Raw genomic sequence first — 144,179 nt, forward strand, 5'->3', positions numbered from 1 at the left:
TGCACACACACTGCTCATCCCCCACAAGGAGAATGACATAGTGACAGGAGAACATAGGGAATATGAGCAGAGTAATGAGAATGCACACACACTGCTCGTCCCCCCACAAGGAGAATGACATAGTGACAGGAGAACATAGTTAATATGAGCAGATAAATGAGAATGCACACACACTGTTCATCCCCCCACAAGGAGAATGACATACTGACAGGAGAACATAGGGAATATTGGCAGATTAATGAGAATGCACACACACTGCTCGTCCCCCCACAAGGAGATTGACATAGTGACAGGAGAACATAGGGAATATGAGCAGAGTAATGAGAATGCACAAACACTGCTCGTCCCCCCACAAGGTGGGTGACATAGTGACAGGAGAACATTGGGAATATGGGCAGATTAATGAGAATTCACACACACTGCTCGTCCCTCCACAAGGAGAATGACATAGTGACAGGAGAACATAGGGAATATGGGCAGATTAATGAGAATGCACACACACTGCTCGTCCCTCCACAAGGAGAATTACATAGTGACTGGAGAATATAGGGAAAATGGGAAGATTAATGAGAATACACACACACTGCTCTTCCCCCCACATGGTTAATGACATAGCGACAGGAGAACATAGGGAATATGGGCAGATTAATGAGAATGCACACACACTGCTCGTCCCCCCACATGGAGAATGACATAGTGACAGGAGAACATAAGGAATATGAGCAGAGTAATGAGAATGCACACACACTGCTCATCCCCCACAAGGAGAATGACATAGTGACAGGAGAACATAGGGAATATGACCAGAGTAATGAGAATGCACACACACTGCTCTTCCCCCCACAAGGAGAATGACATAGTGACAGGAGAACATAGGGAATATGAGCAGAGTAATGAGAATGCACACACACTGCTCATCCCCCCACAATGAGAATGACATAGTGACAGAACATAGGGAATATGAGCAGAGTAATGAGAATGCACACACACTGCTCGTCCCCCCACACGGAGAATGACATAGTGACAGAACATAGGGAATATGAGGAGAGTAATGAGAATGCACACACACTGCTCGTCCCTCCACAAGGAGAATGACATAGTGACAGGAGAACATAGGGAAAATGGGAAGATTAATGAGAATGCACACACACTGCTCGTCCCCCCACATGGAGAATGACATAGTGACAGGAGAACATAGGGAATATGAGCAGACTAATGAGAATGCACACACACTGCTCGTCCCCCCACAAGGAGAATGACATAGTGACAGGAGAACATAGGGAATATGAGCAGATTAATGAGAATGCACACACACTGCTCATCCCCCCACAAGGAGAATGACATAGTGACAGAACATAGGGAATATGAGCAGAGTAATGAGAATGCACACACACTGCTCGTCCCTCCACAAGGAGAATGACATACTGACAGGAGAACATAGGGAATATTGGCAGATTAATGAGAATGCACACACACTGCTCGTCCCCCCACAAGGTGGGTGACATAGTGACAGGATAACATAGGGAATATGGGCAGATTAATGCGAATGCACACACACTGCTCATCCCTCCACAAGTAGAATTACATGGTGACAGGAGAATATAGGGAAAATGGGAAGATTAATGAGAATGCACACATACTGCTCGTCCCCCCACATGGAGAATGACATAGTGACAGGAGAACATAGGGAATATGGGAAGATTAATGAGAACGCACACACACTGCTCGTCCACCCACAAGAAGAATGACATAGTGACAGGAGAACATAGGGAATATAAGCAGAGTAATGAGAATGCACACACACTGCTCGTCCCCCCACATGGAGAATGACATAGTGACAGGAGAACATAGGAAATATGAGCAGATAAATGAGAATGCACACACACTGCTCATCCCCCCACAAGGAGAATGACATACTGACAGGAGAACATAGGGAATATTGGCAGATTAATGAGAATGCACACACACTGCTCGTCCACCCACAAGGAGAATGACATAGTGACAGGAGAATATAGGGAATATGAGCAGAGTAATGTAAATGCACACACACTGCTCGTCCCCCCAAGAGGTGGGTGACATAGTGACAGGAGAACATAGGGAATATGGGCAGATTAATGAGAATTCACACACACTGCTCGTCCCTCCACAAGGAGAATGACATAGTGACAGGAGAACATAGGGAATAAGGGCAGATTAATGAGAATGCACACACACTGCTCGTCCCTCCACAAGGAGAATTACATAGTGACAGGAGAATATAGGGAAAATGGGAAGATTAATGAGAATGCACACACACTGCTCTTCACTCCACATGGTTACTGACATAGCGACAGGAGTACATAGGGAACATGGGCAGAATAATGAGAATGCACACACACTGCTCGTCCCCCCACATGGAGAATGACATAGTGACAGGAGAACATAAGGAATATGAGCAGAGTAATGAGAGTGCACACACACTGCTCATCCCCCACAAGGAGAATGACATAGTGACAGGAAAACATAGGAAATATGACCAGAGTATTGAGAATGCACACACACTGCTCTTCCCCCCACAAGGAGAATGACATAGTGACAGGAGAACATAGGGAATATGAGCAGAGTAATGAGAATGCACACACACTTCTCATCCCCCCATAAGGAGAATGACATAGTGACAGAACATAGGGAATATGAGCAGAGTAATGAGAATGCACACACATTGCTCGTCCCCCCACAAGGAGAATGACATAGTGACAGAACATAGGGAATATGAGCAGAGTAATGAGAATGCAGACACACTGCTCGTCCCTCCACAAGGAGAATGACATAGTGACAGGAGAACATAGGGAAAATGGGAAGATTAATGAGAACGCACACACACTGCTCGTCCCCCCACATGGAGAATGACATAGTGACAGGAGAACATAGGGAATATGAGCAGAGTAATGAGAATGCACACACACTGCTCGTCCCCCCACAAGGAGAATGACATACTGACAGGAGATCATAGGGAATATTGTCAGATTAATGAGAATGCAACACACTGCTCGTTCCCCCACAAGGAGAATGACATAGTGACAGGAGAACATAGGGAATATGAGTAGAGTAATGAGAATGCACACACACTGCTCGTCCCCCCACAAGGTGGGTGACATAGTGACAGGAGAACATAGGGAATATGGGCAGATTAATGCGAATGCACACACACTGCTCATCCCTCCACAAGGAGAATTACATAGTGACAGGAGAATATAGGGAAAATGGGAAGATTAATGAGAATGCACACACACTGCTCGTCCCCCCACATGGAGAATGACAGTGACAGGTGAACATTGGGAATATGGGCAGATTAATGAGAATGCACACACACTGCTCGTCCACCCACAAGGAGAATGACATACTGACAGGAGATCATAGGGAATATTGGCAGATGAGAATGCACACACACTGCTCGTCCCCCCACAAGGAGAATGAAATAGTGACAGGAGAACAAAGGGAATATGAGCAGAGTAATGAGAATGCACACACACTGCTCGTCCCTCCACAAGGAGAATGACATAGTGACAGGAGAACATAGGGAATATGAGCAGAGTAATGAGAATGCACACACACTGCTCGTCCCCCCACAAGGAGAATGACATAGTGACAGGAGAACATAGGGAATATGGGCAGATTAATGACAATGCACACACACTGCTCATCCCCCACAAGGAGAATGACATAGTGACAGGAGAACATAGGGAATATGAGCAGAGCAATGAGAATGCACACACACTGCTCGTCCCCCCACAAGGAGAATGACATAGTGACAGGAGAACATAGGGAATATGAGCAGATAAATGAGAATGCACACACACTGCTCATCCCCCCACAAGGAGAATGACATACTGACAGGAGAACATAGGGAATATTGGCAGATTAATGAGATTGCACACACACTGCTCGTCCCCCCACAAGGAGAATGACATAGTGACAGGAGAACATAGGGAATATGAGCAGAGTAATGAGAATGCACACACACTGCTCGTCCCCCCACAAGGTGGGTGACATAGTGACAGGAGAACATTGGGAATATGGGCAGATTAATGAGAATTCACACACACTGCTCGTCCCTCCACAAGGAGAATTACATAGTGACAGGAGAACATAGTGAATATGGGCAGATTAATGAGAATGCACACACACTGCTCGTCCCTCCACAAGGAGAATTACATAGTGACTGGAGAATATAGGGAAAATGGGAAGATTAATGAGAATACACACACACTGCTCTTCCCCCCACATGGTTAATGACATAGCGACAGGAGAACATAGGGAATATGGGCAGATTAATGAGAATGCACACACACTGCTCGTCCCCCCACATGGAGAATGACATAGTGACAGGAGAACATAAGGAATATGAGCAGAGTAATGAGAATGCACACACACTGCTCATCCCCCACAAGGAGAATGACATAGTGACAGGAGAACATAGGGAATATGACCAGAGTAATGAGAATGCACACACACTGCTCTTCCCCCCACAAGGAGAATGACATAGTGACAGGAGAACATAGGGAATATGAGCAGAGTAATGAGAATGCACACACACTGCTCATCCCCCCACAAGGAGAATGACATAGTGACAGAACATAGGGAATATGAGCAGAGTAATGAGAATGCACACACACTGCTCGTCCCCCCACAAGGAGAATGACATAGTGACAGAACATAGGGAATATGAGCAGAGTAATGAGAATGCACACACACTGCTCGTCCCTCCACAAGGAGAATGACATACTGACAGGAGAACATAGGGAATATTGGCAGATTAATGAGAATGCACACACATTGCTCGTCCCCCCACAAGGAGAATGACATAGTGACAGGAGAACATAGGAAATATGAGCAGATAAATGAGAATGCACACACACTGCTCATCCCCCCACAAGGAGAATGACATACTGACAGGAGAACATAGGGAATATTGGCAGATTATTGAGAATGCACACACACTGCTCGTCCCCCCACAAGGAGAATGACATAGTGACAGGAGAACATAGGGAATATGAGCAGAGTAATGAGAATGCACACACACTGCTCGTCCCCCCACAAGGTGGGTGACATAGTGACAGGAGAACATAGGGAATATGGGCAGATTAATGAGAATTCACACACACTGCTCGTCCCTCCACAAGGAGAATTACATAGTGACAGGAGAATATAGGGAAAATGGGAAGATTAATGAGAATGCACACACACTGCTCGTCCCCCCACATGGAGAATGACATAGTGACAGGTGAACATAGGGAAAATGGGCAGATTAATGAGAATGCACACACACTGCTCGTCCACCCACAAGGAGAATGACATAGTGACAGGAGAACATAGGGAATATGAGCAGAGTAATGAGAATGCACACACACTGCTCGTCCCCCCACATGGAGAATGACATAGTGACAGGAGAACATAGGGGAATATGAGCAGATTAATGCGAATGCACACACACTGCTCGTCCCCCCACATGGAGAATGACATAGTGACAGGTGAACATTCGGAATATGGGCAGATTAATGAGAATGCACACACACTGCTCGTCCCCCCACAAGGAGAATGACAGTGACAGGAGGACATAGGGAATATTAGCAGAGTAATGAGAATGCACACACACTGCTCGTCCCCCAACAAGGAGAATGACATAGTGACAGGAGAACATAGGGAATATGAGCAGATTAATGAGAATGCACACACACTGCTCATCCCCCCACAAGAAGAATGACATACTGACAGGAGAACATAGGGAATATTGGCAGATTAATGAGAATGCACACACACTGCTCGTCCCCCCACAAGGAGAATGAAATAGTGACAGGAGAACAAAGGGAATATGAGCAGAGTAATGAGAATGCACACACACTGCTCGTCCCTCCACAAGGAGAATGACATAGTGACAGGAGAACATAGGGAATATGGGCAGATTTATGAGAATGCACACACACTGCTCGTCCCTCCACAAGGAGAATTACATAGTGACAGGAGAATATAGGGAAAATGGGAAGATTAATGAGAATGCACCCACACTGCTCGTCCCCCCACATGGAGAATGACATAGTGACAGGAGAACATAGGGAATATGGGCAGAGTAATGAGAATGCACACAGACTGCTCGTCCACCCACAAGGAGAATGACATAGTGACAGGAGAACATAGGGAATATGAGCAGAGTAATGAGAATGCACACACACTGCTCGTCCCCCCACAAGGAGAATGACATAGTGACAGGAGAACATAGGGAATATGGGCAGATTAATGACAATGCACACACACTGCTCATCCCCCACAAGGAGAATGACATAGTGACAGGAGAACATAGGGAATATGAGCAGAGTAATGAGAATGCACACACACTGCTCATCCCCCACAAGGAGAATGACATACTGACAGGAGAACATAGGGAATATTGGCAGATTAATGAGAATGCACACACACTGCTCGTCCCCCCACAAGGAGAATGACATAGTGACAGGAGAACATAGGGAATATGAGCAGAGTAATGAGAATGCACACACACTGCTCGTCCCCCCACAAGGTGGGTGACATAGTGACAGGAGAACATTGGGAATATGGGCAGATTAATGAGAATTCACACACACTGCTCGTCCCTCCACAAGGAGAATGACATAGTGACAGGAGAACATAGGGAATATGGGCAGATTAATGAGAATGCAAACACACTGCTCGTCCCTCCACAAGGAGAATTACATAGTGACTGGAGAATATAGGGAAAATGGGAAGATTAATGAGAATACACACACACTGCTCTTCCCCCCACATGGTTAATGACATAGCGACAGGAGAACATAGGGAATATGGGCAGATTAATGAGAATGCACACACACTGCTTGTCCCCCCACATGGAGAATGACATAGTGACAGGAGAACATAAGGAATATGAGCAGAGTAATGAGAATGCACACACACTGCTCATCCCCCACAAGGAGAATGACATAGTGACAGGAGAACATAGGGAATATGACCAGAGTAATGAGAATGCACACACACTGCTCTTCCCCCCACAAGGAGAATGACATAGTGACAGGAGAACATAGGGAATATGAGCAGAGTAATGAGAATGCACACACACTGCTCATCCCCCCACAAGGAGAATGACATAGTGACAGAACATAGGGAATATGAGCAGAGTAATGAGAATGCACACACACTGCTCGTCCCCCCACAAGGAGAATGACATAGTGACAGAACATAGGGAATATGAGGAGAGTAATGAGAATGCACACACTCTGCTCGTCCCTCCACAAGGAGAATGACATAGTGACAGGAGAACATAGGGAAAATGGGAAGATTAATGAGAATGCACACACACTGCTCGTCCCCCCACATGGAGAATGACATAGTGACAGGAGAACATAGGGAATATGAGCAGAGTAATGAGAATGCACACACACTGCTCGTCCCCCCACAAGGAGAATGACATAGTGACAGGAGAACATAGGGAATATGAGATTAATGAGAATGCACACACACTGCTCATCCCCCCACAAGGAGAATGACATACTGACAGGAGAACATAGGGAATATTGGCAGATTAATGAGAATGCACACACACTGCTCGTCCCCCCACAAGGAGAATGACATAGTGACAGGAGAACATAGGGAATATGAGTAGAGTAATGAGAATGCACACACACTGCTCGTCCCCCCACAAGGTGGGTGACATAGTGACAGGATAACATAGGGAATATGGGCAGATTAATGCGAATGCACACACACTGCTCATCCCTCCACAAGTAGAATTACATGGTGACAGGAGAATATAGGGAAAATGGGAAGATTAATGAGAATGCACACATACTGCTCGTCCCCCCACATGGAGAATGACATAGTGACAGGAGAACATAGGGAATATGGGCAGATTAATGAGAATGCACACACACTGCTCGTCCACCCACAAGGAGAATGGCATAGTGACAGGAGAACATAGGGAATATGAGCAGAGTAATGAGAATGCACACACACTGCTCGTCCCCCCACATGGAGAATGACATAGTGACAGGAGAATATAGGGAATATGGGCAGATTAATGACAATGCACACACACTGCTCGTCCCCCCACAAGGAGAATGACATAGTGACAGGAGAACATAGGGAATATGAGCAGAGTAATGAGATTGCACACACACTGCTCTTCCCCCCACAAGGAGAATGACATAGTGACAGGAGAACATAGGGAATATGGGCAGATTAATGAGAATGCACACACACTGCTCGTCCACCCACAAGGAGAATGGCATAGTGACAGGAGAACATAGGGAATATGAGCAGAGTAATGAGAATGCACACACACTGCTCGTCCCCCCACATGGAGAATGACATAGTGACAGGAGAATATAGGGAATATGGGCAGATTAATGACAATGCACACACACTGCTCGTCCCCCCACAAGGAGAATGACATAGTGACAGGAGAACATAGGGAATATGAGCAGAGTAATGAGAATGCACACACACTGCTCTTCCCCCCAGAAGGAGAATGACATAGTGACAGGAGAACATAGGGAATATGAGCAGATTAATGAGAATGCACACACACTGCTCATCCCCCCACAAGGAGAATGACATACTGACAGGAGAACATAGGGAATATTGGCAGATTAATGAGAATGCACACACACTGCTCGACCCCCACAAGGAGAATGACATAGTGACAGGAGAACATAGGGAATATGAGCAGAGTAATGAGAATGCACACACACTGCTCGTCCCCCCACAAGGAGAATGACATTGTGACAGGAGAACATAGGGAATATGAGCAGAGTAATGAGAATGCACACACACTGCTTGTCGCCCCACAAGGTGGGTGACATAGTGACAGGAGAACATAGGGAATATGGGCAGATTAATGAGAATGCACACACACTGCTCGTCCCTCCACAAGGAAAATGACATAGTGACAGGAGAACATAGGGAATATGGGCAGATTAATGAGAATGCACACACACTGCTCGTCCCTCCACAAGGAGAATTACATAGTGACAGGAGAATATAGGGAAAATGGGAAGATTAATGAGAATGCACACACACTGCTCGTCCCCCCACATGGATAATGATATAGCGACAGGAGAACATAGGGAATGTGGGCAGATTAATGAGAATGCACACACACTGCTCATCCCTCCACATGGAGAATGACATAGTGACAGGAGAACATAGGGAATATGGGCAGATTAATGAGAATGCACACACACTGCTCGTCCACTCACAAGGAGAATGACATAGTGACAGGAGAACATATGGAATATGAGCAGAGTAATGACAATGCACACACACTGCTCGTCCCCCCACAAGGAGAATGACATAGTGACAGGAGAACATAGGAAACATGAGCAGAGTAATGAGAATGCACACACACTGCTCGTCCCCCCACAAGGAGAATTACATAGTGACAGGAGAACATAGGAAACATGAGCAGAGTAATGACAATGCACACACACTGCTCATCCCCCACAAGGAGAATGACATAGTGACAGGAGAACATAGGGAATATGGGCAGAGTAATGACAATGCACACACACTGCTCGTCCCCCCACAAGGAGAATTACATAGTGATAGGAGAACATAGGGAATATGGGCAGAGTAATGACAATGCACACACACTGCTCGTCCCCCCACAAGGAGAATGACATAGTGACAGGAGAACATAGGGAATATGAGCAGAGTAATAAGAATGCACACACACTGCTCGTCCCCCCACAAGGAGAATGACATAGTGACAGGAGAACATAGGGGATATGGGCAGATTAATGCGAATGCACACACACTGCCTGTCCACCCACAAGGAGATTTACATAGTGACAGGAGAACATAGGGAATATGGGCAGATTAATGCGAATGCACACACACTGCTCGTCCCCCCACAAGGAGAATGACATAGTGACAGGAGAACATAGGGAATATTTGCAGATTAATGAAAATGCACACACACTGCTCGTCCACCCACAAGGAGAATGACATAGTGACAGGAGAACAGGGAATATGAGCAGAGTAATGAGAATGCACACACACTGCTCGTCCCCCCACAAGGAGAATGACATAGTGACAGGAGAACATAGGGAATATGAGCAGAGTAATGAGAATGCACACACACTGCTCATCCCCCCACAAGGAGAATGACATAGTGACAGGAGAACATAGGGAATATGGGCAGATTATTGTGAATGCACACACACTGCTCATCCACCCACAAGGAGAATGACATAGTGACAGGAGAACATAGGGAATATGGGCAAATTAATGCGAATGCACACACACTGCTCATCCACCCAGAAGGAGAATGACATAGTGACAGGAGAACATAGGGAATATGGGCAGATTAATGAGAATGCACACACACTGCTCCATGTCCGGAATTTGAGGCAGAGATTTTTGTTCTCGACCGACAGATCAGATACTGGAAGGAATGCGTTTGTGGATGTTTTCTAACCGTTTTATCGGTGAAATGCTAAAACGATTGTTCATACACACTATATAATAAATGAGGCCGATCATCCGATTATTGGCTAATTGGCCCAATAATTGAACAGTGTGTACTTTAAGAGTGAAATTCAGTTAGATGTGAGCTTCCACCCTTACTTGTCTTTTCAACGCACTCTTGGGAGCAGGCACAGATATCCTGCCCAGGTAACCTACATTGAATAGCCCCTAAATAATATAACATTGATATCTGCAGTCAGAAACTCTCCATATATGTTTGTGTTAGGTACATATTATAAAATGACATTACAATAATTTTATAGCTTTGCTTTCATTGGGCCTGATTCAGACCCACTCGCGAGCGGCTGTCCGCTCGCAAGTGGGTCGATGTTATGCACTGAGCATGCGCACGACGGAGGGAGCTCCGTCGTGCGCATGCGCCAGACGCGATGAGCGAAGGAAAGTCCTTCGCTCGTTGTGTCCGATCAAAGGGGGCGTGCTGTCAATGTTGATTGACAGCACGCCCCCTTTGGTGGGCGTGCCGGGGGCGTGCCTCCCTGACGGGGGCGTTCCCACGGGAACGCCTCCCGTCAGAAGCCGGCCCACTGACATCACTAGTGATGTCAGTGGGAGTGATTTTGGCTCTGATAGAGCCAAAATCACTCCGGAGCTTGCGGTTGAAAACCTCAACCGCAGGCTCCGGCTCGCAATTTCGATGGTCGCGATGGTCTCGACCATCGCGGCCATCACAAAGCACGCTCGTATAGCCTGTGGGTGGTGACCCACAGCTATACGAGCGTCCAGGAGGACGCTCCATGAAAATGGAGCCCGGCCCTCATTCAGAGCGTGCGCTCTGCTCAGAGCGTACGGCTCTGAATGAGGGCCATATACTGTATCTATAGGCTGTCTTTTGTCCACACCTCCTGTCTCCCACATTGTGCAAAACATCGTCATCATCTGGCTGTCACCTTTTCACGGTATTCCCCTCATTCCTCCTCCATGTCTTGAAGCATTGTGCTAAGAATAACATTTTCACCACATTACCGTCTGAAGTAAACTTTTATTTGCATTTGTTGTATGTATGTACTTATCTACACTATATATATATATATATATACAGCATATATAGATATATCTTGTATATGTATGTGTCTATGTATGTATATATATATATATATATATATATATATACACACACACACACACACACACTCACATATTATTGTTAGTTTTTCTCCAAAGATACAGTGTGGACAAATAATTTCAGTAACGTTCAATATTATTGCCATTTCAGCCCAAAACAACTAAATCAGAGGTTCTCAAACTTTGCCATTACAGTCCAGGTTTTACGGATCTCCAGGTGACTTAATTAGTACCTCAGTCAATGTGATTTAACCATGATTTAACTCAAGCATGGATATCCTTAAAACCTGGACTGTAACGGCGGAGTTTAGTAAACTGTGAACTAAATAATGAAGGCAACTCGTTCAAAGAAGAAGTAACAGTGAGTTTCTGTTGTTATAATGCTCCCTCTGTATAACACCATCTTAACACTCAGGCTAATACTCTTATAGCAAGGGGCTGTTAATGGAATGTTAATGCACTTTTCATCTTTCACGTTAAGAACAGAACAGTAATAAGACGAAAATAACCTTTTATAGAACTAAATTTTAATGTTATGTATTGTGTATGTACGAGGGTGGTTCAATAAATAAGGTAACTATTCAACTCATATAAATACGTATAATCAGGGGCGCTGAAAGGGGGGGGAACGGGTTCAAATTACCTGGGCCCGGGCTTCCTGACGGGCCCAGTGGGGGCCCGGGTCCGACGCCGCCCCCCCCTCCCTCACAGCAGCCCAGCACACAGCGTGTGCTGAGCTGCAGTGAGAGACTGCTCATGGCTGCTGGACAGTAGCCACAGCAGTCTCCTATGCCTGTGGGGGGGAGCGATCACACTGATCGCACCCCCTCTGGCTTTGCGCCGGGTTGAGGGGGCTCAGAGCGCCCCTCTCGCCAGCGCGCAGCAACGCTTCACTGAAAATCTTTTTTTTTCTTTCCCTGAAGGGGGCGTGGCCATGCCCCGTTACCCGGGCCCGCCGCGGCTCTTGGCGGGCCTGCGTATAATCAATAGTATGGCCTTGGTACAGATTATTTTTCCACATAGTCTCTGTACTGTTCTAAACATTTGTTCCAACGCTACACCAAGGTGTCTATCCCGGCATAGAAGAAGTCAGTGTCAGACGCCTGAAGTCAGGACATGACGGCTTGTTGTACTTCCCTATAGGTTGCGAATCGTCTTCCACCCAGGTGCTTCTTCAATGGTCCAAAGAGATGGAAATCTCTGTGCCAGGTCAGGGCTGTAGGGAGGGTGTTACAGTACCTCCCAATGGTAGCACGCCTTTGTGGTCTCAAAACACATCCACCATGACCTTCTTTTTTACTGGAGTTGTTTTGAATTACTTTGAAGGTGGGGGGCGATGTGTGTTTCCATGGCATGGATGCTTGCTTCATCTCCGGTGTCACATGATGCACCCACATTTCATCGCCTGTAAAAATACGCTGCAGGAACTGCACTCCCTCCTCATGGTACCACATCAAGTGCACAAGAGACAATCCCATCCTATTGGTTTTGTGAACTTCTGGGAGTTACTTTGTTACCCAGCATGAACACTATTTCCTGTACCCCAGTTGCCCATGAACGATGTTGTGCACAGGACCCACTGAGATGTTCAGTTCATCAGTAATATCACTAACTGCAATGCGTCTGTCCTCAGACCTCAATGTGTCCGAATCAGACCTTCAATGCGGCACAATTGTCATCTGTGGTGGACGTGCTTGGCCGGCAGGATCACTGCTCTTCTTGAACGTATGTCCTGCCATTGTTATAGGCAGTGCACCAAACCCAAACCTGCCTCTGTGACATAATGTTATCACCGTACACTTCAGCAAGTTGGAGAGGAGTTTCAGCTGCTGATGTGCCCTTTAGATGCATGACATTGGAAACACCTGGAGGCCCTGCCTCTTCCCTTAGTTATAGATAAAATTTGGTATCTGGCAGGTATGGAGAAAATCACTGAATAACTTAATAATAGATCCCCTAAGTTCCTGCAGATCTGGAGCCTGTAGTACCACTTGAAAAACCCCCCTTCCCACTCACCCATGCAGACTGTTAGGGATAAATTTACTAAAGTGAGAGTTTTTAGAAGTGGAGATGTTGCCCATAGCAACCAATCAGATTCTAGCTGTTATCTTATAGAAGGTGCTTGTTAAATGTTAAGTAGAATGTGATTGGTTGCTATGGGCCACATCTCCACTTCTAAAAACTCTCACTTTAATAAATACACCCCTTAGACTCTGACCTTCTGTTATGACCATCTAATTATGTTACCGTGTTCTTCGTTTAGACCATTACTGTACCCTATTTGTTTCCTTTTGCTATTTTGCCCCTCTTGTTAGGGTTATTGTTATTGATCTGTGACATTCCAATTCCCCTGAGGCTTCCTCCCAGCAGGTTCCCTGTCTATTCTTTTCTTAAAGCTCACATTTATCACACTTGTTTTTTTATTTAGTTTTGTTATTACTATCTAATTGTTTACCACATGCTGCTATTGACATTGTTTCTGTTATTACTACTTTTGTGTTCTCTGGTTACATAATCAACAATGTGATATTCTACTATTTCCTCTTTGTTTTTGTTTGGTTGTTTCAATGTCACTTTTACTGCATTTAAAAATATATACAAAAAACATTTTTTTTCAGTTACAGATAGCAAACAATACCAATAAACCGACTAATTTACCTATACGCTCCGCTGTGTATTTTTTATTTGAGCCTAGTTCTCACTACTTCCCCACTTCATAGTTGTGGGGTTTGAAATCTATTATATAATTTCTATAATTAAAAATGAAGGTTACGTCCATTTGGAATGTAGTTGGCATTCCGGCGGTCATAATCCCAGTTCCAGAATCCCGTCCGCTGACATCCCGACAGTTAATATAATTGTTAGGCTGCGGGAAAGGTGGGTTAGGGGGAGGGTAAGGGCTAATACTTACAAAATTATGACTGTCATTTGTTTATCACTTTAACATGTATGAAAGATGCCTCGTGTATAATTTTAAAAGAAGTTCTCATTTGTTTGACGTCGTTCCACTTTAAACTTGGGGATCATAGTTCCTTCCTGACCACACAAATGTCGGTTGCAACACCAGCAGAGAAATACAGTATATTTCCATTGCACAAATACAGACAGTAGCTTCCTCTCTCACCTCCCTGTACTGTATGTTGTATTTGAAGACAGTGAAGCAGATATGGTTCATCTGCTGTATTACAAAAGAATTGTTGCAATTTGTTAGAGACTTTCTTTCATATATATTAAAAAACCAAAGAAAGGTAACCTGTTAAGAAATGCTGTAGTGCTGGCACTTGTACATTGGGTCATCATTTACCATTATTATAATGTGATGCACTATAATGACACGTGGGAACTCCCCCATACGTGTGCTGTAAAAGGGACAGACTGCAGTGCTAAATATGTGTTAGGCCAAAAAGTGAGTAGGAGGGTGATACACATATGCCTTATGTCAGTTCACAAGCAAATACTCTTCTTTTTTACGTGTTTCATGTCTGTTGCATGCAAACTTTATATGAAGGATATATCTACATAAATAAATATGTACAGTATGTGTCAAATATTGCAGTGTGAAGAGCTATAGTAACTTGGGAAAGTGATTAACACTAATCTAATCCTTCTACCATACACTGTCACATCTCTTATTATTGTAACATTTTCCATTCTTGTGTGTGTGTTGCTGAGCAGCAGTTGTGGGAGTCAAACGTCATTTGAAACTACTCACGTGCATCAATTGATAGCTGGCCGAAGCAAACCCGGGCATTAAACCCTACACAGTTCTCGCCTGATCTGGGGAGCACAGCAGATGGTACTCCTGAGAGCTGAGCAGACAGTGGGTTGGTGGTTAATGGTTTATGTAAGGGAAACTATTCTGACATATGTTTTTGTTCATGCCAACAACCGACTTCATGTCATCATTACAGATGTGAGGTCATTGAAACCCTGTATCATCAACTGAATATTTTTTTTTAAATTAAATAAAATATTTTTAGGCGGCTCTATGAAAATTATAGGGGGTAGGTGATTGTGGCACTTTGTCTAAAGTACCAACCTGTTTTTAAGAGATCGGTAACCTCAATGACTTACTTTCTATTTCTCTTAATAAAAATAAAGACAAGTGTGTCAAACTTTTAAATGAAATAAAAAAAAAAGAGAGCAACATTATTATTAGCATAATATTTTTGGTAGGAAAAACACTATATAATGGGAAAACATGCTGTGATTAATGTTATTAAGTAAATATTTCTGGTATGAGTAACAGTCCAATAGGAGAGCATGCCGTAATTTATTATAAACATTGTATGGTGATTTATTAATTTTTTTTAAATTATGTTTTTGTATTATTTCTTTTTTATTAACTTCACACCTGACAACAACTATTAACTACATAACCATTGAGTTGGCCAGTGGCACTGAGAGCAACAATATGATTATGTAACCTCCCATCAGTACACAATAGAGGCTGACTGCAATGTTTGTTAATGGGATTAGCAAAGTGAAATCTGCAGTGTGTAGGAAAAGAATCCCATAAATTCATCTTTATTTCAGTTTGTGGAAATAGTAATGCTGACCTGGGCCGTAACTAGAGTAGTGCCACCCAGTAGCGGAATTTACCGCTAGGCAACCAAAGCGGCTGCCTAGGGCCCGGCGGGACCAGGGGGCCCACCCACCAGGCTGAATAATGGTGGACGCGAGCTCCACCGAAACTTCCCGAGTGCTGAGCTGGCTGAATACTCCCTGCAGGCTGAGATTAGACAGCTGCCCGGTGCTGTCTCCTGCACTCCCCTGAGGGTGTGCGGGTACAAACAGTAACTAGGAGGGGGTTGGGGAAGCAGAAGCACTACCCCCGAATTATGATCACAGCGGAGCACCCAGTGGCAGCCTGCAGGGGAACAGATAGAGGGGCAGCTATGTGCTGTGTGGGAAGCAGCAGGGGCAGCCTGGTACGTCTTTCCTGCAATGAGGACTGCCAGTGCCAGCGTGCACTACACACACACATTCCTGACGGCAGGGCTGTAAACAAAATATTGCTTCTGGTCCATCTAATCAGGCCGTAGGGAGGGTAGTGTGGCTGGTGCCTCCGCACAGGGCAGAAGCCTCCAGGGTCACCACCCACACACTTCCCGGCTCACGAGGTCTGCAGGAAGAGACCTCCGGAAGTGGTGCGCGGCGCACCAAAAACAACAGCGGTGGATCCCGCCCACCCTCCACCCCTTTGGAGGGAAAGGTAAGCAATCATCGGGGGAAGAGGGGGGCGGCAGTGCTGCACACGGCGCACTGCCGTCCAGATACGGCACTGACTCTGATTGTGTGTATAACACCGGGCAGCACTCTCTGCTTACTGCCTGTCAGTCCAGGACACAGTTAGGGAGGGAGACGCCGCTGCATGTAGCTTTAATTAATCAGCGTCGGCTATACAGTAACTGTAATACAGTAAATACAGGGCACGCACGCTGCACTATGACTGTGTGCTATGCCCAGCCTGTGTCCCCGCCCCTACAGTGCCCGTACAGCTCCCTGCCCCATTCCCTCCTGTCTAAATGTGCTGCTAGGCTCCGCCCCCATTCCAAGGCCCCACCCCTTTTTCAGAGTCTTCCATGCACACTGCACAGCAAGCAAATTTGGGAGGTATGCAGATGGCTTTAAAATGAGGTACAATAATCTATCATAATCTTTACTGTGTAACCATCCAAAAATTGTTTTAACTGGCATTTGTGAACTTTAATTGTTTTGTCATTTAAGCTATTGTCTGTGTACTGATATATGAGCATTAAGGTAACAACATTATTTTCTAAAAAGGAGAAACAAATATATTTGAGTGTGAGGAATCTTGTTCCCAGGTTGGAAAAATCATGTCACCCATGGTGATAGGGGGAGGGGCTTGGGGGATCTTGCCTCCAGGAGCCACGGTTAAAGTTCCATCCCTGGATAATATGAAGGGTGATGATCAATCATCCTTTAGTTCAGCGACACTGCAGTGTGGCTGCCTCCATAATGTTTTTTGTGCAGGCTCAGTGCGTCTGGCCCCACAAATTTTGGTAGAAATCAGACGGAGCTTTGCTCTCTATAATCAAGCTGAGGAGCCTGCCTGAGTGAAGAAACAGTCAGGGAGTGTGACATCCTCTGCATGTATTCCTGTACAGCTGCACAGCCATATCATGGTAAGGAGGAGACACACAGCACTGCGCATAATGGATTTGTACCACAGAGGTGGGACGAGGCTGGGGCTCCATCAGTGCTGGACCCAGAGTAGGTTTCTGGCTGAGTAAGGGGGGCCCCAAATCGTTGTCTTGTTTAGGACCCGATGATGTCTAAATTCGCCTCTGGTGCCACCTGTGCCATGGCACAGGGCACTGCAGGGCAGGGGCGCTGTTTGGGCCTGTCAATTTTCCTGTTTATTATCATTCTCACTTGTAGAGTCCTCTTCTTTTATCCCCAGCATCTCCTGGCCTCCCCTATCTCTCCCCTGGCATTTTCCCATGAGGCCATGGCCCCTTTTTGTGTGTACTATCTTATGTTCCTATTGAAAAATGGGAGGGGGGGGGGCGCCAATGCTCTTTCTGGCTCTGATGCTGACACAGCAGAAAATGCTCCTGAATTGAAACGTTGGTACAAGCAAGCAGCTTCTTTTTGCATCCTTAAGTGTCACCGCCATTGAACATTGCTGTGTGTGTGTATTACTAGTAGTATATATGGCAATTTGTACTTTAGATGTACTGGCCCTTTAAAATCGATATATTATTGTTCAAAAATGTATTTCAAGTATGTACTTGGAACTAATTTACATGTATTACTGAATGTTTAGAAGAGTGTGTTATTGAGGGTTTAGTATTATGCCAGTGTAAATAACAGACCACATAACAGCTGATACTTAAGAAACATAAAGAACAGACTAAATAGATGTAGACAGCTTAGCTTTACTGTAGAATTCACACCAGCCCACTATGATTAGCTCCATCACTAAACAACCCCACCCCCCCTCCTCCCCGATGCCTTTAGTGGTTCTTGAGCCCTGTACTATGTGGCCAGGTTCCAGACAGTCGGCAGGCCTCTATAATTATAGCTATGTTTTTGCATTACAATGGTTATTTGTTCAAAGCTTTAGCCCCTGAAATAAAGATGTAAATAAAAAAACAAACAAATAAAACATTTTCGTATTGATTTATTCAGTGGTACATTAAATAAGGCCTAAATACAATTTAACTGCCCATCGTCAGAGACAGACAACTAATCAAATGCTTTTCCAAATTTGACAACAAATTTAACCCAAGTTAAAAAACAAAGATAAAAAGAACGTTTTTAATTAACAATGTAATAAAATACAACATGGCTATAAAAATGCAGAGTTGAGAACTTTACCAGTGAAAAAAAAAAGGATAATAAAAAGTTATCTGTGGCAGTAATCTCCGAACATGATAGTACCAAACTGAGCTCCTCTTATATAGACTCATAAACTGCAATGTGAGAACAGATCCTCAGCATTACGCACTTATACAATACATACAAATATATGCATCACATTTCCCTCACTACACACCAATGCAAACCCCAGATCATGTACAAGATATGACCATTTTAGTAAAAATGCACTGACCCTTGCTTTTTTGTAGAATAACATAACAATAAACATGAGAGTAGTTTTACTAAAGCCTCTAAAAATGAAAAGTGTTGGTGTTGCCTATAGCAACCAATCAGATTATGTCATTCATTTTCTAGGCTGCAATAAACAAATTATAGCTACTGTTGGATCTTATTGGTAGTTATTTACTAAGCATTTTTAGAAGCTTTAGTAAATCTAACCCCTTGGTCTTAAATAAAGGCACACTAAAGTACAGTTCATTATTGAAATAAAATATGCAATAAAGGAAAACTAATATCGTTTAGGTGCCTCACAAATGGTCTGTGATCCCAATGGGTCCTAGTTCCCTGCAGAAAACCAGCAGATCACTTAAGCCAGGGATGGGGAACCGTAGCCCCGGGGGGCGTATAAGGCCCTCGGAATCATTTGGTCTGGCCCTCTGTGCTTTTTTCTGCTAGCCTCATCTAGTTTGCAGGGTGCCTAGAATTGCACACTGCAGCCAGAATCTATGTAGCAGTGACGCCTGGAGCGTCCTTAGGAAATGACTCTTGTCATCAGGGCCTTAGTGGCCTTAGTATATGTGACCTTTTATGCTCCAAATGGGCTGTCTGTTGCCCACCACTAACCAAAAAGAGGCATAAAAATGTGAAGAACGCCAACAGAGGGGCAATAAATTCTTAGTTAATGTAACTGAAGTTTACAAACTTGTGTTTGTCACTGCATAAAGTGTGATGACCACACAGACAATAAAAACAAGGGGCAGAGAAAAAGAACTAAAAATGTGCAGTTTATGCTGGCAAGATATCTGAATCCACGTCACCAATGTTTGTATGTACAGATATCCATTCCATAGCAGTCAAATGAATTATATGGAATTTTGTTAGCAGTTTAAAAAAGATTCTTGGACACTGGAGTAAATATAATGTAGAGGTAAATTCTCATTACCATGGAAATAAGTACGCTCTGTATTCTGGAAATAACAAAAATAATAAAAGTACCATCTTTATTCCTGATTATGGTCATTTTCCATGGAATAAAATGGAATAAAATAACCATTTACTTTACGATCGCGTCACTTTTGTAAATGACACCGAAGTTAAAGTGTAATTTAATTATTTTGACTACTTAACAGATTTGAATTGTGCAGGGGAGTTTAACTTGCTTTGTACCAGATAAATAGATTTAAATGCACCTTCCACTTTAAACAAAAACCTAACTATAAATCACTGTATAGGTACATTTCCACTTTGGAAATCATTTTATATATATATAGACCCCTTAACCAGGGACATTGGAATCAGATTTATATTGCTTAGCAAAAATAAAGTAATCCACTCAGTGGCACAAAGTGAGTAGTCACATGAAGCAACAATGTTTTTTTTTTCATGCTAACAATACAGAGAAATACTAAAATTAGTATATTAATTATCCACATCTTAGTTTAGAATTTCATGGCCTTTGAGATTACAGAGGTCATATGCATTTAGCTGTTGTAAATTTAGAGAAATGTTTGTTTTAGAAAATACAAAAAAAAATCAGACAAATCTTTTCCATTTTGTTGAGTGTACCTATACTTCCCGATTTATTGACACTTAAAAAAAAATTAATGTGAAAGTTCACCAGAATTCAACACCAGGATTAATAAAACAGGGAAACAGCAAAGAAAACGGTCCAGGGGGTCATTTAAAATGAGCAAACGCAATGCAAAAAACAGGTTTCTTTTTGTGCCTAGCTGTGCAATGTCTGCATGCAGTGAAATTTGAGACCTTCCCATAAGCAGTCTTAAGGCATAACCAGTTATCCTTGAATGGCCCATTCCTGACCTTCATCCCATTAAAATTCTTTAGGAAGACCTCAAACTTATGCTAGGTACACACAGTAATTCTGCCCTATCAGTGATTCTCAGCTGGTCGGTTAAAATGTTGCACAGTGTGTACACAGCACCCGGACCTGACTGTCATTCTCAAACCTGACAGATCGACTCTCGACATCAGGAGTGCCGCACAACATTATCGGTCCTGAAGAGCCGATGTCATGCAGCTAATGCAGTGTATATTATCTTCTGACAAACTGCATGTAAAAATCATCACCTCAAGAAATGTATTGTTCATATAGGAACGACAGATGTGTAGTGTGTGTATAGGAAATCGGATGTTCTCTGAATCGTTTCAGCTGTCAGCAAAAAAAAAATAAAAAATGTGTGGATCGTTCCTCTCGTCTTTCAGGTGTGTAGCTAGCTTTACTGTCTTTCTCTGATCCCAACTAAACTGATCCAATTTCAGCAATTTATCAAAGAGGAATGCTTAAATATTGCTCTCTTGCATGTTCAGAGGTAAAAGAGACTTGATCACAATAACTACTGGGTTATATTAGCTGCCAGTGGTGGTTCAACTAAATCTTGACCGAGCGGAATGAAAATTAATTAATTACGACATTTCAGCTCCTGTCATTTTTCAAACACAGCCTGTTAAATAGCAGTTAGATGCTGATTGGTTGGTACTTTATCTCTCTCCAAGATTTGATACATCTCCCTCTTTATCTCTTACTATTAGCTTTCAAATTTGTGGAGGCACAAATAAAAAATGAAATTGTTAAAAAATTTAATTTTGTAGCTTATGAGATTCTTAAGTGTGAAAAAAAAGATGGGGGTTGAATGTCACACCCACAAGTTTTTTGGATTGCGTTTGCTTGTCATCAAATACCATCACTATGTATGCGATCAGATCACGGATTATCTTTAGCAAAAATACAAATGTTATTTTAATTGATATCATTTGACTCTATATAATATACGAAATACTCAAAGCACACCATACAGAGTCCAAGGCATTCTGTTAAAAAAAACAAAAACATCCAAAGTACTTATTAACCTATCCAGCATGTTATTTTTTTTTTTAATTACCTAAATTTAATTAGCTCATTTAGCCAAGATCTAGTAACAATGACACAGTCATTACATTCGTTAATAAATATTTGCATAACAGCAAATTTTGCACAAGGTCCTATAAAAGTATAAACATGATTATGCCACAAACAACATTTATATAGCATGGTAGAAAATAAAAATTTGAGCGTCCAAAAAAACCCCAACAATAAAATTGTATAGCTCTTAAATTCAGAACTTTACTAATCATAGCAGTAAATATCTGTACACATTCTTTATAAATTTAAAGTCTATTATTAAAATATTTTCCACTTAAAAATGTAGAAAGGTATCTTAAGTATGTCCCATTGTCCACTGAATTTTAATATCCATGGTTTAAATTTTTTATTTATTTTTGATGATGTCCCTCAACGCGGAATATGCTGGTGCTGATGATATCTCTCAATGTGGAATATGCGGGCGCTTTATATGAGTAACTGTTATAAAATAAGCTTCAAACCAGAGGTATTGGTATTACAAGGCACCAGTAAGAAGTGTTCACACAGCCTAGCTTGACCAGCTGGTGACAAGATCTGCTACATACCTCAGCAGAACTGGAGGCCAAGACATAATTTTGTATTTTGTGAATATGATGTATATTGTTGATGTTTAGTGAAAAGCACATTTCGCTGTAGAAATTTCCATAAATTGTACAATCATATTGTATACATCATTCCTAACTCCAATAATCAACTATGTGACAGGACTGTAAAATGTAATCTACCTATCTATTCTATCCAGTAACGGTGAATAAGCGAGAACCTTATATATACTGTGGAGACCTATTAGGGGCTCTCGTACAATAGAGCCTATGAAAGTTTCTCTGGAAGCCCTGCTCTGCCTTCCAGGCATTAATTGGTTATCATTTTATCATTCGTAACATTATTTCATGGTTTCTTCTTATGGTCATTTTGTCTGAAGTTGCCATTGAAAATTTGTTTCGGTCCACAGAAAGAAAATAAAATCATAATGCAGATAAGCAGCTAACAATATTGAAGAAATTAAGACATACACCTGCAGTATTATGAATACCATCGGGAATTGGCACCTACATGCCTGCTCACTTGGACAGTTTACAGAACAAGGTGTTATCCAAATGCCTTTGATTCTAAAACCCGTTCCAAAGTGAAGTATAGCCATTATCTGGTCAATCGGACCATGGTAATCAGGATGTCCAGATGAATGATAAATAACCATTATTTCCGGCAGGCAGATGGTCCAATTTTGCTTTGAAACAGAACCCCATACTCTAATTGTGCTACGGGTTTGACATACCCTTTGATAAATCATCGATGAATCGTTCAAGGTCTGAATCAACGCTACTAAATTCATTTTGTGTCGTTTCCATGAGATCCGCACCGGTCTGACTTACCATGCTGTTATGTGATACCGTGCTAAAGGGTAAATCTGGAAAAGTACCTGGTAGCATACTGTGGCAAGACGGTTCATTCATTCTACTTGATATCATGTGACCGGAATCTCTTACAAATGCATTACTGTAGGGTGCCCCATACGTGCTATTTTCAATTGATATGGATGTGTAATTGGGCTGTGAGCCACTTGCCATACACATGGTATTGGACAGGCTCTTCTCTGGAACACTGTAATTGGTCTTTTGCAAAGTGGAATCTGTAGTTGACTGAAATACTGGATTATACTCCACACGGTTTACAGAAGTCTCTGGAATTTTCCTCATATGGTAAGCCTTCTGTGGAGCAGGGTTTGTTGTTTGCAGCGTGTTTACAAAACTAAAGTTCTGGTGATTAGCTGGGTTAGAAAGTGTGCTTGTACTTGGCCACATGTTACTGAGATAATTCTGATTACTTGGCTGCACGGTGTGGTTCCTAGGTTCTGGTAATCTGGTGAATGAGATTATTGAAGCTGCAGATCCTGTCACGGATTGTACTACATTTGATGGCTGCATACATGTCTCATTGCTAAATTGCTCTGTGGGAAAAAAAAATCAGAGTAGGTTTTATTAATACAGTCAGTTATTTGGGATCATGGGAAATGATATGAACAAGCCATGACTGCACTTGCCACCAACAACTTGGAAAAGCAGCTTGCCCTCGAGTAATTATAATGTACACTTGGGACCTTTTATTTATTGATCCAGAATTTGTACAACAGATTAAGCCGAATTTCAAGGAACTCTCACAATTTATAAAGATTTGTCCCTATACATTTTTGTCTGAAAATGTCCCGATTTTACAACATGGACTAGAGGTATTAAGCAATTCCTATTTCTGAATTTTAGGTGGAATTCATAACATGTATTTCTTGTTCTTTGGACTTTAGAAATGTAATATTTATTGAGTAATCATATTTAAAATGCATAAAAACATGCTTGAATCAAATTAATCCATGGAGACAGTATCACTTTGACGTGTTTCGATGCAATAGCTCAGCCACTAAGTGTCTCTGGAAACTATTAAAATAAAGTGTCCATATCCATGGCTTATGTTCACCTTTTACTTATCCATTCCCTTCTAGTATGTTCTAGCATATTTCTGTGAAATGCCATTTTTACCACTCTAACTGTAAGTATCTATTCCGCAGCTGGAGACTAAATTTGTTTCATTTCATCCATAGGGAGTGACTTAAAGTCTTAGCAGTTATACTGGATGTGGTACAAAATATCAACATACAGAATGTAAAATGTCAATACTGCCATTGGGAATGTCGACAGTCGGCATATCGTCATGGTGTTCTCAGCTGAGTATAGCCCTAACCTAAGCCTAACCACAGCCTAATCCTAAAATGGAATGTCGACATCCTGCCTTTCGAAATTAACAATGTTGACTTTATGTCTGTTTTGACCACGTGATTGTCGACATTTTGATGGTGAACATTTTGTCTATATTGACATTCAGACCATGTCGACATTCTGAATGCAATGCCTGCGTATACCTTTATACCAAACACATTGTCAGATGAGTATTTTTGTGCATAGGCTATGGAGTAATATATATATATATATATACATACATTGATCTGTGCATATGTCCATTAGTTATAAAAAATAAAATCAAGGACGATGTACTCAAACTCACTCTTTGATGATAATGCTAATGCAAATAAATACTGGTGAATAATGGAAAATGTCTCTTTGCTTAATATATATCACATTATTAGGCCTATTCGTCATAGTGCCTCTTCTGCTCCTTGTTAATTAAGTTTCCATCTTGCCGCAAGAACTCTGTAAAGCAGCTGTCCCCACGAGACCTAACACTACTCATTCCGCGCTTATTAATAGCGGAGTGATTTTACACCTGTGGGCTTGACCCGGCAGTGTTAGTAGGCATGCTTGAACTGTGAAGCGAACGCAAGTCCGGAGATATCAAAACTGATCCCTCTCTGCAAGCGGGGCTTTGGGAACTAACGCCATTGAATGATGGTATAAGTTCCCGCAATCACATTCTGAAAAATGTCCATTTTCGGCATTTGATGAAGGAAGGTTCCCTATGCAATAAATGGGGGTTACTTCATTTCTTTAAAAGTAGATGAAAAATAATCTGTTCACCTACATTAAGGAATGATGAATGGGCAGCTGTAAGCATTTACACATGCAGCTGCATTTTCGTATATACATTACTGATGGCAACAGTTAAAATAAAAGAACCTGGATAGAAAATATGAGATATGGTAAGAACTTACCTTTGTTATCTCTATTTCTACGAAGTCCATAGGGTTCCACAGGATACCTTGGGGTATAGGTGTGACATCAGTCATCGGGCACCATAGAGTTAAGCTTTCAGCCTCCCAGGATGCACTAGGGTCCCCCTCCTATACCCCGCCCCCGAGCCAAGGCACCTCAGTTAGTTACCAAGCCATAGGCCGGAGGAGGAGAAGGAAGAGAGAGAAAGAAGATCTGGATACACACAAGAATCACACTCTCACCAGAGGGAGACGGAAAAACCGGTGACCAGAACAAAGCCCATCTGCAGCACAGGTGCGACAGGGAGGGAGTCCTGTGGAACCCTATGGACTTCGTAGAAATAGAGATAACAAAGGTAAGTTCTTACCATATCTCATATTTTCTACTTCAGGGTCCATAGGGTATCCACAGGATACCTTGGGGATGTCCCAAAGCAGTATCCTTTAAGGGTGGGGACGCTCCTGTGCTGAAAGGAGAATCCGCCGCCCGAAGGAAGCATCCTGAGATGCGAAGATGTCAAACCTGTAATACCTCACGAAGGTATGGACAGAGGACCACGTAGCAGCCTTGCAGATCTGGACTGCAGAGGCACCACGTCGAGCTGCCCACGAAGGACCCACAGACCTAGTGGAATGAGCCTTTAAAGAAGGAGGAACCGGCAGACCTTCATGAAGATAAGCTTCAGAAATAGCCATACGGATCCAGGCTGCCAAAGTTTGCTTTGAAGCAGGCCAACCCTTTTTATGGAAGCCATAAAGGACAAACAAGGCGTCCGACTTCCTAAACGAAGAAGTGCGGTCAACATAAGTCCTTAAGGCCCGCACAACATCCAAAGTGGCCTCACTCACTGAAAGGCCAGGTGAGTTAAAGGCCGGAACAACTATTTCCTCGTTAACATGAAACTGGGAAACAACTTTGGGAAGAAATTCAGGCCGAGTGCAGAGCACTGCCCTGTTCCCATGAAAAATCAAGAAAGGGGGTCTACAAGAAAGAGCCCCTAAATCAGAAACACGTCTGGCCGAAGCTATGGCCAGAAGGAAAACAGTCTTAGCCATTTAAGATCCACTGAGCCCAGTGGTTCAAACGGCGGTCCCTGGAGAGCCCTCAGGACCACAGCCAAATCCCAAGGCGCCACAGGTGGAAAAAAGGGCGGCTGAATGCGGAGAACACCTTGCATGAAGGTGCGCACATCCGGGATTGTAGCAATCCTACGGTGAAACCAGACAGACAGGGCCGAAACCTGTACCTTCAAAGAAGCAAGGCGAAGCCCATGATCTAGTCCCGCTTGTAGGAAGGCGAGTATCCTAGACAGACGAAACTCCCGCGGTGCATAACCTCTCGGTCGACACCACTGGAAGAACGTATGCCACACGCGATGGTATATTCTCGCGGCAGACGGTTTCCGAGCTCGTAACATGGTACGCACAACAGAGCTGGAAAACCCCCTGGACCTCAACATGGCTGTCTCAACAGCCACGCCGTCAAAGACAGCCGAGTCAGGTCCGGGTGAAGACAAGGACCCTGCGACAGAAGGTCCGGTCGTAGCGGCAACCGCAGAGGACTGTCCACGGACAGACCCTGAAGGTCTGAGAACCAGTGCCGTCTGGGCCACGCGGGAGCTATCAACAGGAGCATCCCTCCTTCCTGTTTGTATTTCCGGATTACCCGTGGAAGAAGGGAAACCGGAGGAAATAAGTATGCGAACCGGAACGTCCACCGGACGGACAGAGCATCCACCAGAGACGCCTCTTCGTCCCTTGTGCGAGACCCGTACACCGGCAACTTGTTGTTGTGCCGGGACGCCATGAGGTCGATCTCTGGAAGACCCCACCTGTCCACCAGCAGTTGAAAAACGTCCGGGTGCAGGGACCATTCCCCCGGATGAACGTCCTGGCGACTTAAAAAGTCCGCCTCCCAATTTAGCACTCCCGGGATGAAGACCGCTGATATGGGCGGAAGATTGCGCTCCGCCCATACCAGGATCCGAGACACCTCTACGAGAGCCGCCCGACTTCGGGTTCCTCCTTGCCTGTTTATGTAGGCCACGGTGGTAGCGTTGTCCGACTGGACCTGCACCGGGCGACCCTGGAGAACCCGATGTGCCTGCTGGAGAGCATTGAAGACCGCACGGAGTTCCATGATATTTATTGGAAGCTCTGCTTCTGTCGGCGTCCACCTGCCCTGGAACAAGTGTGGACCCGAAACTGCTCCCCAGCCCCGAAGACTGGCGTCCGTTGTCAACAGGACCCAATTTGGTACCCAGAACGGACGTCCCTTGCTGAGATGGGTCATCTGCAACCACCAGGCAAGGGACAGGCGAACCTCCGGGGTGAGCATTATCGTCTGGGACTTTAGAGACTGAGGCAGCCCGTTCCACTTGGACAGGATCAGGTGCTGCAGAGGTCTGGAGTGAAACTGGGCATATTCCACCATGTCGAACACCGACACCATGGAGCCCAGTAACCTCATCGCCGAGTGTAGAGACACCCGGCGGCTGTGCAGACAACTGCGCACCCTCGACTGTAAAGCAGAGATCTTTTCCCCCGTCACAAAGATCCTTTGCTGTCCCGAGTCCAATAAGGCCCCGAAGTGCAGAATCCGCCGAGACGGGATTAGAGTGGACTTCTGCCAGTTTATTAACCAGCCGTGCCGTTGCAGTATCGCAATGGTCAGGTCCAAGTGACGCAGAAGGAGCTCCGGAGATCCTGCCACTAATAACAGGTCGTCCAAGTACGGCAACATGCGGACTCCTTGCAGCTGCAGAGAAGCCGCCATAACCGCCATCACCTTGGTGAACACACGCGGTGCTGTCGCCAGGCCAAAAGGCAACGCCCGAAACTGAAAGTGGTCGCTGCGGATTGCAAACCTGAGGAACTGTTGATGGTGCAAAAGAATAGGGACATGCAGGTAAGCGTCCTGTATGTCCAATGACACCATGTAGTCCCCAGGTTCCAGCGCCAGAATGATGGACCGTAGGGTCTCCATCCGAAACTTCGGCACCCGCAAAGACTTGTTGAGAGCTTTGAGGTTGAGAATCGGACGATACGACCCATTGGGTTTCTGCACCAAAAAGAGATTGGAATAGAAACCCTGGCCCCTCTGGGAGAATGGAACAGGCACTATAACTCCAGCCTGGAGCATAGTGTGCAATACCTTCCGCAGCTCCGTTGCCTTGTTCCGGTCTGATAGTAGACCCGTGGTGAAAAATCGAGCCGGGGGTCTGTGCCGGAAAGAGAGGGCGTACCCGTGGGAGACCACCTCGAGAACCCAAGTGTCTGTCGTGGTGACCGACCAACACTGGGCGAACTGCAGCAGGCGGCCTCCCACTTTGGGATCCCCCAAAGGGAGGCCCGGACCGTCAGGCTTGTCATCTGACTTAGGGGCCGGACGTCTGGTACTCCATGCCTGCTTCCGGGGCTTGGCCGATTTCTTGGGACCTGCCTGTCGAGGAAAAGACTGTGGTTTGGGCCTGCCCTGGGCCCTATAAGACCGAAAGGACGATGGTCCTGAACCAGAAGGAGCAGCGGCCGACGGGAGACATGCCGATTTGGCTGCCGCCAGCGTGGCCACAATCTTGTCCAGATCCGGACCGAAGAGAACTTCTCCATTAAAGGGCAACGCCTCCAAACCCTTTTTGGAATCAGCGTCCGCCTTCCAGGATCGCAACCACAAGGTGAGAAGAGCAGCCACCGTTGCTGAAGAAATTCGAGACACCAGAGTACTAATGTCTAAGGCCGCCTCGTTGATATAAGTGGCCGAATCACGGAGATTACCAATCAACTCCGCCTGATCGGCCAGACAGTCGGAATCAAAAGACGCCTCTAATGAATCCGCCCAGCGCTCCATCGCTCTGGCAACCCAGCAAATGGCCATAGCCGGCCGTGCTGCCCCCCCCCCCCGCAAGGGAATAAGCGGACTTCAGGCAGATCTCCACCTTGCGGTCCGTAGCATCCTTAAGGGAGGACATGGATGGCATCGGCAATGTGGCACTACGGACAAGACGGGTCACGTGAGAATCCACCTGTGGAGGGGATTCCCACTTAGCAAAATAATTATCCGCGAACGGATAAGCCACCGCCAGGCGCCTCTGCGGCTGGTATCCTTGCCAGGCTGTTTCCACGCCTCCTCTAAATGGTCCGCTAACTGACCCGAAAGAGGAAAGACTGTGGCGTCACCCTTCACATCCTTAAAAAAGGCATACTTGGATTTAGCCGCTGGGGGAACTTCGTCCTCAATCACCAAGGCTGTGCGGACTGCCCGAATAAGTGCAGGAATATACACCTTGGACCTAGCGTCAGCGTCCTTAGTATGGAGAGGTTCCTGATCGTAAGGATCCTGAATCTCCCCATCATCAGACGTCCCTTCGTCATCCTCATAAGGAGCCGACAGAGACGCCACCGGCCGTTTATGTGGCCGCATCACAGACTCCCCTTGCAACACATCCGACAAGTGCTGTACAGAACTCGTCAGGGAGTTAACCCACGCCGGCTCCTGAGAAACCAGGAGAGGGGAAATAGGGAGACTGCGGGGTACCACCAATTGTCTTGGGAAACCCTGCATGGGTGACGACACCACTGACTGCTGGGTCAAACCCATCTGCGTAAACGCGGGCTGCGGAGCTAACTGGCCCACTAAGGTTGTAAGCGCCTGAGCGAAACAAGCCCAGGGCGGCTCCTGTACCGGTGCTGTAACCGTAATAGGCCGCGCCATTGACAAACACTGCCGGCAGAGGCCCTCCACGCTACCCTCCCCCTCCGCTAAAGGTACTTTACACGTAGTACACTGTAGCCGGAGAGGAAAATCACTTTCAGACATGATGGTACCAAGTATGTGACCCCTCTCACCAATTGTATTTTAAAGAGGCGAGAGACCACCCTGCAGCACCGCACCGCAAGGGTTTAGCAGAAAGAACAGGGCCAGTAATAAAGCTGACAGTCAGAATAGAAGATACAGGCAGCAGCGCTAGCACAGTCACATACAATGCAAAGAATATCAATTCCTGCACTAACCAACGCTGATCACTCAACTACGCAGACACAGAGTCTGGTAGGACACAGCGCTGTATACACAGACCTGACCACAGCGGAGGAGAGGTATGCGGGGGGACCCAGACCACGATGCCTCCGTCCAGGCTTCCAGCAGCGTTCACCATGCGTTCAGGAAGATGGCCGCCGAGGAGCAGAGAGGAGGCTGGCCTGGGGGAGGAGCGCTGCCACAGGGCCAGTCGGCAGTGTGCAGAGAGGGCTGTGTGCAGCGGGGGAGGCGCCGGCTGTGAGACAGGGAAGGCGCGCTCCCCTGGCATGCATTTAACCCCCGGGACGCCGCAGCGCTACCGCTCTGCTGCGGTCCGCTGTCCCAGGGGGGTAGTGGAAGCGCAGGTTACATACCTGGCTCCACGCTGCAGCCAGTCCCCAGGGAGCCCCCTGGACCATGTAACAGTGGGGACCCACCGCGGGACCCCGCTGCTTACCTTGCTGTCCCCCTTGATTCCGGCCATGGTCCGGAACATCTGGGGTCACCGCTAGCTGTGACCCCAGATGCTCACCAGCATCCCCGGATCGGTACCGGCGTTCTGGTACCGGCGGGGGTGTAGGGAAGACAGCATGGACGTCAGGACTGACTGTCCATGCTGTACATCCAGATGTGCAACCACAGCTGCATGCAGGAAAACTTCAGGGGCTCTTCTAGCCCCCACTCCAACAGGTGCACCCGACTCCGGCCGGGCACCAAACTAAACTGAGGTGCCATGGCTCGGGGGCAGGGTATAGGAGGGGGACACTAGTGCATCCTGGGAGGCTGAAAGCTTAACTCTATGGTGCCCGATGACTGACGTCACACCTATACCCCAAGGTATCCTGTGGATACCCTATGGACCCTGAAGTAGAAAGTAAAGAGATGGTGTTGGTAAGCAGATTCAATGACTAGATATGTAGTATAGCACAGATCAATCACAGTATCACTGCTGTAACCAGTATCAATGCAATGTGAATTAAGTGATACCACTGAGGAAAGAGGTCCGTCCCAGTGTGTGTAGCTGATGGCCAAGCACTGAGGACCTGATTTAGACCCGGATGCTAAGAAGCGATTGCTCGTAGCTGGCCGATTGTCGCATTCTGCACATGCGTATGCATCGCAGTGTGTAAACCAGTGCGAAAGCTCGGGAAGTGTTCGCTCACTGCGCATAGACTGCCCAGCAGAGTGAGTGACAGGAGAAGCCGGTTGTGGGTGGGGACAGGGGCAGGCCACTAGAAACTGAGGAGTGGAGGTGCGAACGCAGGTGTGCCTGAGCGTCTTAACGCCGTTGTAGAGGCGTGCATAATTAAGAGGCAGCGTCATAGTACACGTCACCTGGTTATATTTCACACTGAAGTGCTCGCAGTGCTTGCGGTAGCGTATAGTCAACCTCAAGCGCTGTGTTCTCTTCCGATGGTACTCAGAAACCCCCCCTGACCATCCAAAACAAAATCCAGAGACGAAGACAGCCTTGTCTCCGTCTCTGGCCGTAACCTGGGTGGCCGCACAGAGTGGAGAATGCTTTGGGGGCAGACCCGGCCGCTGCTGCAATTTCTATTTGCTGGGTGCCCGCTGCGATGTATATTAGCGGCGCACCCAGCTGTCCCACTGCTGTGAGGTTTGTGTGTAGATCCCCTTCAGTAGGTAGATCTACGGAAGGGGATCTATTCTCAACCCTGCTGTGAGCTCTGCCTCCCCCGGCTCCCGCATGGCGCACTGGCTTTAAGGAGAGACGTCATGACGTCTCTCCACTGACTCACTCAACTCCCACAATGCATAGTCTACAAGGGATCAAGGACGAGGAGCTGTTTGGGCGCGTCGCGGGAAGGCTCAATGGCACTGAGAGGCTGACTGCAGAATCAAGTCAGGTCAGTCTCTTGTTAGTGTTAGCATGTTAGGTGGTATGTGTGTGCTGTATCTGTGTGATGTGTGTGTGACATTGAAGTCCCGGGGGTGTGTGTGTGTGTGCTGTGTGTGTGACATTGAAGTCCCGGGGGTGTGTGTGTGTGTGCTGTGTGTGTGACATTGAAGTCCCGGGGAAGAAGGGGCGTAGGGTGTTTGTGATGTATGTGTATGAGACATAGGAGTCCCAGGGAAAGGGGGGGCTGTTTGGCACCATGGTTTTATAAAATAAAAGTAATATCTGCACAGCCAGTGTCAGTGTGGTCCAACTGGCCAGGTGGGTGCTGTGCATCTGCATCGGGAACGTCCCGGGAGGTGAGGAGGGTGGGATATAGTAATGTACAATACTAACAGCTCAGGAGTTTTTTTTTTCTTTGTAAAAGAACTCTATCACTATTTCCCTATTTATTTATTTAATGTGAATATTAATTGGTGAAAAATGACGGGGGAAGTATGCTATGTGTATGAATGCTATGTGTATGCACGTATGTATGCTGTGTGTGTATGTTATGTGTGTATGCTATGTGTGCCTAAATATATATATATATATATATATATTATAAATATGGAACCCCTCCCCCCTAAAAATCCTGCGTTTGCCCCTGTACCCGATGTACCGATGGTTACATACACTTCCTGGAGATGACGTGCGCAAGTGGGCGTCATAAGACAGGCTGATGGGCGTCTGCATACACAAAGTGATCGCACGCCAGGACATAGAGGGCGTGCTTACGCCTTGCCATACGATCGCCTGCCATGCCGTCACTTAGCCGAATTTGCATAGGCTGGGTGCGAGCGTACAAATCTAGCGAGCGGGTCTGAATGAGCTCCTGAGTGACAAAACAGGGAGGGTCAATTCTGTCATTACTCATTCTATCCTTTGGCTGCTGAGTTACCTGCAGTGAATATTTCTCTATGTATGCTTATATAGCTAAATATAAATGATTTTGTAACATTAATGCGCATCAGTCACTTTAAAATATTGTCATAATCTATCTCTCATTGTTAAACACTTTACTGGTATTACTTCTTTATAATGATCCTATCGCAGTCCTTAAACCGATCACAGAACTAAGGTATGCAATGGCCATTCACTGAACTCAGCGATTAGGAATCATACTACAGTAATACCAAAACCTATTCCAAGATTCAGTTACACACCAAACTGAAACCACATTTAAATGTATCTAATTAATATTATATGATTACAGGAAAGGGTCTCGGGTAATAAAAGAGTATATTTAATATGTGATACCTGTTCCCTGTGTACTAAACGCTCAGGAATATCAGTATATGAAGGGCTGAATCCTAAGGCATTGGGTGTAACCAAATCTAGCTAAATCCCAAATCCTGGATTCGGTATATTCTACATTAAATGTAAAATGTCTAAAATGATCATACCTTTTTTTATTGGTCGATCTCTACCAGGCAGTGATGGTAGTGTTATCAAAGGTTTACTTTGTAGATGATCTGCAATAGATATGATTTAATTGATTAAACATAATCATTAGCAATAGTCAGAGAAAACAGTTATAGCAGACACATACGGGGTTATCTAGACAGGATCAGTTTCCAACCTGGTGATACATACTGTATAAGTGGTCTATTTGGACACATGTGAGCATTTTTTGCCCAGGTCTACCATTCAGACCATTTAGTGGCCAGTTAATAACATTGGCAGATGGCCCATACACACAAATGGCCTGATTCTGAGTCAGATGGTAACCGCGAGCAATGCTGATATGTACGCAATTGGCTGATGTTGCAAGTACTGTGCATGCAGCCAAGTCCTACTGCACACGAGTCCTGATAGTTACTGCACAGAGACGCAAATTGGATTTGGGGGTGGGCTAGGCAGACACGAATGAGTCTAAAGATGCAGAACTGCTCACACAGGACGCCATTTTCACATGGAGAAACTGTGCCTGCCATAGGGCTGGTGCAAGTTTTGATGGTGCATCTGATTTGCACTGCTGCAAGTGGGCGTCTCTCTCTGCATCTGACTCACAATCAGCCCCAAAGTAACAGTGGCAATAGAGACAGTCAGGCCACCATTAGTTTGGGTGAATAGTGACCAGTAGCGGATTTTACCCACCAATAAAATTCGCCACCCTCAGGGACTGCCTAGCAGTGGCATGACTTCCCATTGGAAGCGCACCCTACTAATCACAGCAGGACAGGCAATCCCTGGGGGGAGGTGTTCTTTCCCCCTGGGACTGCCAGTCTTGACTGCAATTAGCAGAGAGAGCGCTTGCAGTGGGAAGCCACTCCCCTGCTGTAACGGCAGCCCTATCTGGCATCTAGGAGCTGCAAGTGATGTGCACAATGACGGCCCAGGAGAGGACATCAGACTCCCCAGGAGTTAATTGTAAGAGACTGAGTCACCACTAACAGTAACCACATAAAGGTCCAGTATGACCTTCATCTGAATGAATTTACTGTCCATCTCTACCCCAAACTGATGGCTCACCTTCCTGCTGATACAATGACGTTCTCCAATATGTATTGCTCAACTTTAATTCAGCTTTAATCTCTATGCCCTACGAAAATATGGGCATATTATGATACAGACACCACTATTGTTACTCACCCCAAAAATTATATAGCACCTCCTCATTTTTTCTCATCTTCTTTGCATAATGGTCTAAAAATATGTCAAACAAAAAAAATATATTAGTACAAATGCTTATGGGTGGCAATGGTATAGTGATGTATCACATAACAGCTGTGTTGTGAATGCCCAACTCTGTGATCTTTCCAGCAAATAGATGAGAAAGTCACATAGGAGAGAGATCAATGTCTGCTAGAATTAGGCAAGTGGTGGTAGAAGCCAGGAGAGCATTTCCGGACCTCCGGAGTATTCAGGGAGGCCTGCTGGATCTGTGTTATGAACAAGTGAAGCTAAGTGTAACAATTTTTTTCCAATCTTAATTACCCAACTCAGCTGTGCAGGTTAGATGGCTGTGGGGGGAGGGAGGGGTTTAAATTAGAACTGTGGGGGAAGGCGAGGGGGCGGGGGTGGGAAGAGAAGTGATTTGCAGTATAGTGTGGAGAGAGAAGGGAAATGGGGGAGGAGTTTTTGGAGTTTCAAACATGTGATAAGGAGGTGGATTCAATATAAAAGGCCAGTACAAATATAAAATGTATGGTAACAAAATGCTAGCAGTGTCCCAAACAAAACAGGTGGACTAGACAGAATGGAAGATAGTTATGTTATTAAGGCCATGGCAATAGTTGGATATAGCAATGACATACTGATAGGTTGGAATCGGTATGTAATGCAGCCAGATGTATTACCGGCGGACTAAATACCGACGCTGGAAGCCCGAACCGTCAGGATCCTGACTGGGGCTGGTAAGTACCCTAACTTTCCCCTCTCCCCCCCACCTAACCCTCCTTTAGTGGTGCCTAACCCTAACCTCCCCCTGGTGGTTAGTGTTAGTATATTTAATACTTGATACCTGTTCCCTGTGTACTAAACTCTCAGGAATATCAGTATATGAAGGGCTGAATCCTAAGGCATTGGGTGTAACTGAATCTAGCTAAATCCCAAATCCTGGATTCGGTATATTCTACATTAAATGTAAAATGTCTAAAATGAGGTTACTAAATGAGGTTACTAACACTAACCTCCCCCGGTGATGCCTATCTCTAACCCACCTTCCCGCAGCCTACACCTAACCCTCCCGGGGGGGTGCCTAACCCTAACCTCCAACCAGTGGCGCCTAACCCTAACCCCCCCCCTTCCCCTAGCCTAACCCTCCCAGGGGGTGCCTAACCCCAAGTCCCCCCCGGGAGTGCCTAAAACTAACCATCCCCCCCGCGGGTAACAGCTAACAATCCCCGCTTACCTTCCTTCGGAATGCCGGGCATCGGGATTTCGGTGTCTGACTACAGATAGGCGTCGGGATGTAAAAGCCTATGTTTAGTACAGAGTCGGGATTCCGACGTCCAGCATTCTGGATGCCAGGACTTCAACTGCATCCCGATAGGTTAATTGGCTTCTGATTAAGTCACCCTAGTGAATGTGTGTGTGGTAGGTTAGATTGATTGTTAGCTCCACTGAGAAAATAATAACTATTCTCTGTAAAGTACTGCGTATGTGTAATAGCTATATAAATAACATAATAAATATATCATGCTTAGAAATGAGGGAAGTAGGAGGTGTTTGTCTATATGTAAAATCTGTTTAATACCTACACTCATGCCATGTGTGAGAGATAGCACATTCAGTAACTAATGGATCACTATGTATATTTATGGACTTCCTCATAACTGTGTCAGTAGCTCAAGATTGGGTCACATTTGCTGTAAATCAATTCATAAAAAAGAAACAAAATAGGGAAATGAATGTCAGACTCACAAGTCTTAAGGTGCGTACACACAAGACAATTTTTTCAACGATATTGCCGTTAACGACACATCATTACGACAATTTTGTTTAATCGTCTAGTGTGTACACACTAGATCGCCAACGATGCACGCTCCCGCGGGGCGTTAACGATATTCCCAGTCGGCTATACTTGCAGTACAATCTGGGGATATCATTAGCCCCGCTCCCCCCTACATTGTTCGTCGTTGCCGACTTCGGCACCCCCATCAGGTCCCGCCAATGATAATATCGCTCAGTACACACATCATTTAATGTGTACCCAGCTTTAGGTTTAGATGTTTTGGTTGGATTCTGGCGGGTGCTATTCTAACATATACATTGTAGATAACAATTTAATAGTGTCAGCATGTTTTCATGAAGAATCCGTTATACCTAACAAATAGGTTTCTGGTTCATGTGAAATATGGTATTTGGATTTTGAGTAGTTAGATACTGTTCTCCAAGACCTGGTGCATGAGATATATGCACATGGGAAGAGTATGCTAGGGCTAAATGTTACACTTTCAGGCCTTTTCTTCATAGCTATGACCTTGCAGGTGGCCTATAACGTGAGGTGTCCTAGCTGACATAAAGTGAAGTAGGATAACTCAGTGCCAGGCTGTGGCTGCAAAGGATAATCCAATCTTGAGCTACATAAAAAGAGGGCTAAATGCATGTGCTACACAGATCGTATCACCATTATATAAGTCACTAGTTAGACAGCATATTACATATACTGTATGGTACACTCTTGAGCACCTCACTCTAAGGTGGACATTTGAGTCCTATGAAAAGGAGTTTCAGAGATGGGCAACCTCACAAATAAGGGAAGGAAAAAGTAAAATTAGAAAGAGAAGTTAGTAAAAAAAAGTTTTGTTTTCTGTTGATAAAAGGAACTTTGGAAGTGACCAAATTAATATGTAAAAATATATCCAAAGCTAACACTAGGATTTTGGACCAAGGACCTTCCAAAGGACAAGGGTTTACTAATTGCAAAGGTAAAAAGAAGTTTTCACCATCAGCATTGGGAGGGGTTCTTTGCTGTAAGGGCGTTTATGGATTTTCATATCACATCAGTTGGTTATGGTAAATTTACTTACAATTTAAAAATGGATGTCTTTAATTACATGCTTGCCAACTGTCCCTGGATGTCCAGAGACTAATGAATGCCTGAAATTCTCCCTGATCCCGTTCACACTAGTGCAGTGGGCGCTATATTGCACATGTGATTTGCTGTGAATTGCGTCATGGTCCTGACCCTCGCTGGGTGATGCAGAAATATTGGCGTGCGGGCAGGGCCATAATGACTCCAATCATATCGCACATGCTCTTGCCACTTGGGCCTCCCCACCATGATCTCCCAGAGTGTAGGTCCTGAAAATAGACAGGCATACTTCCCAACAAGAAATAGTATCTGATTGGTAGAGGATATTATAAGTGTGATTGATCCAAGGAATTTATCTGATTGCCATCTTTGTGATCGAGAGGGAGGTATAAATTAGCAACTGCGTAACAGCTTTGTTTTACCTTTTCAAATTTCCAAACTATAAAAATGTATTTAAGGTGACATTTGCCTTAAACTTTACAAATGTGTTATAAAGAATGTAACATAAACTGCAATATTATTAATAATATCAATATTAATATTGTTATCTATTTAGAAAATTGAGATTTAAAAAAAAAAAAAATTCTTAAATTTTTTAGATTTAATATTTAAACACGTTAACATTTCTCACCTTTCTCACACGGAATGTATCTGAAATCCATGGGTTCACTGACTTCTTGGTCTGACGGCCGCCTAAGCTGCATTTTTACTGTTGTGACTTCGTTGATATGAAATGGATATGCCGGGGTCTTAAACACAATGGCAACTTGCCGGTGGACATCAGCTTGTCCAAACTGTCCTTTATCTTCCCAATTGTCGGTAAAAAATCGCACCTGAATGTCATCTTTACAGAGAAATAAATTGAGTTAATGACAATTGTAACCTTTTAAATGATGCTGCTTAGGAAATAATTGTGCATAAAGTAAATACAACATAACAATAGGTGCCCCAGGCCCAGGCGTTTCAAAATTTCAATATAAAGATTGAAATACATTTTCCAAATGACATCAATAATAACCCCTGATATTACATGAATACACACACACACTCGCATGCACTACAGAAACTATATAAAGCAACACAGCCATAACTGAGTGATCACAGAGCAGCAAACAGAGCATCCCAGTGCAGGGGCGTATTAAGAGAGGATGGGGCCGTGTGCCTCCCCCTCCGGGGCCCCCTACCGACTCTCTCCCCGGCAGCGCACTGACCGCAGCAGTAGACTCTAGGTACTAGTCTGTGCCCAGAGTCTACTGGTCACGGGGAAAATGTCACGGACGCCATTTTTTCGGCGATTTCACTACTGCACATACGCGAAGTAGCAGGAAAATGGCAGCTGCGGCTATTTTCCAGGCTTTTTGTGCAGCGCTGCTACAGCTGGCCCGGGATTTCGGAGAAGTAAGTTTTAAAAACTATGGGTGCAGGGTGTTCGGTGTAGGCCCCTCCTAGACCCAGGGACCCATGTGCACTGCACACGCTGAACCCATTATAGATACACCCCTGTCCCAGTGACTGCCATCCCAGTGACTGCCAAACATCGCCAAGCAACAGAGAGAATTTGTGACTGCCATACAATATAGAGAACATTTTTGTAACTGCCATACAACATAGAGAACATTTTTGAGACTGTCTCACAATACAGAAAGCATGAGTTGTGGGGGTGGGGGTGTAGTTAAAGGGGGGGGGATTTATTTTTAATCGGAATTACCTATCATCCCTTCTACACTATTACAATAATTATAAGCTCCTCACCAACCCATGTACTGGTCTACACATACTGGTGCATGGTATCAGAACTAGTTCACACAGAAGTTCTGATGCTAGTAAAAGTAACAGGTCCTGCTGTGGCCTGTGAGGAAGCTGGACCACCAGTGAGGAGGTAGGGGCCGTGCACTGCAGCAATAGGCTGTACACATCAGACAGTCTCCGGGTGGAACTGCAATACAGTAACTGGTGCCCCTCTCAAATATTCAAGGGGGTTGAGCCGCCCCTGTTTCGACTCCCCTGTTCCCGATAGGTGTTGTATTTAACATTCTTTCAGCGGTAGCTCACCCTGCACCCCCTTCTCCCGCTATGCCACAGGAGAAATGGTAAAACAGCTAAAGCGCCATATTAATGACTGATTGGTTACTGAAATCAAAACAAGCCTGATGATATTCCATGATATGATATTAAATAGTGGCAAAATTAGCTCCTCCTCCTCCTTAGCTGATCGCACAATCTTACTCGCAATTTGCCATGACCATGTGCAATTAGAAAAATTAGACCATACTTATTGGGCCAATAGGAAACTGAAACTGTTCTGTCAAAGTTGGCACAGAATCACTGTAAAGGGGGTCATAGTGACTTCAGGTCAGGAGAGACTATTCCTCCAACCATCCAACTAGTTGGCTGGAATGGAAATCCGGTAATGCATGGGAGCAAATGACAATCAGCAATTTGCTCCCAAACACTGGAAAATGAACAAAAGCTGTTGTTCAGACAAGTTGTTTAAATCAAATAGATTTAAACAACTTGCCTGAACAACCTTTTTCGTGTGTTCTGGTGTTTGGGAGCAAATTGCTGATTGTCACTTGCTCCCGTGCATTACCGGATTTTTATTCCAACCAACCAACTCGTTGGATGGTTGGAGTTAAGTTGGTCTGGTGTATGGCCAGCTTTAGGCTCATATGTGGTGTGATGAATGGCATACTTCCCAGCTGTCCTGAGGCAACCAATAAGTGTTCTTCTGAGTGGAGGGGTTGCATTGTGCTGCAGCCAAATTCCATTCTGCATTTCACCTAGTTTTAATCATCCACATAACCTGTGTAATTCATAGGTTTCCCTTATAAAAGCAAACTCTTCAACATGATCCGTTCCATCAGGTACAAAATGCTCTGCTCCTGGACTTCCTACCTCATTTATGATTGCAGCCACCTGTGGTGAAATACCCTTCTCATCAATTAACTGGTTCAACACAGGTATCAGCAATCATAACTTAGATGGGAAGTCTAGGAGCAGAGCATTTTGTACCTGGTGGATAAGGTCATGTTGGAGGTTAGGTAAAAGTAATATAGCAACACTACATAGACCTCTTAGCTGTACTGCAACGTTGGAAGGTAAGGAATGTATCAGATGCAATGGAAAAATAGTAGTAATAGCTATTGCAGGTTGTTGGTGGAAGAACTAGTAAATATTGCACTGGAAATATCATTCAAACCAGTTTGCTAAATATATATGTTCATTACCCTCTCTTGTTCCATTGCAATTTATACTGGTAATTTACCTCACCCAACAAGTGCACTATAGATAAAAGTGTAGTTCTCTCCTTTAAAAAAAAATGTGGCAGCCATTTTGTAGGTTAAACCAATATAAACAATTTACTGTCTGATTTATTGTAGTAGATAAGTCATGGAAAAAAAGATATTTTTAATGTTTCCCAGTACCATTAATTGTATAGGTAACTCCACAATATAAGAAACAGTCACCTTTTTGAACTTTGTCGCACAGCAGGAATATTTCATCGCCTCCAGCTGCGCTCCCACAATTCTTATTCACACGACATATACGCAGTTCAGCAGTGTTGGGAGCACCTGAAATGATAAATTAGTTTAGTCCTCAATATTTGGAACCATGATGAGATATTATTACATGTTCCGGGATGTAATAAAGCTAAAATGCGATCAAAACTCCCAAAACTGCCTATTTCTGAGTTTTGGCCACATTCACTATATGTACCAAACTCCAGAATACAGTCTGGAGTTTGGACCCAGTAGGCAACGGCATCGACAGATGTCTATGGGCTTCTTTATGAGTTCTACTTTGAGAAGGATCCAATCGTATCCCTCCCAGTGTTCGCTGTGGCGCACGAGTCATGTGATGCATGCGTAGTAGGTCTGCTGGGTCATTTGACAGCTCTTATCAGGAGAACTTTTCTCTGCGCATTTGTAGAAACATTCTGGCGTTATTATTTAATAATATCTCGCCCTTAGTGGCTGCTATATTATATGAAGTATCAGTAATGTGAACACATTACTTCATTGATATTTGAGTTTAGACTGTGGCAAGTAAGAATATTCCCATTTGATTTTCAATGGGGAAGATGATGGATGTTTGTATTTAACAGAATACTTTTATTGTGCATCTGTGTCTGTATTTAAATGTAGTTTACATGGTAAATGTGACTTTTGATCTTACTAATAACACTGGGGGTCATTCAGACCCGCTCGCAAGCGGGTCGATGGTGCCGAATTGCGCATGCGCACGACGGAGGGAGCTCCGTCGTGCGCATGCGCGAGATCCGAATAATGACGGCCAAGCCTACCGTCTGAGTCCGGCCCCACTGACATCACTAGTGATGTCAGTGGGAGTGATTTTGGCTCTGATAGAGCCAAAATCACTCCAGGTCTTGCGGTCACCGAGACCCTACTGCAGGGTCTCGTCGCAAGCCCGATGGTTGCGATGGTCTTGACCATCATCATGGACGCTCGCTATAGCTGTGGGTGGTAACCCAAAGCTATGAGAGTGTCCATGAGGCCGCTCCAAGTTGAGGGAGGAGGGCCCTGATTCAGAGCGAGTGCTCTGGTCAGAGCGTCCGGCTCTGAATCAGGCCCACTGTTCAGACACTATTCTGTCTCATGTATATGATGCTTCATTACAGTAATACAGATGTGACCACATACATCTATCCTCCATGCGCTACAAGTTGCGCCACACATAACTCAGTAGCTCCGTGTGCATCGGTAGCGCCGAGCATCGTTCGTGCGACTTTTTACCTTCAAATGCGTCTTATTCACACAGTGATGTGAATAGCTAGCACAAGCAGCTTCTTCTGATTAAAATTATATGTGGCATGACTATGTTCTCTGTGCATATGCGGGTGTATCTGCATGTGAAATGCTACGTTACAGTGTCAGCGGCTGTAACACTGTAACGTAGCATTTCACATGCAGATACACCCGCAGTCGCACACAGGACATAGGCATGCTGCAGGTCATTTTAATCAGCAGAAGCTGCTTATACTAGCTATTCACTGTGTGAATAAGACCCATTGGAAGGTAAAACGTCTCACAAAAAGACACGCCATGGCATGGCACAATTAGAAGGGCTGTTTAATGCACAAGGAGGACACATCTGTATATGTAATGTGACTTTACCATTTATTACTAACGCCATGAGGCCATAGTATGTCTACTCTTTTGTTTGTCTGACGTAATCCGAGCTCATATGTAATGCCGGGTACACACTGGCGCATTGTCATTTCGATTTGGCCAAATCGGAACAACATATTGTACATATCGCGTAGTGTGTATGCACGATATGTGCAGTCCCGCGGACGCTTGCGACGTCGTCAAGTTGTAAGTGCTGCACATCCACCCAAAAGATATCGCATGCGTCGCCAGTCAGTATAATGAAGAACAGAACGAGTAATTGCTCCATCATTCATTACCACGTTCTGATGTGTACCCAGGTTCCGATATGACGGCCCACCTTTACTGTTGCAGAGATGTGTCCACGTCAGTGTACACATGGAATTGCTTTTTCAGATGCATTTTACGCCTTGCCCTTTTGATGGATAATGTGTCCAAGAGCTTTTAGTGGATAGGTGGAAAAAAAATAGATCACGGCTCCTTCAATTTGGACACAGATCCAGCAAACACAGCCATTGTCATTGCTAAATGACGTGAGATTATTTTCACCAAGTAATATAACATAGAAAATGGATTCAAGGAGAAATATCTGGCATAGCCTGAGATACATCTGGCCGCATGCACAGTGAGATAGGCTCACACTTTGCTTACATCAACAAGACAATATCATTTACTCCAACCAAAGGAATCTGGATAAACATTCCAACATGAAAGATTTTTTTTATATATATAAAACATTGGGAGTGTAATTGAAAAACAAGAAAGAATGGAAGTGCTGGTTGAGTCTCCCATATCTAAAATGCTTGGTACCAGAAGTATTTTGGATAACGGATTTTCCGTATATTGGAATATTTGCATACCATAATTAAATATCTTGGGAATGTGACCCAAATCTAAACACAGAATGCATTTTTTTTCATATACACCTTATACACACAGCCTGAAGGTAATTTTATACAATATATTTAGTAATCTTGGGCATTAAACACATTTTGTTTACATTGGACCATCAAAAAGCAAAGGTGTCCTTATCTGGGTCACACTCAAACAATTCCATATATCGGAACATTTGGATATGGGAGATGCAACCTGTAATAAAATTAACTGCGTGGCCTTTGAAATATAGTTAAAAAAAACTCTAATTAAGACTAGATGTCCATGCTTAAGTCTAGATGGTTAAATCAAATTGAGATACTAATTAAGTCACCTATGCTCAAGCATGGATATCCTTAAAACGTGGACTGTAATGGCGGAGTTGGGAACCTCTGCACTATACTATGCTTATCATTTATCACTGCAGTGTTACTACAGCCACTGCCTGATCAGCAACAGTAATGTGATGTACAGAACTGACGTTAGGCTGAACTTCCTCTTTATAGTGTAGCAGCTTTTCTGATTTGCATTGCTCTGGCATACGCCTCAAATTACACGTTTTAGTTGATTAAAGTACAATTTCTGCTAATGAAACGGCCATCAGTATAGGACTCAGTTTTACTATATATTAAATAAGTGATTTATCAGTGAGACGGGTAATTACAAAATAGCTATGAAGTAAAAACACCTTGATTGTTATATGGATAATATATACATATAGGTAAAATCAGATGTATGTGGGTTTGAACTACGCACTAAAAGAAACCCCAAAAAAGGTGATTTGCTACCATTGATCAACGTTATAAAAATAAATCAACACAATATAAATGTAAATAAACTTACGGTTGTCATATATTGGGTTGGAAACAACTGGTGCCAAGGCTATAGTATAGTTTCCATCTGCGTCAGAAAGGAAAACTTGGAAGCATAACCGTACGACATTCAGGTCATAGTCCTCAATGGTCAGTAGTTGGTCATTTGGTACTGCAGGGAAAAAGGAATTATGCAATATATTATTATATTACTACAAGTGTATAGCAGAATACAATGCCTGGGCTGGTCACTATAACCTCCAGAACAATGAGAATATAATGAAGGATGCCTTTTTAGAGCGTACATGATAAATTAAACTTTTTATGATAAATGGTGCTCCAGCCAATCAGCTCCCAACTGTCATTTGTCTAACAGATGACAGTTGGGAGCTGATTGGCTGGAGCACCATTTATCATACACAGTGAAATTTATCACTAGTTTTGAGTGATAAACTCATTGATAAATGAGGATGAGAGGGTTATTTGCTCAATAGAAACATTGCAGCCAAAGATATGCTTTAATGGTGGCTAATTAGCATTAGACAGTTAAAAACAAATAGCTGATTGCATTCCTGCCAACAGATCAGATTTTCCTTGCACAGATCTGGGATTCAGCATCTAAAAAGGGTCTGACTTTGCTATAAATGGAAAAATGGCCATGTTGTGGGCGGCCTGGGCAATAGTGTGGGTGGTCCAGCTGGGTGGTCTAATTTATACTGTAATGTTGGAAGATATGTGACTGATTGCAATATTTTTAGTTTGAGCATGTTATGTACAATACAAAGTGGGGAACAGCTATGACAATTGGTGCAGTAGAAAAAGGTGGCATTGTCCATAGTAAGATCATACCCGCAAGCAAGACAGCAAACTCTTCATAGACGGCTATGACCATCATATTCCCATTCACTATAACATATCCCATAATAAACTTTAGCAGAAACATCATATTTAAGAAAGAGGCAGCACACACTTGATATAAACTTCATACATAACAAATAACAGTCTCATGTCTTGCTGGGAAACACAGAAACATGGCAGGAAAATAAAACAAAGTATTTAATCAAAGTGGAAGGTGGACATGTATAGGACAATATCTAAAACGAACATGTACAGGATAATACATAAGGTGGCCATGTATAGGACAATATCTAAAACGGACATGTACAGAATAATACATAAGGTGGCCATGTATAGGACAATATCTAAAACGGACATGTACAGGATAATACATAAGGCGAACATGTACTGGACAATATATAAGGCGGACATGTACAGGATAATACATAAGGCGAACATGTACTGGACAATATATAAGGAGGACATGTACAGGATAATACATAAGGCGAACATGTACTGGACAATATATAAGGCGGACATGTACAGGACAATACATAAGGTGGCCATGTATAGGACAATATCTAAAACGGACATGTACAGGACAATACATAAGGTGGCCATGTATAGGACAATATCTAAAACGGACATGTACAGGACAATACATAAGGTGGCCATGTATAGGACAATATCTAAAATGGACATGTACAGGATAATACATAAGGTGGCCATGTATAGGACAATATCTAAAATGGACATGTACAGGATAATACATAAGGTGGCCATGTATAGGACAATATCTAAAATGGACATGTACAGGATAATACATAAGGTGGCCATGTATAGGACAATATCTAAAACGGACATGTACAGGATAATACATAAGGTGAACATGTACTGGACAATATATAAGGCGGACAAGTACAGGACAATATATAAGGCGGACATGTACTGGACAATACATAAGGCAGACATGTACTGGACAATATATAAGGAGGACATGTACAGGACACGGACATGTACAGGATAATATATAAGAAATTATAAAATGTTATTTACAATAACAAAGTTCAGCTATAGTTGTACCCAGTAGCATACAATATTAATGATATTTAGCAGCGCAAATGGATGTTCAATAAAGGAATATCCACAAAGAAATAAGTAAAGGATTTTCTTGGACTTTGGTAAGTATTCATTTATTGAATCTAAAAAAGGGGATAAGAGAACCTTATTTGTATTTGTATACCAAAATCAGTGGTACCAGATCAATGGATCTACAGTATCTACTCAATCCAAATCTTTAAAAAAAAAAAAAAAAAAGTATAAAAAAAGTACAAACAATTTCACTCATATTCCTTTCCTTACAGTTTACTATCCGTACTGCAAACAACTTTAAAACTCAGATGAAAGAATTATAATGGTGTTGTGTCACTGTACAAGCTTATTATTGATATTAGCATTTATATTATTTTGCTTCCTGCACAACCAGTAGTCTAAGTCATTACAGGCTGAGGTTTACTTGGGACTTGTGCATGGGTTATGGGCACCATAGGTGTCCCCTTCGGCTATATGCCCTGCCCATAACAAGATGATGTGGTTCACTTTTTGGAACATTCTCCATACATTTAGTCTGAGTATTCTCTTGTAGGATGGTGGATCTAACTTGGAATGCATATATTGGAGACAGTAAAAACATCACTAGAGAATTCATTTACACGTTTCCAAATTATTTGGTTCAGCCTCATTTATTATAGGGAAAGTGGAAATTTAGGGGGAGATTTATCAAAACTTTTAGAGATAAAGTGGACGAAGATAAATTACCAACCAATCAGCCTCTAACTGTCATGTCACAGGCTGTGTTTGAAAATTGATAGTAGATGATTGGTTGATACTTTATCGTTCTCCAAGGCTTGTACGTCTTTCCCTTAGTTTGGCACACCAACAAAACCAGCAGCTACATAAATCACAAACAAACCCCATCAATTTTTCTCCACATTGTATTTAAAGTAAAGAAATTATAAATGTCATAGTGTAGTAATTGGCATATAATATAAACATACTGTATGTGGAACACAAAAATAAAATATATGTACTCCAAAAAATCCCTTAATTCCAGTGTATTAGAGAAGTGATGTTTCCTTATAATGTTCCTCCTTTCTCAACTCCATGTCTCCATCTAACGTAGCAGAAAAGCCTAGTAAAATGCAAGCACTTGTGTTCAATCACACATATATGCAGTAAAGAGGGCAAAATAAAGAACACTCTAATTTTTCAGTTATTCCGGCAAATGACGCTTGTTTAGTTTTATATTCTTTTTAATGACTGAATTGGTTCACCAGACCCTCAAATACCCCAAAATCTAGCTGGAAAATGTAGTTGGGAAAGCAAGACTGAGTCATTCATGGCAATAGCATGCATTACTGAGATTTGTGTGAATATCACAAAGTGCTTTTCTCAAAGGTAGAAGTGAGAAAAGCACCTTTCCATTGAGGTTTCATAAACTGTGGGGGATACTCCCACATGGTATCAGATTTTGGAGCTATTTTGCTACATTGGGATCAGCTACGAGGCTCTTATTATGTATGTTGTGCAGTGTGATCTGGTAAATACACATTTTATAGTGCTCAAAGTCAAGAATTAGTTTACCAGTTTCAACACAAGATTTTGTTAGGCTACAATTACTCAGTTATGCTGACAAATGACCAAGTTTTAATCTGCCTTACTAAATGAACAGCAGACTCACTGGAAGTAATAACCATGATTTATGGGGCTCATACATCAGCAATCACAAAAAAGCAATTCACTGATTCTGAGTTTTCCCACCGATTCTCCTATCTACCAATATGCGCCCATACATTGCAGATACTTTTCAGTGATTTGCAGATCTTTTTCATCCAAAATTCAGAACTTTAAATCAGAAAAGTGCCCATACATCATATCAAAGGGTCATCACTATGCATGCGTAAAGAAAATAGCTCTATCGGTGAAACAGACGGGAAAATGGCTGATTGGTACCACGCACTAGCAATCTGCAGGCCCGATTGGTCGGCGAAAACCATCATGTTGGACAATCGGAGTCGCCGATTCTGACTACTTTTTGCTCTGAACCGGCAAACAGTGAACCCCATATAATGCTGTTTTTTTTTACACAATCATCTGCAAAATGACCATAATTGATTGCTGATGTATGGGCCCCATATCTATCTTCAAAGAACACACAGTTTCGAAAAAAGTGTTCTATTGTGAATGCTGTATAATTAACAACTAATAAAAAAAAGCTCCATATCTTTATACAACTATTCTTTAAACAATGAAATCTTATCAGACTGATATTCAAAGTTATCATGATTTTGTCTCACTTTTCATGGGCCTTGGTCCTATAACTGCTGTGTGTAGTATGTAATCTCCTCATATCATACAGTACTTGCCTATTGTCCAGGAATTTTCGGAAGATTAACGAATTTTGGGAAGCAAAAGGAGAGTAGACAACCCTTCTGCAAACTATCAACTTCTGCAATTAAATTGGCTGGGGCCATAATGGTACAACTCATGGCAACATGGCTATCAAAGTTGCCCTGAACCTACCACACCAGTATGTCCCAGAGGAGAATCCTACACAATCCACAACTATGGTCCTAATTCTGAGCTGCATGCAGGACCTAATGTGGCCGTATATAGCGAATTTTAGCACAATGCTCATGCACCATGAGCTGCATACGCATGTTTGCAAACATGCTCAGCTTATTGGTATAGACATCTCGGTCTTTCTCTACGGCCACTAAATGGGGGTTACTGGGTGGCAACAGAGCTGCAACAATGTGAACACGTGCAAGAGAACCGTTCTATTCTAAAGGTGTGTCATGGATGTGTAGCCAGAGTACTTGCTATTCAATTTCTTCACACATTTTGCCAATTAGCAAACTTCTGAGACGGTTGGGTATGGAATCCCGGCGGTAGGGATGCCACCGGTCAGAATACAGAGAGCAGCACTCCGACAGTCAGAATCCCAACAGCATAAGGTAAGAAACCTAAAACTAGTCCTTACCCCTAACCCTCCCCCCCCCGATGCCTAACCCTAACTTCCCCCCTAGTGCCTAAACCTAACCTCCCCCTAGTGACTAAACCTAACCTCCCCCTCCCCCTAAACCTAACCCTACCCCCTTAGTGCCTAACCCTAACCCTCCCCCTAGTGCCTAACCCTAACCTCCGATACTTACCTTTGGGATGCCGGCGGTTGGGATACCAGAGCCGGTATTTTGACCGTTGGTATCTCGCACGCCGGGGTGCTGACTACATCCCTCTGAGACAGCCAGAAAAAGATAAAATATTAGACTTTGAGCAAACTTGCAATCATACAAAACGGATACCTATATACCTTAATATTATGTATACATTTCTAATTTTTCAATTTAGAAGTCAAGGATTCATCCTGCATGGACTCTAAGGCCTGACCTACATTGTCCATGCATTTTATTAGTTACCAGCTACAGGCTTAACAAATATATGTTCATTTTAAAAGGAATCTGAATGAAGAGTACCACCAAATACAAGTTAATCCTATTTCCAAAATTGTAAACATAGCACTGCAAAGTCAAACACTGCAAAGTCTACATCTGCTATTACTAAAAATAAACCTGGCTGGCTGAGTTACACACCAGCCCCTCCTGCAGACACACCATTTGCCTTTGCTAGAGATGTGTAAGCAGTGTGATGCTAGCAGAGGTACCCACTAGAGGGCATTGTAGAGCAACCATCTATACCCCAATGGTGGAGTGACAATTGTTGAGTCAGTTATCATACATCTTACCTATGGCCCCGTGCAAACTACAAAGTCACAAACTCACACCTTTATGCTAATTTCACTGCTTTACTTGCTGTTACCGTTCTCTCACTTTACCAACAGCTATGCAAAAGAGTTATAATATATAATAGTTATATATAATAAAAATATATAAAAATCCATTAAGACTATGAACGGCAGCACTACATACGTGTTCCACTGTATACTATTCACTTCTCTCTATAATTAGCATTTTTATTTCCTGATGATTTCTTAGTAAATAGCCGAAATCACTGGGACTGGGGTGCTGCTCCTGATGGAATGAAGGTGAGGATGCAAGTTATGGTAAATAGACATGCCCTGAGAAAGAGCCTAAGCTCTATACTCCTTGGCCTATGACAGGAGATACCCATCATTACTCCAAAAGGTTAGGATGGTGCAGTGGAATTGTGTGGCATGAGTGAGCTGAGTCTGGGATTCCGGGACCTTCAAATCTAAATACCACCTACATGTTCCTCAATCACATCCTTCTGGTAACGTTTCCACTTTGAACATTGGACCTCATTCAGAGCCGGACGCTATTTGCGCTCGCTTGTTCAGAAAAAAGTGGTGGCCATTCAAATGAACCGTTCGCTCTTTGCGGTCTGTTCACGCCTCTAGGTCTGAACGAGCGAACCAAACATGCGGTCGTATTTTGGAAAACTACGCCCCCTGGCCGCTCGCATCCTACGTCATGTCCGCTATTTATTAGATTAATCGAGTACATTGACCAGCGTATGAACTGCTCGCTATTCTTGTGGTTGGTTTTTCCTACCGCAATCTTGCGAGCAGTTCTGACTATAAAATAACCCAGTGACGTGGTCAATGACGCTGCTGTATTAATTATGCACACCCATAAAACGCCCGTTTTGACCTTTAAGCACGCCTGCGTTCGGATCTCCACTCCCCGTTTTCAAACACCTTCCCCTGTTACCACCCACATACGCGTCCTCCTGTCACTCAAAATAGCAGGCATTCGCTATTTAGCGAACAAACGATTTTCGGCTGCACTCACTGGTTCGCGCATGCGTATTACGATCCGTACGCATGTGCAGTTGTGCAAACATCACTCAGAACGAACGAGCGGCCGCTTACGAGCGGCTCTGAATCAGGCCCATTGTGACTGTTTATTCATTTATTATTTTACTGCTATAAATGATGGATTATAAAAAAAAAAATTGTTGTCACGTTTTTACACTATTTTGCACAAATTAGTTTTACTTTCCATATGCATAAAAAATGTAATTATTTTATTTGCAAAACGTGACATCTATCCATTTTTTCATTCATTTATTTATTTACTTGAAGTGTTTACAGCTATATTCTTGTCTATTTACCATTCTCACCTCCATTCCCTCAGGATCAGCACCCCAAACCCAGTGATTTTGGTTTATATATACAGATGGGCATGGGGTGTAGCCCAAATGGATCTAAGGCTGCTATTTATGCAATTGCGCCCAGGTTTTCTACTCAGTATCCTGTAAAACAATTGTCTTAGTAAATAGAATTTTTGCAAAAGGATTTCACCTCTGTAGTTATACACAAAGCTTCATTTAAAATAGGTTTAGCTAAATGAACTCAGTGTAGTTTCAATTAGTTATCTCAAAACCACTCAGTATAACAGCAGTGAGGAAGTAGCTATTGTGGTTTGAAGCAAAGGTGATGTTACCACATAATTAAATGTGTAGGAAACGTTTTGGAGGCTGACACGGCCCACTATATGTTCCTCCATCACATTCGTCAGCCCTCTTGAGGTTAATTTTAGTATTTAAAATGCTTGTTTAAATGTTATGTTGATAAGGTTAAAGCATTAACCATAATTTAAGAAATGACTTCCTATACACCCACAAATAAAGTGAGAGGAGAGATTCTGCCCACATATTGTACTTTGGGCCACGCACGGTACAGTGGCAAGTTTTGCTGGAGTTACAATTTTTCATCGAGTGACGAAAAGGAAGTCATTTTCATAGCTATATTTGTTTTGAAATATATACAGATGTGTCCTCTCTCGTCTTTGCTGCAGTAGCTCCAAACAGCCACTCTCGGCTCACCTGGTCCCATAAGACCCGGGGGTCTTGTGCATCTTTGTTTGCCGAAAATGTGTCTAAGTTCCAATACAATGCGACTAGGATGCGCCAGGAGACTTTGCTGATTAATTTGATATGTGACACTTGTATATCTATGTGCGACTGAGTCTCAGCCAGCAAGGGAAGTGCTACAATGCAGCAGCAGCTTTTTATACGTTCCATTTAGAAACTCTTTCTGTAGAGAGATTTAGAGGTAAATGTACTAGGTTCTGACTGGCTGGAACTGGCGTGAGTTCCGTGATACAGCCACTATATATAATAGGTTCCGATTGGCTGGAACTGGAGTGATTTCAGTCATTTAGCCGCTAAATTTAAAGTTGCAAAACCAAGTGTGCCTGTAACGGCAACCTGCAGCCAGAATCGCTGCAGCGGTTCTGCCAAGAGCGACCTCTGACGTTTGTACCTGAATATGTGCATTATTCTACCTTTTCCCTGTTTTCTATCCTCCCTGCCTTTTCTTATTTCCGAACTCCGGCCTTCCACATTTTAAAAACCTTCAATTATTTATAATGTAAGAGCAATGCCCATTTTTGTGGAATTTCAGCTGCCAAGATGGTAGCGTCTGTGGGCCTGTGAGCAGTTAGTCCAGGGGCATTCTTTGCCAAGTGGTATTGTAAGAAAGTAGAAAAACTATAGTTATAAACGTCACCTTTAGTGACTCTAATGAACATCTACAGTCACTAAAAAAGCTAATAACTTCTTAATGTGTGATTTTCATAAAAAAAAAAAAAAAAAGACAGCTGTGTCATACTTGGCTGGAGATACAGAAGCAATATTAACGTGCCCCGGGCCAGCAAGGAAGTGTTGAGCACAAAGTGAATCGTCAGAATCTGAATGGAAAAAAACGTGTGAAGTTTATCTCAGTATAAGAGTGGTGCATGCAGGAAATCTGTAGTAGTGAAACAGGAAGTTTAGCTGCTTAAAGAGGAAAGGAGCAGGGACTACACTGAAAAAGCCAATTTCAATGTTTCTGCAGATCTACAAGCAACTTATTCCATTAAGACTAGTGAATGGTACAGGTGGCTCACAGTTAAGCCTCACTGCACTTGCTGACGCGTGTCTCCTGATCGTGTGAGGAAAGACAAATGTATTCCTTTGAAAATGGCTGTACATATGTTTTTGTTATTCTGGAAACGGTATACAATCGGGAAGCCGGCTGCCTTAATACTGGCAGCCGGCTTCCCGACTGTCATATCCCGGCGAGGGTGAAATGCCGGGCGTCTAGGTGTAGACGCCTGACATTTCCCCGACGCCGGGAGACCGGCGCCCGGCATCCCGATCGAAGGGATGCTGGGCGCCGCGAGTGGACAGCCGCGGGGGGGAGGGTTAGGTTTAGGGCACCTGGCCTGGTGGGGGGACTTAGGGTTAGGCACCCCCTCCCGGGAGGGTTAGGCTAGGAGGAGGGAGGGTTAGGCACCCCCGGGGGGGATTTAGGGTTAGGCACCCCTCCCGGGGGACTTAGGTTTAGGCAGCGGAGAAGGGGGGGGTTAGGCACTTAGAGGGGGGATTAGGGTTAGGCGGTTTTTCATACCGATTCCCTGGAAACTAACAGTTTAAGTTATTTAGAGGCACAGGGCCGCATTTAGGGAATGGGTATGAAGTCCCGGCGGCTGATGCCAGCAGCCGGAAGGGAGAAGATCCCGACAGGGCAGATAAGTACCCTATCCCTACCCCTCTGCCCCTCCTAACCCTCCCTTAGTGGTGCCTAACTTTAACCCCCCCCCCTAATGCCTAACCCTAACCTCCCTCCAGGGGTGCCTAACCCTAACCCCCCCTTACTGCACCCTAAAACTAACCCTCCCGGGGTGGTGGTGCCTAACCCTAACCTCCCCCCTAGGGGTGCCTAACCCTAACCCCCCCCAAAACCTAACCCCGCTACACTCTCTAAATCTAACTCCCCCCCCCCGCACAGCTAACGCTAGGAACGCCCTGGACTTACCTCATTCGGGCTGGCATCAGTATTTAGACGCCTATCTTAAGTCCTTTGTCGGGATTTCCTTGTCGGTATTTAGACCGGCGGCATTGCGGCTGCCTGTCTCATAATTACATCCCTCATTTAGAGCGTTTGCATGTAGAACCTTTGTGTTTTTGCTTACAGTTTTTTCCAACTTTGTGTATGCACCATGCACACATACTGTACGTGGCACTTACGTCTCCTTGCGCTTTGTAAGGTAGGTGAGGGGTGTTCATATGTAAATGTAGTACAGATGGGAGGTAACCAAGCATGTATGAGATGCGTCCTACAGTATTTGAGGGCTACACCCAGCCATATATTTAGCTGTCAAGAGAACCACCATGACATCCCGACCCCTTATTTCTCTATCCAGAACAAATACTTCCCTTCATAACAAGTGACTTATACAGCCCAAAAATAAAGTGTACATAGAGGAAGTAGCAACATTTCCTGATTCAACAGTAAATAAAACTAAACAAGTCAATAATATAACATGTTTGGTATTTGTTCAAGAAATGTTCATATACTTAGTTATCCACATCCTGTTCATTCTTTCCAGCTTGTATGTATCTATATAAAATGCAAGGAGGAAGTTTAGATATGATTCCCTGCCAGCTTTCTGGAGACTGAGGGCCTCATTCAGAGGCGGTCTTTGTATGCAAGCGGTCGTTCTGAAACAGGGCGGCCGCTTGCATCCTGAATGGCCGCCTCCATGTCGGTCGTTAGCCTGTGGGTTAACACCCACAGCTCTAACGACCGCTAAGGGTGACAGTCGCGATGGTCAAGACCATAGCGACCATTGGGGCTTACGACGAGACCCTAAGGTAGGGTCTCGTCAACCTTAAGCCCCAGGGAGCTTCCTGCTCTGTTTGAGCAGGAAGCTCCCCACTGATATCACTGACGATGTCAGTGGAGCCGCCCCCAAACGGCAAGCGTTCCTACAGGAATGCCTCCGTTTGGCCGGACACGCCCCCGGCCTGCCCAGCAAACGGAGCAAGCTGTCACTCAACATCGACAACTTGCCCCTTCTGCTACGAGACCCCTAACGACGGATCACCCGTCGTTAGCCGGGTCTCGGGCATGCGCATGCGCACTAGAGCAACATCGACCCGGTTGCGAGCTCGTAGAGCTAACGACCGGGTCTGAATAAGCTCCTGTGTTAGTTACAACAACGCTTTAAGGGCCGGCTTCAGCTGCAGATGGAGTTGCTATTGCAGCTGATAACGTGGAAGCAGCTACGATAGCACTAATGTGGTAATGCTGTAGGAGGCGTCACACCTCCTGCATGCAAAGCTGTGTTCTAGGACGCAGCATTGGATCATCTGTATTGTCCTTCGGCCGGCTAAGTGAACCATGAGGTCACGCAGGCCGGCCGCCACCACAGACGCACAAAAGAGGCCAGGAAATCTGTCAGTTGACAGAGATCCTGGCCCCATCACCCGCCCTCAACAGCGGCGACACATCTCCGTTTTGAGAAATGGAGGTAGTCGCCGCCCCCTCCCCACCCAGAGACGGCAGCAAATTGTTAATCACTGACAGTCTTCTGCCGGACTTCATGTGGTATCGCAGACCAATTCTGCATATGCAAAGTACGGGTTCCTGATAATTGGGAATCTGCAATCAGCAGTCCACTAGTGCGCAGTGCAGAATCAGGTCCTAACAGCAGATAGGTGTGAATGAGCCAGAGGGAGGGAAAGAATGAAGATCACACTTTCAAGGGACCTTGCCAGATTACAGTGCTTTCTCCCTATTTGTTGATTACTGACCACATGCACAATGAAATGTTTCTTCTTCTACATGTTAGGTGTAATTCTAACAATGTGGGCCAAATGTAATAGCCCAAGATTAGATTGGTGCTACAGCGGCAATTAGTTTAAAAGCAAAAACAAGCTGGCAATTATTTAAACTGATAAATATTATTTCAGGTAAAATGACTTAATGAGGATGGATAGATGAAAGGTCCATGGAGACAATATAGGCGCTGAGTTGGACGTAAAGTGGCAGCATTTGTGTTATGCCGCAAAAGCCTGAAATACTATCTTATGCTAATGCGGGTTTCTGTGGGGCTATTGCGGGGATCAGGAAGCCTCTCTGTCCTTAGTCACAACCATCACCATTAGTATTAGCGCTTGCACCAGCCTCATGCTAGAGGACTATCTGAAACATGCTTCCTTTCTCCATACGCACGACTCAGAATAGCTACACACCCACAACACTACCATGACTCTCACACAAGACAGAACAGTTCTCTGCGATTTTTCACACAAAGGACCTCATTCAGAGTCGGCCGCAAGCGCTGAGCACTCGCAACCGACTCCATGTTTTGGTCCTGCACACGCGCATCGGCCGCACTGCACGTGCGCAAGCCCCGGAGCGAGAGAGAAACTCCGGAGCTCACTACAAAAGGGGCGGCTATCGATGTTGATCGACAGCTCGCTCCGTTTTGTAGGCGAGGCGGGGGGGGGGGGTGGGGTGGTTACACAATCGGAGGCGTTCCTGACGGAACGCTTGCCGTTTTCTGGGCGGCCGCACTGACATCAGCAGTGATGTCAGTGGGGAGTTTCCTGCTCGATCAGAGCAGGAAGCTCCCTGGGGCTTGCGGTTGCCGAGACCCAACCTTAGGGTCTCGTCGCAAGCCCCGATGGTCACGATGGTCTTGACCATCGCGACCCTCACCCTGGTCGGTCACTAAGCTGTGGGTGGTAACCCACAGCTTAGCTAGCGACCAGGAGGCCTCACAGGAAAAAAAAGAAGCGCCCGCCCTCATTCAGAGAGAGCGATCGCTTCTTGCGACCGCCTCTGAATGAGGGCCAAAGATCCAAGTTCTGTCCGAAACAGAATCAGACAGACATATTCACAAGAATATGTAAATTTGCTTCTGTGTAAACGCTATATGCTAAAACTCGCTACTTGTGCCTGTAAAAAGAGATGTGTCCGACTCATATTCAGCTCCCTAGTGTGTGGTAGGCTCAGCCTCTCACCCAGTGTCCCACAAAATTATTTTAAAACTATTACAGGGACCTCAGTGTCTTCCCAGCCCGCTACTCTACCCTGCCCTGCACTCCGTTTTGTTCTGTTCCACCCATTTCCCCTTGCTCAGTCCTATACCCCCCCCCGCTTAGTTCTACAGCTCCCTCTGCTCTCTAACATCTGTTCCCCCTCCCCGTTATGTACCATCCAGGCCCCATACTTACCGTGTTCCTGGCGACGCGTTCCTCCTCCTCTCCTGGCACCTTGATAGGTTAAGGACTGTCCTGTCCCATGGCCAGTGGGAGCCACTGGGGTGTGCACATGTTGGAGACAGGACAGACTGTACACAATTATTATATAGATGTTGGTATGTATACAAGAAATGGTCTGTTGTCTAACAAAAGAGCCTCTTTATTGTGCAGAAAGGGTTAGCTTTTTGTCATATCATGTCTATTATATATAGTGGTTTAGTACATTCTTAGTACATTTACAACTGTACACTTTCACTTCCTTTTAGACATAAACAGTGGTTTAACAAAAGAACCATTAGACTGTTTCTAGCAGAGGAAAACACTTTTCAGAAAAATTGCTTAGTTTGCCTGGAATGTAAAATGTTTGTTTACACTAAAGCCTAATCCATTTCTTAAAAGTTTTCTTCTCATAATAAGTGACTGGAAGTATCATCCATATACCTAGCAAAGACTCTGCATATCAGTTTCCATTCAAAAACTCTAATAGAGAAGACGAGCTTGAAATTGAGATTGCTTCAAATATGTACATGTGTAGAACTAATTTAAAAAAAAAAAGTATTCAAAGACCTTCCTTTTCAAATCTGAACATATAAATGAGGCATTGCCCTAATTAATATTTTAAAACATTCAACACATTACCTGCTGATTGGAAAAGCAGTAAGGGAATACAAGAGGGTAAAAGAGCAGTAAGGGAACAATAGAAGATCAAAGGGCAGTAGGGAACACAAGAGGATGAACGAGCAGTAAGGGAGTACAAGAGGGTGAAAGAGCAGTAAGGGAATACAAGAGGATGGAAGAGCAGTAAGGGAGTACAAGAGGGTGAAAGAGCAGTAAGGGAATACAAGAGAATGAAAGGGCAGTAAGGGAAAACAAAAGGGTAAAAATGTAGTAAAGGAATGCAACAGGGTGAAAGAACAGTAAGTGAATACAAGAGGATGGAAGGGCAGTAAGGGAATACAAGAGGGTGAAAGAACAGTAAAGGAATACAAGAGGATGAAAGAGCAGTAAGGGAATACAAAAGGGTGAAAGAACAGTAAGGGAATACAAGATGATGGAAGGGCAGTAAGGGAATACAAGAGGGTGACATAGCAGTAAAGGAATACAACAGGGTGAAAGAGCAGTAAGGGAATACAAGATTATGGAAGTGCAGTAAGGGAATACAAGAGGATGAAAAAGCAGTAAGGGAATACAAGAGGGTGAAAGAGCAGTAAAGGAATGCAAGAGGGTGAAAGAGCAGTAAGGGAATACAAGAGGGTGACATAGCAGTAAAGGAATACAACAGGGTGAAAGAGCAGTAAGGGAATACAAGAGGATGAAAGGGCAGTAAGGGAATACAAGAGGATGGAAGGGCAGTAAGGGAATGCAAGAGTATGGAAGGGCAGTAAGGGAATACAAGAGGGTTAAAGAGCATTAAGTGAATATAAGAGGGTTAAAAAGCAGTAAGGGAACACAAGAGAGTGAATGGACAGTAAGGAAACACAAGCAAATGAAAGGGCAGTAAGGGAATACAAGAGAATGAAAGGGCAGTAAGGGAATACAAGAGAATGAAAGGGCAGTAAGGGAATACAAAAGGGTAAAAAGGCAGTAAAGGAATGCAACAGGGTGAAATAACAGTAAGTGAATACAAGAGGATGGAAGGGCAGTAAGGGAATACAAGAGGGTGAAAGAACAGTAAGTGAATACAAGAGGATGGAAGGGCAGTAAGGGAATACAAGAGGGTGAAACAACAGTAAAGGAATACAAGAGGATGAAAGAGCAGTAAGGGAATACAAAAGGGTGAAAGAACAGTAAGGGAATACAAGATGATGGAAGGGCAGTAAGGGAATACAAGAGGGTGACATAGCAGTAAAGGAATACAACAGGGTGAAAGAGCAGTAAGGGAATACAAGATTATGGAAGTGCAGTAAGGGAATACAAGAGGATGAAAAAGCAGTAAGGGAATACAAGAGGGTGAAAGAGCAGTAAAGGAATACAAGAGGGTGAAAGAGCAGTAAGGGAATACAAGAGGGTGACATAGCAGTAAAGGAATACAACAGGGTGAAAGAGCAGTAAGGGAATACAAGAGGATGAAAGGGCAGTAAGGGAATACAAGAGGATGGAAGGGCAGTAAGGGAATGCAAGAGTATGGAAGGGCAGTAAGGGAATACAAGAGGGTTAAAGAGCATTAAGTGAATATAAGAGGGTTAAAAAGCAGTAAGGGAACACAAGAGAGTGAATGGACAGTAAGGAAACACAAGCAAATGAAAGGGCAGTAAGGGAATACAAGAGAATGAAAGGGCAGTAAGGGAATACAAGAGAATGAAAGGGCAGTAAGGGAATACAAAAGGGTAAAAAGGCAGTAAAGGAATGCAACAGGGTGAAATAACAGTAAGTGAATACAAGAGGATGGAAGGGCAGTAAGGGAACAGAAGAGGGTGAAAGAACAGTAAGGGAACACAAGAGGATGGAACTGCAGTAAAGCAATACAAGAGGGTGAAAGAGCAGTAAGGGAATACATGAAGATAAGTGCTACATATTTTAAATTGGTTAAGTCAGGTTGCAGACATTCTTGGTGGATTACATGATCCAGTCACACAGCAATGATTGCCTGGGCTCAGGGAGTTGTGTGAGTGTATGTAGAGTTATGGATGGCGTAGAGGACAGGTAATTGAGCAGGATAGCTTATAGAGATTACATGGGTGGTTCTGGAATTTGATTAAGTTGCCTGAAAAGATGAGTTTTCAGGGAACGCCTGAAGGCTTGGAGGCTAGAAGAAGTGAGAGTTTTTAGAAGTGGAGATGTTGCCTATAGCAACCAATCAGATTCTATTTAACATTTAAATAGCACCTTCTAGAAGATAATAGATAATAAGAGGCATATTCAATTAGGTGCGAAAAGTCCCGTACTTTTCGCATGCTGGACTTTTCGCCGTCGTCGCTGCTTTTCCATGCGGAAAAGTATTGTGCGAGTCCCCGCTTACCCCCGTATTCAATTAGAAATTGGCGAAAATGGCACCCGGCAAAACGCAAACAGGCGAAAAGTGCTGTCAGATTTGGGGAAATCAGCCAGACCCCCCCAAAAGATGCACTAACAATGTAGATGCCCCCGAAAAAGCCCTGCTGAAGCTATTTGGGGTCCTTAAATGCTCTCATTAGCTGCTAATTAGCCTCTTTGCACAAGTGGTGAAGAAAAGAATTTAGGAGGTTTGTTTTGGTGAAAAAAACTAGTCCCAGTAAATTTGGGGTATATGAAAATGGGTGCAAGCATGGTTAAAAATTGCAAAAGTGAGGTTTTAAAAAATGCACCTTCAGCAAGCAATTGCAATATAAAAAAAAACACCCCCATACTTGTAGATACCCCCAAAATCTATTTTGGTAGTTTTTACGTTTGTACCCCAACTTTGAACTTCCAAAAACCGCAATTCTGCACTTTTTATCGACTGCTATTCATAGGCGAAACTTTTCCGGCGGGTTCAATGCATTGAGTTTCCGCACCGGCGAAAAGTCGCCACAATTGAATACGGGCATAAGTTTCCACAGGCAAAATGAAGTCACCGGCGAAACTTTTTCACCGAAAACGTCTTTTCGCACCTAATTGAATACGACCCTAAGAGTGAATAAGAGCAGGTAATGCATGTGGACAAGAGAAGCAGGTCTTGTGCAGAGCGGAGGGGGAGAGTTGGGAGATATTTTCAGATAAGTGAAAAGATGTATGTTGGAGTAGTTTGGTTGGCTGTCTGATATGTAAGCAAAAGTATTTTATATTGAATTTGGTAAAAGACAGGCACAATGCAAAGACGGAGAAATCGGTCAGGGCAACAAGATGACTTTGACTTATCACTGAGTCACTACACCGCAAGTACCAGCTTTACTACAGCATTTCTAAGTGACCTTGACCAACTTGCAGGGGCGTTTCTAGAGAGGTGGGGGTCCGCACGCAGTCTCCGACACGGGCCCCCTCCTCTCTGTCCGGCAGCGCTCTGAGCTGTGCACGGCCAGCGCTGGAATTAGAGACTTTAGGCACTAGAGTGCGTCCAGAGTCTATAGAGTATGCACAGGTCACCGGGAAAATGGCCGTGGTGGCCATTTTCCCTATCCTGCGCATGCGCAAATGACGGGAAAATGGCCGCGGCGGGCATTTTCAAGTTGTTTTTAGAGCGCCGGACCCCCGCTTCGACGTGGGACTCCGGAGAGGTATGCTAAGTATGCTATGGTTGCAGGGTGTGCAGTGTGGGGCCCCCCTGGACCCAGGAGCCCGTGTGCCCCTCACACCCTGCACCCATTATAGATACGCCCCAACCAACTTTATTAGGTCCACTCAGCTTGTTCTAGTGATAATGGAGACCTGACTGTGGTGAACCACAGCCGGACAAGCATACCTGCACTGGCTAGTACCAACGGCTGGGCACATTGGAGCTCATTCAGACCCGCTCGCTGAGATGCATACTCTCGCTGCTGTTGATGCTATGCAGTGTGTATGCAGTGTGTATGCATTGTGCGCATGCGCATACCTTAGTGAAAGTTCACAATGCGTTCGCTCGCTGCACATAGACAGCCCGGCAGAGTGAGTGACAGGGGAAGCCGTTTGTAGGTGGTAACAGGGGCTGGCCAATAAAAACGGAGGAGTGGAGGTGCAAACGCAGGCGTGCCTGAGCATCTCAACAGCATTTTAGAGGTGTGCATAATTAAAGACAGCATCATAGTACATATCACCTGGCTTGTTTTTACACTGAAGTGCTTGCGGCACGGTATGGTCAACCTCAAGCACTGCAATAGCATCCAATGTTACCCGATGCACCAATGGTTGCATACACTTCCTGGACATGACGTGCACAAGTGGGCGTCTTAAAACAGGCTGGTGGGTGTCTGCATACACTATGTGATCACTCTCTAAGAAATATTGGACGTGCTAATGCATTGCTGTGCGATAGCACTGCCTGCGCAATTTGCATACACATCGTGCGAGCGATCGCATCTAGCGAGTGGCTCTGAATCAGTCCCATTGCTCCGTCATTACCACACTATCTGTCACCTCCTCAAGAAGAAGCTAAGAGCTGCCAGTGTGTACATACTGTTGTGTTACAGCTCATCATTATTTCCACCATTGGGTACCATATAAACCTAGGAATAGTGCTGGTGGGACTCCATTCCTTTACACAAATAGCTGCATGCTGAAGTCATTCAGTAAGTTTATCATCAAGTTATCACCATCCCCATACTAGGCGAGACTGTGTGCGTGTGCAAAAACAAAGGATATAAACAGCCACTAAACCAGGAACCATACAATATGCAGTCTCATTATTTTGGCTAGACTTCATTCAGCTACAAATCCGCTGATGTCTTCTGACCAGAAGGTGCACCTCTGCAAGCACTACAACATACCTCCCAACATGACCCTCTCCAGGAGGGACACAATGCTCTGGTCCTGGACTTCCCTGGTAAGAGGCGGGGCTGCAGCGCAGTTCAAAATTTAAATAGGGGAGCCACACCAACTGCCATTTCACACGCTGCCCAACATCACTGGCTGGGACTCACTGGCAGTTGGTGTGGCTCCCCTATTTGAATATTGTACTGTACTGCAGCCCCATCTCTGGAGCCGCCACCAATCATACATTACCAGGGAAGTCCAGGACCAGAGCATTGTGTCCCTCCTGGAGAGGGTCATGACAGCTAAAAAGCTACTTTGTTCCCAAATTGTAATATGCAATAGCTCAGAGGGTCTGAAACTCGGTCCTCAATGCACCCTAACAGTCCAGGTTTTAAGGATATCCATGCTTAACCACAGGTGACTTAACTAGTACCTCAGTCAATTTGATTTAACCACCTGTGCTTAATCATAGATATGTCTAATACCTGAAATGATGGGATGCCGCGTTTGGGAACGCTGTATAACAAAAAAACAATAGCTATGCAGCTAAATTAAGGAAGAAGAATAACATGGATTTATCTAAGTGCATTCTAAATAGCAAAGACAATAGATATTATTGTTGTCATTATTGTTATAACTATCACATGTCCAGGGAAACCATCTACCAATGAGACACCGCACTCATAATAATTAGCATTTTACAGACGCACCCACATTTAGCATTTCCCCAGCAACTAGTGCTTGTTGTCTGGTTGCTACAAAACATAAATCTTCATATTATTTTTTGAATGTAATTAACTGGAAAGGTAAACTGGAGGAACTTGTCTTATTCTGCATTCTGCAGACAGCGTACTGCAACACCAGTGTGATATATGTTCAGATGTTACCTGTACATGTACTTTTATTGCTAAAGCAAAGTATACTGACATATTAAAAACAGGAACCAGATAACACATATTACAGACATACTACTGAGTAGTTCGGAGTGCGCAGACATAGTTCAATGCACTAGGCCAAAAGACCCTCGATTCAGTCACTCTGATTTGTAGTGGTGGCACATTTTTGCCCCCTCCCCCTAAGCCCTGTTTAAACTGAAAAAAGAAAGTGCACCACGATTAAGGTATGCTACACATATATTATTAGTGTAAAAGGCTAGTATGTGATGTCATAGGAGACCACAGCACAACATGTTATATCATGAACTTTCTACAGAGCTACTATTATTAATCTGGATTTATAAGGAAGTGTAAAGTGGTATTTGTCATTAAAGCAGTCATCAAAGACCAACATAGATAGGTTTGGTGCAAGTCTTGTGGGCACCCCGGGCAGTGCCCGCTAGTAAGTGGTGCTCACATCCTCGCTGCTTCTTAGTTTAACAGATGGGAGGTAGAGGCAGGTAGAGGCACCATCCTCTGATCCTTAGGCTGGGTGTGGTGACATCATAACAGAGCACTACAGTCCATGCATAACGCTGACACTGACAGGTGATGTCAGCAGCCGGTGCTCCATGTAAGTGGGACACAGGTACAATAAAAACACTGGACGAGTAACATTATGGCAGGTATTCAGTGCTGGAGCTGGCAACCAAATGAGCTGCTTGCATTTTGGTCCGGTGCAGTACCACAGACTCCACATGATGTAATGTTTAGGAAATACACCGGGTGCACTGCAGATTAAAGAAGAGCCTCAGAAGAGTCTTATTGTTGTTCCAAGACTCTTCTTTATTCCTGAGTGACGCCAGTGAATTTCTCCTGCATGACTCAGCTCAGGCTGTTATACGGAAGGCACCTGGTTTATTGGAATCATAGAGTGCCAGATTTACCATGTACATATATACTTTTTATTTATGTGCTACTAACTCCGTATAAGCCCCATGTATGTATAGAAACAACCTATGCATCAATTTCTGCCATATAAACATTTTATATGCCAAGAATCTACCTTTGAAGGGATTGATTTCACGAATCATTCGGGAATGGATAGCATCCTTCACTTCTTTCCTCCGAACACACTGAATGCCCAAGTTCTGGAAGCTACAAATAAGATCATAATGTGGTGTTATAGTTATATTCAATGGTCATTGAGACTCAACAGCAGATCACTAGTATTGGTGGACTTACAAAATGATTTTCTAAAACTATACTCAGAAAATGATCAGGGGAGTTGTTCATATAGATGATGAATAACAAACAAATGCCTAAAATAAATAAATACACAAAATAAATCTGTAAACGTGTCATAGTGGGGGATGTAGTGCCCCACTGTTCATATAGACATATCATTTCTCTGATGGAAGTAAATTGGGTGTATGATGTGGATTGAGTGGGTGTGATTATTCCACATGGTTCCAGCTATTCAAATAATGCATCTATCTGTTCCTAGTTGGGATACTCAATTTGCATTTATATTGATAGGCTAAACAAAGGAGAAAGCACAAACATCTCAACAAATCATCACCCTAATATGCTAGAATGATCAGATGTTACCCATTATGGGGCTGATTCTGATCTCTTTTCACGATGGAAAACAGCAATATTTATCATAAAGTGCATGTGCATCAGCCAATATACACATTTTTTGTGTATCTCCGGATGAGTCGGCGGGATCTTGGCCGGTTCTCTGGAAATATACGTTTTGGCGTGGAAACAGGGTGGGGACAATGTGATTGTATGCAACTGGTCCTTCCTGTGAGAGTGTCATGGGAGTGTGGTGAGCGTGCAGCTAGAGCTCTCTGCTGTTCTGGGTGGTGCGTTGCGGAGAAGGGAAGCCTGATTAAGGGGTTTATTTATCAAGCAGTGAAATACTTAGTGAAGTGGACCAGTGGAGAAGTTGCCCATGGCAACCAATCAGCTTTGAAGTAACATTTATTAAGTACAGTCTTTAAAATAATAGGTAGGAGCTGACTGATTGCCATGGGCAACTTCTCCACTGGTCCGCTTCACTAAGTTTTTCACTGCTTGATAAATAAACCCCTTAGACTGATCTCCTGCATCTAGCATGGAGCTGGTGCACATGCTGTTATTGATGATGATGGGTGCGGCTCTGGATGTAAAAATAGTGGGCGTAGCTGCTTCCCGCTTGAAGGCGCACAGATCCTTGCATTAGCCCTACAGAGACTCGCTTTACCATAAGGTAGTAAATCAGGCTTAGAATCGGTCCCTATATACACTGAGTCCCATTAATTTGTAGTATATAAGGCACAAGTGCTGCCGATATGTAGGCATAGGCATGTTGACATGTGTATGGATTTGCAGATGGGTGGAAATATGCTATTTTCCCGTGATCTATTCTGACAGTAATTTATGCCCTACCCTGCACCAGCCCCAGATATGTTCCACCTGCAGCACAATCATCTGTATGTATTAAAGTAAACTGTAAATATATATCTACTGAACTAATACTAATAAAACTCTTTGTACAGCGGCAAGAACACAAACATTATTAAGCCACCTTACAAATAAATTGTGAAAAGAAAGATGGGTAATCCTCTCTGTGACTCTGCAATCCTAGTGACAGGAGGAGAACAACACGGGAACGGTACTCACCACAGAACTCTACGATCAGCACCAAATTCTGTTTCATAGTAGCCATCCCTGCAGTCCTTGCCAACAAGATCGTGCGGATGTGGTCTGTACGGCTCATTCTTCGTCACTAAAGTGACCCTCACTTTGCCTTTACAATTGTAATTTACATTCTGCAGCTGCAGGGAAGTTGGGAGAGAAAAACATGTGATACAACTTGAAAAAGCAAAACGAAATGTAGAATGGACTGGCTGCATATAACGTCATTTCATTCAAGCCTGCAATTATGACGCTGATTACCACTCCAAACTAAAAATGATGATACCCAAGTGAGGGCGTATTACAGAAACAGGGAGGTGAGAGAAACGGAATAGGTCATTCCATTCCAACAGCCGTATGACCACCAATATTTCACGGGTTGTTGGAAAGATAAAGCTTGCGATACAGAAAATATAGGGGAACTGGAATTGTGCTGAACATCCCACCTCTGCATGGCTGGCTTCCTACAGGTGGCTTCCTGTGAGAAGGAGAGTGGTGCGGAACATTTGTGCTGTTCACCTTGAACAAATGCGATTTCACAGTGTATTTATTTCCTACCCACATTTGTAACCATGAACGTGTGTGTCATGGTTGGGGTTTAACACTAACACCTCCTTCACTTGTGAAAATAGAAAATGAGTAGTCGGCTGCTAACCGTACCTGGCAGCTAAATACACAATAGGTATGTATCCATGCATGTGTGTGCTTTACTGTATATAAGGCCATTACGGCACTTCAGATAAATGCAAGAACAAAAGTTTCGGGTACAAAACAATCCTGTTCTCAAGCTAAAATTTAGAAAGGTTACCTGAATGCTGTACCTCAAACAGTGCTCCTGCGATAAGTATTCTGCTTTTTTGCATACAACTGTTGTTACGAAATGTCCTTTTGATATGCAAGACTTTTTTTTTCTGGCACCGGTAGCAAGTGTAGTGGGGTGCCCCTTATCTCCCCTGTGTATGTATGTGTGTGTATATATACAGGGAGGGGAGTTTGGGTATGATATTTCCAGTGACGTACACTGATGTAAATGGCTGGGGAGGCCCTGGCTAGTATCAGAGCCAGATTTACAGTTACACACTGTATATGAACCCGAGGGTTCATGTGGGCATTATACAGAGGTGCAGCAGTATATAGTGCTGGAAATTTGGTACGTTTTGATCAGGGATGTGTGGAAATGGTAGACAGGGGAGGCAGTGCCTCACCTGCCATACACTTTTTACCCCGAGTTTTGACTATAAAAATTATTAGAATAATACAAAGAAGATATTGATAATATTTTCTTTATAATTTTTACTCTGGAGTATTCTGAGGTATGACAGGAAAGGCTCTGCCTCACATGACTGAACATCACTGGATATTTCGGCAGCGCATAATCTCAATGTTGTCGACAATCATCATGTAGACAGTGATGAAATGTCGACATGTTACAATGGTGGCCCAGCAGTGACTTACTTGCTCCTGAAGGCTGCAGCGGATCCAGCCAGCCCTAACAACCCCCCCCCCCTTCCCCGCAGCCTAACCCTAACCTTTCCCCGCAGCCTAACCCTAATGTTGACATTCTGTAATTCTCGACATTTCACTTGTTGACATTTTGAGAATGTTGACACCTTGCCTGATGACATTTTAACATTGTCATTGTCGACCTGTTGACTACATCCCTACACGGGCTGATTCTGAGTCATAGGCACTACAGATGTCTGACGCAGATGGTGATATTTTCCTTCTGTGCATGTGTACAGGGTCCGTGCGCAGTTGCCATTAAAAAATGTCTTCAAAATGTACTGGGCGCTCCTGGGTAATGACAGGGAGGTGGCTATACGGATGCACGGATCTGGTCCATATTATGGAGTGTGTCGCGGGTACTAGCTGAAGTGGTTATGAACTCAGACGCACTGGAGTCCTTACTCTGATGGACAATCTGCACCTAGCATGGGGCTAGTTTGGATGGTGTGACTGACGAGTGCCCCTAAAGACGCGCCAAGTGGTACTTATGCATGTCAGTCACCAGGGAAAGGCTTGTAGCGGCATTTTCATAAAGTCGCAGACATGGATGCTGCCAACTAAGTTAACAAAATTATAGATTACTTTACTGGTCAGGAGAATTTTCACAAAAGCATAATAAAATATGCTTGTATTATAATTATTGTAAATGTACCCTCCAAGCCTTACCCAGAATCCAATGTAATTATTATATTTTTTTTTAACTGTAATGAGTAATTCAGGGCCTGATTCAGACCCGCTCGCGAGCGCTGAGCACTCGCAAGCGGGTCGATGGTGCCCTAGTACGCATGCGCACGACGGAGGGAGCTCCGTCGTGCGCATGCGCGAGACCCGCATAGCGACAGCCAAGCTGTCGCTATGGGTCTCGCTCCAAAGGGGGCGTGCTGTCGATGGTGAGTGACACCACGCCCCCTTTAGTGAGCGTGCCGGGGGCGTTGCTGCCCAGACGGAGGCGTTCCCATGGGAATGCCGACCGTCTGGGGCCGGCCCCACTGACATCACTAGTGATGTCAGTGGGAGTGCTTTTGGCTCTGATAGAGCCAAAAGCACTCCAGGGCTTGCGGCAGCGAGACCCTACCGCAGGGTCTCGTCACAAGCACGATGGTCGCGATGGTCTTGACCATCACGACCATCATTTTGGCTGCTCGCATAAGCTGTGGGTGGTCACCCACAGCTATGCGAGCGGCCAGGAGGCCACTCCATTTTTAGGTAGGAGGGCCCTGATTCAGAGCGAGCGCTCTGAATCAGGCCCTTATAGTCCACTGTAGTGTGTACTAGGTTTATTATTTCTGATCATTTTTTTGATAAGTTCTAGTATTTTGACATATACAGATGCTTTCAATTTTTTTCTCCCCAATTATCAGTGGGACATCCTGTAGATGCAAGCAAATTTTTAAAATATCAATAAACCAGTCTTTGTATGTATTTATTTGTGTCTTCTTCTATCTATCCAAACAACAATGCAACAATTGAGTTAAAGCAGAGCTTGAGTAAAATATTTTATTCCCCACAGATTTATACGCCCCAACCCAAACGTGGGGGATACTCATCATTACCTGCAACCACTTGCTTCTTCCAGGCTGGGGATGTGTAAATATAAAGAGCTTTCTGTCAATATCTTATTGACCAAGCAGCTTTAAAAGTTAGTAACTAAAAATGCTGCAAAACATAATATTATCGCTCATTTTAAACCGGTCTTTCGCTTATTGTGTTACCTGGATGGATGGGTATGTCCGATTGTTTTCTGTACTACGTTCACCGAGGATACTGCCAGCTGATCTTCCTTCACACTTGTACCTAAATCTCATCCCCCTCTGCCGAGGCTGTTCAAATATTTCTATGTAGGGCTTGTGTCCGTCTGAAACAGATAATATTACAATTGTGAAAACTGTAAATTAAAAAGGGGATTTTTGTCCTTACCCATTTAATTAATCTTTTTTACCAAGCAGCACAGGCTCCCTCTCCCCTATACCCCTTCCTCTCAGCCAGATAGCCAGGTTAGTTAACAAGCCCAAGGTGAGTGAGAAGGAGAAGAGGAGAAGGAAGACTGACATACACACCTCAAGCACACAGCTAGAGAGAAGAGAGCTGGAAAAAAAAGAAAACCCCCCCGCCAGTCACAGGGTGGGCACCCAGTGTCCTCCATGGTTGTCAGAGAAAACTATTTAACAGTTAAGGACAAAAATTCCCTTTTCTCTTACAGCCATAGGGGACACTGGGAAACATGGGACCTCTCAAAGCACTCCATCTAAGGCAGGGGAGCTCCTGTTCTGCGCTCAATACCCTACTCCCGAACCCAGCATCTGTTGAGACTAAGGTATCAAAGCAATAGATTTGCTGAAAGTGTGGGTGGAAGACCACATGGCTGCCCTGAAAAGTTGCTCAGCAGATCCACCACGCCCAGCTGCCCACAAAGTCCACACAACCTGGTGGAATGAGCACACACCGAGGCCGGGACCGGTTGATATGCCAAAAGATAGGCGTGGAAGATAGTGAAGCGAAGTCAGTGGGCCGATGTCTGTTTTAGGCCGGTAAGTTTGTTGAAGTCGTAAAGAACAATAGGGAATCAGATTTTCAGGATATCCTGTCTCTCACCCAGGGAGGCCAACTCCAGAAAAGAGTCAGAAACGGAAAGAGGGTACCACAATTTCCTGATTAATATGGAAATGGGACACAACTTTCGTAAGATAGCCAAGGCACGTCCTGAGAACTTCTTTAAAGATAAGGAAGGGAGATCGATGGGATAATGCACTCAAATCAGTGACTCACCAGGCCAAGGCAATGTAAGAAGACCTTTTTTTCAGGGCAAACCAACGGAGGTCCACTGTTTCCAGTAAGAAGACCTGTTTCAGGGTAAGTTAACGGATTAAGACTGTATCCAGTAAAAATAATATTTTCAGGGTAAGCCAACAGAGGTCCACTGTTTCCAAAGGCTCTAAGGGGGAAGCTTAAGGGTCGTCAATACCAAAGTCAAATCCCATGATGAAGCACACCTTGCAAGAGCCACCCTGTCATGGCGTGCCGGCCAAGCTCGGGTGCAGACACAGACCCTTAGACAGAAGGACCATCCAGAGAGGAAAACACCATGGGGCATCAATGAACAGGGTGAGAAGGTAAGCGTACCAAGCTTGACATGATGAATCTAGAGCATCAAGAAATGCTGTGCCACCCGCCAACATCACTTTGTGGAGATCCAGTGGGATCAAAGCTATCGAAATAAAGACATAGAGGAACGGTAGGGTCCACTCAACTGTCAGGGTGTCTACCAGAAAGACTCTTGGATCCATGGAGCGGGAGTAGTGCAGAGGAAGTTTGTTGTTGTGACAAGAGACCATCATGTCAATGTCCGGACACCCCCAGTGATTCACCAACAGCTGGAATACTTCTGAGTGAAGAGACCATTCACCCGAGTGCACATCTTGGCTGCTTAAGAAGTCCATTTCCCAACTGTAGATTCCTGGAATTTGAACTGCCGACAGAGTTGGTGGTTTATATATGTGACAGCCGTCGCTTTGTTGGACTCAACCTTGACAGGTTTGTGCTGGAGAAAAAACTTGGCCTTATACAGGGGTTTGTAAAATTGACCAAAGCTTCAAGATGCTGATTGGGAGTAAAGCTTCCACAGTCGACCCTCGACCCTGAAAGTTGTGATGGCACATTACTGCCCCCTAAATACACAATTTGCATTGGTGGTGAGCAGAATCCAGTCCTGGATCATGAAGGAACGACCATTGTCCAAGTGGGAGAGATGGAGCCACCACATCAAGGAGTGGCGCACTTCCTGAGACAAGAGAATCCGTTGAGATTGAAGATGAAGGTGGGGGCAGGTCCATCAGAAGAGAAGGTCCAACTGCAGAGGCCTAGAGTGAAAATGGGCGTATTCCACCATGTGGAAGGTGGATACCAAAGTGCCCAAGATCTGTATGCAAGCTTAAATGGACACCCTGCAAGGTCCGAATCTTGTCCTGTAATGCGACCAACTTGTCTCTGGGGAGAAATACTCTCTGAACTTTTGAGTCCAGCGTGGCTAACAAGTGAAGCATCACCTGAGATGGACAGATTGTGGATTTTTTCCAGTTGATCAACCATCAGTGAGACTAAAAGGAGGGTCACCGTTAGGCCAAGATGGTCCTGAAGGATTGTCGGTGACTGTGCCAGAATAAAGAATAAGGAAGGATATGGCCGCTCTTGCATCTGTGATCCGTTGCAATTACCGCCATGACTTTCATAATCACACGAGGACTTGTAGACAGTCCAAATGGTAATGATGAGAATTGATAGTGATTCTCCCACACCGCAAACCAGAGGAAACGCTGGTGATCCCAAAGTTGCAAATGTGCAAATAGGCATCTTGGATGTCCACGGAAGTTATGTAGTCCCCTTGTTCCATCGACAGCATGATAGAGCGAAGATATTCCATCCGGTATCGTTGAACTGGGAGAGTTGAGCACTTTGAAGTTGAGGATTGGGCAAAAGGAGCTGTCCGGCTTCTGAACAAGAAACAGGTTGGTATAGAAAGTAATTTTTTGAGGAGGAGAAACTGGGACAATGACAAGGGAGGCTAGTAGTGCCTGAATTGAGTTCCTCAAAGTCACTGCCCTTCTGTGTACTGATGGAAGACCTGTGGAAAAGAACTGGCTTTGAGGGCCATCCTGGAAGATGAGTGTAACCCCGGGAAAGAAACATCTTACCCAGGTATCTGCAGAAGTCAACAGCCAGGTCACTGCAAAGAGTAGAAGGCTGGCCGCCAACACTTGAAGGTCCCAGGAGGGGGCTCGCCCCATCAAGCCGACGGCTTGTCACCCGGCTTGGGAGCCAGACGATGGGTCTACCAGGACTGGCAGCCTCTTCACCTGGAAACTTTAGAGGAGGGACCCTGTGACCTTGAGTAGGACTGTCCCCTGGCTTTGCTTTGTGGATGAAAGGAGCAAAAGGACAAAGCTTTTGACTTAGCTGCTGTAGCGACAATTCTATCCAATTTGGGCCCGAACAAGATATTACCTGAGAAAGGCAAGGCTTCTAGAACCTTTTTGGAATCTGAGTCTACCCTCCAAGTACGCAACCAGAGCGCTCTTCTAGCAGCTACTGCGCAAGCCAAGACCTTGGAGGAAAGGAGGCCAGAGTCAATGGCCACTTCCCCCAGGTAAACACTGGCGAATGAGGTCCACTTTGGACAGTAGTTAAGATTGGTGGGTACTATTGCATAGGCCTTCCTCAAGAAAATCCGCTCAACACCCTAGAGCTTTGGCCACCCAAACCGAGGCAAGAGCTGGACAAAGAGCCGAACCTGCGTTGGAAAAGATGGATTTTAGAAAATTTTCCATTTTCCTACTCGTAGGATCCTTAAGAGAAGCTGCATTCGGGATAGGCAGGGTTGTGGACTTGACCAAACAAGCTGTGGACATCCACTGAAGGTGGGGATTCACGCTTGGTCCTATCTGCAGCTGAGAGAGGGTAAAAGTTTAAAATGCTCTTAGATACCTGGAAACACTTGTTAGGGTGTGTCCAAACCTCTGCTAGGAGATCCTCTAATTGAGGAGAGAAAGGAAATATTGCTTCCTTTTTCTTCCATTTAAAAAGGGGCGCCTCCACTGTAGGTGTGATTTCAGAATCCTTAATTAATAGAGCAGCCTTGACCAAGGCATCTACATCCACCTGGCACTGCGAGTCCACTAGAACAGACAATGTTTCCACATATGACGTCACAAACACATCCTCCTCCGTAGCCTGAAAGAAGAGGAACAATTGATATGTAGACGGTTGATCCATCCTCTCTTGTAGTGAGACCCTGGACCGGCTGAGAGAAACTCTGACCCATGTTGGTTCAAGTAGGGCTGTTGAAGGCAAAGGAGGAGTAGGCTTAGAGGCCTGCCGCTGGGTGGCCAACTGTAACATCCTGTGACAGGTGGATGCTCACGCTGGTTACTGAAGGAGACACACGGCCGAAATGCTCCCACGTTGCGTTCCTGCAAAGCAAGTTTCACACAAATCATCGTGCTCCTGGTTCGGAGCTGCAATAGACGAAGAACAGTTCTGACAAGACACTGTGCACATCACCGCAGTGCCCCCTTCCCTGGGGACTTTTGCTGCCTGAGCTCTGGAAAACAGAATAATGAGTACCAGGAAGTACCCCTACACACTTTGGTATAATAATAATAAAAGTGGGTGTATTGGGGAAAAGGCACTGAATGTTGAAAGGACCACTTAAGAGAATAAGTGGTACCGAACAGTATTACTGTTAAACACTGAATTAATGGGCACCTTATAAACAAATAAGTGTGTCCCTAAATTTACTAACCACTAGCAGAGATTAAGTATAAATGTAACTAACCACTAACTTACATAGTGAGAAAACAGTTTAAGAATAGTCACAGGTGTAATAAAGATTATAAACACAGTACTATCTATATACAAGCACACATATAAAACATTAAATGTTGGATAATGCAATAATGGGCAATAACTGCTCAACAATCAAACCCCAACAGGGGAGAAAGGTTCCTGATACAATAACCTGACACCCGGTTGTGAGATATAGGGGAGGCAGGAGCCCATGTCTCTCTCTCTCTCTCTCTGTGCAAGGCAATGTGGAAATGGCCACAAGGTGTCTGCAGGGGGAAGGGAGAGGAGTTGGAGCAGCCCTGTGGCGGATATACTAGGCAGGGGACATGCCAAGGGATGGGGGTGGAGCTGGTCTCCCCCTGTCTGGCCGACCCCAGGGAATGGTTCAGCTCAGAAAGAGGGCATCCCGTTTAGGCAACTTCTCTAGGGGGGACCCCACTGCCAGCACAGGCAGTCACCTACCCGACGTTCCGGTTGTGGCTGTGCTCTGGTCTGTGTGAGCAGGAGCCGGCTGGGGTCACAGACCCAGTCACCAGTGCTTCAGCCACAGGAACAGGGGTGTGGTGGAGCGGCAGCGTGGGTGTCAATGACACTGACCTGCTGCCTGCTTAATCGAAAAGAAAAGAAAAGTAAAGAAAACTAACTAGGTAGAGGCTGTAGTAGCAGTCCCTAAAAACGTGCCCACTCATGAGGCACCAAATTAAAACTGTCTCTCTAGCTGAGGAGGTGGAGTAAAGGGGATTTGGTGCCCTGCTCCACTCTATACCCATGGTTCCCAGTGTCCCCAAGGCTGTTGTAAGAGAAGGGGATAATATTTTAATAAACTCTGTTTCCTTTTTCAAAAGCAATTTCGGTGATTACCTGGAATCCACCTTCAGAGCACATTAATACAGCACAAGCACTTGTTTTGCAATGCTGTGTGATCCATATTATGTTATACATGATATAATTTATTATAATTTTAATTATATAGCGCTTTTCTCCAGAAGGACTCGAGGCGCTTTATGCAATGCTGTGTTATTCATAATATGCTATATATGTAAATATTTAGAAAGGTGGAATCCCCCCTGTCAAATCCATGCACATACCAGTATTTATTAAGCAGCAGATGTGGCTTATTCTCAAGTCATACTTACACAGCCTTAATTGACAAACTGCAATCCACCCAGCAAACTAATGAGTTATTGACAAAGGGCCTGATTCAGCTGTCGATACAAAATTCCATCGCAGCTGCAATCTCTCACGGAAACATAGAACGCAGATCAGGCGGCCATCAGCCTTCTGAGTAAGTCTAAACTGTCGCAGACATAGCGGATGTCCAGACACGCAGAGGACTCTCCTGCTGCTGCGAGCAAGGACACAGTGGCTAATTTTTATGGATGCCCAGAAAATAGTGTTTAAACGGTCCAACACGCCTGCGTTTTTCTAACCAGGGCCACTACCTCCCCAAATGCTGACTACCTGTCACTCACTTTGCTAGTGAATCCTCTGTGCGAGCCTAATTCGAAAAACAATTACTGCGCGTGCGCAGTGCAGCTTACATGCATGTGCGATGGCTCATAATCACTTAATCTGCGTAATTGTCAGCATTGCGTCCACCTCTCTATCAGGCGCATAGTGAAAACAGTACAATATATATTTATGTGACATGCTACACAGCTCAAAGGGTTTGTGTGTTACTGGACTACAGGATCATTTTGATCTGGTTTTAAAAACCCGGGTTATGGTGCGTACACACTAGACGATATGCTCCCTGAGCGATATCGTCTAGTGCAGTGTTGGCTAACCTTGACACTCCAGCTGTTGTGGAACTATATATCCCAGCATGCCCTGCCACAGTTTTAGCATGCCCTAATAGCAAAGCTGTAGCAGTGCATGCTGGGTTATGTAGTTCCATAACAGCTGGAGTGTCAAGGTTAGCCAGCACTGTTCTAGTGTGTCCCCGGCAGGGTGTGCTCAATGTCGTTCATGACATTGAGCACACCCGCTGAACGATATCATTAACGATGTCGTTCAGCGCCGGGCTCTCTCTATAACATGCAGCAACCTGACTACATCGGCAGGTTGGCCTGCATGTTAACCCGATTAACGATGATGACGACGAACGACCCGCGGGAACGCGCGTCGTCGTTATCGTTCATCGTTTTTGTGTTAAAAATGGACGATAAAGTGGACGACTGAACGATAACGATATCGTTATCGTTCAGCCGTCCACTTTTATCGCCCAGTGTGTACGCACCATTACTGTGCAGTGTGAAAGGGCCCAGTTGAAATAACCCAGGCATTTCAACTCGGGTAGCGAGTAGGGTTAAACAAGAGTTCTACCCGGCTCACGGAGCGGTGTGAACGGGTAACCCGGGTTCCATTCACTGCATAGGGAGAGCCCTCATTTGTGGCCCTTCGCTCCTTTATGGTCCCTCGCCGGCTAAGCAGCGATGGCAGTGACGTCATCTAATGCCGGGTCGGGCCGCCAGTCTGAAAGGGGTCTCAGGCGGGTCGCACACGGGATCGACGCATGCACAAATCCCGCAATTAGCGATGTGAAAGGGGTATAAATATATAAACTAAAATATATTTTTAGAAATGGAGAGTTCTGGTTTCATTGATTATAACTGGTAAGTAATGATGTCTCACTTTAATGTTCAATAGGAAAATGTATGTATTATATAAAATAATGCACCCACTACTGTAAAGTAATACAGATATAAGAGGATACAAGCTGACTTGCTTGCAGCCCCATCTGAGAGGGAGCAGCCAGGTGGAAAGTGTCAGGGGCATTGCACGGGCATGTGTGTAGGGTAGACAAATGGCCTTGATTCACGACCTTGTAGAGCAGGGTGTGGGGCCATAATGACGGAATTCAGAGTGAAACGTGTCATCAAGCCACGCAGAATATCCACTTTACTCAGAAAGTAGGCAGGAGTGTTTAGCGGGGCAAAGTTTCCAGGATACTTGCCTACTCTTGTCAGAGTGCAGGAGAGTTACTCGAGATTTTGGAGTCTACCGGATGTTTCGGGAGAGTAGGGATGTATGAAGTCACTTCAGACTGCGATCACCTATTTAAAGCATTTATTCTGTAGCCTTGTGCAGTAATCATAGGGACTTCTAATATCTGTATAATGTATTATAGGGTTTATATTATTTTGTATATAGTACTCCGTGGAGTCTGAGGCAGCACTAACTATAAAGATGGTGGTTTGTTCATGGCACAGCAGAGGTATTCAACATGCGACTCTCCAGCTGCTGTGGAACTGCACATTAGGATCATGCTAACACTGTGTCAGTACAGATTGGAATGTGTAACTCCACAGCAGCTGGAGGGCCCCATGCTGAAAACCCCTGCTCTATGGTCTCTGGTTTAGGCAAGTGATTACCCCACTAATACTGTCTCAGTGTTACTTTAAATATATAAAAACATTTCACTTACCCAGAATTGTTTTCTGTATCATCATATGACCTGCCAGGAGAAAAAAAGATTTGATCAACTAGTTTAGTTAGAGCATATCAATATGGTGAATACAGATGACATATACAGTCAGGTGCATAAATATTGGGACATTGACAGAATATTCATATTTTGGCCTCTGTTCACCACCACAATTGCTTTGAAATGAAACAAACAAGATGTGCTTTAACTGCAGACTTTCAGATTTAATTTGAGGGTAATTACATCCAAATCAGGTGAACGGTGTAGGAATTACAACGGTTTCTATATGTGCCTCCCACTTTTTAAGGGGCTAAAAGTAATGGGACTATCAACTCAAAAGCTATTTCATGGACAGGTGTGGGCTATTCCCTCGTTATTTCATTATCAATTAAGCAGGTAAAAGGTCTGGAGTTGATTCTAGGTGTGACATTTGCATTTGGAATCAGTTGCTGTCAACTCTCAATATAAGATCCAAAGAGCTGTCACTATCAGGGAAGCAAGCCATCATTAGGCTGAAAAATCAAAACAAACCCATCAGAGAGATAGCAAAATATTAGGTGTGGCCAAATCAACTGTTTGGAACATTCTTAAAAAGAAAGAACGCACCGGAGAGCTCAGCAACACCAAAAGACCCGGAAGACCACGGAAGACAACTGTGGTGGATGACAGAAGAATTGTCTCCCTGGTGAAGAAAAACCCCTTCACAACAGTTGGCCAAATCAAGAACACTCTCCAGGAGGTAGGTGTATATGTGTCAAAGTCAACAATCAAGAGAAGACTTCACAAGAGTGAAGATCTTCTCCACAAGATGTAAACCATTGGTGAGCCTCAAAAACAGGAAGACCAGATTAGAGTTTGCCAAACAACATCTAAAAAAGCCATTACAGTTCTGGAACAACATCCTATGGACAAATGAGACAAAGATCAACTTGTACCAGAGTGATGGGAAGAGAAGAGTATGGAGAAGGAAAGGAACTGCTCATGATCCAAAACATACCACCTCATCAGTGAAGCATGGTGGTGGTAGTGTCATGGTGTGGGCATGTATGGCTGCCAATGGAACTGGTTCCCTTGTATTTATTGATGATGTGACTGCTGACAAAAGCAGCAGAATGAATTCTGAAGTGTTTCAGGCAATATTATATGCTCATATTCAGTCAAATGCTTCAGAACTCATTGGACGGCGCTTCACAGTGCAGATGGACAATGACCCGAAGCATACTCCAAAAGCAACCAAAGAGTTTTTTAAGGCTAAAAAGTGGAATGTTATGCAATGGCCAAGTCAATCCCTGACCTGAATCCGATTGAGCATGCATTTCACTTGATGAAGACAAAACTGAAGGGAAAATGCCCCAAGAACAAGCAGGCCTGGCAGAGCATCACCAGGGATGAAACCCAGCGTCTGGTGATGTCTATGCGTTCCAGACTTCAGGCTGTAATTGCCTGCAAAGGATTTGCAACAAAGTATTAAAAAGTGAAAGTTAGATTTAGGATTGTTTAGTTTGTCCCATTACTTTTGGCCCCTTAAAAAGTGGGAGGCACATATAGAAACCGTTGTAATTCCTACACCGTTCACCTGATTTGGATGTAATTACCCTCAAATTAAATCTGAAAGTCTGCAGTTAAAGCACATCTTGTTTGTTTCATTTCAAAGCCATTGTAGTGGTGAATAGAGGCCAAAATATGAAAATTCTGTCAATGTCCCAATATTTATGCACCTGACTGTATATATAATATCTCAGCTAGGATTTATTATTGTGGCCTTTAAAGCAGAAAGTTTACTGAAACAAGGGAACTACAGTATATACTCTTGTCTCTAATAAAGACTGTAGTCCTACTAAACAATGACACAAAGTGGGGGGAATTCAATTGTCTTTCTGGGCGATGGTAATTAATGGGAGTCCGACTGAGCAATCCAATTGTTTTTGGCGCCCATTAATTATCGCACTAGTCGCTTAAAGTTGCTAAACCCGTCTAAAGTCCCGGCCAGGGCGTCCAAACCACGGGCTTTTCGCACATTTGTACTCGCCACCTCAGGAGGCAGCAAGCAGTAATGTCGGCGCTGGCAGTTCTCGCGCTCGAATGGAGCAACAATTGAATTGCTCCTTCGGGTGCCCATTAGTTATATGACTCCCCCCCCCCCCCCACTGAGCCAGTATACACTGCAGCTATGAAAGGCAACCTTATACACTTCTGGGGCCACAGTTGATGGCTCTTATAACCTTCAAAAGCACATCACCCTTAGTCTTGGTATTAAGTTAAATCAATAAATTTATTCAAAGCTAGAGACACCTATCTAATATAACATATTAGCAGACATTTTACAAACTATAACAGGCGCATATGACAACAAAGCATAAAGGAGCGAGGGGCCACAAGTGAGGGCTCAAGAGGGCCACATGTGACCTAGGACAAACAGTAGCCCATCACTCTTCTACAGAGTTCTTATCCAGATGACATGCCAAAAAGCCTTTCATGGCTTAAAATGACTGATAGGACAGATACAGATAGGCACAGCTCAGGCTGCAATGAAACTTAAAGATATCCACACCTAATAACAATTACACACGCTGGTTCATTCATAAAACTGCAGTGACTGTTCTATACTGTGTAAGTTTGTCTACCATATTACTGTGTGGCCTTCAATAACTGCGCCGTCTATCATGACTAAGCCCCACTGTGGGAGGACGTGGGAAAACTATTTAAATCTGCAACATTGTAGAGATAGGTGAACTGCTGTTACATGCAATGCTCATTTGGATACTTGTGCTTTACCCTATAAATATCTTATATAAGTAACCCGTTGTACCAGATGGTGCAAAAAGAAAACGTAAGAGTGTTGATAGAATGCACAAATAGCCAAATTCAGCGTCGCACACAATAGCGATGTTCTTGCAGTTGAGAGATTTTTTTGCAACTCCTAAAACCATGGAGAGTGCAAGCGTTATTGGCTGAGTTATGGGAGTGTCGTGGGCGTGTCAGTAAAAGCGGACTGGTGGAAGTTTGTATGATGGTGGTGTCTATGGACGCACCAATCGGTGTTATTACGTGTACAGACGCTAAAAGTGGGCATCTCAGTCCTTGCCGATTCGGCCGCAAAAATATGTACAGAAAGGAAGAAGTTTGTATAGTATACAGTCGCAGACGGGGGACCATTAATAGACACTGCTGTGGGCAGTTCTGTGTCCACTTCACAATCAGGCCCAAAGTGTTTACATACAGCAGCTGACAAACAATGAATATAATTTTCAGAGCTACTTTGGTAACGGAGAGAAGTATATGTTGATATTAAAATACTGACGGAGGGGATTCCGGCAGTCAGAATGCCGGCGCCGGGATCCCGAAGGTAAGTAGCAGGGTCAGGGGGAGGGTTAGCGTTGTGGCTAGGGGTTAGGCACTAGGGGGATGGTTAGGGTTAGGCACTAGGGGGATGGTTAGGCACTAAGGGGGAGGGTTAGGTGTAGGCACTACGGGGGGAGGTTAGGGTTAGGCACTACGGGGGGGAGGTTAGGGTTAGGCACTACGGGGGAGGTTAGGGATAGGCACTTCGGGAGAGGTTAGGCTTAGGCACTTCGGGGGAGGTTAGGGTTAGGCACTAGCGGGAGGGTTAGGCACTAAGGGGAAGGGTTAGGTGTAGGCACTACGGGGGGAGGTTAGGGTTAGGCACTAGGGGGATGGTTAGGGTTAGGCACTAGCAGGAGGGTTAGGCACTAAGGGGGAGGGTTAGGTTTAGGCACTACGGGGGGGAGGTTAGGGTTAGGCACTACGGGGGAGGTTAGGGATAGGCACTTCGGGAGAGGTTAGGCTTAGGCACTTTGGGGGAGGTTAGGGTTAGGCACTAGCGGGAGGGTTAGGCACTAAGGGGGAGGGTTAGGTTTAGGCACTACGGGGGGAGGTTAGGGTTAGACACTACGGGGAGGTTAGGCACTAGCAGGAGGGTTAGGCACTAAGGGGGAAGTTAGGGTTAGGCACTAGGGGGATGGTTAGGCACTATCGGGAGGATTAGGCACTAGCGGGAGGGTTAGGCACTAAGGGGGAGGGTTAGGTTTAGGCACTACGGGGGGGAGGTTAGGGTTAGGCACTACGAGGGAGGTTAGGGTTAGGCACTACAGGGGAGGTTAGGGTTAGGCACTTCGTGGGAGGTTAGGGTTGGGCACCGCGGATGGATGGTAGGGGTAGAGAGAGAGTTAGGATACCGACCAACAAAGTGTCGGTATTCTAAACCTGTCGGTATGCCAGCATCAGGATTCTTACCACCGGGATCCCAAATGCCGGCATCCCGTACCCATGCCGTGTGATATGTGTGGTAAATTTTAGATGATCTTTACACATTAATCTCAATTTGATGAAATTATAATATAATTTGGATATTCACTAATATAATAATAATAATAATAATAATAATAATAGTTAATAATGAAATAATTTAAGTGTCATTACTTATCTAAGTCTGTCTTGAATTCTAGCTATCCCAATCCTTTGCTGAAAGCAGACATCATTCTAGGGCAGTTTGGTGTGAATACTGCAGGCTTGCATTGTTCCAGTTCATAATTATGCTCTGCACTTATTAGTGTATGTACATACAGGAGCATGGCCAATGAGGTCACAGCAGTGTTACTATACTTCGTTTTTACATTTTTTTGACTGATCACAAAAAATTTTCAGCAACTGTCTATGGGCTGAAGGATTTGGCTGGAGACTCCTAATATAGTTTAAGTTTTAACAAAGCCTCCAAGAAGTGACAATAAGGGGTACATTTACTAAGAATTGTGTCTGGCTCGAGTAGAAACACTCACAGCATTGCTGCAATACGGGAGACTTTTGACAGCTGAAACACTCAAATTCTGATGAATTGTGTTTCGCTGAATCACTGGGCTCGAGTCAATTGAACGCAAATTAAATAGCGCCGGGAGGGAGCACCTGGAGCTATTCAATTCAACGCACTGTTAGGTCGGAGAATGCCCATTCTCCCGCCCCTTAAACGGGGTGCTTAGTTGCGAGAACGGGCATTCTTTGAGCAAACTTCCCGTTGCGATGCTGTTTCCGCGGCACTAAGGGCAGAAAACAGCATCACGCCTGTACTTTTGTCAGATTTTTGCTCGCACCCCTGGAGGGATGTGAGAAGAAATCCTTAACAGAGTCCTGAATTGAATAGCTCCAGGAGCTCCCTCCCGGTGTTATTTAATTTGAGTTCAATTGAATCGAGCCCATTGACAGCCATGCCGCTCACAGCCAATCAGCGGCCGCTTAGAGTAAGTGGCCTCTGATTGGCTGGAGGCCCGGCAAGTTACGGAACCCAAAAAGTTTTCGTCACTTGTCGGGGAAGAAATGTATGTGGAAGCACATACATCACTTCAGTGTCCAAAATAGTCTGGGTGAGTCTGTTTGTGTTTTTTTTTCATGGCTGGAGAAGAGGACCGACCTGCGCCAGAGGGTAGGTGAATATTTTAATTTTTTTTTCTTTTAGGGATAATTGGGGATTTCTACTGGACAAGGGGACTGAGGACCGGGAACAAGGTGTGTATAGTATGTACTATATGTTTATGTGTAATAAACGTATACTTTCTACGGTGTGTGTGTCCTGTTGTTTTTTTTACTATTTTTCTTAAAAGTGGGGGTACCGGTGCAGGCCGCCTGCTGGCACTTGTAGTTCCACGAGTGCCAAAGGGCAGGCAAGCTGGCACCTGTAGTCTCACTGTAAAAAACAATAGTATACATTTATGATTATCACCATTACCCCTGCACTCACCGGCCAGGGTTACAGGGAAGAGCCCCGGGCTTCAGCTCAGGCCTGAGATGCTCAGGAGAGGGGGAACCCCTTTAGTGGGGGGTCCCCATCTCCTCTGTGATCCCCGGCCTGGGCTGACTAGTTTGGGGTGTTAATGCTTTCACCAGGGGACTAGGTGAAAGGGTCCCCTGGCTTTGGCATTATACTCCGACTATTTTTTCCCTGTGTTTCTAAAACCAAGACCGGCTCACAGAGCTCAGAGCTGGTTCATAACATACAGGGGACCCCTACACATTTTGTACCCCATATTTTTAGAACCAGGACTGCCTCACAGTGCTCAGCACTGGTTATGCTTTTTTGGGGGGCTCCTCACGTAATTTTTTACAAAAATTTAACCCTTTCTTTGTTTTATTTACATGCAGAAACATACACGGATCACACTGATCTGTGTATGTTTCTGCTAAACACGCAGATCAGGAGTAGTCTATTTAAAACTTAGGCCCATATTCAATTAGAAGCGGAAAGCAGAGATCGGCGAAACTTATCTCCGTATTCAATTCCATCTGCTTTTCACGTACGTAGAAAGTCAATGCAAAACGATAGTCTAAAAAAATTTGCCTCTGAATAGCAGGACAAAAGAAGTGCAACATTTTTATTTTGGAGTGCAATAGTGGGAAAACCTCTCTGCGCCCTTGGGACAGCCCCCCAAAGGATAACTGCGTCAAAAAAATGCCTTTAAAAAATGAGGAACACCCCAATATAGTACTTTGAAGTTGGGGTCGAAAAAGTAGGGGGACAACTTCGCAAACTAGTGAAATAAGGTTCTGAGGGTGCTCTAAGAAGGGGTCAAGTGGTTTTGGGATTGCAGGTGCTTTTATGAGGGCGGAATTTCACTTTTATTAATACTTCACTTTAGAGACATTAAGAGATGCTTGCACCCATTTTCAGGTACTCCAAATTTGACTGGTCTACTTATTTTCACCATAAAAAGTGCTTTATGCCATTCTTCACCACTTGTGCAAAGATGCTACTTAGAGGCAATTGTACCAACTTAAGTACCCTTAACAGTTTAATTAGGACTAATCGGGCACTACTACATTGATCCCCAATGTTTCTGCATCTTCCTGGGGAGTTCAGGCTGATTTCCCCGATTCTGACACCACTTTCCGCCTGTTTTGACTTCGCGTGTCGCCGTTTTCATGTCTTTTGGAATTGAATAGGGCAAATAGCGGGGACGCGCCCGATAAGTTTCCGCGGTCAAAAGACGCGATGTAGGCGAAAAGTCCGGCAGTTGGAACTTTATCGCGGGTACGAAACTAATTGAATACCGCCCATAGTCTATTTTAAAAGTAGTCTATTTTAAAACTTCTTGACCGAGGGTCTGATTCAGAGCAGCTCGTAAGCGGCCGCTCGTTCGTTCCGAGCGATGTTTGCACAACTGCGCATGCGTACGGATCGTAATACGCATGCGCGAACCAGTCAGTGCGGCCGAAAATCGCTAAATAGCGAATGCCTGCTATTTTGAGTGACATGAGGAGGCGTATTTGGGTGGTAACAGGGGAAGGTGCTTGAAAACGGGGAGTGGAGATCAGAACGCAGGCGTGCTTAAAGGTCAAAACGGGCGTTTTATGGGTGTGCATAATTAATACAGCAGCGTCATTGACCACGTCACTGGGTTATTTTATAGTCAGGACTGCTCGCAAGATTGTGGTAGGAAAAACCAACCACAAGAATAGCGAGCAGTTCATACGCTGGTCGATGTACTCGATTAATCTAATAAATAGCGGACATGACGTAGGATGCGAGCGGCCAGGGGGCGTAGTTTTCCAAAAAACGACCGCAAGTTTTGTTCGCTCGTTCAGACCTAGAGGCGTGAACAGACCGCAAAGAGCGAACAGTTAATTTGAATAGCCACCCCTTTTTTCTGAACGAGCGAGCGCAAATAGCGTCCGGCTCTGAATCAGGCCCCGAGTTTGCTAAAATTACACCTGTGATTCTAAGCACGATTCTTGGTAAATTCCCACGTTGTAATCCTGACTATGGAAAGTACCAGAGAGTTTGGCTGATGGTGTATGTATTTCTTTGTGTTTTCACCCGTGTTTTGCAGATGATTTTTCATGATTTCTCACCCGAGTTTACCTTTAGTAAATTTGCAAGTTGTAAAAAATGGCCAAACACACCTGTGATTGACATCTCAAACAGAAACGATTCTTAGTAAATTTACCCCTAATGGTGCGTATCCACTACGCGACCTTACTGAGCGATTGCACGATTACGACATCGTAATCGATCAGTAATCGGCCGCAAGTCGGGCACTTAAATGTCAAAAACGACTATCGATGCGTGTGCCCGCTGGTCGTTTTTGACATCTATCATCGCCCGCACATGCTGGTCAACCTGACGATCATGTCAGGTTCAGCATGTACGGGGATGATGGATGTCCCTACACTGAACAACTGAACGTTCAGTGTAGGCACATCACACACTGTGAAACGACTGCACGATTACAATGTCGTAATCGTGCTCTCGTTTCTCCGTGTGTTTGTGGATACGCACCTTAAGTGTGAACCGTTCAATTTTACCTTTATGCATGTAATGTTTGAATTCAGTTGTCCTTTAAGAAAGCCACTGTTATTTATGCATTGCTTAAGGTATTTTGTCACGTTGGCAAACCTGGCTTCATGCCCGATTACTCTTTTGTGTATTTGCGGGAATCATGAAGGAAGAATGTAGTCTAACTAGCAAAGGCACAATTTATACAGACAGGTTACAATTGTTTCCCAGCAGGGGAAGTCTCTTGCACAGTGCTCATTGAACTTTGGAAGACAACTATGGGCCTGATTCAGACCCACTCGCGAGCGGCTGTCCGCTCGCAAGTGGGTCGATGTTATGGACTGAGCATGCGCACGACGGAGGGAGCTCCGTCGTGCGCATGCGCCAGACGCGACGAGCGAAGGAAAGTCCTTCGCTCGTTGTGTCCGATCAAAGGGGGCGTGCTGTCAATGTTGATTGACAGCACGCCCCCTTTGGTGGGCGTGCCGGGGGCGTGCCTCCCTGACGGGGGCGTTCCCACGGGAACGCCTCCCGTCAGAAGCCGGCCCACTGACATCACTAGTGACGTCAGTGGGAGTGATTTTGGCTCTGATAGAGCCAAAATCACTCCGGAGCTTAGGGTTGAAAACCTCAACCGCAGGCTCCGGCTCGCAAATTCGATGGTCGCGATGGTCTCGACCATCGCGACCATCACAATGCACGCTCATATAGCCTGTGGGTGGTGACCCACAGCTATACGAGCGTCCAGGAGGACGCTCCATGAAAATGGAGCCCGGCCCTCATTCAGAGCGTGCGCTCTGCTCAGAGCGTACGGCTCTGAATGAGGGCCTATAACTGGTAGGATGCATAACCAGAAATTCTGGCATGCATTATCAGACTGTTTTTGGCAAGCACACTTTTGCGATTGGAAATACATATGATATTGTTCAACTTCCATGCAATATGAAGCTGTGCCCATGCAAAACAGTGGGATTATAATTGTTGTTATCTGCATAACTTCTCCATTGCACCTTATACTAGCATGCAATATCATATCCAGCAATAAATACAGCTCACTGCCTAGCATATTACCATATAATTCCTGCAATGCCAACACACTGCATTTACCAGTACCCAGTAGACTTTATTTAGCAGTACTGAGACAATGTGCAAACTACTGCCTACTGTGTGATGCACAGCACAGGCAACATATATGCTCTCACCAGTGCCCATCATATATATATATATATATATATATATATATCCTGCATTGCCAGAAGCCAACAAGTTGTACCCATAAAAAGCAAACATCACCAAAACATGTGATAGTACACTACTGCTAGTACAATGTACATAATGCTGCTTTTTTGTATTTTGTATGCAACAGAGCAGGTGCTTCTGAAGAGAGGAAGGGGCTCATGTGCACTCCCCGTGCGGGGTCCCCTCCTCTCTCCCCGGTGCCCAGCAGCCGACTGATGTGGACGGCCAGCCAACGGAGCATTAGTAGACTCCGGGCACTAAAGTGTACCGAGAGTCTACTGCGCAGGCGCAGAACACCGGAAAAATGGCCGCGGCAGGCATTTTCAAGTGTTCTGAGCAGCGCTGACACCCGCCGCAGGACCACGCACAGGTAAGTTTAAAATAATATGAGTGCAGGGTGTGCGGTGTGGGGCCCCCTGGACCCGGGGGCCCGTGTGCCCCGCACAAACTGCACCCATTATAGATACGCCACTGCAACAGAGCAAAGACTCCCCAGAAAACACAAGAGATCTTTAACCCCTTCAGGTACATAACTCCTCTATGACAGTGTCATGGTTTTGCATTGTTGTGATTTCACTATGGATTACTGCTTTCCTAAAGCTGGGTACACACTACACCGACCCAGCGGCCGATTTGTTAAGTTAGACACACTTACCAATCACCCTCTCAATATGTCTGGCCAGACATCACAACTGGGCGAGCATTTAAATTTGCCTGTCCAGTTGTGATGTCAGTGTCGGCGGCCCCTGCAGTCAGTGTACGGGTGGTCAGCAGATCGCCTGTACACATATGCAGAAGCACCGATATATCTGCATGATATATCAGCATCGGCATACGGTGGCACAAATGTATCATTACATGCTGTATGTAACTACACCACAGCACAACAGATGGGACAATGCGTTGACTGACGGCCAGCAACAACAGATCGGGTGTACACACTATACAATGTGTAATATATATATTGTTCCAATCGTCGAAACGATATATCGTACGACACATCGTATAGTGTGTAACCAGCTTAGGGCCTCCCAACTCCCCCACCCCCCACAAATCAGGATGAATGCTCTGATCATGGGATGCCAAACAGTCATTCAAGACAGGAAATGTCCTGTAGAAATAGGCTGGGAGATGTGACATATTGGGGAGTATTCAATTATGCTTGAGGTGCTGTTCTGGAATGGCATATTGCATCCGCTGGCATCGGGAGCTCCCATAGAGATGCAAGGGAAAACTTGTGATGTGGGCACTACCACAAATGGCCGGCATAGGCGCATCGTGGAAATGCACGCTGGTATGTCACATTGAATTGGCCCCATGGCATAGGTAAAAACAGACAAAAAAAAAACTAAAATTATATATCTTTACAAAATTGTGATCAGGATTTTACAAGGATTTAAAAGAAAATTTTGGAAAATATGTATATAACCAAAAGATGATTTCCATATTATTATCAATTGAAAAGATGCTTTATTTAAATAAAGAAAGCTATTTTTATTGAATATATCCTGAAATCTCCATCTCCTATCAACACCGCTGTAAACCTTATTAAATAGGTATATCCTGAAATCTCCATCTCCTATCAACACCGCTGTAAACCTTATTAAATAGGCTTTCCCATTGTTTGTATGGTGACGTTTTTGCCAGAGTAACATTGCAAATCACAGTAATAGACTCTGCAGGGGCGCACTTAGTGGTGGTTTTCCTGTTGCGCACAAACCCGCAGAAGATTATTTTATTTATATATATATAATAAATATATATTATATATATATATGTTTTATTTTAATAAGTCAAACCATTTGTCCATTTGTAGTGTTGGTCCTGCAGTGCTAAAGTCATTGTTGATTATTTATGCTTTGTTAAACTAATTTATTTCAAATAGGAAGAGAAGAATAACAGGATATTTAAAAAACAAGTTATTTACATTAGCCTTTAAATACACATTAGTTTTTGTCCTCTTATCCCAGCGTTTTACCAATCACTGTGCCTTGGCACACTAGTGTCGGGATTAGTACCGCCAGCCATGCAGCTGGCGGTATTACATACTGATTCCAGATATAGACAGAGCTTTTCTCTGCTTTATATATAGAGCCGTTAGACAGTCCGAGGGACATTTATTAAAATGTGCACCAGGGCTAAATACCTATATTGCAGAAAGTTTACCCTGCATAACTGTATTGTGTGACTGTGGAAAGCCTGCATTGTTATGTTATGTTATTTACTTATTTATTTCAAAAGTATTACCCTAAATTTTTATATTAAACAGTGACCTTTCTGCCAACGAACTCTAAAATATTATACTTTATTAGCAGTAAGTTCAAAAGCAAATTATATTCATATTATATAATACTAATAGCTCGGCTGATATACTATAATATATGGAGTTGCGCTGGACAACAATATAACTGATCCGATTTAATGGACTCATGTGGATTCTGCATGTTGTTAACTAGAAGCAAGTACTGGGACCAAGGCCGGTTTGAGGCCTGCAGCCAGGAACCACGTCCAATGCGTCCTTGTAGTTTGTCCCAGGCCCTTCCAGGAGGCGTAGAGGTGGCCAGGAACGAGTGTGACCCTACAGACGGCGACACGTGGTGTGCTGTCCAAGGTCCCGTACAGTGAGTGAGTCACTAACATTGAGGCAGGCTGCTCTGAGGGGCTGAGAACTGTGTTGAGGTGATGTGGACTGTGATGAGGGCTGAGCATGGCGATGAGGGTCTGTGGACTGTGATGAAAGAATGAGGCAGTGATGAGGGGCTGAGGTGCTGATGACAGGGATGAGGTACCGGGGGCTGAGGATGGTGATAAGGTGCTGAGTGTTTGGGTGAGGGAGGGAGTGGGACCAAGTTCCAACCCACTGGTCTGGTCTGGGCTCTCTGGAGGGAGGCACTCACTGGTCTGGGACTCTCTGGAGGGAGGCCACTCACTGGTCTGAAGTGACTGGAGGCACTCACTGGTCTGGAGGCTGGTGTCCTACAATTAGCTATGCATCTGTCTGGTGACAGCCTAACAAGTAAGGGGCAAGCATTGCATCAAAGTGTTTTTGTTTTCCTTGTGAGGGCAATAATTGAATCAGTGTTTAATTTTATTTCCTGTAGGGGCCAATGTGTGAGTTCTTTTTCATGTGGGGGCCAATGTGTGTGCTGGCCAATGTGTATGTTTTTTTTCCCTGTGTGGCCAATGTGTGTGGGTTTTGTTTTTCCCTGTGGGGGCCAATGGGTGTGTTTTTATTTTCTGTCGGGGGACAATGTGTGTTTTTTTTCTGTTGGGGACAATGTGTTTTCAATGTGTGCGTTTTTTTCCCTGTGGGAGTCAATAAGCATTCCTCCCAACAAATGTACTGTTGAAATTGGGACCCTGCGTTCGCCAATAAGGGGGCTTAGCTTTGAGGGAGGGGCCTCATGGAACGTCCTCCGTTTTTGTCGCTCTGAGGGCCCAGTGCTCCCTGAACAGCTTGGCTCTCCTCCTTACACTATTATGTAGATGCTGTACGCATGCGCATGACATCTATTCAGTAGTTACTAGCTGCTATGCTTTAATTGAATCCTTCCCCTACCCACCCACGGGACACTGCAGCCCGCGGGTGGGACAGCAGTACAGTGTCCGAAAAGCGGGACAGCACCGCAGAAATTGGGACGGTTAGGTGACATGAATGTGCGTGTGTTTTTTTTCTCTGTGGGGGCCTATGTGTGTGTGTTTTTTTTCCTGTCAGGGACAATGTGTGTGTGTGCGGTTTTTATTTCATGTAGGGGGCCAATGTGTGTGTTTTTGTCCCTTTGGGGGCATAACTCCTAGGTATTTCTTTATTTCTCTTCTGTGGCATCATTAATTTAATAAAAATCTAGGAATTAAAGTATTAATTTTGAATATAGCTGGATCGGGGGTGGGTCGTTGGCGGGGGCACTCTAAAATTTCTCGCACAGGGTTCTAGTAGTCGTGGGGCCAGCCCTGAGTGGCATACACTTATACCCCTTTTACACCAAGCAAATAACCCGGGTTATTGCCAGGTCGATCCGGGTTGAGGCTCTGTGTGAACGGCTCCCAAAAACATAACCCGGGTCGATTTACCAGGCAATCTTACTCGGGTTGAGAGCAGGGTTGAAAACGGGTTGTTTCCGGGTCATGAGGCAGTGTAAACGGGTGCTACCCTGCTTATTTGACCCGGCTAGCTCTGAATGAGGCTGATTGGAGCTTCTGGGGCACTGGCAGATGATGTAATTTGTCAGTGCCCTGCATAGAGAGACTCACATGAAGCCATTGCTTGCCTGCCTAACCTCCTGCACCACAGCAGCCTGACCAGCAGCCACAAAAGCAGGCAGGCACACAGCCTGCCACAGCCAGAACTGCAGCCTGACCAGCAGCCACAAACGGAGGCTGATACACAGCCTGCCACAGCCAGAACTGCAGCCTGCACCACAGCCTGACCAGCAGCCACAAATGCAGGCTGATACACAGCCTGCCACAGCCAGACCAGCAACCTGCACCACAGCCTGACCAGCAGCCACAAATGCAGGCTGATACACAGCCTGCCACAGCCAGAACAGCAGCCTGCACCACAGCCTGACCAGCAGCCACAAACACAGGCTGATACACAGCCTGCCACAGCCAGAACAGCAGCCTGCACCACAGCCTGACCAGCAGCCACAAACACAGGCTGATACACAGCCTGCCACAGCCAGAACAGCAGCCTGTAGCAATGCTGTAAGCAGTCCCCACCCCTCTCTTTTGCTGCCTTTTGTGACCATCTTTGTCAGACCTTAAAACAGACCATTTTTAATGATTTCTATAGAGAAAAGCAGGGATTACCAGGGTTCAGTGTAAACGGGGCAAACCCGGGAATAACCCGGGTCGAGTTGCAGTGTAAACGGGGTCTGAAGCCGAGTTCAACCTGGGATTGACCAGTGTTCAAATTCCAGGGCTGGACCCGGGATTTTGGTGTAAAAGGGGTATTAATGACATCACAAATGCCTCAGAAGTTACAAGGAATTTCCTCATGAGGGGAAGAAATTAAAAATCCAATTTTTTTAAAATAAATAAATAGGGCTTTCATTTTGGTAAATTTGACAATGTCCCAGTTGTCCCAACCACATACAAAGATCTGTGTATTTAATATACCTGTACTCAGTTTGGACCTTAAGATGGGTACACACTATACAGATATATCTGCAGATGATGGTTGTTCGTACACACTGAACAGCCATCATCTGTGCCTGCCCGCAGGTCCCGGCGACGGGGAGGCGTGTCCTGGTGGGGGGGGTGGCGTGTCCCGCCCCCCTCCTCGCGGCTGCCGCTATGTGTGTACGGGACACCTGCCGATGGACAGATATGTCTGCAGACATATCTGTCCATCGGCTGGGCAGCACACCCAATGCGATATCTCGCATCTCGACATATCGCGGCTACACACTGCCCGACGGGCAACAGATATATTGGCCGATCAATTGAACGGCCAATGTATCTGTCAGTGTGTACCCAGCTTAAGTCTATTGGAAGCTATAACAATAAAGAGTTTGAGCCTTATTCTGAGTCCTCAGTCTAAAGGCACTTTCAAACAATACCCCTTTCACACAGAAAACGAAGTGACCAGGTAAAGCACTTTTACCCGGTAATTTGCAGATCAACACAGGTTTTTTTTCTGTGTTAAAGTCTTTAACCAGCTAGCACACCCAGCATGTAAATGCCGGGTAAAAGCCGGGATATTTCAAACATTCTGTGTGAAAGCGGTATAAGACACAAATACTTATGAGTCATAATATAAACATAATGACATAATACAAATAACATTGATTACTTTTTTTTTTACTGATCAAATCAGTTGTTTTTAATACCCTTGGGAAACTAGCATGACACACGTGCTGGACACAAATCTTTTCATGCTTTAAGCTGTTGTGCTTCCTACATCTTCTTCATCTTATATGAATAAACAATTTTAAAGTTTATATAATGGTCCCCCACCAAAGAATCACCACATAATGGTCCCCCACCAAAACAATACATAATGGTCCCCCACCAAAGAATCCCTCAGTTTGTGCTATACTGCTGCTGCCCCTTTCCAAACGCATGTGTACAATGATTGTGACTGTGGGGTCTATATATTAAGCAGTGTTAGGAGACAGAGGGCCTGATTCAGAGCCGGACGCTCTGAACGAGCGCTCGCTCTGAATCAGGGCTTTTTTTTTTTTTTTGTGCGGCCTCCTGGCCGCTCGCATAGCTGTGGGTGACCACCCACAGCTATTGCGAGCGGCCAGGTTGATGGTCGTGATGGTCAAGACCATCGCGACTATCGGGCTTGCGACGAGACCCTTGTGGTAGGGTCTCGTGGCCGCAAGCCCCAGAGAGCTTCTGGTTCTAATAGAGCCGGAAGCTCTCCCACTGACATCACTGGTGATGTCAATGGGGCTGCCCCCAAACGGCAAGCGTTCCGTCGGGAACGCCTCCGTTTGGCCGGCCACGCCCCCTGCCTGCCTCTCAAACGGGGCGAGCTGTCACTCACCATCGACAGCTCACCCCCTTTGGTACGAGACCTGGAGCGACGGAGCACCCGTCGCTGGCCGGGTCCCGCGCATGCGCACGACGGAGCCCAGTGGGCAAACATCGACCCGGTTTGCGAGCGCTCAGCGCTTGCGACTGGGCCTGAATCAGGCCCAGAGTGAAAAGTGATAAGGTGCCAGCCAATCAGCTCCTAACTGCCATCTCACTGGCAGTGTTTGAAAAATGACAGTTGGGAGCTGGAAACAGATAGTCAAAATGAAATGTATATGTACAGTAAGAACATATTATATGCCATGTCAAAAATATGAATAGTCACATTTCTAACTATTTTCTACCATGGAAAACCCCCCAGATTTTTTAGGTAATACACCTGGTTGAAAAACCATTCTTAGAAACATGTTCCTATAGATACGTCCCCATACATCTAGCCTCCGAGCCCGTTAAACAGTCCTTCTAATCGTGCCATGCCGTGGCGTGACTCGGTAGCACAGAGCGTCTATTTGTGCGACTTTTTACCTTCAGATGTCTCTTCTCGTGCGATTGCGATTGTATCTGCATGCCATACACCCGCAGTGGCTGTCACACTGTAACGTTGCATTTTGCATGCAGATACACCCGCATTCGCACCCAGAATATAGGCATTTCATTTTCATCAGCAGAAACTGCTTGTGCGTCCTTTTTGCATCGCTGTGCAAATAAGACTCATCTGAAGGTAAAAGGTCGCAGTAAAGATGCTCGGCACTACCGAGTCTCACGGCACTCACGCGTTATATTTGTAACGCGACTTGTACCGCACAGAGGATAGATGGATAGAGGATGTAGACAGAATTGTACAAATAGTGATTTAGCTCTTATTCTCTACATTTTACCCCACCAAGCTTCACCCAAGGCCCACCTTTTACAAGCTTGGGAGTCAATTCAGTTAGCCGCAAGGGACGCAGCTGACTTCCATATGGCATGACCACCTCCTGCACACCATGCATGTAGGTGACGCAGCGCTGGCAGCACATTTTAGATCATAAATAGATTCAGAGAGGAAGGGTAATGCGCAGCCTTTTTTATGGGATTGACATCATAGTCATAGATATCTCCAAACTGGTCTTTGAGAAGAAATTGCTGTAATATATGTCACAGTAATACTGTAAACTAAAACAAACAGAATAAAAATCAATATCATTCCAATCTAAGCAATATATCTACAATCACCTGCCATTACTATTAAGTCTATGGCTAAATATGCACTAGTTGGGCAGTCCCAAACCATCATTATCAGCCTCATTGTGTATAATGGCTAATATTTAATCCTGTCAAAGCATAAATGTATTTTACAATTACGTGAAAACGATCATATGTGTTATAGGATTCATTTACCCTATGTAGTATGAGTCATTGGAGTATATTTACTAAAATGCGGTAGTTTAGAAATGGAGTAGCAACCAATCAGATTCTACCTATCATTTATCCAGCACTAGAATCTGACTGGTTACTATGGGCAACACCTCCACTTCTAAAAACCTGCACTTTAGTAAATATACCCCATTGTGTTATCTTTTTACCCAATACATTTCCTGCAAAGCATATGACCATAAATTATTCTTTAAAAATGTGAAATGTTTACAGCAGTTCCAGATGCCTAATGCATTCTCAATAAAATGACCACAAAAATAGAAAACTGACAATGACATCATCCACACTTGTGCACACATACACTCACAATATAGGTTATCTTTAGTCAGAAGCCAATTACCCTACCAGTATGTCTTTGGTTTGTGGGAGGAAGCTGGAGAAGAGCATACAAATTCCACACAGATAGAGCCTTAAACTGGCCACACACTAGACCAACTTTCATCCAACCAACCAACTAGTTGATTGGTTGGAATGAAAATCTGGTAACGTATGGGATGATGATCAGCAATTTGCTCCTAAATGCCAGAAAACAGATGAAAATGGTCGTCAGACAAGTTTGTTAAATGTTTGATCAAAGCAATTTGTTCAAACAACAGTTTTTAGTCAATTTTCCGGCGTTTGGGAGCATTTGCTTTCATACCTTACCAGATTTTCATTCCAACCAATCAACTAGTTGGATGGTTGGATGTAAGTTGGTTTAGTGTGTGGCCAGCTTTAGTTGGAATCAAAACCATAACCCTACTGCTGTGAGTCGGCAGTGCTAACCATTGCTAGCAGATAAAACAAAAGTAAACAGCGCTCTATTGACATGTAAAAAAACAAGTTTAATAAACACATATATTTGATAAGTAACCTATATAGACATATGAATAGCATATGAAATTGCTAAAATACCACACACATCACTCTTTTGTCAACTCAGATTGGTCCCAATCACATGGGAAACAAATGAAAAATCCATTGGAGTAAGAAATGAATCATTATTTAGAAATAAAGTCCAGCTAGATAATTACCCAGTCCGCTAGTTAACAAATGGAGTAGATCCTTTTCACAGTGTTGGCACGTAATAGCTCAATAGGGGTACCCCAAGCAGAAATAAGTTGCGGACTGTGAGGAGGAAACCAGTGTCCAAATATAGCCGGGGTCCAATTAGCAATTTAGGCACTTCGCACAATAAGGGTACCCAGGGCACAGGTCCAGTGCTGGACTGGTGTGGTAAATATCGCCCGATGGCGGCAGCAATAAGCAGAGTGAACTATCAGGAAGAGTGTTGTGGAGTATGTCAGCCAATAATTGACGCGTTTCGCTGTGTCAGAATCACAGCTTTACCAATAGTTGGAATCAAAACCATAACCCTACTGCTGTGAGTCGTCAGTGCTAACCTTTGCTAGCATGTTGATATAAAAATATTGGCTGCGCGCTCAAAACAATCTTATAATCCCATTAAAATGTAAATAATATTTTAATATATTGAAACATTAAATAAGTCTGCATATACTGTTACAAACTGATACAATAGCTTAAAAATACATATACTGTATATGGAAAAAAAAGAAAGAAGAATTAAATTCATCCAGTTATAAGTAACTGTTTATCCACTTTGTGGCAAACTATGTTGCAATCCAAAAGTGTAACTGTTCAAACCAAATGTAGGAAGGATCCAATACAAGTCTCGGAAGGATGGAGCTATGGATTATCTGATATTATATAACTTTGTATTTGTTTTAGTAACCCGCTGTAGGGTGCAATTTTATAGTAAAAAAAGTGCCTTGTATGCAGGCTACTCAGTCTCAATCTTTCTCCGTGTAAGGGACCCCCCTGGGGGTGGATATTCCGGATCTGTAACCCAATAGATATAGTATAGCGTGGGAAGATAGATGTGAAGTGTGACCACAGCAGTGTTCCAAATAGATGTGAATATGCTCTCTGGTGCACCGGAGCAATGGGTGCTGCTGGTCACAATCTTCTTATTGCCAGCAGCGGGTGTCACTCAATGTCTACCTCCGTTAAGTGAGGTTGATCCCGGACCATATGTGCGCTGTTATGGGTAAAGCTGATGGTGTGCTTTCTCAGTTGTATGCTGATAGAAAGCACATCTCCTCCACACTGTGTACTGGTATAGATTTTCTCAACGCGTTTCCGTGTCCCTGGACACCTTCGTCAGGAGCATGTTGAATGTTAGTGGTCATAATTGTTCCTGCATTGCATGCAAGGAACTAAGGGGCTGATTCAGACCCGCTTGCGAGCGCTATGCGCTCGCAAGCGGGTCGATGTTTACCCCCTGCGCATGCGCCGCCTCCAGTGTGCGCATGCGCGAGACCCGGCCAGCGACGGGTCTCGCACCAAAACGGGGCAGCTGTCGATTGTGATTGACAGCTCACCCAGTCTTGGAGGTGGGTAGGGGGGGTGGCTGCACAAACGGAGGCGTTCCCAAGGGAATACCTTCCGTTTGTGGGCGGCCCTACTGACATCACTAGTGATGTCAGTAGGTGAACTTCCTGCTCTATTTTTTTCTGCAGACATATCTGTCCATCGGCTGTGCAGCACAGCCAATGCAATATGTCGGTGAACGCCGAAGTTCACCGACATATCGCGGGTACACACTGGCCGACGGGCAGCAGATACATTGGCCGATCAATTGATCGGCCAATGTATGTCAGTGTGTACCCAGTGTTAGATTGTTAGCTTATGTGGACACGGAAATCTCTTCCTTCTTCTATATTTAATTACATATAATTTGCTTGTATTATGCTCCCCTCCATGTACAGCAGTGCATACCAGGTCTGCAATTTATAAATAAAGGATAATAATAAAAACATATACATGTAAACATACAGGAGAATCCTATTTTGGCACCAGGTTTAAGTGGCATAGCTTATGTAAATGCTTTTCATGCTATAGTCATCCCAAGCACAAGTGGGTCACTATAGCATGGAATGGGTAATTATTTAGCCCTAAAAATGCTGAGTGGGTGACACAATAAACGCAATTCAGCACCGGCCGCTAACATGAAGGTGCAACAGCAAGTAGCTTTTTACCTGCAAAACTGCTGAGTGCTGCTCCTCCATATTAGTTAGTTATAGGCTGGAAGTGTGTTATTATGTCACAGCAAAGCATCACACTCAAATAAATAGTAAACGGCGTAACAAGAGGAGAGGGCGAAGCACCCGCATGTTGGCAGCAACCAAAGGACCCATGCATCGGACCTGCCTCTGACATCACACAGTAATTTACTAATGTAAATGTGATATCTATCCACTCATATGTGTGTTCACCTCTCACTCAAAACTCCTTATTTCTCAGACAAGTAAGGAGGTGCTCACAATTTTATACTTAAACATCTGTATTCTATGCTTAGCTGGGCAGCCTACCTAAACCCCATAAGGAGAGGGAATTTAATATGAATACAGGGTGTTTCACTCGCTGTTGGCCCTAAAGTTTTCCTCATCGCTTTTAAAGAAATTGACGTAGATTAGTGAAGTTTGACACAGCCCCACCTCGTGTCTGTGTGTTATGTGCCGATATGAACCGGTACACAGTTGAACAACGCGTATTTATTGTCCAGACGTACTGTCGCTAAAGGTTCATATCGTCACGTAGCACAGACACGATGAATGTGGACGCCACAGTACACAACACCACTGTCAGAAGCAGGAATACCTACTGAGTAGCAGTGGGGCTGCAGCACAGTCCAAAATTCAATAGGGGAACCACACAAACTGCCATCCTCACTGGCATCCTCACTGGTTATATCCTCACTGGTTATATCCTCACTGGTTATATCCTAACTGGTTATATCCTCACTGTCATCCTCACTGGTTATATCCTCACTGCCATCCTCACTGCCATCCTCACTGGTTATATCCTCACTGCCATCCTCACTGGTTATATCCTCACTGGTTATATCCTCACTGTCATCCTCACTGCCATCCTCACTGGTTATATCCTCACTGGAAGTTGGTGTGGTTCCCTTATTTGAATTTTGGACTGCGCTGCTGACTCGGGTGGTGAACAGCTGACCTTCACTTCGCGCATGCATGAGCAGCTAGCCTGGATGTTAATGGCGTACACTTTCAAAACTTGCTGTGACTTCCTCATGTTTCTCATAGACCAAGGTATGTCTGTGTCACATTTCACTAAATTATGTCCATTTCTTTAAAAGTTATAAGAAAAACTGGGGCCAATAGGGAGTGAAACACCCTGTATATTATTATTATGCAACTCAATTCGGCCTGGGTTTACTTCAGGGAATCTAGTAGGCACAGAAAACTTTAGCTCCCTAAACTACATCCTACCGACCAACATAACCCCTCTTATGAGGAACATTCCAAAGCCTCTCAGGTCTTACCCCCTCCCCGTCTTATTACATAGCAATATGTTTTAAAAATCTGAAAAAATAGTTTCCAATGTCTCTATGCACAACTCTACTGTGCTTAACACTTTGTCCAGGCCTAAGTATGGCTATACTCCTATAACCTAAAGCTTCATTATCACCAAGGAAACATTCTCCTTAAAGTGGCCTCTTCCCCTCATTAGAACCCCAGGGGCTTCTCTGTACATTTTTCTCTTTCTCAACAGCTTGTCCTCCTGCTCACACCTCACCTCCATTTGAAGATGGGTAAAAATATGAGATATGGTAAGAACTTACCTTTGTTATCTCTATTTCTACGAAGTCCATAGGGTTCCACAGGATACCTTGGGGTATAGGTGATGACGTCAGGCATCAGGCACCATAGAGTTAAGTTTTCAGCCTCCCAGGATGCACTAGGGTCCCCCTCTTATACCCCGCCCCCGAGCCAAGGCATCTCAGTTACGTACCAAGCCATAGGCCGGAGGAGGACACACAATCACATTCTCACCAGAGGGAGACGGAAAAACCAGTGACCAGAGTAAAGCCCATCTGCAGCACAGGTGCGACAGGGAGGGAGTCCTGTGGAACCCTATGGACTTCGCAGAAATAGAGATAACAAAGGTAAGTTCTTACCATATCTCATATTTTCTACTTCAGGGTCCATAGGGTATCCACAGGATACCTTGGGGATGTCCCAAAGCAGTATCCTTCAAGGGTGGGGACGCTCCTGTGCTGAAAGGAGAATCCGCCGCCCGAAGGAAGCATCCTGAGAGGCAAAGGTGTCAAACGCGTAATACCTCACAAAGGTATGGACCGAGGACCACGTGGCAGCCTTGCAGATCTGGACTGCAGAGGCACCACATCGAGCTGCCCACGAAGGACCCACAGACCTAGTGGAATGAGCCCTCACAGAGGATGGAACCGGCAGGCCTTCATGAAGATAAGCTTCTGAAATGGCCATACGGATCCAAGCTGCCGAAGTTTGCTTTGAAGCAGACCAACCCTTTTTATGGAAGCCATAGAGGACAAACAAGGCGTCCGACTTCCTAAACGAAGAAGTGCGGTCAACATAAATCCTTAAGGCCCACACAAGGTCCAAAGTGGCCTCACCCACCGACAGGTCAGGTGAGTTAAAAGCCGGCACAACGATTTCCTCGTTGATATGAAAACGGGAAGCAACTTTGGGAAGAAAATCAGGACGAGTGCGCAGCACCGCCCTGTTCCCATGAAAAATCAAGAAAGGGGGTCTACAAGAGAGAGCCCCTAAATCAGAAACACGTCTGTCTGAAGCGATGGCCAGAAGGAAAATTGTTTTAGCTGTCAGCCATTTAAGATCCACTGAGCCCAGTGGTTCAAACGGCGGTCCCTGGAGAGCCCTCAGGACCACAGCTAAATCCCAAGGCGCCACCGGTGGAACAAATGGCGGCTGAATTCTAAGAACACCTTGCAAAAAGGTGCGCACATCAGGGATTGTAGCAATCCTACGATGGAACAAGACAGACAGGGCAGACACCTGCACCTTCAAAGAAGCAAGGCGAAGCCCATGGTCTAGTCCCGCCTGTAGGAAGGCTAGCACTCTAGACAGACGGAACTCCCGAGGTGCATAACCTCTCGGTCGACACCATTGGAAGAACGTATGCCACACACGATGGTATATTCTTGCAGAAGACGGTTTCCGAGCTCTCAGCATACTGCGTACTACAGAGCTGGAAAACCACCTGGACCTTAACATGGCCGTCTCAACAGCCACGCCTTCAAAGACAGCCAAGTCAGGTCCGGGTGAAGACAAGGATCCTGTGACAGTAGGTCCGGTCGTAGCGGCAACCGCAGAGGGATGTCCACGGAGAGACCCTGAAGGTCTGAGAACCAGTGCCGTCTGGGCCACGCGGGAGCTATCAACAGGAGCGTCCCTCCTTCCTGTTTGAATTTCCGGATTACCCGTGGAAGAAGTGAAAACGGAGGAAAGAGATAGGCAAACCGGAACGTCCACTGGACGGACAGAGCATCCACCAGAGACGCCTTTTAGTCTCTTGTGCGAGACCCGTACACCGGCAACTTTTTGTGCCGTGACGCCATGAGCTCGATCTCTGGAAGACCCCACCTGTCCACCAGAAGTTGAAAGACGTCCTGGTGCAGAGACCATTCCCCCAGATGAACGTCCTGGCGACTTAAAAAGTCCGCCTCCCAATTTAGCACTCCCGGGATGAAGACCGCTGATATGGCCAGAAGATTGCGCTCCGCCCATACCAGGATCCGAGACACCTCTACGAATGCCGCCCGACTTCGGGTTCCTCCTTGCCGATTTATGTAGGCCACGGTGGTGGCGTTGTCCGACTGGACCTGCACGGGATAACCGTGGAGAACCCGATGGGCCTGCTGGAGAGCATTGAAAACGGCACGGAGTTCGAAGATGTTTATCGGAAGCTCCTTTTCCGCCTGAGTCCATCTGCCCTGGAACAAGTGTGGACCCGAGACCGCTCCCCAGCCCCGAAGACTGGTGTCCATCGTCAATAGGACCCAGTTCGCCACCCAAAACGGACGACCCTTGTTGAGATGGGTCGTCTGCAACCACCAGGCAAGGGACAGGCGAACCTCCGGAGTGAGCACCATCGTCTGGGACTTGAGACTCTGAGTCAGTCCATTCCATTTGGACAGGATCAATTGCTGCAGAGGTCTGGAGTGAAACTGGGCATATTCCACCATGTCGAATATGGACACCATGGAGCCCAGTAACCTCATAGCCGAGTGAAGAGACACACGGCGACTCTGCAGACAACTGAGCACCCTCAACTGCAAGGCAGAGATCTTTTCCCCCGTCACAAAGATCCTCTGCTGACTGGAGTCCAACAAGGCTCCGAGGTGCAGAATCCTCTGAGACGGGATCAGGGTGGACTTTTGCCAGTTTATCAACCAGCCGTGCCTTTGCAGTACTGCAATCGTCAGATCCAAATGGTGTAGAAGGAGCTCCGGAGATCCTGCCACCAACAGAAGGTCGTCTAGGTACGGCAACATGCGGACTCCCTGCAGCCGCAGGGAAGCCGCCATGATCGCCATAACCTTGGTGAACACACGTGGTGCTGTCGCCACGCCAAAGGGTAACGCCCGGAACTGGAAGTGATCATTGCGGATTGCAAACCTGAGGAACTGTTGATGGCGCGAAAGAATAGGGACATGCAGGTAAGCGTCCTGTATGTCCAACGACACCATGTAATCCCCAGGTTCCAGCGCCAGAATGATGGACCGTAGGCTCTCCATCCGAAACCTCGGCACCCGCAAGGACTTGTTGAGTGCTTTGAGATTGAGGATCAGATGGTACGACCATTTGGGTTTCTGCACCAAAAACAGATTGGAATAGAAACCCAGGCCCCTCTGGGAGAAAGGAACAGGCACTATAACTCCAGCCTGGAGCATAGTGTGCAAAACCTTCCGCAGTTCCGTGGCTTTGTTCCGGTCTGATGGAAGACCCGTGGTGAAGAATCGAGATGGGGGCCTGTGCCGAAAGGAAAGGGCATACCCATGAGAAACCACCTTGTGAACCCAACTGTCTGTCGTGGTTACCAACCAACACTGGCAAATCGTAGCAGACGGCCTCCCACTCTGGGATCCCCCAAAGGGAGGCCCGGACCGTCAGGCTGCAGGTTTGTTATCGGACTTAGGGGCCGGACGTCTGGTACTCCAGGCCTGCTTCCAGGGCTTGGCCGATTTCTTGGGGCCAGCCTGTTGGGGAAAGGACTGTGCTTTATGCCTACCCTGGGCCCTGTAAGGCCGAAAGGACGACGTACCTGAACTGGAAGGAAGTGCAGCAGACGGGAGATATGCAGATTTGGCTGCCGCCAGCGTGGCTACAATTTTGTCCAGATCCGGACCAAATAGACTCTTCCATTAAAACGCAAAGCTTCCAAACCCTTTTTGGAATCAGCTTCCGCCTTCCATGATCGCAGCCATAGGGTGCGACGAGCCGCCACAGCTGCCAAAGAAACCCGAGAAGTCAGGGTACTGATATCTAAAGCCGCTTCATTAATGTAAGTGGCCGAATCCCGGAGATTGCCTATCAACTCGGTCTGTTCAGCCGAACAGTCGGAATCGAAAGACGCCTCCAAACTATCAGCCCAGCGCTCCATAGCTCTGGCTACCCAACAAATGTCCATAGCCGGCCTGGCTGCCCCCCCCCGCGAGGGAATAAACGGACTTCAGGCAGATTTCCCACTTACGGTCCGAGGCATCCTTTAAGGAGGACATGGAGGGCATGGGCAACGTGGCACTTCGGACCAGGCGTGTCACATGAGAATCCACCTGTGGCGGACTTAGCAAAATAATTGTCCGCAAGCGGATAAGCCACTGCTAAACGTTTTTGAGGCTGATACCGTCTGCCAGCATGTTTCCATGCTTCCTCTAAGTGGTCCATCAATTGACCCGAAAGAGGAAACACTGTGGCGTCACCCTTAACATCTTTGAAAAAGGCATATTTGGATTTTGATACCGGAGGTTCATCATCCTCAATAACTAAAGCTATGCGGACTGCACGAATAAGGCCAGGTATATAAACCTTAGACTTAGCGTCTGACTCTTTAGTACGGAGAGGTTCTTGGTCCGAAAGATCCAGAATCTCCCCATCATCGGTCGTCCCCTCATCATCCTCATAAGGAGTGGACAGAGACGCCACCGGCCGCAACAAAGACTCCCCTTGTAACAAGTCTGACAAATGCTGCACAGAACTTGTCAGAGAATTAACCCACGCAGGCTCCTGAGAGACCTGAGGAGGGGAAATAGGGAGACTGTTGGGTACCATCAGTTGTCTCGGGAACCCCTGCATGGGTGACGACACCACTGACTGCTCAGACAATCCCATCTGAGGGAACGCAGGTTGCGGAGCTAACTGGCCCACTAGAGTTGTAAGCGCTTTAGCGAAACAAGCCCAGGGCGGTACCTGTACCGGAGCCGTGACAGTAATTGGTCGCGTCAATAAAAAACACTGCCGACATAGCCCCTCCCCGCTACCCTCCCCCTCCGCTATAGGTACTTTACACGTAGTACACAGAAGCTGGAGAGGAAAATCACTCTCAGACATGATGGCAAGTATATGACCCCTCTCACTGATACGCGTTAGTATAGTGAGAGAACAGCCCTGCAATCACCGCTCCGCAAGGGCTTTAGCAGAAGAAGAGCAGGGACAGTGAAAAGGCTGACAGTAGAAAGTTAAAGTACAGGCAGCAGATGCTAGCAGCAGTCACATACAATACAAAGAAATCAATCCCTGCACTATCAGCGCTGATCCTCAACTACACAGACACAGGGCCTGGTAGGACACAGCGCTGCATACACAGACCTGTTCCAACGGAGGAGAGGTATGCCGGGGTACCCAGACCACAATGCCACTGATCAGCAGCTTCCAGCAACGTACACCATGCTTCCATAAAGATGGCCAGAGAGGAGGCCGGCCTGGGGGAGGAGCGCTGCCACAGGGCCAATCGGCAGGTGCAGAGAGGGCTGTGTGCAGCGGGGGAGGCGCCGGCTGTGTACAGGGCAGGCGCGCTCCCCTGGCATGCAATTAACCCCTGGGACGCCGCAGCGCTACCGCTCAGCTGCGGTCCGCTGTCCCAGGGGGGTAGTGGAAGCGCAGGTCCGTAACCTGGCTCCACGGTGCAGCCAGTCCCCAGGGAGCCCCCTGCCTGGGGACTCCGGACCATGTTCCAGCGGGGACCCACCGCGGGACCCCGCTGCTTACCTGCTGTCCGCCTTAAATCCGGCCATGGTCCCAACCATCTGGGGTCACCGCTAGCTGTGACCCCAGATGCCTACCAGCATCCCCGGATCAGTACCGGTGTTCTGGTACCGGCGGGGGTGTAGGGAAGACAGCATGGACGTCAAGAATGACTGTCCATGCTGTACCTCCAGATGTGCAGCCACAGCTGCCTTGTAAAAAACTTCAGGGGCTATACTCAGCCCCCCTCTAAACAGGTGCATCCGACTCCGCGCCGGGCACCAACGAAACTGAGATGCCTTGGCTCGGGGGCAGGGTATAGGAGGGGGACCCTAGTGCATCCTGGGAGGCTGAAAACTTAACTCTATGGTGCCCGATGCCTGACGTCATCACCTATACCCCAAGGTATCCTGTGGATACCATATGGACCCTGAAATAGAAATGAATTTGCTGGTTCTTATTACAGAAATGACAGATGAGCTCTGGGAAATGAGGCTTCAAGTAGCAGTGATTGGCGCTCTGGATAGAGGGAGGAGACACTTCAGTGTTTCTATGTAGCAACAGTGGCATAACTAGGGTATTTGGAGCCCAGGGCAAGTAAAAAAATGGAGCCCCACCCTCCCCAGTAGGTGCACGCGGCAAAAAAGTGGGCGGCGTGGCCACTAGAAAATGGGGGTGTGGCAACATGACACACCACCATTTCTCGTCACTCTGGGAACATTCCGTTCCATTCCATACGCACCCTAAGGCCCTAAGTAGTAGTGCCCCTCTTGCAATGCCCACTGTAGTAGTGCCCCTTATGCAATGTCCCCAGTAGCAGTGCCCATTATGCAGTGCCCCCATGTCGTAGTGCCCCTATACAGTGCCCCCAGTAGTGCACCCTTATACAGTGCCCCCAGTAATTATTATTATTATTATTATTACCAGTTATTTATATAGCGCACACATATTCCGCAGCACTTTACAGAGAATATTTGGCCATTCACATCCGTCCCTGCCCCAGTGGAGCTTACAATCTATATTCCCTATTACATGCACACACACATACACACACTAGGGGTAAATTTGTTGGGAGCCAATTAACCTACCAGTATATTTTTGGAGTGTGGGAGGAAACCGGAGCACCCGGAGGAAACCCACGCAAGCACATGGAGAATATACAAACTCCACACAGGTGGGGCCATAGTGGGCCCTTATAGAGTGCCCCTTATGCAGTGCCCCCAGTTTTGCCACTTATACAGTGCCCCCAGTAGTGCCTCTTATACAGTGTCCCCATGAGACCACGTATAGTGTCCCCAGTAGTACCACTTATACAGTGCCCCCAGTAATGCCCCTTATACAGTGCCGCTAGTAGTGGTTCCCATATGCAGTGCTCCCAGTAGTGGTACCCCCTATGCAGTGCTCCCAGCAGTGCCCCAGTAGTAGTACCCCTTATGCAGTGCCCCTTATATAGTGCCCCCAGTAGTAGTCCTCCTTATGCAGTGCTCCCAGTCCCCCCTATGCAGTGCCCCATACAGTGCTCTCCCTATGCAGTGCCCCAGTAGTGCCCCTTATATTGTGCCCCCAGTTATAGCCCCTATATAGTGCCCTTTTATATAGTGCCCCCAGTAGTAGTCCTCCCTATGCAGTGCCCCTTATATAGTGCCCCCAATAGTAGTCCTCCCCCCATGCAGTGCCCCCTGTAGTAGTCCCTCTGATGCAGTGCCCCCAGTAGTAGTTCCCCACCAGCAGTGCCCCCAGTAGTGGTCCCCCAATGCAGTGCCCCCAATTGTAGTCCCCCTCGCCCCAGCAATGCCAAAGACACACACGTAAAAAAACGCTCCTCTGTCCTCCCGGGCCGGCCCGCTCTGCATATAGGAGTGACGTCATGACGTCTCTCCCATCACCCACTGTGGGAGCCAGAAGATGGTGCTCATGAGTGAGCTCCAGGCCGGCTCCGGCAGTGGGCGCAGCGCAGCAGTCAATAAGAGTCTGTCTGACTCTCATTGGCTGCCAAAACAAACACTGCCGCCGGGCAGTACGAGTGTAATAGACGGCTGCAGTGCGGTGTGCACTACACTGACCGTGACCAGTGTCCTGGAAATCGGCCAGCGGTGCGCCCCCCCCCCCCCCCCCCACTCCGCCGGTCCGATGGTGCACAGAGCACAAGCCCTGCTCAACCCCTCCTAGTTACGCCAATGGGTAGCAATGCAGCTTTAACAATCACCTACTATAGCAGCGGCTACATAAAACACCTCACACATCCTCCTGATATGATGTAACTATATATTTATAAACAAGGAAGTAAACCACCTTTATAGGTGAAAATTCCCCTTTCTAAGCAATATCAGGTGCATGAACCAAAATGTAATACCAATAGCGTTTGTGTACTTACCACAGTATTATTACACTAGCAGTAGCAACCATTAATGACTAGTGGCAAAGTTCACAGAAATCTCCTGTGGCTAATTAGTGCTGCAAATCACAGTCCCCTTTATTATCAATGGGGACTATGGTTTGACCCCTATATACCAAACTTTGAAAAGCTTCACTTTCGGAGTTTGGCCTCCACGGTATACTCCATCCTTAGATGGCATAAACTGCTTTATGCCTATGGAAGCATTCTTGCAGGAGAGGGGTTCCTCTCTCACAGCCACCGTCCAGCTCCAGAAGCTGACACAGTGCACATGCGCAGTATAGCTTTCTCAGGAATCTTTAGAAAAAGTGATAGTCTCCTCCGATATCCCCAGGATGTAACTAGTAGGAACAGCAGTTCTCACAACCACTGTCTATGCGAGTTAGATGAATGCCCCTATGTACTAAAGCTTGATGAGAGATAAAATTGTGAGAGAATACATATTAACCAATCAGCTCCTACCTGTCATTTTTCAAACACAGTCTATAAAATGTAAGTTAGAAGCTGATTGGTTGGTGATTTATATCTCACAATTTTATCTCTCATCAAGCTTTGATACATATACTCCTAAGTACATAGCGGGGATATTTGTGTAAAAAAATAAAAAGTCTGTGGCGATGATTAATACATATGCCCCTTAGTATTATTCAGTATATAGTAAGTGTGAATAAAACAGAACCAAAGTTATTATATTATTATTAGATTTTTGATCGTTTTATTACTTTTGGTTTGTAATAAAGTCAGGAGGGCACACATTCTGAAAAAAAAACAAAACACAATAATGTTCTTACAGAGTTGTCTAGCTAGAAAGTTTAAACTTAAGCATCTATGCATATTTTAAAATCATATATATTTATATAAACTGCAAAAGAAAACAGTACAGTGAAATTCCTGGGCACCTCAGTAAATGTGCAAAACACAATGGAAATGAAGGATTACAAGTAAAAGTTTTGACAACATGGAAGACTTTAAGGGGCATACAGTATGTATCAAAGCTCGATGTGAGATAAAATTGTGAGATATATATCACCAACCAATCAGCTTCTAACTTACATTTTGCAGGCTGTATTTAAGAAATGATAGTTTGGAGCTGATTGGTTGGTGATATATATTTCACAATTTTATCTCACATCAAACTTTGATACATATGCCCCTTAGGCCCTCTAGTGTCTAGTGTTACATAGCAAACAAAGGGCGGAATTCAATTCTTTCCATCCCCTATCGCGCCCGACGGAGCTATTCTATTCTTGCTCCTGTCGGGCGCGATCAGCTGCCAAGCGCTACATTTCAGCTCGCAGCCCCTGGGGGATGAGAGCTGAAATGTGCGAAAAGTGACATGTTTGGGCGCCCAAACATCACTTTTCGCGATCGCGCCCAGCACTTTGGTCGGGTTTAGTTGCTTTACGCGGCTAAACCTGACCTCTATGGGCGCGATCAGCGTGAAAAGCTGGCACAATTGAATAGAGGCCCGCGATCTCCTGTCACTTTAGACAGGAGATGCGGGCCGCGAAATCAATTGAATTCCGCCCAAAGTGATAGAAAGATGTATTTTTCATTTTATTATTTTTTTAACAGGCAGGTTTTTTGCTTCTTTTTCTGCATAGATTATTGTTTTACCATCAGATATCTGTTAAATCTCCTGCTTTATGGTGCATACACACGATCAGATTTTTCCTTCAGATATGAACGATAACGATTTAAAAATCGTTCAGTCGTTCATATCTGAAGGAAAATCGTTCATATCTGACATGCCTGAACGATGGACGATCAACGATGCGCGTTCCCGTTTGTCAGATAACGATATCTGACATCTGATGGGTTTGCAGTCAGACTTGGACGATTCCATTCATTTTAATGCAGTCAAAAATCGTTCAATCGTTCAAATCGTTCAAAACCTTGGTAAAATCGTTCAAATCGTTCAGTCGTTCATCTGACAAGTCTGACAAATCTGACCATGTGTATGCTCCATACGGCTATTGGTACATAGTGGTGATAAACAACATTATGCATGAATTGTAGTTTCTACTAAATTTTTATTAAAAAGAGGCTTGATTAAAACAAAAACTCACACTATCACAAGTAAAAGTATGTTTCTATTGATGTATTAAAGTATACTACATCCACATAATTATAGAACATGTTAACTGGAATATCCAGCTGGTATCAAACCGGCTAGTTTTTATTCTATGACATTTTGCAGAAGTGACCCTATCTTTTCTCGTGACACACACTGAGCAGATTGTAACTTCTCCTTTTTTAGTTTTTGTGAATTTATTTTTGTTTCGGTCAAACAGTAAGAAAAAAAAAAAAATAGCGCCAATAGAGAAAATAGTAAACATGTTAATCAGAGGAATGTAATAAAAAAAAATTAAAATACAAAAAATATATATATTAGTATTACAAATAATAATAATAATATAATGATGATGATATTTAAAACATGAAATTAGATTTTACCCAAAAAAGCAGGCCTTTATACACAGTCACCTAAAGTACAATTGAACATAGCGCTATATAAATAAAATTATGATTATATTATTATTAATTAACAAGTATAACATCATGTACAAATGGATAGCAAGAAAATAGTCCCCCAAAAGTAAAGTATACACAATAGAGTGAGTATCAGAAAGCTAGTTCTACATGAACCTACTATTGTGCAATCCTGCAACAGACTCCACAGACTGTAACCTGACCAGGAGGAAGTAGTTGCCTTATTTTCTGATATTCTAAAAAAGACAACAACTGTCTGCTCTACACACTGCAAATCCTAATGGCTTCCCAATGGTATGCTCTGCTTACCCCTATCACATATGAGATAAATCAATGTGACCATGCTAGAGGGAGACAATTAGCCCTTACCTGCCATGGTGTGACAATGTGTACAGGTTCTACGAGCTGAATCCTGCTGTGGCTCTGTATAGTGAGTCCTGGATGTGAGTAATCTGCTCACCAGGCAGTAGTCCTACAAAAAGGTCCAAGGTTACCAGGTGTTCATGCCCACAATGCAGCAAGAGTCCGGCAGTCACTTATATATAATATATATACTATGAATGATGTGCAGAGCACACTCCGGGCGTGCGGGCAGGCGGGCCAGGCTACACACAGTGCACAGATGTCGCTGCCGCTGCCTATTAGAAAAGCTGCTGCTGGCTGGGAGGAGCGTGCACTGCAGTCACCAACCCCGGGACTGTGTGTGTGGGGATGATGACAGTGGACTGGAGTGGAAAGTCCCTGCATACCGCCGTCCCACACACTGCAGCCTATACACAGGAGGCAGCTGGTGACATCACCACATTCACTAAGTGCAACCACAGCACACACTGGTGCAAGCGCAGCCAGGACTCAGTAGTGTTGGGATATCTATGAGAGGGGGTAAGTGACACAGGCAGTGACGTCTGTGAGGTGTACAGAACACCCCCATGCCAGCTCTCACAGGAGCTAATATAATATACAAAAAAAAGTACCATTGAATGTTACCATTAAAGGTGCATACACACACAACGATTTAGTTAATGAACTATTTTAGTAAATGATTTTCTACCTTGCAAAAATGAACTAAAATCGTTTACTAAAGTTGTTCATTTACTATGTTCATTTAATGGTGTGTACACACTGGGCGATAAAGTGGACGACTGAACGATATCGTTATCGTTCAGTCGTCCACTTTATCGTCCATTTTTAACCCCAAAAAGATGAACGATGACGACGACGCGTGTTCCCGCGGGTCGTTCGTCATCATCGTTCATCGGGCTGGCATGCAGGCCAACCTGACGATCTCGTCAGGTTGCTGCATGTCAGGGAATGGGGGAGAGAGCCCGGCGCTGAACGATATTGTTAATGATATCGTTCAGCGGCTATGCTCAATGTCAGTAACGACATTGGAGAATTATATAGGGGGGACAAAATCGCGCAGTAAACCAATGGGATGCAGCTTACTTCCTCACAGAAAAAAGATTATACACCATAACCTGTAAACATAAAAACAGAAAGCTATCTGTGAGACTGATAGCGCTCCCACTTGACAGATGTATAGTGTGTTGTACCACACAGTGAATATCACCTTGGAATAACACAATAAGGTATCCCAATAAAAAGGTGTATTTATTAAATTTACATCAATTACAATAGAATAAAAACAAATACATATGATGTGCAGAAATAGCAATAGTGATCCTCCTGGTAGGTTACCGTTTTGGGTAGGTGGTGTGAGAACGCGATAGATGAAGTCCTGATGAATTGGGCTGGTATTTCTTCACACGTAACGACATTGAGCACAGCCTGCCGGGGACAACACTACACGATATCGCTCAGGGAGCATATCGTGTAGTGTGTACCCACCATTAATGTAATGAACGATTTTTTAGAACTACAAACAGTTTTTGCATATTCCCTTACTGAAAATCGTTGAGTTGACAAGTCTGACTGAACTACAAACGTGAACACGCGTGAACGAAAATCGTTCATCGTTTGACTCAGAAAGTGAACGATTTTTACAAACGATTATCGTTAAACGATATCGTTTAACAATAATCGGTCAAAAAATCGTTGTGTGTGTATGTCCCTTAAAGCTGCATACACCCACAATGATTGAGTTAATGAACGATTTTAGTAAACGATTTTCTACCTTGCAAAAATGAACTAAAATCGTTTACTAAAGTTGTTCATTTACTATGTTCATTTAATGGTGTGTACACACTGGGCGATAAAGTGGACGACTGAACGATAACGATATCGTTATCGTTCAGTCGTCCACTTTATCGTCCATTTTTAACCCCAAAAAGATGAACGATGACGACGACGCGTGTTCCCGCGGGTCGTTCGTCATCATCGTTCATCGGGCTGACATGCAGGCCAACCTGACGATCTCGTCAGGTTGCTGCATGTCAGGGAATGGGGGAGAGAGCCCGGCGCTGAACGATATCGTTAATGATATCGTTCAGCGGCTATGCTCAATGTCAGTAACGACATTGGAGAATTATATAGGGGGGACAAAATCGCGCAGTAAACCAATGGGATGCAGCTTACTTCCTCACAGAAAAAAGATTATACACCATAACCTGTAAACATAAAAACAGAAAGCTATCTGTGAGACTGATAGCGCTCCCACTTGACAGATGTATAGTGTGTTGTACCACACAGTGAATATCACCTTGGAATAACACAATAAGGTATCCCAATAAAAAGGTGTATTTATTAAATTTACATCAATTACAATAGAATAAAAACAAATACATATGATGTGCAGAAATAGCAATAGTGATCCTCCTGGTAGGTTACCGTTTTGGGTAGGTGGTGTGAGAACGCGATAGATGAAGTCCTGATGAATTGGGCTGGTATTTCTTCACACGTAACGACATTGAGCACAGCCTGCCGGGGACAACACTACACGATATCACTCAGGGAGCATATCGTGTAGTGTGTACCCACCATTAATGTAATGAACGATTTTTTAGAACTACAAACAGTTTTTGCATATTCCCTTACTGAAAATCGTTGAGTTGACAAGTCTGACTGAACTACAAACGTGAACACGCGTGAACGAAAATCGTTCATCGTTTGACTCAGAAAGTGAACGATTTTTACAAACGATTATCGTAAAACGATATCATTTAACAATAATCGGTCAAAAAATCGTTGTGTGTGTATGAACCTTAAAGCTGCATACACCCACAATGATTGAGTTAATGAACGATTTTAGTAAACGATTTTCTACCTTGAAAAAATGAACTAAAATCGTTTACTAAAGTTGTTCATTTACTATGTTCATTTAAATGTAATGAACGATTTTTATGAACTACAAACGATTTTTGCGTATTAACTTAATGAAAATCATTGAGTTGACAAGTCTGACTGAACTACAAACTACAAACGTGAACGCGCATGAACAATAATCATTCATCGTTTGACTCAGAAAGTGAACGATTTTTTCAAACAATTATAGTTAAACGATATCGTTTAACGATAATCGTCCAAAAAATCGTTGTGTGTATATGCACCTTTAGTCATTGCCTTAATATTTCTCATGATAGTAAAATTATCCTGAGAAATATTTTGGTTGTGTAAAATTAAAATGAAATGGAAGAGGGCAATAGGTGTCCTTGGAAATAAATAATATATTGCTTTGTTCTGAAGCTCCTGTAAAATGTTGCCTCAGACAAAAAAAAAAACCCTTTCGATTGCAATGAAAACCTGCTGTAACCTGACAATGGCAGATTATAAATAACCTCCAGGTGCAGGTTGTAAAAAAAACACCAACCGGGCCATGAGAGCCAACTGTGCGGAATGATAGGGAGTGCTCAGGATGGCACAAGGTGGCCTTGCCGTAATTCAGCCGTTTACATTCGCTTGCCAACATTTATTGCAAATCGCCCATATTGATATAGGTTTTACAATAATGATTTGTTTTATAATCAGGCTATTGTATATGTTTCTGATATATATTATTATGTTTTTTTTTCCTACAATAATTATATTTTTGGACCCAGGTCCCCCTTTTTTAGTACCGGGCACAGATTGTTGACATCTTCCTTCCCAGGCCGTTTCCTGCTGATCACTGCTTTGTCAGCCATGGCAATCTTAGCCCCCAGCCTCAAAGGGCTTCATCTTCACCCCAGAAAGGAAGGGGGGTTAGTGCACCATGTCAATGTCTGGTTTACGCTGTGCATGACGGAGACAGGATAGCCATTCACAATGATCATACGATATAAACATGATACTGGTATTCCTAAATATATTTAATTAATTCAATGTGTACTATTGTCTTATAATGACCAAAAAGCTGTACTTTATTTTATTTAACAAATACATAACTTTGACTACTATAATATACATCGATAAGATATTTACAGGTAGTACTTGTAAAATATATAAATCCAACATATCTTATGGTGCATACACACGGTCAGATTTTCTGTCAGATCTGAACGATAACGATTTAAAAAATCGTTCAATTGTTCATATCTGAAAGAAAATCTGACATGTGGGCCTGCAGCGATGAACGATGCGTCTTCCCACATGTCAGATAACGATATCTGACATCGTCTGTTTTTGCAGTCAGATTTTGACGATTTCATTCATTTTAATACTGTCTGAAATCGAATCGTTGGTAAAATCGTTCAAATCGTTGGTAAAAATCGTTCAATCGTTTATCTGACAGATCTGACCCTGTGTATGCACCATTAGTTTTGCGATCACACTGGATTTTTCCCAGGCTGAGGGGCACATGGCGTCCCCATGGTGCTGGAATGTTGACAAAGATTCTGGTAATCTATGGGGAAAATGGAAATGATAAAATAGTGTGATACTTTCTAGATACAAAATGATGTAAAATACATGCAAAAAACTTTCTGAGATGTCTCTTGTTACCCCATAGAAGTATATACAGGTGATAAAGGAAATAACACATTTATTAAAGACAGAATTGAACAAATTAGCTCTCAATGAGCACCAATGAATGTCCGCAGAAAGTATACACATAAACAGACACACTTCAGCTCACAAGGAGCAAATAAAACATGCACAGTTAAACACAACATTTCATATAAATTAGCTCACAATGAGCAAGTGAAAACATGCAATAAATAAGCTCTTCATAGAGCAAGATTAGTCTGTAGCCCACAACAGGGGCAGTAATAATAAAATGAACCTGGTACCAGAAAAAAATGTTAAGTCAGCGTTGGTTTACAAATTACAATCAGAGTGCATTCGGAGTACGCTAAGTATTTTACAGCATCTAGAAGGTATCACACTATTTTATATTTTCCCCTTTTCTCAATATATTGCCGTATTCTCTGTTAACAATCTGGCGAATTAAGGTAAGTACACTTTAACATCTATACCTTCTCTGTGCTTTTCACGTCAGTGCCCAGGGTACAGGACCATTTTATTTCACCTACACTTCTTCAACTCTTGGGTATCTGGTAAACCCTGTGTAGCATACCCCAGAATTTACCAATAAAATGGATAATAGCCTGAACCAATATTCTTTCTCACATATGAACCTGTTCTTGAAAAAAAAAGAGGACATCTCTTATAAATATGAACGAACACATTTCAATACTAAAAGCTGTGGTTCTCCCATTCGAAGATGTAGAAGAATGCATAGAACTGGAAAAAAGCTATAGAAAATAATTGGAGAAAAACACAAGAGAACTCATAACGATATGGAAGAAATTTGAAATAGACTTTAATTTCTTCAAATATATTAAAGAAGGGAAGAAAGACAACAAAATATTAAGAAGGAATCAAATAAAAACAAAATAAAAATACAAAAAAAATTTCCTATAAAGTCCTTAGACCACACATCAAAGAACCAGTGGAAAAAGTACCCCAAACACAAGAAATACTATGATAGAGATGAAATCAAACAAGATTCTAGAGGGAAACGCTCAGACCATCATTACTTTCCATTTTACAATAAACGGAACCTTTAGGCCCCATCAAACGCACCATTAGGACAACACCACACCAAAACATGCTCTCAGTAGACCTTTCAATAACCAATTCCGATCAAGGATCAAACTTTCAACAGACTTGGACCCCTAGATGAGTTTACCACCACATCTTCCAATTGTTTATTTGAGAGAGGGGGAAGAAATTGGAGAAGGTAACCCACATCATCAAAAAAAAAAGGGGGGGACTTAAAAAAAAGTCCAAGAAAAAGAAGAAGTGGTTAAATAATGGGCGTGACTCAAGCAGTTATGAAACTATTAAAGAACAGCCTTGCAAAATATTCAATTTGAGCTCTAGAGTTTTAACTGCACATGAAAAGAGAGTATTACAAAAAGGTCTCAAATTTACTACTACTTTACTACGGGATGTAGTCAGCATCCCGGTGTGCGGTATGCCGACGGTCTAAATACCAGCGCCGGAATCCCGATGGCGTTGGGATCCCGGCTCCAGTATAGCGACCGATGGCATCCCAAAGGTAAGTATCGGGGGTTAGGGGAGGGTTAGCTTTAGGGTTAGGGTTAAGCACTAAGGGGGGAGGGCTAGGTTTAGGGGGGAGGTTAGGTTTAGGCACTAGGGGGGTGGTTAGGTTTAGGCACCAGGAACGGAGAATTAGGGTGTGGGGCTGGGGAGGTTAGGTTTAGGCACCGGGGAGGGAGGGTTAGGGTAAAGGTTAGGATTAGTGGTACTATACGTGTCGGGATTCTGACTGTCGGGATGCCGCTGTCGGTATTCTGACTGGCGGCATCTCGACCGCCGGGAACCCATACCCAACCCTTTACTACTACTACTACTTGATTACTTTCAATTCCTTTATTGATATCCATGAATATGTCAGGAAAATTACATTCAAAAAGTTTCTTACCTACTCAAGAGATGTAGACATTCAAAAATAAGTTCTCCTTCTACCCAGCGCACAAAAAAGGCAGCTACATTGAGAGAATCACCAGGTTAGTACTAGAAGATATATAAAGTCTGAGTAAGAAAATATACATCAGACAGTGGAATCTCACTAGAAAAGAACTATTAAGGCCTACAATATGATAAAAGCATTGAAATCAAACCATCCGACAAGGGTGGCAGTATTGTAATAGCTATACGGGAGGCAACATGACAGAGGGATGGGAGCTGCCCTAAAAATGTGGCCGCCTGGTCAAATCAGGAGTGTATGCTGCTATTGGGAGAAATGGGAAGACCTCTACTCCCTTACATAAATGGTAAGAAACATCAAAATATCCAAGCACAATTCACTACTGATAAAAAGCGATAGAGATTGTACTGTGTAAAAACATAGTTTATTAAAGTTCATACTGTGTGAAATGAGATAAGGTACCAGCCAATCAGCTCCCAATTGCCATGTCACAGGCTGTGTTTGAAAAATGACAGTTGGGAGCTGATTGGCTGGTACCTTATCTCTTTTCACTCTGTCTCCTAACACTGCTTAGTAAATAGACCCCATAAAATCGAATATGTTGGGACATAGTCCTAATATTGGTATACATCATGTACAGTACAACATGAAACATTCATACTGATTTGATTATAAAACATTCTGTTCCACATAGTGGGAGTGACAGACGAATGTAAGTCATGGCATGTATGGCAGCACAGATGGTTTAATGGTTAGCATTACTGCCTCACAGCACTGAGGTTGTGGGTTCAATTCCCACCATGGCCCTAACTGTGCGGAGTTTGTATATTCTACCTGTGCTTGCGTGGGTTTCCTCCTGGTACTCCGGTTTCCTCCCACATGCCAAAAAAATATATATACTGGTAGGTTGATTGGCTTCCAACAAAAATTAACCCTAGTGTGCATGTGTGTGTGCATGTGATAGGGAACATCGATTGTAAGCTCCACTGGAACAGGGACTGATCTGAATGGCCAACTATTCTCTATGAAGCGCTGCGGAATATGTGTGCGCTATATATATAACTGGTAATAAATAATAATAATAAATAAATAAGTCATTATGCAAATCCAAAAAGGCTGTAATGTAATAGTTGCTGTGACATGTCTTATCACAGGTTTGCAGTATCAGCTGCACAATTGAAGATATTCCACTTCCAGTCCTTTCCACAGAATATATTATGTAAAATCAGGGTTCACTTACCCTCCTGAATCTCAGGAGAAGTCTTTAAGGATAGGTAATGTGGGTGTACAAGAGAGGTTTTGCCAGCAAAACAGGATCCGTACATCTGGCAAATCAGATGGATGCAGGCCCGGTGGTTGCCTCCACCAACGCATTTCACCTCAACAGGCTTTGTCAGGGATGTGGGTATACTCACCTCTATCCATGGCTTACCTTAAATAGTGAGTTAATACTATCAGATTTTAGGGCATGGAAACCTCTACTTTTATCTTACTTGGGTAGATGTCACCTAATTAAGATGATCTCATTTCCACGATTATTGTATCCATTACAAATGCTGTCTCTGTTGTTTTCTGACACAGATCTGAAAGTGTTGAATAAGGCGATCAGTAAGTCTATTTGGGCAGATAAAAGACCTAGGATTTCCTTATTTAAATTGACCCAATCCCCCGATAAAGGAGGTGTAAATTGACCATGTTTGCGTACGTATGCTTTGCCAGCAAATGACAGATATGCAGTAGACTGCTTACAAGACAAGGACCATTATGCTTGCGCTACATTGGAACAAGCTCTGAGTCCTGATACACCTTTCCCTAGCCTTTTGCACATGCAACCCTCAACTTTTCCCACACATATCTCTCATAATGTATCACTACTTACCACCTGTACTGTATGGAGGCTCATTCGCTCAAGGATGAACGTTTCAGCTTCCCAATCAATTTTGCTTCCACTGAGCCATATTGAAGGCTGCACTAGGAGTTTTGTGTCTAATGTCTGTGCCTCTTGGTACCACAATGGTCTTCGTTTAGTTCACTAGTTTTTAGATCAGACTTTTAACAAATTCTTACATATGAACAATTAATACAAGCACACCCGCATATTCTTATACCATTATTTGTTTATTATCAGCTTCACACTATTATTAATAGTGTCTTGCCCAGTCTATCACCTGGTGACAAAAGATGAAAAATAGATGGTATATTACGTCGTAGTTCTTCAGTAACCTGTGCAATGTCATATATACGGTATGTACACATGTTAAACGTTAACTTGATCTGGAGGATTTAACCACAGGTTTGGTGAAATAAAATGGAGAATTCCTGATATATCATTAGACAGGGCCGCAACTAGGGGGGGGCTGGAGATGCACGTGCGCCGGGTGCCCCGCTGCACAGCGCCGCAGGGAGACTCCAAGCCGGATGCCCGCTGAGATGTTATTACCAGCGGGCGCCCGGCTCCTTCTCTGCAGCGCCGTGCTAGCCGGAGGCTGGAGTTCTCTCCTGAACTCCAGCTTCCGGCTCTCCCCGTAATGACGTCTCTCCCATAGTTCCAAGGAGCATCCAGGCGGACCCGACGGCGGCAGTCACAGGAGTGGGGTTTAAGGTAAGTAATTTTTTTTGTGTGTGTATGTGGCACTACGGGGGCATTAACAGGGGGCACTACAGGGGGACTACAGTGGCATTACCTACAGGGGCATTACCAGGGGCCACTACAGGGGCATCACCAGGGGGCTCTACAGGGGCATTAACAGGGGCCTCTACAAGGGCATTACCAGGGGGCTCTACAGGGGCATCATCAGGGGGCACTACAGGTGGCATTACCAGGGGGCTCTACAGGGGGACTACAGAGGCATTACCTACAGGGGCATTATCAGGGGGCTCTACAGGGGCATTAACAGGGGGCTTTACAGGGGCACTACCAGGGGACACTACAGGTGGCATTACCAGGGGGCTCTACAGGGGCATTACTAGGGGGCATTACTATTTGGTCACTACAGGGGCATTACCATATGGGCACTACAGGGGCATGACTATGGGGACATTACCATATTACTAGTACAGGGGCATTACTATAGGTGCACTGCTGAAGATGGCATTGCTATGGGGGCACTGCTGCAGGGGGCATTACTATGGAGGAATTACCGAGGGGGGGCGCCAAATTACTGTCTTGCCCCGGGTGACAAAAACCCTAGTTTCGGCCCTGCATTAGAGGACATTTTAACATAATTTACAAGAGTAAATAAACAACTTTTATTTACATCATATGCAGAGATGCATTATAGATTGCTGCATCAATCCTACATAACACCTAAGTTACGTTTTTTGATGGGCATTTCTACTGATTACAATTGTTTTAAATGTAAACTGACAGGAGCAGATTTGATGCATTGCATGTGGGCTTGTGCCACGCGCTTACTCGCAAGGCCATGCCCGCTTTTTTCGCCGCGCACACTACTATCTCTTCTCATGGGTCCACACCGGGTGTCACCAGGGTGAGTGACGCCACTGGCTAGAGACATCCATTAACAAAGATAAAAGAGCTGAAAAATTTGTTAATACTATTTCCGATTTCCTATATATACACTCTTGATTCTTCCATGAAAAACTATATTTGTTCAGCAGGCTGTTTAACCTCATGGTACGCGTTAGAGGTTTTAACATTAGGAAGACCTCCATTTTGCTTCCAACGTTAATGTGGATTTCTGTGTGAATCTCTTATCCCAGATTAATATCTGCTTTTGTTTTGTTTAAAGAAATGGCCTATATATTATTTTTATTTGTCATTGTATGTCTCTTGGACAATGTATAATTTTCAATGTTTGCATTATATTTGCAGCTCTATAATAAAATACTTTGAAAAAAAAAAATAGCGAGTTAATGATCCACCTGCGGTTTCCAGTGTTTGCCAGCATGTCACTTCTGTAACATCACTTCCACCCTCATGTGAGACGTCGTGGTGTGGATCCTCGCCCTCGCGTAAGTCCTTGGGGGGGTGCATGAATGCGACATCTACCATGCCTCACTTCTGCCCTTAGAGTAGCGCCATGTACCACGTCACTTCCACCCTTACTTCGAGGGTTATTGCCCTTACCACTTCAAGTGGAGGTACATCATCCTTCCTTATAGGTGGAGACTTATTCATAAGAACTGGTGTAGTTTATATTAGTATACAATAAAAAATACGATGCCTTGCAAAAGTATTCACCCCCCCACTTGGCTTTTTACCTTTTTTGTTACATTACAACCTGTCATTTATTTTTTTATCTGAATTTTATGTGATGGATCTGCACAAAATAGTCTAATTTGGTGAGGTGAAATGAGAAAAATATATATAAAAAAATAATCTTTATAAATAAAATTCTGAAAATTGGCATGTGCATATGTAATCACCCCCTTTGCTATGAAACCAATTACCTTCAGAAGTCACTTAATTAGTGAAATGAAGTCCACCTGTGTGAAATCTAAGTGTCACATGATCTGTCAGTATAAATACACCTTTTCTGAAAGACCCCAGAGGCTGCAACACCACTAAGCAAGAGGCATCACACCATGAAGACCAAGGAGCTCTCCAAACAAGGGACAAAAGTTGTTGAGAAGTACAATTCTGGGTTCAGTTATAAAAAAATATATAACTCTTTGATGATCCCCCGGAGCACCATCCGGTGGGTGTTGTGAGGGGGAGTGTGGCAGGTGTCACCGGGGGGGGGGGGGAGGTCTGGTTGCGTGCTGCAGGTGTTGCAGGGGGGGTCCAGCAGGGTGGAGTAGACTAAGAAGCAGTTCCCGGTGGGGAGGCCACGCCTACACCGCTAGTCATTGGCCATTGCCACTAGTGCTGTCATGACATCAGGTCATGTGATGACATCATGTCTGCCCAAAAATATTCTGGTTTTTGGAATATTTTGGTTTTTGGAATATACGGTTAAGGTAGACTCAACCTGTATTACCATAAGTAATAGTGTCTGAGGGTTAAACTATTCCTGAACATAAATACAGGAAACGACTTAGCTTGAAGAACCAATAACTACTTTAGGAGACCAAACATTAGGGGAGGGTGTCCAATAATTAGAGATGACATGTTGGTATAATCATGCACAAGAAAAATTGATGTATTTAACCTCCTAGCGCTCCCCCAATCACAAGTGCACAAAAGGTGACAGAAAAGGAGAAATAATCACCATAAATTGGATCCACCTGATAAAGGATCATAGGATCATCTGACATTCACAATCTTTGATGGTGAGAAATGGATCTTAATCTCCAAATAATATGTACTGATCACAGCAATCCTCAAATATGAGAATAAAGAGAAAATACAGACATAGTGTAGTTCAAACTAAAAACATATACAGTTTAATAATAAGATACACTCACAAATGGTAGAATAAAATCAGGCACATAAAAACCAAAGTGGCAATACAGCAACATTCACTTCCACTCCTTTCTTGTAATCCTTAGATGGAAATAGGAAGGCAAAAGACACCGGCTCCGGATGCAGGAGTATGCCCAAGATGAAGCAGGTGAAGTCAGTTGTCCACTATATAAAGCCCACGCTTAACGCGTTTCAGACATATTCGTCCTTCTTCAGAAGCTTCTGCCACTTTGGATTTTATGTGCCTGATGTCTGTATTTTCTCTTTATTCTCATATATGAGGATTGCTGTGATCAGTACATATTATTTGGAGGATAAGATCCATTTTTCACCATCAAAGATTGTGAATGTCAGATGATCCTATGATCCTTTATCAGGTGGATCCAATTTATGGTGATTATTTCTCCTTTTCTGTCACCTTTTGTGCACTTGTGATTGGGGGAGCGCTAGGAGGTTAAATACATCCATTTTTCTTGTGCATGTTGTTTGGAGTAGTGGGTGTCTACTTATCTGTATTTTCACCCTTGCTGCATCCCCGATTTTATTGCGCACTTGTTATCATTTTTTGTTTATATTGGTATAATCAAAAGAAATGCACTTAGAAATGGAATAAGCTTGAAATTCGCAAAGTGGCCCTCTGGTGTGAGTGTGCCTTGTTTGTATATAATCCTTGATTCCTCTTTTGCCAGAAGTTTTTCATAGTGACCTCCTCTGCAATTATTCTGAATACATTTGATTCCTACGAATTGAAAGCATGATGGGTCACTTGAATGGAATTCTTTTAAATGTATTGGGATGTGATTTTCTCTTTTGTTCTTATTGTTACACAGGTGTTCATTGACTCACGCAAAATTTCCTCTTCATTCTCCCTATATACTGGATGCCACATGTGCATTGTAACATGTAAATCACGCCTTTCGTGTGACATGTAATCCTTTCTTTAATTTTATGTGCCATGCCCTTAGTTTTTGAGATAACCTCTCATTTTGGTTTGTTACTCTTTCCAGATTTTTTACATGCAATACAGGTATTACAGTGGTAAAATCTTGGTATCTCAGGGTTCAGACAACTGCTTCCATTGTTCTTTTTCTTATCTCTTATGTCATTTCTGGGGTGACTTCTTACTAGGCTGTTCCTGATTGTGGGGACACGCCTATATGTGATCTTAGGTTTCCTCAGTAGGCAGGACTTTAGATCCTCGTCTGCTAAGAGAATATGCCAGTGCCTCCTTAGGCTTTTATCAATTTCTTCTCCTTGTCCCAAGTAGTTGGTATTAAAGAGCAAGTTTTGTTCTTCTTTTAGATTCTTCTCTTTGTATTTAAGGAGTTCTTTTCTATCCCAAACATTAAATTTTTTACAAGCTTCCTTGAGAATCTTATCATAATAGGTTTTTTTCCCTTAAATTGTGATATAAGATGTCCTGATTACTGGATATAGGCCCTTAAGGAATGCCTCCATTTGTGTAGCCACCCCCTGCCCCCGCCTACAAAACGGTGCGAGCTGTCGATCAACATTGACAGCCTCCCCTTTTGTAGTGAGCTCCGGAGCGAGAGAAATTCTCTCTCACTCCAGGGCTTGCGCACGCGCAGTATGGCCGCTGCGTGCGCACAGGACCTTAACAGTGACCCAGTTGCGAGCGCTCAGTGCTTGCGACCGGGTCTGAATGAGACCCTTAGTCTCTTGTCTTAGAAGGCAGCTTCGCTCTTCTTAGCTGCCATCCTGGGATATTAGAGATCCACCTCTTATGGTGGTTACTGGTAGCATGGAGATAGCTATTATCGTCAACTGGTTTAATATACATTTTAGTTTCCAGTTTGTTATCTTCCACAAATATTGTCAGCTAGAGGAAGTTCACACTTGTGTTACTGATATCACTTGAGAATTCCAAATTCACACTATTTTGGTTAATCAAATTGATGAAATCCTCCAGTTCTTCTTTTCGGCTTTTCCATATGATCACTATATCGTCTATGTAGCGAGCCCATATGTTTAGGTTGGCACTATAGATGTTATTTGACCATATGCTCTCCTTTTCCCATTGGGCTAAAAACAAGTTGGCATATGATGGGGCAAATTTGGTGCCCATAGCCATACCAGTGTTTTGTTTGTAGAAGCTATCTTTAAACCAAAAATAGTTATGGCACATAATGAATGAGATCAGTTCAACAACAAAAAATTGATCTGTGATAGGTGTAATTCTGACATTTCTTCCAGAATCTGCCTCACATTCTCACAACACTTTTGATGTCACTTGTGTAAAGCTACTTGATGTCACAAGTCGCCAGCAGGTAGTCTTCCTCCCATTGTATTTCTTGTATAATCATTAGTAGTTGTGTTGTGTCCTTCAAATGTCCTCATTGTATTGTGACCAGAGGTTGTAAAAACGTAATGATATATCTCAATATGATTCTTGCTATGATGGGTCTTCCTGGTGGGTGTTGTATGTTTTTATGTACTTTTACAAAGTTGTCAAAAGATTGGAGAGATAGGACGGTTAGGGATGAGGTAGTTGTATTATTTTCTAGTTAGGATCCCTTCATTTAAATCTTTCATCATTAGTGTGATGAGTTATTATTTATATTCATCTGTTGGATCTTTCGCTAGTTTTGTAGGAGTCTCTGTGCTTCCTCCTCATATTGTTCTTTGCCCATCACTATGATACCTCTGCATTTATCCGCTGGTTTGATAATAAGGTTTTCTTTCATGTTCAATTCTTTAGTGCCTTTGTTTCTTCATTCGTCATATTAATTTTCTTCATTTGAAGTCGGTCTGGTATTTTTCTAATGTCAGCTTCTACTAGACTCTTGAAGGTTTTAATTATATTTGCCTTGAGATGTTGCAGACAAAAGTTAGATTCCTCTTGTAGTTTTGTATGTTGAAACATTAAGTTTTCTGTCTCTTCTTCAGGATCTTCCTCCTTATTCTTTTTTATCCTCTGATGGTTTTTTTTAGGGATGTAGGTCTCTGAATGTCTGAAATTTCTTAATTTTGTTGGTCAGGGCAAATGTAAGCCCTTTATTCAAAACATGTCTCTGTGTTTCTGTAAGGATGTGTTTTCTGAGATTGAATATACTCTCTACTGATGTTTCCTTCCTCCCTTTTTCTTTTTATTTCTTTCGTCATGCCTTCAGTTCGTAAGAATAAAACATACTCAGAAGAATGGAGAGGAGATGACTGATTCCTCTTCTGGCAAAAGATGAATCAAGTAGGATATATGAACTAGGCACACTTGCCCCAGGAGGGCACAAAGCAGATTTCAAACTTTTTCCATTTTTGTAAGCATTTTTATTGATTATTCCAACATGTCATCTCCCATTATTGAACACCCTCCCCTAATGTTTTGTCTCCTAAAGTAGTCATTGGTTTTCCAAGCTAAGTCATTTCCTGTATTTACTTTCAGAAATAGTTTAACCCTCAGACACTGTTACTTATAGTAATATATATAACTTTTCTTAATAATCCTAATTATCCTTTCTTAATACAATTGTTGTAATGTTGAGATTATTCTACCTTCCCTCCCCTATATCTAGTGAACCATTAACTTATTGTTGTAGTTTTATGTAGTGTGTATGATCGTTATCTTTTCAACAATTTAGTTCTAAGAAGAAAAAGACTCAATATATACTTTATATATTTTTTTATCGTATACTAATATAAACTATGCCAGTTCTTATGAACAAGTCACCACCTATAAGAACAGATGATGCACCTCCACTTGAATAGTGGTAAGGGCAATAACTACTCTGCATGGCATTCCTCAAAGTAAGGGTGGAAGTGACGTGGTACATGGTGATACCCTAAGGACAGAAGTTGGGCGAGGTAGATGTCACATTCATGCACCCCCCAAGGACTTCCGGGAAGTAAATGATCCACACTGCGACATCTCACCTGAGGAGACGCGCCGGCACACACCGGGACCCACGGTGTGGATCATTAACTCACTATTTAAGTTAAGCCCAGGAGAGAGGTGAGTATACCCACATCCCTGATAAAGCCCGTTGAGGTGAAATGCGTTGGAGGAGGGAACCACCAGGCCTGCATCCATCTGATTTGCCAGATGGACGGACCCTATTTTGCTGGCAAAACCTCTCCTAAGTACCTACATTACCTATCCTTAAAGACTTCTCCTGAGATTCAGGAGGGTAAGTGAACCTTGATTTTGTCATTATATATTCTGTGGAACAGGCTTTTCCTAAGTGGTATATCTTCAATTGTGCAGCTGATACTGCAAACCTGTGATAAGACATCACAGCAATATTACATTACAGCCTTTTTGGAATTTGCATAATGACTTACAATTGACTGTCACTCCCACCATGTGGAACAGAATTTTTTATCATCACTGATTTAGTATGAATGTATTAGGACTATGTCCCGACATATTCGATTTTAAACACAGTACAATCTATATTGCTTTTTATCAGCAGTGAATTGCGCAGGGAGATTTTGATGTTTCTTACAAGAGAACAAAGGCCCTGGCACATTGCCAGTCTTTGCTTTCACTGCGCAGCGCCATCTTCCCGAAGATGTCACTGGGAATATGGCACTGTGGACAGGGCCGGTTCTAGACTTATTTTGGTAAGCGAATATATATTTTGAAGACCTTAGTGGAATAAACTACTGTATATTATATTCACACGCAATTTTTAACTATAGTTTCTGCATAATTTTATGTATCACTGCTATGTACTAACGGGATACATTTAAGATGCTGGTGGACGGGATTCTGGGCGTTGATATACCGACGCCCACATAATGGTGATGCAGCAATGCTGAACTAAGGAGGATACCTATGTCCGGCTTCCCGACCCCGCTGCATCCCGAACATAAGGCTGCAGGTAAGTATTTTACTTAGCATGGGGATTGGGGGGTTAGGTTTAGCAACCTTCCCGGGTGGATTAGGATCAGGCACCCCCATGGAAGGGTTATGGTTAGGCTGCGGGGAGGGAGGGTTAGGCACCATCGGGGTGAGGTTAGGGTTAGGCACAAGCAGGGGGAGGTTAGGGTTAGACACCACCAAAGGAGGGTTAGGGGGAGAGGAGGAGGGTTAGGGTACTTAGCTAACTCTGTCAGGATTTTGCACGTTCAAGATGCCGGTATCAGTATTTCAACCGCCAGCATCTCATACACCGGCATATCATATACAACCCATACTAACAGCCTAATGCAGGAGATTTCACAGAAATTTCCTGCAAAAGGCTAATTATCGGTGCCTCATTTGGCCTCATTGGTTTATGCCATGAAACCGCTGTCCCTGCAAGTTAACTTTAGTACATAGCGGGAATATTTCCATTCAAGATGAAAATATCCCTCGCAATTTGGACTGTTTTAATAATTACCTCCTGAAGTGTCAGAAGAATATAGTGTCTATGTCCAATTCACAGCAGAAGGACAATAGAAGATTCTCTAAATCAGGTTGTAATTAAGTTGTTTTATATCTGTACTTGGCTGGGCGAGTCTAGACTGAGACATTGGAATGCATGCCGACTTGTTCACCTGTTATGATAATGTCAGCCTGGGCATTAGCCTGGTCGACTGTGATTGGTTGGCCAACTGTTTTAATCAGGTGTTGGCTTTTGAGCCTGTGTGGGTTCTGTTTGGCTGGTGTCTCCTACAGGATTCCATGTGTTGCCTGGTCCCTGGTTGTAGCTGTTTGCAAGCTGCCTAAGAAAGATTGCTGGTTTCTTCATCTGCTAAGTATTCTGTATACATTCTCATATGTATTATTGCTAGCAGATGTACACCTGACTAATATACAACTCTGGATAGTCCATGTGTTTTGAAATGTCTTATCCTGCAGTTTGCTGTATCAAGAAATTAGTTTTGCACTTACTCTCATGTTTATTGAATGATCATTCTGGAATTATTACTATTGCTTAAGAATGTATACATTACTAATGTAGTGAAAATATAACCCCATACCCTTTAGTTAGCTGCTTAAATAGCTAAATTGAACCCTTGTTTGTTACCAGCTTGCAGTGACGTTAACTGCAGTAGAGTGTTCTGGTAATCACTCTTTAGGAGTGCTATCTGTATTACTACATCAATTAGCTTTAGACAGACTTCTTCTATGTAGTGTGGGAAGCTAATCAGTAAGGGCTTGGGTTTATTCCTGGATGGGAGACCTCCTGAGAAGCTAGGTGTAGTTCCCTATATAAGTTCTTAGAGTGTCATATTCCTATATATATGTTGATACCTGTGCTTCCTGTACTGTTATTACTTTAAGTGCGAAGTCCAGGCGGCAGCCGAGTACCTACGAACAAGTGTGTGTTCCGGGAATTGGTGAAGGGTACTTTGTTTAGGCTTTGACAGTGCAGGAGTTTATCAGGTATCATAACACCTAGAAAACTCTGATTTAAGAAATTCAGCACTGGCCCTCACACCGTCCCCGCTTACCTAGCCCCATACTCCCAGCAGCACAGTGTAACTGTCAGACAGCTGTATGTAACACAGTGATCGTGCTGAGCGAAACAAAAAATATGTCGGTCCCAGGGAACCCTCACTTTAGAAAGCTGGGGACCTACTCCACTGTTTCTGGGTCCCATCACAATTTTTGATTTTGAGCTCTCCATATGCCTCCCCACATAGCATCAGACCACCCCACATGCCCTACACATACACCATGGCAAGTCACACTCATATTTTTAGTACTGATAATGCTTATAAATATATTGCTTTGATCTCACTTAGCCAATAGGTGCAGTGCTGGGGGCAGAGAACAGTTGGGACAGTTCTGGGAGTGGGTTCAGGTTGCAACTTGGTAGCAGTTGGAGTAAAGGGGGTTAAGAAAGGCACTAGTTGGGGTAGAGCTGGGGGTTGAGGTAGGGAGCAGTTAGGGCAAAGATTGGGTAGATGGAGGTAAGGGCATGTGGAATAAGGGGAGAATAAGGGTAAAGAGCAGCACTGGGGCAAGGAGGGTGTTAGGGTAGATAGCAGGGGGAGCTACATGGTTGCCAATAATAAGAGGTGGATAATTGCTACATTTTGTCAATAATCAAAATACTGTATTTTTATTTCTAGGTACATACATGTTTTTTTCCCCATATCCTATTATTTTTTATGTAAACACATAGGATTTGTAATAAGCTCACGGACCTATGTGTTTCTGCCATTGCAGTGGTGAAAAAACTGCACTTTTCGTGGATTATTTTTCTTGACACATCAGGTCCCCCCCAAAAAAAACACGATAAGAGGCCGGCACTTCGGGGCTAATTGGATAGCCCCGCAATGATCCATTAGCAGCGCTGTTAATAGGATACTGCTATAAGTGTCTGAAAGCACATTGCAAAACATTTAAATATACTTTGTTTTTAGAAGAAAAACCATAATTAAAAAGCTTAATGATATAATGCAGTTTCATTTACGAAAGTAAAATGTATCAAATGTTCGCAAAACTCACTCATTTTTAGGATAAGGATTTGTGGGCTAAGTTTGCGGCATCTGCAAGATGCAAAATGTGCATCTTCCGATTGAAGTAGCTGACAGGATTTGGGTGTCATTGCTGACTGCAAACTAGGAGCATAAATGCTCCTACTTAAGAGGAATGGAGAGTGCGCATTTACTGGTGGAGCGTTCCCAGCTTTGCAGGAAGAAGAATGTGATACACCATCCAGGCAGAGAACTAGTTTTTCTATGTCCTCTGAGGTGACAGAGATTGTACCTTGCCCGACCTTTACTGTAACAGGGACCAGTAGCGGATTTTAACTAGGGGCTACAGCCCCCCCAGTAAAATCCGCTACTTCAGTGAGCCAGTTGCAGTCCGTGACTGCACTGGCTTCACTGTGACTGGAGGTGGCTTCCCATTGGAAGCGCCACCTGCCAGTCATGCAAAGGACAGGCATCCCCAGGGGGAGGTTTCTCCTCCCCTGGACTGCCAGTCCGGGCTGAGATTAGCAGTGGAAGCCACTGCTCTGCCTTTTGGGCAGTCCTACAGGACTTCTGCGCATGTGCGGTGCCACCGCCGCACATGCGCCGGTCCCAGCGCCTGCAAGATTAATTGCGCAGACGCCAGGAACCGGCCGGCCATGGCCAAAACAGCAGCCCCCTTTAGGTAAGAAGGCAGGAGCCGCTGCTGACAGGGACACATTTTTGAAAATTCCAGTGGCAAAGTGCAGTTCTAGGTGCATTTTAGCCAATGTATTTAGAAGTTCAAACATTCAAAAGTGACACATGTAACAAAGTCAGTCTTTATGCCCTCTCTCTATCATTGTTAATTAAATAAACAAATCATTTTTTTTTAAGTGTCTAAATGAACAGCAAAAGCTTATTTGGGGCAGATATACAGATGAACCCTGCAGTTGTAGTATCCAAAGTGTATTTAAAGCAGAAAAAAGTTTAAAACAATTTCTAATATACTCTCCGGAAGATTGTGTTCTCTCAGATTCTTCTTGTAAGATTTATACATTTTACTGAGTTCTCCCGCATCCTGCCCATTTCCCTATAGCAGTGGATGGGGCTTGATCACAAAATTATATAAAATCGCGTCATTATGGCGCATCCCCTGCTGTGTTGTGGCATTGTGCAGGGGGGGATAGAGTCACAATTATCTGAATCCCATTAATACCCCCCTCGCCGCATTTACCACTTGGACCTTCTCAATGGGATTTCCTGAGAGAGGCCAATGAAGTAAGTAAGCAGATATGATTTATAATGCCCTTCTGCAATGAGGTTAGTGTACTCGTACAGGGCTTGATATCATACTTGCCTACTTTTGAAAATGCATTTCAGGGAGATTGTGAAAGTAACACCTGTGTGCAGGGGTGCCGAGAGGGGGGGGGAGCGGGTACAGATTACCCGGGCCCAGGCTTCCTGAGGGGCCCGGCGCTGCTCCCCCACCCCTTCTCTCTCAGCAGTCCAGCACACAGCGTGTGCTGAGCTGCAGCGGGAGACTGCTTGTGGCTGCTGAGCAGCAGCCACAGCAGTCTCCTTTGCCTGTGGGGGGGAGAGATCACACTGATCGCACCCCCCCTGGCTTTGCGCCGGGCTAAAGGACTTACAGTGCCCCCCTCCCCGCCTCTTCGCTGCTCCGCAAAACTTTTTTTTTTCTTGCTCGAGGTGTGGCCACGCCTCCCGCGATTAGGCCACGCCCCCTCTGTACCTGGGCCCGCTGCGGCTCTCAACGGCCCTGCCTGTGTGCGCGCGGTAAAGTGGGCGTGTACTGCTACAGCTGGGGGGCGTGTCATAAAATTGCCTTACATCCAAATGTAAATAAGCCCAAAAGCAGTTAGTAAGATCTACTTGTTGATGAAAACACACTGATACTTTTCAGAAAATGCATGTAGCCATAAGGATCATTGTGCCTTATACCCAATGCAGGGAAATTATACTGATGATCCCATTTGATTGTATCAGTATTGTATACTGTTTTTATTTTTTACTATAACAGCTTCATCATGGGGGTAAGGTTCAATCAGGGAGATTGCTAGACTCTTCAGGGAGTCAGGGAGATAGCTATTATTTCAGGGCGTCTCCCTTACAATGAGGGAGAGTTGGCAAGTATGCCTGATATGCAAACGAAAAATAAACAGAAAAAGACAACATAACAAAATTGTACTTAAGCCTGCATGAGTCAGACATAACTGAAGATGCATACACCACGAAAACAGTAGTATTTGCTCTAGGTTTAGGTCAGATATACAAGCAGAATGGGTATATAATACCGGCAGTCGGGATGCCTTCTGTCAAAATACCCCCTTCTCCCCCTAACCCTCCCTTCTTGTAGCCTAACCCCCCGCACTTAGGTGTCTAAACCTAAGTCTCCCCCCCTTTGTGCCTAAACCTAACCCTCCACCCTTAGGGGTGCCTAACCCTAACCTCCCCCTAGGGATGTCTAACCAACCTCCCCCCCCAAAACGCTAACCCCGCTATGCTGCCTAAACCTAACACCCCTCCCCCTGCGGCTAACAGCTAAGACACCCCCGGCTTACTTCGTTCGGGCTGGTGTCTGTCTGTATTCCGGCATCGGGATTAAGATAGGCGTCAGTATTTCGACGCCTATTTTAAGTCCCGTTTCGGGCTTCTGTCAGGATTCAAACCGGTGGCATGCCGTCCGCCGGTCTGCTAACTACATCCCATATAAGCATTAATGTATCTTTAATGGGTGCAGGGTGTATGGTACACACCGGCCTCTGGGTCCAGGGGGGCCCACACTGCACTCCCTGCACCCATAATTATACTTACCTCTCTGGAGCCTGCATTGGCCAGCACCAGGGCCGTAACCAGTGTTGCGCGGCCCATACACCCGCACAGAGCGCACAAGCCCTCTGGGCGGAACCGGCCGCCTCCACCAGCGATCACAGCCACTACTACCCGCTACAATGTTTAATAGTAGCGGTGTGCCCGGCTCTTTAACTGCCGGGCACACCGCTACTAATATACATTACAGTGGCCCAGGCAGAGCTGCCTGCCCCTGTGATCCGCCCTCTCCCTGTCTCCGGTAGTATCACTGTGGATTGGGAGAGACGTTATGACATCTATCCCAGTCCAGTCCCAAGGTGCCCTGCACCAAGGAGCCGCTGTCATTCCTCCTACTGTGGTGGATACTGAGACTGCGGCTCCCCCATGCCCCCACCCCCCGGCTCCCACAGTGACCTGCTGAAAAACTTTGTTATAAAGCTAATTGCTGCTTTATGGAGAGAGACCTGCGGGGAGGGTGGATATGTATTGTCTCGCATAATGTGTAAGGGGGAGGGTGGATTTTTATTGTCTGGCGTAATGTGAATGGATCATTACTACTGTGGGCATAATGTGTAAGGGGCATCACTACTGTGGGCATAATGTGTAAGGGGCATTACTACTGTGGGCATAATATGTAATGGGCAATACTACTGTGGGCATAATGTGTAAGGGGCATTACTACTGTGGACATCATGTGTAAGGGGCATCACTGTGGGCATAATATGTAAGGGGCATTACTACTGTGGGCATAATGTGTAAGGGACATTATTACTTTGGGCATAATGTGTAAGGGGCATTACTACAGTGGGCAGAATGTGTAAGGCATTACTACTGTGTGTTCATAATATGTAATGGGCATTACTACTGTGGGCATAATATGTAAGGGGCATTACTACTGTGGGCATAATGTGTAAGGGGCATTACTACTGTGGGCATAATGTGTAAAGGGCGTTACTACTGTGTGGCATAATCTGTAAGGGGCATTACTAATGTATGATCATAATGTGTAAGGGGCATTACTAATGTGTGGTCATAATGTGTAAGAGGCATTACTACTATGGGCATAATGTGTAAGGGGCATTACTAATGTGTGGCATAATCTGTAAGGGGCATTACTAATGTGTGGTCATAATGTGTAAGGGGCATTACTAATGTGTGGTCATAATGTGTAAGGGGCATTACTACTGTGGGCATAATGTGTAAGGGGCATTACTACTGTGTGGCATAATCTGTAAGGGGCATTACTAATGTGTGGTCATAATGTGTAAGGGGCATTACTACTGTGGGCATAATGTGTAAGGGGCATTACTACTGTGTGGCATAATCTGTAAGGGGCATTACTAATGTGTGGTCATAATGTGTAAGGGGCATTACTACTGTGTGTTCATAATATGTAATGGGCATTACTACTGTGGGCATAATATGTAAGGGGCATTACTACTGTGGGCATAATGTGTAAGGGGCATTACTACTGTGGGCATAATGTGTAAAGGGCGTTACTACTGTGTGGCATAATCTGTAAGGGGCATTACTAATGTATGATCATAATGTGTAAGGGGCATTACTAATGTGTGGTCATAATGTGTAAGGGGCATTACTACTATGGGCATAATGTGTAAGGGGCATTACTACTGTGGGCATAATGTGTAAGGGACATTATTACTTTGGTCATAATGTGTAAGGGGCATTACTACAGTGGGCAGAATGTGTAAGGCATTACTACTGTGTGTTCATAATATGTAATGGGCATTACTACTGTGGGCATAATATGTAAGGGGCATTACTACTGTGGGCATAATGTGTAAGGGGCATTACTACTGTGGGCATAATGTGTAAAGGGCGTTACTACTGTGTGGCATAATCTGTAAGGGGCATTACTAATGTATGATCATAATGTGTAAGGGGCATTACTAATGTGTGGTCATAATGTGTAAGAGGCATTACTACTATGGGCATAATGTGTAAGGGGCATTACTAATGTGTGGCATAATCTGTAAGGGGCATTACTAATGTGTGGTCATAATGTGTAAGGGGCATTACTAATGTGTGGTCATAATGTGTAAGGGGCATTACTACTGTGGGCATAATGTGTAAGGGGCATTACTACTGTGTGGCATAATCTGTAAGGGGCATTACTAATGTGTGGTCATAATGTGTAAGGGGCATTACTACTGTGGGCATAATGTGTAAGGGGCATTACTACTGTGTGGCATAATCTGTAAGGGGCATTACTAATGTGTGGTCATAATGTGTAAGGGGCATTACTACTGTGTGTTCATAATGTGTAAGGGGCATTACTAATGTGTGGTCATAATGTGTAAGGGGCATTACTACTATGGGCATAATGTGTAAGGGGCATTACTAATGTGTGGCATAATCTGTAAGGGGCATTACTAATGTGTGGTCATAATGTGTAAGGGGCATTACTAATGTGTGGTCATAATGTGTAAGGGGCATTACTACTGTGGGCATAATGTGTAAGGGGCATTACTACTGTGTGGCATAATCTGTAAGGGGCATTACTAATGTGTGGTCATAATGTGTAAGGGGCATTACTAATGTATGGTCATAATGTGTAAGGGGCATTACTAATGTGTGGCATAATCTGTAAGGGGCATTACTAATGTGTGGTCATAATGTGTAAGGGGCATTACTACTGTGTAGAATAATGTGTATAAGGGACACTATGTAGTGTAATGTGAATAAGGGCCACTACTATGTCACATAATGTGAATTGGGGGGGTAGTATAGTGTGGTCACACCCTTTTTTCGGACTCGCGCCTGTGCCGCGCACTGTCACTGTTTACAACAAGGAAGGGGGGGAACCAATGCACTTTCTGGCATCGGGCACCAAAATGTCTAACTACTGCTCTGGCCAGCACTGCAAACCATCAGAAATCACTGGGAAAATGGCATGAGCTCCATGTTTCCAGAGACCTACGCATGCTCAGTAGACTCTGGCACAAATCTGTGCTGTGAGAGAGGAGAGGGCCTGCATGGAGCCTGCACATGGGCCCTCTCCTCTCTTAATCCGCCACTGTGTATACAAGTGTATATCGATTTCTGCTTAATGAGATACAGCTTGATAGTGTCAGTAGTCGCATCTACTTAGCCGTATACAATATAATAATATAATGAATGAATGAGTTCTTGATGGTGTAATGCATTACTGCCTCACAGCACTGAGGTTGTGGGCTCACTTCCCACACCTCAGTGCTGCCCTTACTGTGTGGAGTTTGTATATTCTCCCTGTGCTTGCGTGGGTTTCCTCCGGGTTCTCCGGTTTCCTCCCGCACTCCAAAAATTTACTGGTAGGCTAATTGGCTCCCAACAAAAATGAATCCTAGTGTGTTTGTACTGTGTGTGTACATGTGATAGAGACCATAGGGCCTTATTCAGTAAGGATAGCTATTGCGTTCACAGCTGCAAATTTGCATGGGAAGCAGCTGCGAATGTACGCTATTGCATGCCACATCTCAGCCGGTATAGAAATGCCCACTGCTGCTTTCTCATATCGGTACTACCTCGCACTCCTGCGTACACATTGGTACCATGAACAGACATTGGAACGTCACGCGACATTTACACCAGGACTGGCCAGCAGCAGAAACGGCAAGTCTCGTCGCTCGCAGTGAGTACTTAGTCTGCGTATGCAATCGCAGTGGCTAATTTATGCACGCTCATGCAACGGCGTTCCAACGGACAGACACTCCTGCGTTTCTACGATCACAGCACATGCGCAGTGCGGCTTATACGCATGAGCAGTAGTAAACAGTCGACCGTTGTGCTTACATAATTGCAATTGTGTACGCTGCTGAAACAGGCCCATGGATTGTAAGCTCCACTGGGGCAGGGATTGATGTGAATGGCCAAGTATGCTGCCATATATGTGTATGCTATATAAATAACTGGTAATAAATAATAAGTAATAAAATAAATGCAATATATGCATTTTCCATCAGAAATGTAATTGAATCCAACCACTTCACAACCATTGTTTACTCCTTTACAATGCAATAGGTCTTTGCCATGAAGCTCAAAATTAAGCTCAGGTGTATCCTGTTTCCACTGATCATCCTTGAAATGTTCCTATAGCTTAATTGGAGTCTACCTGTGGTAAATCATTGTTTGGACATGATTTTGAAAGGCATACACCTGTCTATATAAAGTCCCACACTTGACAGTGCACGTCAGAGCACAAACCAAGCATGAAGTCCAAGGAATTGTCTGTAGACCTCAGAGACAGGATTGTCCCGAGGCACAAATCTGGGAAAGGGTACAGAAAAATATCTGCTGCTTTGAAGGTCCCAATGAGCACAGTGGCCTCCATCATCCCTAAATGGAAGAAGTTCAGGACCACCAGGACTCTTCCTAGAGTTGGCCGGCCGTCTAAATAGAGCAATCGTGGGAGAAGGGCCCTAGTCAGGTAGGTGTCCAAGAACCCAATGGTCACTCTGTCAGAGCTACAGCATTCCTCTGTGGAGAGAGGAGAACTTTCCAGAAGGATAACCATCTCTGCAGCAATCCACGAGTCAGGCCTGTATGGTGGAGTGGCCAGACGGAAGCCACTCCTTAGTAAAAAGCACATGGAGCCCGCCTGGAGTTTGCAAAATGCACCTGATGGACTCTCAGACCATGAGAAAAAAAATTCTCTGGTCTGATGAGACAAAGATTGAACTCTTTGGCGTCAATGCCAGGCGTTAAGTTTGGAGGAAACCAGGCACCGCTCATCACCAGGCCAATACCATCCCTACAGTGAAGCATGGTGGTGGCAGCATCATGCTGTGGGGATGGTTTTCAGCGGCAGGAACTGGGAGACTAGTCAGGATAGAGGGAAAGATGAATGCAGCAATGTACAGAGACATCCTGGATGAAAACCTGCTCCAGAGCGCTCTTGACCTCAGACTGGGGCGACGGTTCATCTTTCAGCAGGACAACTACCCTAAGCACACAGCCAAGATATCAAAGGAGTGGCTTCAGGACAACTCTGCGAATGTCCTTGAGTGGCCTAGCCAGAGCCCAGACTTAAATTCGATTGAACATCTCTGGAGAGATCTCAAAATGGCTGTGGAAGATGATGTTTATCCATGAAAGATGACGTTTTGCCTCTTTCTGAGACCCGATTTTTGGAGGGAAAAATCCGAACTTGGCGTGCAAACTCGAACCTGTCCGAGCCTGCACATCCCTAATCTATATCTAGTAATCACATTTAGTCATTCAATATCTTATCCTCACTGCAAAATCTCCTCAATGGGACTCCCATCTATGTTCATTCCTTCCCAAATATCCACATCAGCTCTCGTTCTGTAGATTCTGTTTTAGTTTACAAATTAATTTTAATGTTGATGCACACTTACAATTTTATCATAATAAAATCATTGAAGTGATACAACCTTTAACTCAAGTTCTTTTCTTTATATCGTTCAGTACATCATAAAGGTCAAGAGAAGGTAAAATCACTTGTTCAGTAACAAGCAGCGATTATAGGAAGGGCTCTTACATCACTATGTGTGCATTACAGTCTTACCACAGTAACCACCCACAGGCACGTTCTAGTCTACACACTTGTACACACAGCTAAAAGGTGATAGGGGAGACTTAATGCTCACCACACAGATTGCTTATCCAGGTGATCAAAACGTGTACATTCAGGAAATGTTTTTTTTTAGTCAATGTCACGTCATCACTAGCGAATAATTCTATATATCACCCCAGAAGAACCCCAAAATATGGCATGCTTAATTGAGTTGCATAATATGTAGATTCTCCTTACATTTTATTCATGCTACTACAGGTTGGGTCTCCCATATCCAAAATGCTTGGGACCTGGGGTATTTTGGATAACGGAATATTCTGTATTTTGGAAACTTTGCATACCATAATGAAATATCTTGGGAATGGGACCCAAATCTAAACACAGAATGCAAGTTCTCAATGGGATTAAGGGACTGTGTAGTTTGGTGACTCTCCCAGGGGCCGTCTTTTGAGTGGGATACAGGGTTCACACAAACCTCTATTCTATCTAACTCCCACTCTGCTAGTGCTTGTCACCTGCTGCCAGGTAGTAAGCATCCAAACCAAACAGAAAAATAAAGAAATTAAACCTAACTAAAAGCTAGGACCTAGCTAGTGCTTTACAACAAGGCACTAAAAACAAGACTAAGGTTCTAGTGGAAGGGGAGGGGTTATATAGGGGGTGGAAGCCAGTCTTAATTAGTTAGTGCCCGTCTCCACACCTTATGATGCATAACCCAGAAGTAATGGCATTCCCCAAATGGATGAAAAAGGAATATGCTAATTTTGCAATCGCAATGCCATTGCAGCCAAACATAAGGACGCCAACTTTACCTTACACACATCCGTAATACTTTGCAAGTCTGCGAAACCATTGGTAACATCGAGTACCATTGGAGCCTCACGCTCACTTGCACAAGGTCAGACCTTACTCAGAAATTGCTAACCCCATCGCACACAGTGAAAGCCCAAGCTGCGTATGGCATCACAGTGGCTAATTTATGCACGCCCCTGTAATGGTGTTCAAACGCTCTGGCGCGCCTGCGTTTCGTCGGCAACCCCCCGTCACTTCCTGTCAATCACTCTGCGATGGGTTCGCGTAGTCACTGTGCTCGCAGTGAAGTCTTTGTGCACTGCGATGCATACACATGCACACAACGCATCAATCAGGCAATTGTGTGCGCAATCGCAGTTGCGATCGGTAATGAATCAGGCCCTTTGTCCATAATAAAGATAAAGTGATTGAGATAGCTGTATCTATAAGAATATAATGGCATGTGACAAGAATAGAATGCAATTTTAGTGCATGTGAGTAACTGAACAATAACACAATGCTATAGCATTCAGCTATGGCAGTCAATAATGACATGTGGCAAATAAATCATCAGCAGCAATGGTGACAATTTGATGATCAGCAAAGATAATACTTAATAATAATTAGAATGGCATGTATTCAGCAATGACAGTGAAAAGCAACCTACAGTACTAGGAGACTTCACTATGTAAATATATGGGAAGAATTACTGCTGGCGCAGATAGATAGAAAACAAAAACTATGTATTAATATGTAATGTGCAGATCAATTTTATAGATACTGTAGAAATAGAAAAGCAAATCCTTACGGAAGCTCTGGGATTTATACTCAGTAAAACTGAACATCGCCTGTACTGTCTCCCTCCCAGGCCCCTAACTGGAGGAACCTTATGCACCCGCGGGATGGTCTATGGCCTGGTTCCGTAATTGGATTTGAGCTAATATTAAATTTCCTTTTGATTTGTCAGTGGCTATTCCTAATGGAGCTTCAACAAGTTACCCTGACCCACATTCTCTGGGTTCTACCCAATTTGAAAATACTTGCAGACATAGGGCCTGATTCAGCAAGGAACGCAGTTGCAAAGGTGTACGCAATCGGTCGATTGTTGTGTTCTGCGCATGCATATGCATCACAGTGCGCGAACTAGCAATTGCGATGGGAACTACGGGCCTGAAGGAACGCAGTTGCAAAGGCGCACGCAATCGGTCAATTGTTGCATTGCGTTTTGCACATGCATTGCAGTGCTCGATTAGCAATTGCGATGGGAACTGCGTTTGCAGAGGCTACACAGTCCCAGCGCTCATTGATTGACAGGAAGTAGCGTTTGTGGGTTGTGACGGGCGGTGGTCGGGTGAACGCAGGCGTGCCAGTGCGTTGCAACGCCGTTGCAGGGGCGTGCATAAATTATCCATTGCAATACCATACGCAGTCTGAGGCCTCATAGCGTGTGCTGAAGTTAGCAACCTCCTGACGAAGGTGTCTAATGACATGGAAACGCGTTGAGCAAATTCCTCACGGCTTACAGCAAAGACAGAGACAGTCCAGATACAAACATTAGGAGACTGCAAAGCTTCAATAAAGCCAGCATACATTTTGGAGTGGTCCCCGTTAATGTTTTTCCAGCCGACACTGCACTTAAATCATGTGCTTTAAAGATCTTGGCAGAGTCGCATAGCGCTACACAGCACGGTCAGAACAGAGGAAAACTTTTCAGTGCACTGAACTCAGTTGGAGCCCCAAACACATAACTGGACGGGTGAGTCTGTCTCTGGGACACTAAACCTAGCACCTTTGCACACTTGCAGGCGGTGACGCTAGATCTCCCTCCAATCCTTGGTTGGCTACATATTACGGGAATAGTATTTTGGCTTGACTGCATTGAAAGTACCCATAAACCCCTGCCGGGCCCTTACAAGCACCCGTATATTTAAATAGAGCCGCACAGCCTCTACACCAATACCATACGGACTGAGGTAGAGCCACATAGTGCCTCTGTCACCATTTGAATATACAATAATATACGGAAAGTGCGGTTGATACAAGGGTTATACACAAAAAGTGATTGTATCTCATGAATTCCGGATCTATTCTCCGTGCAGATTTGTAATCTTTGTGAACATTGGGCCTGATTCAGAGCCGCTCGTAAGCGGCAGTACGCTCGTTCCGAGCGATGTTTGCCCGACTGCGCATGCGTACGGATCGTAATACGCATGCGTGAACCAGTCAGTGCGGTCGAAAATCGTTTGTTCGCTAAATAGCGAATGCCTGCTATTTTGAGTGACAGAAAGAGGCGTATGTGGGTGGTAACAGTGGAAGGTGCTTGAAAACGGGGAGTGGATTGACCACGTCACTGGGTTATTTTATAGTCAGGACTGCTCTCAAGATTGTGGTAGCAAAAACCAACCACAAGAATAGCGAGCAGTTCATACGCTGGTCGATGTACTCGATTAATCTAATAAATAGCGGACATGACGTAGGATGCGAGCGGCCAGGGGGCGTATTTATCCAAAAAACGACCGCAAGTTTTGTTCGCTCGTTCAGACCTAGAGGCGTGAACAGACCGCAAAGAGCGAACGGTTCATTTGAATAGCCACCCCTATTTTCTGGATGAGCGAGCGCTAATTGCGTCTGGCTCTGAATCAGGCCCATAAGCCCTGATTCAGAGCCGGACGCACTGACAGAGCGCTCGCTCTTAATCAGGTCCGTCCCTGCTCCTTTTTGGAGCGGCGTCCTGGCCGCTCGCATAGCTGTGGGTGACCACCCACAGCTATAGCGAGCGGCCAAAATGATGGTCGCGATGGTCTTGACCATCGCGACCATCGGGCTTGCGACGAGACCCTGCGGTAGGGTCTCGCTGTCGCAAGCCCTGGAGTACTTTTGGCTCTATCAGAGCCAAAAGCACTCCCACTGACATCACTAGTGATGTCCCACTAGTGATGTCAGTGGGGCCGGCCCCAGACAGTAGGCGTTCCCGTGTGAACACCTCCGTCTGGGTAGCCACGCCCCCAGCACGCCCACCAAAGGGGGCGTGCTGTCAATCACCATCGACAGCACGCCCCCTTTGGTGCGAGACCCATAACGACGGCTTGGCCGTCGTTATTCGGGTCTCGCACATGCGCACGACGGAGCCGCCTCCGTCGTGCGCATGCGCACTTGGGCAACATCGACCCGCTTGCGAGCGCACAGAATTAGGCCCATAGTACCTTAGTGCATCAGCACATAGGTAATACACTACATCTTATGGTTGTCTACATGTGACATCTATCAAGATTTTTTACAGATGTGGACACTCCATAACACAAACTGGTGAGCTCACCCCTATATATTCAACAATTCCTAAATATATGCCGGCATAAAAATAATGCTCTCCTATTGATATTGAATATATTGACTGTCATAAATACAGCTGTATATGTTGTCAATTTAATAGAATGTGTAATATATTTTTTAATGTGACAATTTTTTTTATATGATTTTATAAGATTTATACTGTGGTATAATCTATATGAATAAAATTTCTAACCTTTGCCATTAAGAAGCGTAGCCCAATATTTTTCTGATATATGTATTAATTGAAGTGTTTGCACATCCTTCATTTTGGCAGCAGCTTCTCTCTGGCACCAAGTCTTGTAGGGGAGCGCTGTCTATCAGCCCCTTTTTTGTCTATAAATTCCTGAGTGATGTCTGACCTGCCTTAACTGTGCGTATGGGACCGATGATATTCGATGTTACCGATTGTTTCGCTATGTTGCCAAAGTATACGGATGTGAGTAAGGGGAAGTGGTCGTCCTCATGTTACGCTGAGATCGCATTGCGAATGCAAACATTTGCATATCACCACTGATATTAGCAATTGCATTGCGTGCGTAAAAGCAGAATAGCGATCCATGCTGAATCAGGCCCATAATCCAAAGAGCAGAGGTATGTTTTCCCAATATATGGTCTTCCACTTGACACTACATCACTCTTGTGGAATTACCACAAAGCGGAATGAGAAAGGCAACACCCTGAATGAGGAGGATTGTGAGAACGTGAGGCTGGAAATCAATCTATTGCAACGAAGTGAAAGAAACGTCTTGCAATGTGCACTCTTGGTGGCTCAATAAAATGTATCCCTCTGTTTCACCTAATTGCTGGAGAAACTGCAGCCACAAGGGCCCCATATCTCATATATGGTGGTCATGTCCTGTATTAAATCTCTTTTGGAATTATGGGCCTTATTTATGTTGGTCGCAAGTGTGCATTCGCACGCAACCTGCCGATGTTTGCAATGAGCACATGCGTAAAAGACATAGGCCCTCATTCAGAGGCGCTCGCAAAATGCGAGCGCTCGTTCTGAATGTGGGCGGCCGCTTGTATTTTCAAGTGCGGCCTCCTGGCCGCTAGCTAAGCTGTGGGTTACCACCCACAGCTTTAGCGACTGACCAGGTTGATGGTCGTGATGGTCAAGACCATCGCGACCATCGGGGCTTGCAATGAGACCCTAAGGTTGGGTCTCGGCAACCGCAAGCCCCAGGGTGCTTCCTGCTCTGATCGAGCAGGAAGCTCCCCACTAACATCACTGCGGCCTTAAGGAACGCCTCAATTTTTTAAACTACCCCCCCCCGCTACGCCTACAAAACGGGGAGAGCTGTCGATCAACACCGCAGTGCGGCTGCTGTGTGTGCACAGGGCCTAAACATCGACCCGCTTGTGAGCGTTCAACGATTGCGAGCAGGTCTGAATGAGGTCCATAGTGTGCCTGCGCGAACTAGCCACTATGAAAGCGAGTGCAGCAGCTATGCAGACCCATCCAAAAGAGATTGACAGGGACCACAGTTTATTGGTGGACAGTGGGGGTGGAAGGAACGCAGGCGTGCCAGTGCGTTTGAACGCCATTACAGGGGCGTGCATACAATAGCCTGTACGACGGCATAAGCAGCCTGAGCTCAGGACACCGGCAGCCAGTTCAGCAATTTCTGAGACAGGGTCAGCTCAACCACAACTGTGCGTGTAGATCCAATGTTACTCGATGTTACCGATGTAAAAACTAAACGGGGATGCGCAAACGCACCATGAATGGTGGGAAAAA

The 144,179-nt window shown here is 44.6% G+C and overlaps 1 protein-coding gene across 1 annotated transcript; it reads right to left on the reverse strand.

Annotated features, from left to right (window-relative positions):
• Nucleotides 1-18,733: 18,733 nt before the first annotated feature.
• REL (REL proto-oncogene, NF-kB subunit) lies at nucleotides 18,734-110,929 on the reverse strand. The gene is made up of 11 exons (XM_088477315.1): nucleotides 110,777-110,929; nucleotides 78,046-78,075; nucleotides 69,992-70,134; nucleotides 66,759-66,913; nucleotides 65,155-65,246; nucleotides 44,984-45,124; nucleotides 41,606-41,710; nucleotides 38,770-38,982; nucleotides 35,252-35,305; nucleotides 34,063-34,131; nucleotides 18,734-24,035 (listed from the first exon to the last, which is right to left on the reverse strand). Exons 1-11 carry the CDS (start codon nucleotides 110,781-110,783, stop codon nucleotides 23,347-23,349), a joined length of 1,698 nt encoding a protein of 565 aa, XP_088333441.1. The 5' UTR covers nucleotides 110,784-110,929; the 3' UTR covers nucleotides 18,734-23,346.
• Nucleotides 110,930-144,179: the final 33,250 nt, after the last annotated feature.

The sequence above is a fragment of the Taudactylus pleione genome, unplaced genomic scaffold (assembly GCF_031769625.1).
Source record: "Taudactylus pleione unplaced genomic scaffold, aTauple2 ptg000201l, whole genome shotgun sequence".
Classification (NCBI taxonomy): domain Eukaryota; kingdom Metazoa; phylum Chordata; class Amphibia; order Anura; family Myobatrachidae; genus Taudactylus; species Taudactylus pleione.

What these genes read in the sequence shown, in the direction of transcription:
- REL (XM_088477315.1), bottom strand. An exon ending in GCTGATCGTAGAGTTCTGTG is followed by an intron (nt 65,247 to 66,758) that starts GTGAGTACCGTT and finishes TCTTATTTGTAG; the next exon opens with CTTCCAGAACTTGGGCATTC. An exon ending in CAACCCAATATATGACAACC is followed by an intron (nt 41,711 to 44,983) that starts GTAAGTTTATTT and finishes TTATCATTTCAG; the next exon opens with GTGCTCCCAACACTGCTGAA.